At 37.5% G+C, this 133,503-nt stretch overlaps 4 protein-coding genes across 18 annotated transcripts; 3 read left to right on the top strand and 1 right to left on the bottom strand.

Moving 5' to 3' along the window:
* Positions 1–6,209: 6,209 nt before the first annotated feature.
* Positions 6,210–14,621, top strand: LOC121876493. Its single transcript, XM_042381619.1, has 2 exons — positions 6,210–6,319; positions 12,780–14,621. The coding sequence occupies exon 2, from the start codon at positions 12,784–12,786 to the stop codon at positions 14,479–14,481; it is 1,698 nt and encodes a 565-aa protein (XP_042237553.1). The 5' UTR covers positions 6,210–6,319; positions 12,780–12,783; the 3' UTR covers positions 14,482–14,621.
* A 4,771-nt stretch (positions 14,622–19,392) lies between these two features.
* LOC121876486 (ribosomal oxygenase 1-like) lies at positions 19,393–42,611 on the bottom strand. Its single transcript, XM_042381590.1, has 12 exons — positions 42,532–42,611; positions 39,574–39,919; positions 38,068–38,173; positions 36,425–36,524; positions 34,090–34,310; positions 30,080–30,187; positions 29,469–29,682; positions 26,452–26,589; positions 24,025–24,133; positions 23,211–23,334; positions 21,322–21,508; positions 19,393–19,770 (listed from the first exon to the last, which is right to left on the bottom strand). The coding sequence occupies exons 2-12, from the start codon at positions 39,905–39,907 to the stop codon at positions 19,693–19,695; spliced, it is 1,719 nt and encodes a 572-aa protein (XP_042237524.1). The 5' UTR covers positions 39,908–39,919; positions 42,532–42,611; the 3' UTR covers positions 19,393–19,692.
* Positions 42,612–42,921: 310 nt separating this feature from the next.
* LOC121876490 (DNA topoisomerase 2-binding protein 1-like) lies at positions 42,922–81,007 on the top strand. 7 transcript variants are annotated; one of them, XM_042381609.1, is made up of 19 exons: positions 42,922–43,202; positions 45,520–45,645; positions 47,505–47,647; positions 48,776–49,019; positions 49,686–49,896; positions 52,667–52,888; positions 53,703–53,834; positions 54,092–54,286; positions 55,237–55,596; positions 56,559–56,767; positions 56,907–57,052; positions 59,404–59,651; positions 60,196–60,354; positions 61,253–62,209; positions 63,940–64,070; positions 66,402–66,764; positions 72,253–72,491; positions 73,440–73,646; positions 78,914–81,007. In XM_042381609.1, exons 2-19 carry the CDS (start codon positions 45,538–45,540, stop codon positions 78,975–78,977), a joined length of 4,338 nt encoding a protein of 1,445 aa, XP_042237543.1. In that variant the 5' UTR covers positions 42,922–43,202; positions 45,520–45,537; the 3' UTR covers positions 78,978–81,007. The 7 variants fall into 7 exon arrangements, with proteins under 7 accessions (XP_042237543.1, XP_042237547.1, XP_042237542.1 ...); XM_042381608.1 differs by having other exon boundaries at positions 42,923–43,202; positions 48,779–49,019; positions 60,193–60,354; XM_042381607.1 differs by having other exon boundaries at positions 42,923–43,202; positions 60,193–60,354.
* Positions 81,008–90,445: 9,438 nt separating this feature from the next.
* LOC121876489 (sialin-like) lies at positions 90,446–131,797 on the top strand. 9 transcript variants are annotated; one of them, XM_042381603.1, is made up of 14 exons: positions 91,109–91,394; positions 96,665–96,788; positions 98,146–98,188; positions 102,006–102,202; positions 106,336–106,569; positions 107,796–107,883; positions 111,203–111,423; positions 113,109–113,258; positions 119,464–119,596; positions 124,972–125,105; positions 125,943–126,050; positions 128,293–128,420; positions 131,043–131,058; positions 131,595–131,797. In XM_042381603.1, the coding sequence occupies exons 2-14, from the start codon at positions 96,675–96,677 to the stop codon at positions 131,604–131,606; spliced, it is 1,578 nt and encodes a 525-aa protein (XP_042237537.1). In that variant the 5' UTR covers positions 91,109–91,394; positions 96,665–96,674; the 3' UTR covers positions 131,607–131,797. The 9 variants fall into 9 exon arrangements, with proteins under 9 accessions (XP_042237533.1, XP_042237532.1, XP_042237534.1 ...); XM_042381599.1 differs by lacking the exons at positions 91,109–91,394; positions 131,043–131,058 and adding an exon at positions 90,446–90,493; XM_042381598.1 differs by lacking the exons at positions 91,109–91,394; positions 131,043–131,058 and adding an exon at positions 90,928–91,064.
* The last annotated feature ends 1,706 nt before the right edge of the window (positions 131,798–133,503 follow it).

Below are 133,503 nucleotides of genomic sequence, written 5' to 3'. Positions count from 1 at the left end.
TACATCCTCTCTCCTTCTAATCTATCTTCTCTGTTTCCCCATTCCCCAGACTTCCTCCTCTGCCCTTTTTTTTTTTTGTAACATTTGTGTACACCAGAAGAATTTATTTCCAAACCAAGATTCAATGCAGTACATTATATGCCATTTCACAAGTCTTTGAACTATTTTTTGCTCGCTTCACCATAAAGGGGGAATGGCTCATTTCTTTAATTAGCATATGATGTTTTGGCAAAAGCAGTTTGTGTATCATATATTGTTATTAATGGGTAAAAATTACATACTGCATTGTCTTTTGGAAACAAGCTCTTTGTCTACTTATACACTACTGTACGTATTTCTCGGTGAATTCATAGTGAATCTCAACGTATTTTATTGTTATTTTCCTTGTATCCTGGTAAAATCTAAGTCATCTTTCTCTGTAATCAAGCATGATATCACATCTTCCTGCTGCTATGCACAATTTTTTATTCACATCATATGCAATTCTTGTGTGTGTTCTCTTCTTACTAAACCCATCAGTAATCTGTGTCTTATTTTATCTGGAGTATACTGTACTTCATAAGAATTATCTAATACTGCACAGTATTACACTGGTAGCTCCTACAAATTCAGGTTCATAGTACTACAGTATATTATCTTCCTTTTTTCATATTCTAACTTTTTAAAAACTTTCTTGCATATTGAGCCATCTTAATTATATATATTTATCTTTACAAGTATTTCTCTGCAATATCTCCATATGACAGAAATCACACCTTCTATAGCTACAGTTTTAAGATGTCCTCATATCCCATGAATAAATAATGTTTGATTAATAGATTATGACGTGTACTGTACTTTGTTTATTAATATTTTCATTTTTATAACACTATCTCCTCTTCATCAGAACAAATAATACATTTGAAGAATTAAATGATTTGTAAAGATTCTTGTCCCATTACAACTATGACTTGTTCAATTAACTTTTTTCTATGAGTACACTGTTACTACTGCAATAGAATATATATATATATATACGTATATATAGTATATGCTGATAACCACAAGGAAAGAAGAAAACACGAAGTTCCCAAGCGCTTTCGTGTAATTCACATCTTCAGGGGTGAGTACAGACTAGTCTGTACTCACCCCTGAAGATGTGAATTACACGAAAGCGCTTGGGAACTTCGTGTTTTCTTCTTTCCTTGTGGTTATCAGCATATACCTAGATCACGCGCACCTACAGTGATTTACTTGCATATATAGTATATACGAGTTTCCAGAATATGTTCTGTACACTATGTATACTGTGCTCCAAATAAAATACTGTACCTGTTATTTATCAGTAGTATTGTAAAAATAGGTAACAGCATATGATGTACTGTTTGTAAAGAAAAACAATCTTTTAATATACTTTTGAAAAATGAAAATAATTTGTATTTCCTTCTTTCCATCAGATACTAACATGGAAAATGGGCAAAAAAAATTTATGATGATATTGTACCATCAGATACAGTAAGACAGTTGGGTGTCTTCTTTTGTACAGTATTGCTTTAAATTCAAGACAAATTTTTGTTTCATGCATTGGTGAAAAAAATAAAAAGGCAAGACCTGTATACTGTATACTGCAATACTGTAGCTTATAACAAAGATTCTTAACATGAGTTCATAATAAATGTATATAAAGGCAATAATTTCTCTTATGAGTGTTGGTGCATTTAGTCCACTTAATTTTGTTGGGGATGATGAAAGGTTGACAGAATTATTAGACTCCTTTCTAATAAAAGTTCAGAGCTTTAAAGGTTGTGACATAATTGAGGGCACTACTCAGTCGAGTGTCCATACCTGGAGCTGACGAACGCCCTCCCCACAAGGGGTCACAGCTCAAGGCTGAAGAAGCTGCAAATCCAGAAATCTGTAAGGGCAAACTTTTTTGGAGTGAGAGTTGTGAACTCGTGGAACATACCTGCCGGAGAGTGTTGTGACAGCACCAAGTGTGAGTTATTTCAAGACCAGACTTGACCAACACTGAAGCAGGTTCAGATTCATTCAGGAACCAGTGCATTCCCACTACTTGCCAACAGTGCATAACAGAGACGTAACCGACTGCCCAAGCTGCTAACGAGCTGATCAGTGGTGAAGAGGATAAACTTAAGAGTAAGGCTAGGGATGCAGTAGCCAGGAGGATACAGTTAAGGCAACCCCAATCTACCCAGTTGCAAAAAAGTATATAACTTAACAAATTGGAAAATTAAGCTAATCTTCAGTAACGCAGCACTCGACTCTTGTTCCAGGGTCTGTACTGTAGTTCAATTCCTGGGAGCTCCCAGTTCACCCAGCCATAAATGGGTACCTAAGTTTACAACTTGGGAAAGTGAATGCAGTCGAGAGCAGTACCGGCCATGCTGCCTCCTTGTGTACTGAAGGCTTAGTATACAGTGTGCTGTATCCACACTGTCTCTAATGGGCAGCCATGCCTATGGGACCCACTTTCAACCTAACCTAACTGATTTGATGAATATAATTTTGATGGAATGTATTGTTCTAGCTGTCTGGTTGAACAGCATAATTGTGAATGCAGTACAGTACTTACAAAAGAAAAGGTGATGCACTTGAATGTGAAAAACACAGGAGCCTGAAGCTGTTAGATCAGGTTATGAAAATTGTGGAAAGAGTGACTATCAATATGATGAATTTGTGGCCAGGCAACTAAACAAAAAATATAAATGGGAGAAAGCTGTAATTTTTATTTGCAGAGTTAGAGAAAGCATTTGACAGGGTACCATGTGAGGTAGTGTTTTGGCAATGAGAAAGTTAGGGATTCAGAAGTACAGTACAGTATCTTGTTCGAGTGGTTATGGCACTATGAGGGCTTAAGAACCGGTGTGAAAGTAAATGAAAACGAAGTGGGAAATTTTAGGTGAAAGTAGAGGTTCATCAAGGGTCTAGAAGTATTAACAAAGGATTTTAGAACTAGTCTGCCCTGGGAGTAGTTGTATGCTGGCAGCATAGAGTTGATAGTAGACAGTAATGAAGAAATAGTTGAGAAATTTAAGAAAGAAATACGTAAAGAAGTCAGAGGGTGTCAGAGTAAATGTGCCAAAAACAAAAGTACGGTAATGGGAGAAGGACCTGTGGTGGAAAGTGGGAAATGGCCATGTTTGGTCTGTAAGATAGGTGTTGGCAGCAACTCAGTAATGTTCACTGGGTGTGGAAGATGGGTACGGTACACAAAAGGTGCATTGGTGTAAATGGCCAACAGCAAGTTGTTTAAATTTTTCAGTGTGTTGTATGTAGATCATCATGTGGCCTTAACTAGATTGGAGAAACTCAGCATTGGGGATATATCCCTGGACTGTGTTAATGAGTTGTGCAACTTGGGTTCAGTGCTGAAGCTAGCTCAGTTATAAGTTAAAAAGTGGCTGACGTGCAGTTACTGTGATAAGGATTGTGTGAATGCTGATGATAATGGACAGAAAACATTGTAGAACTTATCAAAGTATTTAGTCGATAGTATTAGACCATCACTGACTAAACTTGTGTAGACTACAGGTATAAAAAAAATATTTTGAAGTCAGAAATAGAGGAATATGGATTATGGTTTGTAATTGAATTAAAGCAAGTTGAAAAGATTACTCTTGTTAAAGTTAAGGAAACACTTGATAAAACAGAGAAACTTTTCAAGAGAAGCTTGAGGATCATCCCAAGTGCAAGAATAAAATATACTGTACAGTACATAGTTATTGTGTGTGAAGTCCATGAGAGTCAGTCCAGGCAAGGCAGAAAAGAGGAACACATATGACATGACGAGTTTACAGAACATTTCTGCCTCGTCTACCAACATAGAAGCATGGCAATCAAATGGAATTAGTGCTCGCCTGCTGTTCCAGTAGTCAGAGGTTTGATTCCTGGGCACTCCCAGTTCACCAGCTGTAAATGGGTACCTAAGTTTGGGGATATGAAGGTGGTCAGTGGCAAATAATAGCAGGGGCAAATGGGGTATTTGCCACTGGCCCAAAAGTATTCAGTGAATAATCTTTTTTATGCAGTTTCTTTTTTTGTTACAAACGAAAATAGCTGACTGGGTATAGTGTGAGGGTGCGATGCTGGTGTAAAGGTGTGGGGATGTGATACAGGTGTGAGGCTGGTGTGATGCTGTATGGCTGTGAGGCTGATGTGATGCTGCATGTCTGGGGGTGTGTGGAGGCTGCTGTGGTGCTGCTGTGGTGCTGCATGTCTGTGGGGGGGTGAGGTTGTGATGCTGCATGTCTGTGGGGGGTGTGAGGCTGGTGTGATGCTGTATGGCTGTGAGGCTGATGTGATGCTGCATGTCTGGGGGGTGTGAGGCTGCTGTGTGCTGCATGTCTGTGGGGGGGTGTGAGGCTGTTGTGGTGCTGCATGTCTGTGGGGGTGTGAGGCTGCTGTGGTGCTGCATGTCTGGGGGGTGTGGAGGCTGCTGTGGTGTTGCATGTCTGGGGGTGGGAGGCTGGTGCTGCATGTCTGGGGGGTGTGAGGCTGCTGTGGTGCTGCATGTCTGTGGGGGTGTGAGGCTGCTGTGGTGCTGCATGTCTGTGGAGGTGTGATGCTGCGGTGCTGCATGTCTGTGGGGTGTGGGGCTGCTGTTGCTGCATGTCTGTGGGGGGTGTGAGGCTGCTGTGGTGCTGCATGTCTGTGGGGGGTGTGAGGCTGCTGTGGTGCTGCATGTCTGTGGGGGGTGTGAGGCTGCTGTGGTGCTGCATGTCTGTGGGTGAGGCTGCTGTGGTGCTGCATGTCTGTGGGGTGGGGGCTGCTGTGGTGCTGCATGTCTGTGGGGGGTGTGAGGCTGCTGTGATGCTGTATGGCTGTAAGGCTGATGTGATGCTGCATGTCTGTGGGGTGTGAGGCTGCTGTGGTGCTGCATGTCTGTGGGGGTGTGGAGGCTGCTGTGATGCTGCATGTCTGTGGGGGTGTGAGGCTGCTGTGGTGCTGCATGTCTGTGGGTGTGGAGGCTGCTGTGATGCTGCATGTCTGTGGGGGTGTGAGGCTGCTGTGGTGCTGTATGGCCGTGGGGGTGGGAGGCTGCTGTGATGCTGCATGTCTGTGGGGGTGTGAGGCTGATGTGATGCTGCAAGTGGGGGGGGGTGTGAGACTGCTGTGATGCTGCATGTCTGTGGGGGGGTGTGAGCTGCTGTGATGCTGCATGTCTGTGGGTGGAGGCTGCAGTGATGCTGCATGTCTGTGAGACTGGTGGTGTGTGGTGTATGTCTGTGAGGGTGTGTGAGGCTGCTGTGACAGTGTATGGTGTGAGGGTGTGTGAGGTACTGTGATGGTGTATGCCAGTCTGTGTGAGGGTGTGTGAGACTGCTGTGATGCTGTATGCTGTGCGGGTGTGTGAGGCTGCTGTGATGGTGTATGCCTGTGAGGGTGTGTGAGACTGCTGTGACATTGTATGTCTGTGAGGGTGTGTGAGGCTACTGTGATGCTGTATGCCTGTGAGGGTGTGTGAGACTGCTGTGGATGCTGTATGCCTGCGGAGGGTGTGAAACTGCTGTGATGCTGTATGCCTGTGGGAGGTGTGTGTGAGACTGCTGTGATGCTGTATGCCTGTGAGGGTGTGAGGCTGCTGTGATGCTGTATGCCTGTGAGGGTGTGGGAGACTGCTGTGATGCTGTATGCCTGTGAGGGTGTGTGAGACTGCTGTGATGCTGTATGTCTGTGAGGGTGTGAGACTGCTGTGATGCTGCATGGCTGTGAGGGTGTGAGGCTGCTGTGATGCTGTATGCCTGTGAGGGTGTGTGAGACTGCTGTGATGCTGTATGCCTGTGAGGGTGTGTGAAACTGCTGTGATGCTGTATGCCTGTGAGGGTGTGTGAAACTGCTGTGATGCTGCATGTCTGTGAGGGTGTGAGGCTTGGATGGCGTGATTTGCTTGTGTGGGGGTGAAAGGCTGTGAGTGATTGTGAGGGTGAGAGGCTCTGAAGATGGAAGGTTGTGTGAGGCATGAGTAAGGATGAGCAACAACATGGCGCCTCCATGTCACCGAATAGACCGATATGACCGTCGCTACTGTCATCTAGTGATTGACTGCTAAACTAAAACACTACCAGGTAGTTATACAAAAGTGTTAATTTTGTTTGTTTTTCATTATTTCCAAATCATATTTACTTTCTTTTATGGTTAATAAAAGATGATAGTTGCTAAAACTTGCTATCGCAAGGGTTCAAGTCAACAGAACCAGAGTCACCAGTCACCAGAAGGGTGAGAGGCTCCACGAGGAACAACATATCAAGGAACTCAGTGCCTGAGATATAAATAGAGCAATTACGAAGTACGAGATGACTCTAATCTACTTAATGTAAAGGTAATTATGATCAAGGTTAATTTATGATAGTAGCCAGGTTTCGATTTTTCCAAAATATAGTTTTTCTATAGTTCTGTGATTCGAACGACTCTGACCTTCGTTTCTGGTGCTAACCGCCCCATCCTAACTTAACCAACACCGGGGCACTATCCTAATTGACCATGATCAATATCAGGAACGATTTTAAAAAGTTAGACGACGTTATTTCCTGCAGCTTCATAGATGCAATGTCAACACATACACAGTAGTTGTATCATTAATTGTATTTTATTCTGATTTTGTTGGTAAAATGGAACCAAATTGAATGAACTTAGAATATATGGTTAATATTGACGACTGACCTGCCGACGCATTATTTGTGAATGAGGTAATACCGAGGGGGGCACTGACTTTGCGTGCATTTGATCCCAAGGAAGAAGTAGAGACAAGAAAGTTAGAAATGGAGCACGAGTTGGCTTTGAAGGAAAGAAGAAAAGGAAAGAGCTTGAAAAGCAGCTTGAATTAGAGTTAGCACAGGCTAGCGGTAGAATACGAGACTTACAGGCATTGCCTTTAGAATCTGAGACAAAATTGTTTGATGTGACAAAACATTCGAGACTTATGCCTGCCTTTGACCATTCAGAAAGTACCTGTCACTTGGGAAAAACTGATAGATGATCAGCAGAGTGACCCCGAATTTGTTGAACTATGTAGGAAGGCTGTGGATGTGGAAGAATCAGCTCGCTTGCCTGTTTGTTACTACATGGATTCAGGGTTACTTGCGAGGAAGTTCTGGTCTGTATCTGGTGCTGCTGATGAGTGGAATATTGTGCAATCAGGTTGACTCCTGGATGTCACCGGGGAGAAATCTTGAAGTTGGCACACGACTTTTTGGGAGGACATTTAGGAGTAAGGAAAGCATGTGAGGTTTTTAGTATGTTTGGTTCACACTCAGGATGGGGTGGAGAAAGGAAACTCACAATGTGCTCTCTATATACATGTTGTATTGGATGTACAATGCAGCTTGGTGCTGGGAAGGCAGCATGGTTACAAGCGTGATGTAGAGAGAGCTGGTTGGTGAGGGTGCTCAGAGGAGGACCAGCTTGTGGGTCGCCATGCTCGCCGGCGGGAGCGAGGACCACCAGGCAGGCGGAGGAGGAGGAGGTGTTGCTGGCTGGTTGGTGTAGGTAGAAAGAGACAGGTCACCACGAGGTCAGGTCTTAAATAGCAGGGGGTAGGCGTGGCTTAGTAGTTGACCCCCGCTCCGTGATGTATGGCGGCGCTGGTTGACCTAGACCACGAGGCATACACTGGGGAATTGGTGGGGTCGGCTACTCAGCGACAAACAGCGTTTGTAGGGGAGAAATCCACTACAATACTCCCCCTTCCCTCCAGGCGGTGTAGGAGACTTGTTGTCTGCAGGGTTGCATAGCACATGTGAGGCAGAACGGGCGGTGCATGCCTCATGTGAGACAACGGCGATGGCGTGGATGAGCCGGTCGCTGGACACAACTGTCTAGATACACAATATCTGTGGGAGTAAAGAGGGAGAAAAAGGGTGTGTGGAGGCGATGAATTTTGTTCTTCCCTCACGGCAGGTACAGAGTCGTCAGATGCGCCTGCTGGGGTGTGTGGGCCTGGGTCAGGAGCAGGGGCTGCGTCAGCAGAAGCGGATAAGGGCTCGTGACAGCAGCTGGGTCCATGACAGCAGCAGGGTGCAGGACATTAGCAGGGAGTACCTGAGGGAGAAAAGAGGAGTGTGTGGGTCCGCACTCAGGAACAGGGGCCGCGTCAGGAGAAGCGGCAGGGGGTACTGCTGGGCCAGAGTCGGTGTCTGAGGCAGGACGGGTGTGTTGGTCCGCGTCAGGAGCAGGGGCCGCATCAGGGGCGGCAGGGGTTACTGCTGGGCCGGGGTCGGCGTCTGAGGCAGGACGGGTGTGCTGGGGTCGGAAGAGGAGCGACTGTCTGCTTAGAGTAGCAGAGCTGCTCTAGGGTGTCTAACCTGCGGTGTAGAGACAGTAGTTGTAGAGCCGATGAGAGCTGCTTCTGTGTGGATAAGCCAGTCTTCCATGTTGCTTGAAGACTGGGAGCGTGATCAGTTTCTCCTCCATCCTGTGTGAGTGCGAATCTCCGGGGGTCACCAATTGTGGGGTTTTTAGGATGTTTGGTTCACACTCAGAATGGGGTGGAGAAAGTAAACTCACAATGTGCTCTCTATATACATGTTGTATTGGATGTACAATGCAGCTTGGTGCTGGGAAGGCAGCATGGTTACAAGCGTGATGTAGAGAGAGCTGGTTGGTGAGGGTGCTCAGAGGAGGACCAGCTTGTGGGTCGCTATGCTCTCCGGCGGGAGCGAGGACCACCAGGCAGGCGGAGGAGGAGGAGGAGGTGGTGTTGCTGGCTGGTTGGTGTGGGTAGAAAGAGACAGGTCACCACGAGGTCAGGTCTTAAGTAGCGGGGGGTAGGCGTGGCTTAGTAGTTGACCCCCGCTCCGTGATGTATGGCGACGCTGGTTGACCTAGACCACGAGGCATACACTGGGGAATTGGTGGGGTCGGCTACTCAGCGACAAACAGCGTTTGTAGGGGAGAAATCCACTACAAGCATACAAGACGATTTTGTCACATTTTTACTGGCCTGGAATGAAAGGTGATGTTGCCAGACACTGTAGAACTTGCCATGAATGTCAGATGGCTGGTAAACCGAATCAGGTCATAAAACCTGTTTCCCTAAAACCTTATTCCTTTTTACTTTTATCCTCTTCACCACCGATCGGCTCGTTAGCCGATCAGTCATGTCTGTTACTTTTCCTTTTCTTTTATGCTCTTCACCAAATGATCTGCTCGTTAGCTGCTTGAGCGATCGGTCACGTCTCTGTCACGCACTGTTGGCAAATACTGGGCATGCACTGGCTCCTGAATGTACCTGAACCTGCTCCAGTGTTGGTCAAGTCTTGTCTTGAAAGAGCTCACACTTGGTGCTGTCACAACACTTTCTGGTAGATTGTTCCAAGAGTTCACAACTCTCACTCCGAAAAAGTTTGCCCTCAGTTTTCTGGACTTGCGGCTTCTTCAATCTTGAGCTGTGACCCCTTGTGGGGCGAGCGTCCTCCAGCTCCAAGTAAGGACACTCGACTGAGTAGTGCCCCTTGAGATGCTTATACACCTCAATTCGGTCACCCCTTGCCTGTCTGTAGTATAAGAGAGGCAAGTTCAGGCACTTCAATCTCTCAGGGTAGCTGAGGTGCCAAAGTGCAGGCACCAGTCTGGTGGCCCTCCTTTGAACATTTTCGACCAACTGACAGTCCCTAGCATATCTCGGGTACCTTTCGTTCATCCAGGCATTTACAAAACAGGATATTCAGGGGCTCGGCAAGCTCATTGCTCAACTCTTTTTAGCACTCTAGGATGCACCATTGTGAGGGGGGGGGGTAACAACAAACAAGCTGCCACCAATGTGAGAGCGCGAGTCTGGCGCTGCCACCAATGTGAGGGCGCGGGTTCCCTCTCTGTATCTCTACACCACCCTCATCTTACTTACTTCTCTTAGTCTTACTCTTACTCAGTTCCGTCACCTATTCTTTTGGTAGCATGGACCTTCTTTTGGTAGCATGGTCGAGGGCCCAGGCGCATGGGTATGGTAATTCTGGTATCAAGTCACTTGGATGGAAATAAAGGTAAAATACTGCGGGAGAAAGGAATACACCTAAAGTACTCTAAAAACAAGTTTATTAATGTGCAATCAATGGGGAAAGATATTGTATTAATCATATAATTACCAGGCTCAACTCCTGGGCTTAGTGCAAACTCGGTACTTACTCAACATACTCGTTAATAATTAAACTAGCATATACAGGGGTCCACTACCCAACATGGGATAATTATTTCCATCTAATTATCCCTAACATACATGTCACAACCCTCTCTGTGGACATAAACTTCCAAGGAGTAACCCAGGGTAGAGCACTGGGGCTCACGCCCGTTGTTATTGTGGGGTAGCCAGACACATGGTGGGTCTGGCCCAACGAAGCTGTGGGGCACATTAATCAGGCCGCATCGGTGCCATCGTTTTGTATATGATCCCTGCTGGTTATTTACTACGTCCGGGCCCGTTGTTGAATGGTTGCAAGAATCAATGGGATCTGGAGAAATATTGAAGCAGCGTCAGAGAGCATGACAACACAAACAAACTCTCTTGTCTAGATGACAGATGTATTTACGTTATATTACTTCCACACTGGGTGAATGACAATTCAACTGTTAAATCATGAACACTGGTGAACACTGATATTCACTACAATTGACTGAATTTACTGAATGGCTACACATAAACATACCTGGAGAAATATTGAAGCAGCGTCAGAGAGCACTCTCTCTGGCCCGTCTTAGGGTATATATACCCCTGAGTTGCCAGTGATCGCTACTCACACAATGACAATAATTACAAACAAACTAACTGTTACTCATTCAAAGATGACCCTCAGTTGACAAAGGTCTAGCGAATTACTTGAGTTGATTTACACAGACTAATTCAAGATTGAGCTTCCCAGGAGAAAGTGGAATAACAACGCATTGACAACTGTCTTCACAAAGGCGGGACTCTGGGAGGGAACCCAAGTGTAGCGTGTATGGGGAAAAAACACGTCTTCTCAGGGGTTGCTAACTCACTCATGTTTTGCGGGCGTGGAGTTTAATAAGAATCATTAGTTAAATAGATCAGCAGTCAACGTGACCATGACACCATGTCAGGGCCGGGACTCTTATGGACCTTGAGCTTTGACAGTTTATTTCTTATACCCTCTTCTGTGAACACAGTGTGGGTCAGTGCTGTGTTGAACCGTCTGTCCTCAAACGCAGGAAGGTTAATCGCATCGTCTCTTGTGAACACCGAGGAAAAGAAGCTGTTAAATGCCTCAGCTTTATCCTCGTCAGAATCTGCGTAACTACCATCTTCAAATCTCAGGTCTGATACTCCTACACGCGTTTTTAATATCGACTTGGCATCGCGGTAAAACGCCTTTGCGTTTGACTTGACCTCTCTTGCAACCAGCCTCTGGAACTCCTTTTCAGCCCTTCTACACTCTATCTTTGCTTGGTTTCTGGCTCTTGCATACATCCTCCTGTCCTGCTCATCATTTGACCTAACCCACGTCTTGAATTTCTGGGTTTTCTTCTTAACTTTGTCGACCGCCGCGTGGTTCATGTGTAGGGATCCCCTCGTATTCCTAGAGGAACTGGGTTTGGTCTTGAGTATGTATTTATCGATCAAATGGGTTACTTTACTAGTTATCATATTCAGCGTAGTGTCTGCGTTCATGTGCCTTAATGAGTCGGGCCAGTGGATATCCCTCATCTCTTCCCTCATCCCGTTGTAATTTCCCCTGTAATATTTCCACCTTGGCCTGGCCTTATCTTGAACTAGGTAACAGTTAAATCTGAATGACAACACTATATAGTGACTGGTGCCAACTGGGGCAAGGTGTTCCAGTTTGGCCACCATACCCTCCTCGTTTGTTATGTTGAGGTCTAGTGGCTTGGATGTTTGTTCCCCTCTGTAATGTGTTGGGTCTCTAACATGTTGGAACAGAAAATTATCTCTCAGAGTTTCTACAAAAAGAGTAGCAGGGTTATTCAAGTCACTTGGGGTGAACTCGTTTCTCCAGTCGATGTCGCCATAGTTAAAGTCCCCCAAGATAAGGAGGTGGCTAGGGTTGAGCATCGCTGCATTGTCTATTAAGGCTCTTAAGTTCCTTTGATTTAGTGGGCCACAGTTTGGGGATCTGTAGATACACCCGACAAAAAGTAAATCCCTTCCCTTTAGTTTAATTTTACACCACTTGGACTCTTCAAAAACATTCTCTCCCTGTACCCTCGCCTGGCTGACCCCAAGGTCTTGCCTAGCATAGATAACCACACCCTTCTTGCAAGTTTCTTGAGAATGGTTCATAAATGAGTCATATCCAGCAATAATGAACTCGCATTCCTCTGGGTCGATTCTCCTGTTCTTGTATAACAGTTCGGCGACTCCTACAATATCTGTTGGTGTACCTTCAGTAGTGTTTTAAACTCCTCTCTCTTATCAAGGAACGTGTCAGTATTAGTGTACATGACATTCAAGCCCTAATTTTTTCTCGGTAACGTCTCTGCTCTTAGTAGTAAATCCCCCTCCCATTCTCAGAAGCTGCAGCATTTGCCAAGTACACTGCATTTTGCAGGGTGTGGTTAGAAATGTCATGGCTGGAACTGGATGGTTGTCTCAAATTCAATATGACTAACCCAGATGAAGGGCAAAGTGAGAGCCTGCCAATGCAGTATTCTACTTTAATTGCTTTATTTGGTTTTAAAGACTTATTTGTGATGTGAAGGTGTAGCTAACTCATGAATTGGTCCCAACCTTTAAAGTCTTGTTGATATATATTTTATATGTTAAGCCCATCATTTCATGCGTTAGTGCTAATTATATCCAATGTCTTTTACAGCAGTATGATGGTCTTCACTATGGTAACATTTATCAGCTTTCTGGTACTATGGGCAGGTTACCACGCCTTTGTAGTGCCTACCAATGATGAGAGTACATCAAAAGAATTACTTGAGTTATCATATGACAAGATAAGCAAGAGTACTGGTTTGCAAGAGCCCAAGTTGGAAAGTAAAGAACATTTAGAGTCACATATTAGAGGTGAAGGAATCGTGCTCCAGTCAAAAGGTTCGACAATTTTTCTACAGAGTTCTATTCAGCAGCAGTTAAGGGTATCAAAGTATCGTAATAGGAATTCATATGTACTAACAGGAATAACCGCAACACTCCTCAAAACTTTACAAGATCTAGAAAGTAAATCTGATAAAAAAATTAGTCTCAAAGGTGTTGAAACACATCTGATGTCAAAACAGGAGCAGCTTAACACTCAAGGTTATGGGCAAGGACTTGAGAAACAGACTACTGAACATTATTTGCCTATACCTGATATCCAGGAAACAAATATAGTGAAGAAACAATACTTAAATACTAGAGACAAACATAAAGTACAGAAGTTAACTACACGAGACAAAAAAACAATTAATGTATATGATCTTATTTCTGAAAGTCATAGGAATGATGAACAAATGGAAGCCACATATCTTGATGGTAGTGATGATGATAATTTTTTCAAAGAAAGTTCCACGTCAAATGAGGAAAGGTCCAAATATTCAGAGAATCATTATGATATTGAGGAAAAACAATTTAAAATGATGGACAGAATTAACAGTCCTTTGGCACATACGGACATAGATAATATTGGTAAAAATGAAGGGAATGCTGATGGTATCTTCAATAGGAATGGTTATAAATATTTTAACACTTTATATACACTGTATTCTTTAATTATATATGTAGTAAATCAGGATTATGAGGAAAAAGAAAATGTTCTAACATGGGAAAAAGAGAATCCATATATAGAAAGTGAGAGGGACTTAAAACACAACAAAGAGAACTCAACATTATATGGTTTAAAACTAATTGAAGAACAAAAGAGAAAAGACAGTCCTTTGGCACATACGGACATAGATAATATTGGTAAAAATGAGGGGAATGCTGATGGTATCTTCGATAGGAATGGTTATAAATATTTTAACACTTTATATACACTGTATTCTTTAATTATATATGTAGTAAATCAGGATTATGAGGAAAAAGAAAATGTTCTAACATGGGAAAAAGAGAATCCATATATAGAAAGTGAGAGGGACTTAAAACACAACAAAGAGAACTCAACATTATATGGTTTAAAACTAATTGAAGAACAAAAGAGAAAGGACAAATATCAAAAGGAACACCAACATGTGGAAACAATTAATCCAGCTCCTCTAATCTCACATGCTAACATTACTGAAACTGCAGAAACCCCAAAAAATATCAGTAAAACAACTTATGATTTGGACCTTTCAGAAAGTGATGGTAATTATGAGGTCATAAATTTACTGCCTCTTGAAAAAAATGAAGAAATAGGGCCGACTGATGCAACAGATGAACATTTAGAAAGTTCCGGGTGGAAGATTTATGTAATAATTTCTGCTTCAGTTTTAGTGTGTTTAATACTGGTATCATTCTGTGTGGGTTATCTAGCAAAAGTTTATCGATGGGAAAGAAATCGTAAGCAACAGGAAACTCTCCAAGCTTTACAGTACCCTGCAGCTACGTAGTTGTATCTATATAAGATGATGTTCCTGTTTGTATGATTCTTGTCTTTATTTTAAGGTTCTACTGTAGTACATTATATAATTTCCAATCCAGCTTGACTTTTTTGCAACCACATTCTGCACTGCTAACTTACCGTACTTAAGCAGGAAATTAAAAATAAACTCTCTTTGAAGTTACTTTGACAAATTTCTTAAGGAAGGAAATTATTTTTTTTTTCTCAACCTAATCTTAATAAAAAAATTTGTTTAATTAAAAAAAATTTTCTTCAGTTTTTAAGTCCTGTGATCATAATTTTTTATGTTTGTCATACTCAATAAAATTACTGTACACAAGTCTTGGAGCAGCCTATAAATCTTATGAATTGTCCTATTTAATAAACTTGTTAACAACCTGGTTTGATCTTAATAATAATACTGCACATTATAAAGATATTAGGGGAGACAATCTACTAATCCTATGTGTATGGGGTCACCTCTGAGCTGAATAAAACCATATGATGATGTCCAAATAAAATATTAAAAGTGGCATCTCTGTAGTGAAGGGGTTAATAATGTTGATAAAGTAATTCGTAGTACAGTACAGTAAAGTACTTATGAACAGAAAATCTAATTTACAAAATACTGTACAGTAAGTAAACTACTTTACAGTACTAAATATTTAAGCATTCTAAATACTGTACTGTATAATTTTTTGTAGTTTTCCATACAGTACATGAGAGTAAATGGAAAGATATTGGACAGTCTGGCAACCAGCTCAGTGTCTGTGTGAGTGATGAGTGTACTTGCCTTTACACAAGTTTGAGGATTAACGTATACAGTGACTGTAGGAGAATGATGACTCGGGGAAAGCTTATTTGTAGACTTAATAACAGTGTCCAGGAGAATAATAAAGTATTTAGTGTATAATCGTCCAATGAGGTGATGTCAGGGTTTTCAGTATTCAAACATTGGTATCTGGTAACTTGGCGGCGGGAGCCCAGTGAGTGACTGACCAGTGGGCTGAATGCCGTTGGAGTAAGATGGTATATTAACTAACTGCCGAGCTAAATTTCTCACTACCTAACTTTTTCTGGCATTCCCTCATATTTTTGTAGGCAAAAGGTAAAAGGGGCAAATGCAAAAATCACTTGTGCACAGACAAGAATGTTAGTGGGTAAATGAAATAAAAGATTGGAATAGACTAGTTATTCTAATGCACTTGTTATTTATTGGACTAGAACACAATATAAATTAAGATTACAAGGATGAATTTGATTGTAAGACAAGGAAGTAAACCACCTTTGGAAATACATACTCTGTCTGTCACTGCACCATCTATGTCTGTCTTAGATACCCCCAAAATGTTCTACACTACTGAGGGTGTACGCAAACACTTATCTTGAAAATTGGTTCTTATTCTCTTATGGGAGACAAATACTGAGGAACAAATAAACGGTGGCTTCCACACCATAAGGACTAGCGATCTCAACGCCATGTATCACTCCGCACTGGCATGCACAGATGCTAGCGTTCACAAGCTGAATACATGATATGTAAATATGATAATACATATACATAACATGGTGCATAATAAATGGAAACATTACATAGGATTAATACATGTTCTGTAATACTTTACTAAACATAATTAATAGAGTAATATAAGAATACACAGCTTAAGGTACTACTTCGTGTCCATATTATACATATACTGTATAGGTAAAGAATAAATTCAGATATATTCATTAAAAAAAACTTGATTTTCCTTTCACATTTTACACGCCTTACTCACTCGCATATTCCAGACATTTCTGAAAGGCAAAGTATTAGGAAACCCGTCTCAATATTGTATGCCGTGTTTGGTTCTCTGGTTATGTGTTGCTCTATTTCCTCTTATCTTATGTTTCCTTTCTGCTTTATTCATTATGCACTATTGCTTTCTAATACATATTTCATAAAGCACACTCTTAAACTTAAAATATCACTATACAGTATACCATTATTCTCCAAAAAGAAAACATGAATAAACAATGTCATAATTTTCCATCATGGCCGATGCAAGAAATAATTTCACTTCCCAACTTACCTCGTTCACACTCCAAGTGCTAGTATTGAATCTATATAATAAATACTAACATTATATATACAGTCAACCCTCACTTTACGCGGTTAATACAACCCACAGGGTACTGCGGAAAGTGAGAAACGCGTAAAGTGAACAACATAACATATGGGATTAATTGAACCGGGCCGACCCCCCAAACTCCACTTTTTGACGACACACAACTATGTTGTAGTAAAAATAACTTCTTAATTTTATGATGGTATGCGCACACAATTAATAATTAAGAGAAATATCAATAATATTAGGTTTTTTAACACTTACATTAGTAGAAAAGATGGCTGGGCACACGGGGATGGGGGGTTGGTTCCGAGGCAGAGGGCAGATTATTGGCCCTCACCTGTATCACTTGTATCAATTGTATCACTAACCAACACAGAGGCTTGCAGGGCCTCTTTGTCAAACCCCTCAAAGTCCATATAAGTCCATATCCTAACTATAATTATCACTGACTTGGGCCGGCTGTGGTGGGTGGCGGGTGAAGAACTCGGTAATGTTTTGATGACTGGGCGACCTTGTGCGCACCCTGGTTGCGCTTTTACACAACATGGCGGATGGTGGGAGGTTTGGATCCAAAAATGGCGTGGCTCGCCAGCCTCTCTGCGCATAAAGGGGTACATGCACCGCAGAATGTGAGCATCCCGGGTTCCGGCAGAGTACCGCGTAAACGTGGAAACGCGGAATGTGGGACCGCGTAAAGTGAGGGTTGACTGTATAATATAAACAGTTATTAGTCATAAAAATCGGGAAACTGGGCAAAACACAGAGCAGCAATGTTGACTCCTAGCGTTTTGATGGCGGGAGCTTCAGCTTGCCCCAGTCTTCGCTAGGTGACCGCATCTATTGGGCCAGCGCGTAATTCAAACCCTGAAGGACTGTAGTCGAGCGTTAACAAAGATTTTTTACGAATATGGACTAAAGTCAAATTATGCAGTGAAGGAAAAAATAAAAATGTGCAAAAAGTCGAGCCATGCGGTGAAAGGGTTAAAATGTGTATTACCGGCAAGTCCCAATCCCATGCTTTAAAGATAAAGAAAATGTGTGCTGGAAAAAGTAAATAAAATGGCCAGTCCAAGATGATGCAGCAACAAAAACCGATGACACTTCTATTGTAGAATATTCTGCATATGGCTTATTTCCTTGTTTATAATTACTTTATTTTTAGAACATTATATAAATAGTTTTACTCTAAAATTATTAATTGAATAAGGGTTCATAGAAGTTAGCAATTTAACCAAGTTTTACTTTTTTTCATCCATGACAAATGACTGGATAACGGGAATCTTTAATGTTTTATATTTTATTCTCGGATGCTAAATAATGCAATACTTACATTCTCGTTCAAGATTCTTCGAACACTGCTAGAGACAGCTGGCATCTCAAGGCCATTTGTTTACAATAGTATGTAGTACAGGTATAATATATGAAACAACAAAGCCCAACCATTAAATTAAGCAAGGCGGAATTAAGTCACCGATCACCTTTTCATTTATTCATAATTTTTACTACGTACTACAGTACTGTACAGTAAACAAACAGCCTCGAGTTGTCAACTGTCTCCAGCAGTGTTCGAAGAATCTTGAACGAGACTGTACCTTCAGAGTATAAATGGCAATTAATTTTCTAATTGTTACTAGGGGAAAAGATATCAAGAAATGTTTATTTAAGCACACCTGTTTTGTGGACGTTCCCACCTTACGTCACTGTTCTTTGAGGCGGTGAATATGGGCTATATTTGTTCATTAGAGACATGGCATAAACATGGTGGTTATGAGTACACCTTTTCACATATCCGTTGAGACATTGTTACATAACTATTTGACAAATTTCATAACCGAATGACAGACAGAACACACATTGAATGACAATCTAAAATAACTGTTGGTGGTATGTCATTCTCCAATTGTTACTTTCTCAAACTATATGTAGACTGTTGGTTTATTGTTCACGTCTGTCAACTTCATAACTTATGACAATCATTTCCGTTAGCATGAACGAACAGTTATGTTTTATTGTCATTCGATATGTTTTCTGTCTGTCAATCGGTTATGAAATTTGTCAAATAGTTATGTAACAATGTCTCAACGGATATGTGAAAAGGTGTATTATTTCAGTTCAAATTTTGTATTCGATATTTACTTCAGTTAACACAATTGTTATGTTTCTTATGGTAAACTGCTTTAGCATTTATTTATTATTTTGTGTTTTATGTTCCACCTCAAAAAAATAAAGTGAGTTGGGTAGTTGCCAAATGCCGCTTTCTCATTTAAAGTTTCTGTAAATTGAAATTTTTTATTTACATGACTATACAGGTAACTGCAGAAATAAATATGAGTATGGTAATTAAACCAAACTAGTACGGTATGATTCATTACATGCTTTCCTGGGACACAAGTTTGTGATAGTATCCATTTTGTGGAAGACTCTTGGGCCCAAACTTTTTGGTCAAGATACTTTATATAGGAACACTGAATAATACAAATTTATATAAAATCAAAATCAATGCTGGTTGTATTCCGAGGTAAATTTTTATAAATATGAATTTCTTTTCAAAGTACACTACTGGCAAGCCCCGGTGCAGGAAATGGCAATGAAAATTTTGGTAAGCATTTTACAGTTGGAAAAAAGTGTGTTATTAGTATCAATAAGTTTTTTGGGGGGTAAAATCTTAGTTGTCTCCTGCTCTATAAAGATATAATAAATGCTTTAAAATACTGTGAACTTGTTCATCAGTTTGTTTACTAAAAAGTAATATTCCAAAAATATTTTCCTCCGATATTTTAACATGCCCAGGAATGGATAATAAATATATATTTCTTTCCATCCAGTTTATTCACTCATTATTACTTCAGAAAGCATTTATGTTATTACAAACAAAACAAGGACATAAAACTGTCAACACCATAGGAAGAAGAAGATGATTTTATGAATAATGAAAGATCCTTACAATTTGCTGAAGAGTTCTCTATAAAATCAAAGATTTTAAATATAACAGACCATTTTTGTCATACATAAAATTTGTAAAGTATTGTAACTACTGTAGAGTAATACCATAACTTGAATACTACAATGAAAACAATTAAAAAAAATTTTTGTCATACTTTTACATGTTCTTATTTATTGTCAACAATATTCAGAGGCGTCGCTGTCACTATAAGTCCTCGTTCCCACAATCCACTGGCCACTGCCATCTGTAAAATAATAACACAATTAGTCTGAAGAACTGATTTTTTTTAGACGAGCATTGATCTTAACAATACAGTAGTCTCCCACAACAAATGCATAATAAAATCCCCACAATAATACACCAATTTAATATTTTGTTATACAGTATTTACATCATGTTGCTCAACAACAATTACCGTACCCCAAATAAATATTAAGGTAGTGGTGAAGGCAAATTAGAACTTCCAATCCCAAATTTCCTGGCAATGGTGTGACATCCGCGGATGTTCTCATGTACACCAATGCAACTAATATATTGGGGACTCCCCTGCAAACCATTCTGAAATCTCCTGAAAAGTAATGAAGGGTTATCACGAAAAAAGTTCTGGAATGTCACCAAGAGCCTAAGGGTTAAAACTCAAGTCAGCTCACCCAGCTGCCTCACACATGACTCAGTGTCTCCCTCAATAGCAGCTGAGGTGGATGTAAGGAGGTAAAGATGTTTAGTGGATTCTCTACTAAACCAATATAACAATAAAAAGTTCTGGTTCTGCCCGGTTATTTTTCTAATGTTTCGGCAAGAACCGGAACTTCATAAAAATTGAGGTTCCGGTGCACCCCTAGTAAAGTGTACATCAATTAAGCACTCAACTGATTGGTCATGCTAACTTAACCAGTAAAAGCAGCTAAAATAAATTTTAGCCCGTTTCAAAAAACAGTTCAACCCCCAGTATTTAATTCGAGGGAGATTTACATGTTAAGAAAATGCTTTTCAAAACATAAACTTGCAATCACTGAATCAATGATGCAAACACTTGTGTCCATGTTAGGTTAGACTCATCACTGTAACCACCAAGCTGCGAGGTGTTATGGTTGTTTTTCAACTCGTATTTTTGGGAAGATATATGTAACTTTCTTCATTTATTTTTACTCAGTTACATGCACACACCATCCTACATACATATTATGAAAAATAAATAAATAAATAAATCATTGTCATAAGGGCAAACACACAAAGGGAATATACATTTCTTTGCACATGAGTTAGCTGGCTCAGTAGGGGAGCTGGCACGGTGAGCCGAACAAAGTAGAGTGCTCAGCGCTTGGTTCGTAAGTATTACAAATGGTCAAAAGTCGTTTTTTTATTTTTTTAAGAACATAACAGCATGAGGATCGTAACTTGGGGATTGCCTGTACTTCTTCAATCATTTTCCTGTAAGTGTAGCTTACTCTTAAAATTTATTTATAACACACCATTTCAAAGGCCTCCAACCTCTTTCTGGTGTCTGCTGAAAGTGTTCATGCATCTGATCCATACAACAGTCAATGCCACATAAAACCTTTCGGCATCTTTTTTCTGAAGTTGAAATTAATGTCCTTTTTCATCAGGTCTTTTAGCAAAGATTAGTAACTGCTTAACAATGATCTCCTACCACACACCTCGCATTCCATTCATTACTAAAATTAATTCACCTAGTACACAACTGCTGCATCAACTCAGATGCAGGTATGAGAACCACGTGAGTTCAATATCTATAAAACATTCATAATAACACAATGGAAACAAAATTTCTTACCTTTTCGGCATCATCATTTAAAGGAAGACTCTCGACAGTCAAATACTTTGGATATGCATGAACCAAGGCCTCAATAGCGGGTGCATTTTCTGGGACCAGCTCTACAAACTGTGGTTCTTCCTGGTGGTATTCACGAGTGTTCTCTAGACAATGGTAGACATTAACAGTGTCACTCTCGGCAACCACTCTGAGGACACAATATTTTTTCTTTGGGTTACCTGTTTAATTATAAATTTCTTTATAAATATAACCTAATTCAAGGTCTTGGAACTAAAAAATATTCAAATTTTTTACCGAGCTTATAAGTTTCACAATTAAAGAACACTAAAAATGCTTCTAAAAGGCACAAGATGTACTCATATAATTGGCAACGTTACATAATTTTAACCTTTTTAAGTAAAATCATTCATGTAGTAATAAGTCAATTGCCAAAATTCCCACATTTTACCCATGAGCCTCAATCAGTATTTTGTGGAGTACCAAAATTTAGATTTTAAGCAACACCAAAGAGAGTTGGCTTTGAGGTTTTGGAAGGCAAAAACATTTCTTGTCTATTAATTAAAGATTAACACACATTTTAATCTAGCTTAGAAGACCTGGAATTACAGAAAAACAAAATTAAGCATCAAAATCTCATAGGAACGGATCAATTACTATTGAAAAATAAGTGGAATTGTTTCAAAGTTTGTCAGGACAACTAATTACCAAAATTATACATTTTGGATTCAAGGGCAGGTATACAGTACACAAAACTTTTAAGTGCTAACAAACAGTTGTTAAGGTTGACTTCTCTTGTTAAGCACTAACAGTACACACACACAAAACTTTTAAGAGCCTCAATAGTACTGTTAAATTAAAAGACCTCGGGGAACACTTTTAAGTCCCGTAATAGTCGTCTGATAGTTGATACCCTGGTGAACCAACAACAACATCAGCGGCGGCAACGCATTTATTGGGAAAGGAGAGATATTTAATGAAAATAGTGATTCTGAACTCTTCATGCGATACCGGCTGGACCATGCAGGTATCCTGGCAGTGACTGATTTAGTGAGGGAAACGTTATAAAGTAGAACTGGGAGGAATTGGGCTCTAACCCCAGAGATGAAAGTGTCATAACCTTCTGTTATTTAGCGACTGGAAGAATGCAGCTGTGTAGCAGCGATGATTTTGGAACCACTCAGCTTACTACAGGTATCAGCTGTACTCTAACTCAGACACTGATTACACTAATTGAATCAAACATTTTTTGTCAGTTTGTGAAGTTCCCACTCACCCAGACAGAAATTCAAAGAAAGCAGCATTGACTCTCATGGTGATTTCCAGCCCTGCCCTCCTTTTGTCCTTATTATTCAGGAAAGGCTTGAAGCGGCCATCCAATATTAACTTTTCTCTTCAATGACCGCCACCCATAATAAAGTCTGGTCTGCTGTCCAGTTGGGCTTTCTTTTCTTTCTTTGGATTGAGGCTTCCATTTCTGTGATGTTCATCTTGTCCGTTCCTCAATAACACGTTTGTTTACAAACAGTACGGCAAAGCCACCGATCACTATCCTTGGTTAATAAATCCTCCTTAAAACCGCTTAATTAGATTTTTTTTATGTTAATGATCAAAATGTAAATAAATGTAAAGATAGAAATTAATCTTCATAATTTTATTGAGGTTATTCAGCCATAAGCCATTTTATATGATGAACTCCTCCTGTCCTTAGCGCTGTTTAGCGGTACTTAACAAACACCTATTTGTGTGGTAAAAGTTTGCAAGTTCATCTTTGTTTGTAACTTTTAAATTTTACTGCTAGCTAACAGTAATATTATGTCATTAGCAGAAAAGTTTTGAGTATACCGGCCCAGGTAGTATTCCAATTTAAGGTTTGCTTAATGTAATCTCACCTTAAGCAATTTCCTCGAATAAGCCTTATGGGAGTGTCTGGCCTGAGCTCTACCCGATCAATGACCTTCTGCTTCTTGTGGCCCCATCGCTCACCATTACCATATACACTACAACTCTTATCCTCTGCAACACAATACATTATTAACTAAGATAGTAAAATATAAAAATATGACAAGTTACGGTGAAAGAAACAAATTCAAATTTACAATAATCTCCCTGTTAGCCAGAATCCCTGATCCCGGAACTCTCCAATAGCTGAAATGGAAATCGAGCCGGAAATGCTCTCTCCAATTTGGGTCTATGAACAAGTTTCTGAAGATGAAAATCAGGCACATTTCCCTGAAAAATTCCTAGAAGGTTCCGAGAAAATCTTTCCAAACTTCTCTGTTCCGGCCCTGGGAATAAATTTTCCGAGAGTCCAGAGAGATTGCATCATGCTCTGACATATCCCCATGTGCCAGGCACATGGGTGGCCTAACTGCTAGAATCGCTTAGTTCATATTCAGCTGCCACTGTAGAAAGATGTTTCCTTGCTAGCTGTTGTTTTTTAATACAATTTGTGTTGTACATCACTGTACCAAGACAAATCAGCCAAGAATACAGTGTTAAGATGTAAAAAGTAATTAGAGTTATGTATACTGTATTGTATAGTACATTCAGTAAGTGGGAAACACTGGAGTACCTCAGGTTTTGTCTTTATTCAAAATATCTTCAGGTCATGAGACCTATATGAGCCTCTCTCAAACAGACCATAATACTTATATAAAGGTATAATATATATTTGTTTGTTTTTGCATCTAATGTACTACTAACCTTGTGTTAAGCAAGGTGGAAGAGCATCATGCATTAAACTGCACCCTTGTTCATCCACTGCAGCATCAATGCTAAGATACTTCCCCAAACGTGTGAATAACTCGCTGACCTGTAAATCAGAAAGTTTACAGTACAGTATCTAAATCATACAATTCCTTGAACAAAATCACATATGCAGCTGATATACCACTTCCATTCAGGGGCAGATCCAGGAATATCAAAAGGGAGGGGTCCAAGAAATTGTAGGTGGAGGAACATTGCAAGCATAGCGAGCCCACCCAGCTGCTTTGGGGGGGGTTGCTGTAAGCCGCCCCACTCCCAAAATTTTCTTTTAATCTGACCAATATCATGGCCATATTGAGGCTATTTTGAAGCCAAGCGCACTTGATATTAGGTGATATTCTGAGGTCAATAGTAATTACTTTTTACTATAAAAAATGCCTGAGTACAATACTGCATTAAAGAAAAAATATTGAATTTTCTGATGAAGAGGGGGGGTCTGTGTTCATTGCTCTCCATACAGGTGAATGCTCTAAGTTTATTTGAAACTTTGAAACAAGAAGGTGATAGTGCTGAAAGTGAAACATTTTTGGCAAGTATTGAGAACATTTTGACCAGAAATGTACCCAAGGAACACTAACCCATATTTATATCATTGTGTCTTTGGTAAAATTGTTTTCACTTTACGTCGTTTCACTTAAATTTGTGGTTTTCAGGAACCTAACAATAACGTTAGTGGGGGTAATGGTGTACTACTGTATTGTACTGCAGGTAGTAGGCAGCTACCAAACAGGGAGGTACTACCACCTGGGAAGATATTGGAAGCATAATGTGTTGTCTAATGGTAGCCCTGCTGCCATATGGCATCACAAAAATTTTGACCAAGTCCCAGGTTGCTGATCTGATTTTCTGCCTCATTTACACACAAATGCAGGATCTCAATTGTTTTCTCTCACTCTGACAACACAACATACATATATTGTTTCTCACTATTAATCTTTATTATTATTATAATTTTATTTTATTTTTAATTTTTAATTTTTTTTTTTATAAAATTTATTATGATTTTTATTTTAAATATTAATATTATTATTATTATTATTATTATTATTATTATTATTATTATTATTATTATTATTATTATTATTATATTTTTGCCCCCCAGGCCCCGATGTGGGTCAGTGACCTGTGCCTGGGTGGTTTAACCCCTGTAAAAACACAACAAAAACAACATGTACAATATACTGTACTCATCAGCAGATGCTGTCATCTTGAGCCTACAGTAGGCATACACTGCTGAATATAATACGTAACTGTGCTGTAATCACTTTTTACGTCTTAAAACTTGTGAAGGAACTTAACAAGGACGTTAATGGGGGAATTGGTGGAGTATTGTTTCATGAATTATTTAAAATTTTACTTCAATATTCAAAACCTAATATGAAGCTCATATGAGCACTAATCCAGCCAGCAAAGCTCGCCACTAAACCAGTGTCTATTTCTCGCAACAGGCGAAATCCTGCTGCTTGCTGGGCCGTCAGGCCAGCAGCCAACAAAATGGGCAACATGTTGGCAGGAAAGTGCCCAGTGTGCTGCCACCATAATGAAACTTGACCACCCAACACATTGAATGGTGTCACTGGCAACCTCCTTTTCTCATTGTACATCCACAGAAATATTTGAAGATTGTATTTTGTTATTTTTCGTAAGCCATCCAGTAGGTAGAGGTTAAAAGTTGGTGCCAAGTAAGGAAAGGGTCAGATGACTGAGGTAGAAAGTTGAAGACCACCCCATGTTTACTAAAGAAGAGGATTAAAGTCCCTAGGTGCTTAAAAAGATATCAAGCATTTAATATTATAATCTTCAGCTTCTCAGTTCATTCTTTTATTGTTACACTGCAACTTCTGGACTAATAATGATAACAAAATAATTTTCATTCATTTATTATTCTAAAATTTACATGTAGAGTAAACCCTAGATAACTAGGCATTTGATAACTCAGAATTTCATAAAACTCGGCATGAATATGGTGTCGGAATGTACGGTATTAGTATAACTCGTGAAATGCTGTGATATATAAAATTATCTGGGAAAATCTCTACATATCTGGCCACCTGCATCACCTCTTTGTCACCTACCATACCTCTGTGTCACCTACTATCATGCTTCATTCTTTGCCTGCAGTGATGGTGTTACATTTAGTAATTACATGTTCACATATATGGGTCAATAATTTTTTATTGTTGTGTATTTGTAGGAGGGGGGGAAGTGCTTCGATAAGTCGGAATTTGGGATAACTCGGCAAGACCAGAGCCCCATATGTGCCGAGTTATTGAGGGTTTACTGTACTGTGTATATTAAAAAAGATACATGAAACTTGGGTTATATAAACTATCACAATGTGAAGATATACAATATGTACTAAACCTTAGCTTTGAAATCATTCCGGCTTGGAGAATCTTTATCCATGTTGACTATCCCCATACTATTTAGGTAATCACGGGGGAGACCTTGCCTGTATTCTTTATCCTCAGCCATGGCTGTAGTCAGTGCTTGAGGTAACAGCTGGAAAACAATTAAAAAGTAATTAGACCATATTTTACATACAGTACTCTCTCATGATTACAAATATATTTCAAGATACAGTACTTAGCCATCTTAATCATTGTCAATACAGAGCTATAAGGATATTTTGCCTCTAACTTTTCTGTTACTAACACTGCCATAACTTCAAGACTCAGTACTGTAGTTGCATTGCAGTATTATCCCTGACAACCAGAACAATTTGTACAGAATGTTTCTGTGTTCAGGAGATTTCTGGGTATTGATGAATCTTTATCCCCAGAAAAAAAATCACACATTAAATAAAGGAGTTTTTCCAAGCATTGGTGATTGTTTCCGAGTCTAAACTATACTTCTGGCACATAGCATCATTGCCAGGAAGGCTTAACTGCAGTCAGACAGCCACAAAACTGTATCCATTTATGCAAACATTACTGCACAGGTACACTACTTTACAGTATACACCATATTGTACTCACTAGCAGATGCTGTCATCTTAATTGTTTGATAGTAAAACCAATGTGTAGAGTGCCATAGCAATTGTGTACAGTAATATCCCAGATTGTTGGCATCTTCAATCCCTGGAACTTTTCATTGCCCAGAAAATAAAATTTCATAAACATCCCTCTGTTCTGGCATTTGAACGAATTTCTGAAAGACAGCAAACATCATGTGCCGAATGCATGGGTGGGCTAGCTGCTTGGAGAAATTAGGTTGTAGGCTCAGAGTGCTCATGCACTGTGATTGCCTACTATTGTCATGTGACAGCATGTGATGTCTATGATTGGCCACTGTATCTGGGAGCCTATCTTCTCTTAGTTCATCGTCTCCTGCCATTGTACAAGCTTGTTTGTTTGTTTGCTGCTGTTTTGACAAATGATCTGCGTAGTGCAATACAGTCACAGAATATTGGGCAGATGACCTGCTTATGGTCTATAGTATCATGGAAATGAAATAATTTTAAAAAGTGTTTTACCTCACAGCGAGTCCCTCTCTGCAGCCATATACAGTAAACCCCCGCTTTACGCGTTTCCACGTTTACGCGGTACCCTGCCGAAACCAGAATGCTCACTTTCCGCAGTGTGTGTACCCTTTTACGCGGAGAGCGGCGCGAGCAGGGTGCACACAAGGTCGCCCAGTCATCAAAACATTACCGAGTTCTTCACCCGCCACCGCCGGCCCAAGTCAGTGATAATGATAGTGAGGATATGGACTTATATGGACTTTGAGGGGTTTGACAAAGAGGCCCTGCAAGCCTCTGTGGTGGATAGTGATACAATTGATACAAGTGATACAGGTGAGGGCCAATAATCTGCCCTCTGCCTCGGAACCAACCCCCCATCCCCATGTGCCCAGCCATCTTTTCTATTAATGTAAGTGTTAAAAAACCTAATATTATTGATATTTCTCTTAATTATTAATTGTGTGTGCATACCATCATAAAATAAAGAAGTTATTTTTACTACAACGTAGGTACTGTGTCTGAAAAAGTGGAGTTTGGGGGTCGGCCCGGTCTCTATTTCAATTAATCCCATATGTTATGTTGTTCACTTTACGCGGGCCGTCGTGGGTTCAATTGACCGCGTAAAGTGAGGGTTTACTGTACAGTAGAAGAATACTGTACCTTGCTATTTGCTATTGATATTTTAACACCTATATTCGATATTTACAAAGCATACTCCGCTTATTCACAAAGCAACTTGGAAAAAATAATATCTGTGGAGATGGTATGTTGCAATAAAATAAGAACAATAAAGAGCATGGGCATGTATGTGGACTTGGCATGTTGCCTAGTTAGATTGTAACTGTAGCTACATCCCTCTAGCTCTTACCCCAACAGGCCAAAGTGTTATTGTTATTTAACTCGTAATTTCAGGTAGATATACGTAATTTCTTCTTTTTTACTGTTACATGCACACACAATCGTTTATACAGAAAGTGGAATTTTTTTTTAAACTTTAAGTAAAAAACATACAGAATAAACTTTTCTTATGCCAGCAGGAGTTAGTGCACGACTCATGGGAAGGGAAGGGGGTGTGGCCTAAAACCACCAAACCCTGGCTGGGAAGAAGGGGGAGCGGGAAGGAGGGGAGGTGATGTGTTTAACAGCTGGCCCAGAGAGGTCTAGTGAAGTAATTACGGTATTTATTTATTTATTTATTTATTTATTTATTTATTTATTTTTGTCCTTTCGAGTGAGTTTTTGCTTATAAAATGTTACTTAACTGACCTGGGAGAAAATAATTTACATTGTTGGGATTCTTATAAGATAGTTATTAATTTGAATATAAACATGCTATAGTATGCACTAATAATAAAAAATTTAAAATTTTGAGTTTGAAATTGTAACCTAACCCATGGGGTAATCCGAATATAATTGGAAGCGTGTAAGTTGCGAGTCTACTGTAAACTGTACAAGTAAATGAAAAAGACTGAATCAGCAAATGGTGAATAATTCATTAATTTTTGGTTGTATATCAAGATCCCAACAGATGAATTATTAAATAATGTACACTACAGTACATAAATGTGTCCAGATAGGTTTTTCTTATTCTTTCACGCCTTCTCCCTTCCAATATAGCTCACAGTTGCTGGAAAAATCATAATTCACACACAAAGTAAACATGTTCCAACATTTCTTTCTTATTCCTTCATGCCTTCTCCCACAATAACTCATGTGTGGAGAACTCAAAGTTTGACTGAAATCTCGTTTTACAAGAGAGAAATTTCTTAAACTTACATAATATATAACATTCCATTTAAGGTAACAGACAGATTGATGTTTGTTCTGAAACACATACTGTAGAGTCTATTTATGCTGAATAAAATAAGAGACACAACATGTGCATCCAAACACACATATAATTTATTTAATAACTCACTTTTTCAAGTAAGTGTCCCCATGTATTCTTCTGGTATGTGGAGATGGTCATGTGGAGAGAATGCGTGTTGCCCACTGTGTTAGCTTGGTGAACAAAGCCTCGGGGGAAGTACAAAAGGTCACCTTCTTCTAGAGTAACATCTAAAATAAGTTTGCCAAGTTCATCTTGACAGAGATTATGACTTGAGAGTACAGGAAGCTCCAACTCTTTTGACCTGAAAAAATCTAATGTATAACTCTTTATGATACACCCTCACACTAAGATGAAACAATGCATCTTCTCATTGCTTATAATAAACTATTTGCACAAGTCATGTCTGCAATTTTTATACTATGAGTGACAAACGTATAAACAACAGCTTAGAAAACAAGTTCAGCATTAATGGCTGCACCACATGTAAAACATGATAAATACAAGACTATCATAATAACTCACCGTGGCTTTAGCTATGTGAGCCAAGAGGATCTGATTTAGCTTCTTTATATTTTCACCTATGTTCATGTATCTCCCTCCCAGACAACATAAGAAACACTCACATAAATTTATGTCTTGAATATAATACTAAAGGGTAACATGTTATACACACAAAAAAGAGATGAATGACATCATACTTTGGTTGGTAGACTCTCCAATGCTTCTTCCCCTCAAGCTGCAATATGAATGCTTCAATATCATCCCAATGAGGTGCAAATCCTTGGTTATCAGGTGGAGTGAGATATCTGAAAGAAAAAAATATAAATACTGTATTGAGCATTTTTTCCAAGCATATTCCTGCAGTAATATATGGTGATCAAAATCAGGAAAAGACATACTTTCAGTCATTTATTTACTCTTACCAGTGTAACATAAATGTTTTACTACAGTGACACCCTTCCACAAGGATTCACACAGTCTTTATTTGGTATATCCCAGTCACTTCACACAACAGCACAACCACTACAAAAAATTATTAAATCTCGTACCCTCCAGTCACTCGACAGATTTTATATCCAATAAAATCAAAGTAGAATTCGCTGCACAATATACAGTACTGTATACAGTAAAGCCTCGAATAACGACGGTTATGTGTTCTCCAATATTGCAGTGTAAGGTGAATCATCATATCATCAATCATTAATTACCATTAAAATAAAGCAATAATAATGAGATGTGTTCCCAAGTCTGACCTTTTCATATCTTTTGTCTGGCTTTTTACCCTCTTTTCCCCCCAAACAATAAAATTAATGAAAAATGCAAACTATATTCTTTAAATAATGTTTATGTATGCACCTTATACAATACAATGTATAAATAAATAATAATATGGTCACACAAGAGGAGATGGGACGCCATTGTTTTCGTTAGTGTTTACAGCTGGGAGTCTGGGATGATGGTTCTACATAAGAAAATAAGACCCAGGTTGTAGCTGTAGTAAAATTAATGTAAATAAATGAATATATATGTTCTAAGTACAATGTTATTTAATGTTAATAAACGGAACAATAGAAGTAGCTAACCACGAATGGCAAAGAAAATAAAGTGAGATGGATTGAGAACGCCAAAATATACTTGCGAATTTAAGGAAACAGCGTCATATATCTTATTAAGAATACAGTATGTACAAGATTCATGAATTGTTTATTACTGAATATGAATTTGATTGAATTAATCTTTATATATATGCTGTTGTAGTAAAATTAATGTAAAAAAATATGTATAGTTTTAATTAATGTTATTTAATGTACAGAAGAAGTAACCAATGATATTAAAGAAAAAAGTGAGACTGATAGTGGAACGCCAGTGTACATGTGCGCACTCAAGGAAACATAGTCATTTATCTTAAGAATACAGGTAGTTCTGCTATAACGCGATAATTGTGTTCTTGTAAAATATCGTGTTATAGAAAATCGCGTAATAGAAATAACAGGGCTTATGGAGAAAATAGGGTAAGGTGCAGATTACTCGAAATCGAAAAAATTTAGTAGTTAGCCTAACACAAAGTATACCAGTCTAAATAAATGTTACATTCATATCTAATAATGAAATCATACAGTAAATGTAACACTTTACTTGATGGGGGAGAAGGGTGATTTTGAGGTTGATAAAATCGAGCTTCTCTTCAAGTGTTATATCCTTTCTTTTACGATCATCACCGGGAATTCTATCACCAGAACGCTTCTTGTTGATATTCTTCTTTACTATATTCACAGTTAATACAGTGGGGTATGCTATAACGAACGGATCCTACTACGAATATTCCTATAACGAACGGTTTTACCTATAAAATTGAGAATGCTATAACGAACGAAACTCCTACAACGAACATTATTTAATTTTTTTTTTCTAATTTATTGTTTTTTTATTACAAATATTAATGATATTCTTTATTTCAGGGGTTTAGATGCATATTTATGCACTTTTTTACAATTTTTACAATTTTATATTATATTTTTCAGTGTTAAGTGGTTGTATTTGGGGGCCTGGAACGGATTAATCCTATAACGAACGAATGCTATAACGAACAAGGTTCTAGAACCAATTAGATTCGTTATAGCATACCCCACTGTACCACAAAATTGGAGAAATAGTAAGCAAAAATCGCGTTATAGCAAACAAGCGTTCGCGTTATACAAATATCGTTCCTAATTCATAAATCGCGTTAGAGCAAATTCGCGTTATCAAAACACGCGTTATAGCAGAACTCACTGTATGTACAAAAGATTCATTATTGTTTATTACTGAATATGTATTTGATTGAATTAATGTTTATATATGTGAAATCAACAATGCAATTCATTAATAATAAGTAGAATATTAAAACACACAAGAGGAGACAAGACGGCATTGTTTTCGTGAATGACAATGGTTCAACATATGAAAATGAAGAAACAAGACCCTGGTTGTAGCTGTAGTGAACTTAATGTAAAAAAAAAAAAAAAAAAATTAATACCTGTATGTATGTTTTAAGTAATGTTATTCAATGTTAATAAAGGGAACAATAGAAGCAGCTAACCACTAATGGTAAAGAAATAAAGCGAGACGATTGGGAACACCAACGTACAGGTAGTTCTGCTATAACGCGATAATTGTGTTCTTGTAAAATATCGTGTTATAGAAAATCGCGTAATAGAAATAACAGGGCTTATGGAGAAAATAGGGTTAGGTGCAGATTACTCGAAATCGAAAAAATTTAGTATTTAGCCTAACACAAAGGATAGCACAGTCTAAATAAATGTTACATTCATATCTAATAATGAAATCATACAGTAAATTTAACACTTTACCTTGAAAAAATATGAATGTAACTTGATGGGGGAGAAGGGTGATTTTGAGGTTGATAACATTGAGCTTCTCTTCAAGTGTTATATCCTTTCTTTTACGATAATCACCGGGAATTCTATCATCAGAGCGCTTTTTGGAGATATTCTTCTTTACCATATTCACAGTTAATACCACAAAATTGGAGAAATAGTAAGCAAAAATCGCGTTATAGCAAACAAGCGTTCGCGTTATACAAATATTGTTCCGAATTCATAAATCGCGTTAGAGCAAATTCGCGTTATCAAAACACGCGTTATAGCAGAACTCCCTGTATGTAAGTGAGTATACAGTATGTGAAAACACATCGTCATTTCTCTACATAAGAATATGAAAGCAAGAGTTATTTACTGTTCATTTATGTTTTAATTAACACTTATGGATGTAAAACAAAAATTTTACTCCCCAATAGTGGTAAAGTTTAAAACTTAAGGGCAGCCAATGATGATGTTTGAGTTTTTATTCAGATGACGAAGTCATCAGGCTCAACTCTGGCTGAAGCTATAGCTTTCCATAAAGCTGTTGCTGAAAATGTTTCTGAACCTGAAGTTGTTGTTGAAGCTGCTTATGATGCTAAATTTGATGGTGTAGCTGAAGTTGATGGTTTAAGCCTTCGAATAATAAAACTGTCGAAAGAACCTTGCACAGCGGCTTTCTTTTCTCATTATACATCTTTCTGTAGAAATAATTTATGTTTTTCATGACCCTGTTAATTTTAATGCTTCGTTCTCTTAATGGATCCACTTCAAAAAATATGTTCATTGTTTGCTCCATAAAATATCCACAGACCTCTCATCTATTTCATATCGTTTTAACACATCTATTTTCTCAGCTAAGCTTATACACTTTCTATTAGCTTTTGAACCAGCACTACCATCACTTGATCTCTTGCTCATGTTGATTAGGGATGCAAAAATGCTGTAAGAAACCTGAGAAAGTTTTTATCCTTTTCCTGTTCAGATGCGTGAAAAGAAAAGGCCCGCCAGCTGCGATTGTTTATACTAGTAATGCTGGCGTCACCACTAACAAGCCCGACAGCCTCCATGTGCAATGCAAGTTTTTTTTTTTTATACAGTAATACATATTGGGATTTAGTTATTATTTTTATGAAAATTAATATTTTTTTCTAATTTCGTCATATACAGTATACGAAGAAAATAATGACTTGAATTGAATTGGGTTCCTAAATTAACCAGGGGCTTAAATATGAATCGTCGTTAGTAGAACCGTCGTTATCAGAGACTTTACTGTATTCAGTCTGCTGTGATAAAAAAAAAAAAACAGGAGACTGCTTGATCAACAGACACAAATAATCACAACTTACATATTGGCTCCACAAAAAGAGTTGAAATATTCTTGCAGCGAAGAAAGCAGCTGCCATACTGGACGATGGAAAGTCTGAGGGTTCAACATTCGCACACTACATCCATTACTGAAGTAGTCCCAAACTACTGGTGCATGAGCTTGCCCAATGGGATTATGGGTCTCCCTCTTTCCATCAGTGTATGACGTGATGTCCAAGTTCTTACCATACAACACCCTACTCTGCAAGAGGAACATTAATTTTTGCTGCTGTTGTTTTTTTAAGTACAGCTCCTCCCCGACTTACGGTGGGGTTAGGGACCCAAATCCAGGTCGTAAGTCGAAATGGTCGTAAGTCGAAAATGCTTAAATAATACATAGAAAATCTAAAATGGGGGGGGGGGTCTCTTTTTCTTCTCAGCACCACAAAACTCTCACTTTTAAGCTTGCCAGCCATTTTAAAGTGAATTACAAACGAAAATGTTCTCTGTGTACTGACGTTGGGACTCAAAAATACGTAATTTGACAAAATTTTGGTACGACTGAGGCAGGTCGTAAGTGTGGGTGGTCATAAGTCGAGAAGGTCGTAAGTCGGGGAGGAGCTGTACTGTACACCAAAAGTCACACTTGATTTAAACATTAACCTGTGGCTAAGGCTTCCACATTACTTCTTCATAAGTGGAAAAATGTAATGCATGGAACATGAAACCTTCACTGATGATGGCCACTGTTTATAGGTTAAAAAGATATGCCTTTCGACACATTACAGACTCCATTAATTTATATAAGAATACCAAATAACTATTACGTAAAATACAATCTTTCATATATTCCACTACAATCACAATAATTATAATATAATTTTTATAGTGCTAATCATTTTCAGAAAGATATCTGAATAACATGCAAACAAGCAGAGTTTTGAAAGTAATGGAAACCAAAAAATGTGCACTTGCATGTGTAGGTAATTTTATGGGAAGGAGAGAGAAGGAGTGTATGTACAGTATTTACATTTTTATAGTTATGATTCATAATGGATGGGTCTATAAAAATAAATAGAATAAGAAAACATAAAATTATTGTAGGAGTAAAATGGTGCTAACAGGAGAACCAACAAACTGGAGTATAACATGAAAAACTGAGCTCATATAAAAGTGAAAGAAAGGATTTAGAATGAAAAAAAAAGAATGTTTCAGGACAAAGAAAATAGGATTAGATAAAGTAAGCTTGAAAAATATGAGAGAAAGTGAGATAGTGTGTGTGTGTGTGAGAGAGAGATACAAAGGTATATCAACACAATCTTGTACAGATATGATGATCAGGATAGGTGATGGGAAATTGTAAATAAGTAAACCTGAACCTCAGAAAACAGTTATCTGGTGAAAGTCTCAGAATTATTAGTTGGGTCTGTGTGGCAGTATTCCTCAATGTTTTAGTGGTTTTCAGAGTAAAATGTCTAATAAGTATTCAGGATCAACATCTAAAACTCAAGACATGTTTAAAATAGATTACTATATATCTTGCTCATCAAATTCATGATTTACTTGTAAGCAAAAGTATGTTTGAGTTATCAAATATACACCTTATCCCAACACTATCCCTCATCTCCAGCCTCTTCTTGTTCCTGTAGCATCTTCCCTCATCCACAACTTCCTCCTAATCTTACAATATTTTCCCTCATATCCCACCTGATAGACTAGCCAAAGCACATTCATTATTAATTCTAAAGATGCACTGCAGAGGTGTAAACCCAAATTAATCAGTTTAACATAGATTTCCACAAGTATTTCACATAATGCTGCTTTTATTTGCACAGTAAATCCATGTGATCAATTAGCGCAGTCTATGAACTAACTTTATGGTGACTCCCTTCACGTGGAAGGAACCAGTCTCTCTTGAATCATAGTATAGCCTTTGATGTGTATTTTGTGTGCATGCATGTCAAAAAGATGTTCCCATTTCTCTTCTCAAGTTGTAAAATATTATTCCACCAAATAACAAAAGAATTTGTAGGTCTAAAGAACCTTTGAGATTAAAGTTATTCTTTTCATATTGTACAGGGTATTACATTTGATTAGTTACTAACAATAGCATAAATATCAAATGAAAACAACTGAAATTTCTTCACAGAACTTTTATAATTTTTATCTATACAAAGTGTTTTTAATTTATAGCTTAAAATTCATGTTCAAATACCATAGGGTATTTGTAGCTCTGTTGGCAACTGATGCCAAATTCTGTGGACATTTTTTAAATTGCAATCAATTGTTTTAGAATTTCATACTGTATTTTTTATTTTATTTTTCATTTATATATTGAAATTCAGTTAATAAATGAAGAATAATTTATGTACTAACCTCGTGGAGTATCTTGTCAAAATCTTTTGTGGTGAATATGTTGTCATAGTATAATGAGTCACTGCGTTTTATGTGCAATGGCTTTTTCTCCCAGTAATTGCTAAAAGGAAGAAAAGAAAGCTTTATTTATTATTATGAAAGATACTATTTAAACTCTGTACTGTATTGGAGGCTCCATCAAAAAGTAAATAAAATGTCCATATATTCAATATCTATTCTCTCTATACACTACAGCCTTCTCAGTGCTTCTCAAAATGTCCATTATTATTTGTTTTCTCCATACCAAATAAATCTCCACCATCCACATTTCTCACCTCATCCATTGTTTTAACACCTACGTATATTGATAACCTAGTGCCTCTGCCAAGCAACTCATGTAATGCAGTCACTAAGCCTGTAGGTTAGGTCCTCAGGACACCCTAGAGTCCTAGACATTGGAGGTTGGAATTATGTTTTCAGGAAACTGAGGCGGTGATTGGGCTTTCCTGGTTTGGATTTCTAAATACTGTGCTTTTTCAAAGTATTGAATTGTACTTATCCACAATTGATATTTTAACCCCATTTCAATATTCACAAAGAAAGGTGAAGGAAAGTCAGACCGCAGACTTGCTGATTCTACAGTCACCTTTGAGCAGCACTAGATTAGAAATTAAAGTGTGGCAAAACCCTTTCAACCTTCTTCCCATGACAAAGGGAAATTAGATTACCATATCAAACCTAACTGCACTCTGCACACAGGCCAGAAAATTATATGCTTTGTTTACCATATTCTGTGATGACATTAGTAACATGATTATCTAGTCATGGACTGTCAATTTGTTGGAGCACAAAGAGCAATTACAAGAACAAGAAATAATCCCAAGCTTGAAGCGAGCACACGGGGGAAAAAATACACTGTATGATGGGGTGTTAAAAGAGTAAGTGGAAACCAGATCATCAGCAACTTAACTACCCCAAGTGAACAACCCAGTTCAGTGTGGCTAACTGTCAGATCCCCTGATGAGTCCCAATATGTCCTCGGTTGTTTAATTAATGAGCACAAAATTATATGGAAAGATAAAAATAATTGCCAATCCAACCTACCCTCGGGTGGGATAACCTTCAAGATGGACCTTTCCTAAAATTTCACCCAAGATTACTCACCACCGAGGGAACCAGAATACCTGTCAGAAGCCAAAGGTCAAACCTCACATCTGCAATAAAATTATCCTAAGATAGGCTGAGTTACTGTGTCAAAAAGTGAGGACAGAAGGCTAAATACTGTAGGAACTTATACCAACCCATTCATTACTCACATTTGGATAGCAAAACATAAAAAAGCCACAATGAAGATATACAGAAGACTGGGTTCCAGTATTACCAGAAATATAACACCACAGGCTGTAGTAATCCTCTCTAATTACTTCCATATGATACAGACAATTAGCTCGAAAGTATGCAAGGAACATCTTCAAGAGAGATGTCTTGTCTCGGGACTGGGTAGCCGAGTACAATGGATGGAGGTCTGGCTTCGATATAAAAAATACAGCCCATAGTGGCAGCATGAAGCACTAACTAGTAACTGGGCAGAGGGCACAACCTGCACTAGAGCAAAGTGTATAATGCATGAACAAGCTTCTCTGTATACTGTACTGTATAAATACCTAAAGAAATTCTCTTCAGTGTGTGGGCTGATTATCCACTGAAATTTCTTTCGTCCTTCTTCCCGGCTGTCTTGGACAAGAAGAGCACCAATATCCTCACCAAACACTGTAAAACATGAATGAGCACAATAAAATCACCAAACCAGTTTATTGGGATAAATATGGGATTTTACTTAATTAACTGTTGACATGGCTGAGCTTTGGTTTGGAAATCATTAACAAGCTTGGATCAGCCAGATGCTTGATGTGGGTGCTGCAGAAGAACCTGATACTGTATATCACTCAATGAATACAGAGGAAATAGTCTAATTACTTTACTGTACTGTACAATACTTATTTGCAATTCTATCTTCATAATATATCAGACTTTGCTATTTAAATTACTGTAGTACTTCACTCCTTGAAATAGGAAATGAATATCAGTCAGGATCTGTTATCTACTTTCTGACACAAAAGCTGTGTACTGTACAACTAAAAAAATGAAGTTAAAAAAGTATCATATGTTTACAGATAACAATAGATATTTCATGAATAAAAAAAATAAACAAAAACACTGCAGCACCATCCATTCTTCCTTGGACAATATGCAACACATGAGGAAAGCTCACTTTTTTTTTCATAATTGCAAGATGTTTTGTTAACCCTTAGGTCCCAGGTGACGTTCCAGAACGTCCGACCAAAGCACCCCGGCTGATATTCCAGAACGTCCGCCTATTCCTGCCATTTTTTTTTATTATTATTATTATTTTTGGAAACAAAAATATTCTCAATTTATCCCCGTGTGTGTGTGTGTGGAAAGGGGGCTGGTAAGGGTAAATCAAGAAAAAATCTAATTTTCCAAAAATAATTTTTTACCTTTTAAAATGATGAAACAATAAAAAATAAGTAAGAAAAACTATATATTGACCCTCGAGAAACTTTCGTGACCGCGCAGAGGAAGGGAGGAGAGAGGGAGATAAGGAGACAGTGTTGGGTTGACAGCTGACGCTCGTGGTCCCTCTGCACTTAGCAGCTACTTTTAGCTCGCCTTTGTGTCTGAAGTGGCCACTAATGTATGTATTTACTGATCTTAATACTTACTTGCTATAAATAATTCATTTAAAATATTTTATTTGCATTATTTTTCATAAAAAGTGCTTGGCAACAATCACCAATCGGTCGCCAGTCTGCCTGGCTGTCTTTGTGGTTGGTAGAGCAATTAATGCATAAAATAATAATAATTCTACAAATAAAAACATTTATAACGTAATCATAGCATTATTTTACAGTAATACTACTGTACACTACTTTTAGCAATATTACTTTGATACAACACGATAAAATGGACAAACAATGAAACCACAATGGAACCTGATAACCCGCGCTGGGCATTTAAATACTGGCGGGAATAGGTGCGCGTTCTGGAGCGTCACCCAGGGCCTAAGGGTTAAGGGTTAAATCACATACAGAAACAAATGGTCATGCACTCTGTGTGTGGGAGTAAAATATAAAAAATTCTTCACTTACTGAGTTCTATATCAATATTTTCTTCGTTGGGATCACATCTTTCAGGATATATATTCCTCAACCTCCTTTGCTTCTTTGATAGTGGTTTTTCAAGATGTTCTGAAACTTGCTTTCGTTTCTTTCCCATCACCTTTTTCTTCACGTTTTTTTTCACACCTTTTTTTTTACGTATACAAGGCACTGTTCCATTTAACTGTCCCTTTAAGTTATCAACATTAAATGCCATCACCGATTTAATTTTCTTTCCTTTACTTGGTGTAGTAGGGGTCAACTTGACTTTCAAATTCTTTTTAACACCGGTCTTCTTGATCGGTTTCTTTACCTTACTCTCCATTTTCTTACTAGCCTGTAAATAATACACAAGTTGACAATTAGTACAAACTTTCATCAATTGTCTCCACATCTATATCAAGTTATATTTCTTCTCCATAGTACCATAACTATTCTATAACAACCCTCAAGTCCGAGCTTTATTACTTCATTAATAAAGTAATAAAGCACGGACTTGAGGGTAGCCTCAAATTTTTAATAAATTTGTTTCCGATTATTTGTGAGAGGATTTTCCCATTATTATTTATTTGTATGTGTTTTGTGTGTGTCTACACACACACACACACACACACACACACATGTATATTATTTATAATTCGAAACCCATTCCCCAAATATGTAACTGTATATTTTCAGCCTTCTGGCTGCCAAGCTCTTTCAATAAACCGTTAATTATTATTATTATTATTATTATTATACAATACAGGTAAAAGAAATAATTGTCCTCAGGGCAAACAAACGGTAAAGGTGGAACACATCGTGAGCACCTGAACGCGTTTAAATATATCTCATTCACATTTTTTTCACAGTTCATTGGATGATACTCAGTAACAAAATTGAAACAAGTTCACTGTACTATTTTTTCTTTTTATCCAATCCTTCAATCATAAATAACTTGGTAGTGGGCAAGACATGAAAGAAGATGGAAATAATGGAGTAAAACACTGCAAACTCTGATCATATAACAGCAATGTCAAGTCTCTACGTGCTTTGTAAATATGGTGCTGTTGGATCTCCCATGGCAAACATGATTTAGTTCACATAGTCTGCTATATGTGAGTGTCCACAGTCCTCATGCATCTTTATTACGATTTATATTGGACAAAATTCATTAATTTTTTCTGGATGTTGTTTGGATGGCAGTAAGAAAATTAAAACGACAATGGACATTTTAGGAAATTAGGTAGGTTAGACAAGGTTACGTACGGTTCTAATTGGTTCTGTGCATTCTTGTAAAGATTTTCTTAATTACTGTACTACCATCCAAACAACATCTGAAAATTTGGTACAATTCCATAAGTTATTTGAGGCTATCAGTAACACAGTGAGCCAAACATCAAAATGCAGTTAAAGTTTTTAAACTTTCAAAAATACTACATCTTTTGAACCATTAAAGATATCTAAGTGATTATTTTGTTGTTGTGTAGCTTAAACTTTGAGACCAAATATTCGTTTAACGTCCCGATGATCTGATACTACATCGTTTTGCGTCGTCACAGACTACATTTTACGGTGCATCACCCTCTCTCATCTGCCCGCACTATGCTCTTTCGGCTTGGCGCAGTCTCAGTGACTCACTACACTCCTCCGCTCCCGCCATCCGCCTCCACCGCTCCACTACCCACTTTACACTCACTCTACCACCTCCGACCATCGGTGAGTACCAATACAAACTTAGTACACTGTAGTTGTATATGTATGCATTATTTTCTATAGAAATGGCAATGATTTTCTGTGGTATATGTAATGTATTTCATGGGTCAAAGGGAGACTCAGGAACATAACTCCCGTATTTTATCTATTTCTTATGGGGAAAATTGATCTACTTAACGCTGTTTCGTATAACGTTGCATTTTTTTTAACGTAACCCCTACGTTAAGCGAAGACTTACTGTAACTGCATTTTTCTCCACTTGCATAAATCAAACCACACTACATAACCCTCAAATGAGTGATATAACTTTCCCACCATTAAGGATATTGCATTGAATTTTTGTGTGCATCACTTTAATTTTGTGATGGATCAGCAGCATAAAACGATGTTTTTTTTGGGGGGGGGAGGGGGGGGGAGGGAAGTGTACTGGCAGAGACACGTGTTTACAAGGTACTAAGCATGCCAGGCGCTGATAGAATGTGTGTTGCGTTGTGATTGGCTGCCGAGCGGCCATATAGTACGGAGCACAGAGCGTCATTGGCCTGCTCCACATGCGAGACATAGCCGGGTGTGTTACTGAAACTGAAGATTATTCTCTCCCTTCGACTTTAAACTTTGACGCACCCTTCCAAAGAAAAATTTTTCAACCCTATTGCCGTTTGCACTCCCAGACCCTGAGATGCTCTCCATGAAATAGAGGCTTGGGGGAATAAAAAGGGGGTCTGCCCATATCATCTCCAACCCATTTCGTAACCACTGCTTTACCCGTTTCGTCACCGTGTTCATTACCATCAATATATACACGAAAATAACTGTTGCTTGGGATAGAAAATAGTAAAGAACACAAAGACAATTTATTAAAGACGAAAATAAAGAACAAAACATTGTTAATACACCTGCAACCATCAAACTAAAATATGTGAGACTCAAATGTATTCATGCAAGCTTGGCAGAAGACAATGACAATTTTTTTTTCTAAATTAAAAGTGGTAATATTTTTGCTTCATATTCATCCCACTGCTAAAAGAGATGGACTTATTTGTCATGATTTGCTTTTCTTTTGCGCTATTTTAGCTTATGCTCAGACTTGACCAGCACTGGAGCAGGTTCAGATACATTAATGTGGCAACACTAGATTACACCTTTACCGCCTTTTTAACAATACTATTTATCATTATACTATCCTTCATGTATCCTGAACAAATATGAATTTCTATGGCAACCTATAATTAAATAAACATACACTATATCTACCTTTGAACAGCTTAATAATAGATAAAACTGCCGACCATGCTGTGGGTGGGGGGGGGGATGGTGTACACAGCTGCTCTCAAGCTTCATTAACAACACAATAAGCTTAACACTCTATTACATTATTCATAAAATAAAAATACCAACACAGGTTAGATAATTTTTTATATAATTTTAAGTAATATTCTACTGATATAACTAAAAACAATCAATGAAATAACAGTACGTGATAGAGACGAGCTGATCAGTGGTTTAGAGGAATAAAGTAAAAAATAAGTAAAAGTATACATAGGTAGAGGGATAATTACCAAAGAAAAATGCTAATTAAACAATATAAGAAAGACCAACCGCTGGTAATTGGTGAAATTTATCTAGTAAATTTTTGCATTATTGGTCCCTATAAAGTAGAAGTAGAGGTGAGCAGTAACGTGGGGTAACAAGCTCTAACTACCTCAGGTCTAAAGAGGTGTTTCGTGCATCATTTAACACTTCCGTTCAGTAAAATTTGAGTCGAACTTGTTGAAGATTAATTTAAGGATATGTTCTAATTATTCATAGTGTATATTTCACGTTGGTAGAGGTGTTTGAAGAGTGTTCCCGCCAAGACGTCCTATAACTGACCACATCAATTATCTTTTATACCTGACCACATCAATTACCTTTTATCAACACTGGTGAGTATATTTAATGGCCTGTATTAGAGGGAGGTTGATGATGTAGTACGGGAATGAGAATATGGAAACGTCTGCGAGTTTTCATTATGAATCTTAATGTAGTATTTTCAAACTGGAAGATAATTCAAGGTTGACCTGTGTACACAAGAGTGATCTGAAGACGGGAATTTCTACTTAATTTAATCTGAGTTAATAGATCGAGTGCATGTACCTAACCTAACCTAACACAACTCAGATTAAATTAAGTTTACCAATTTTTTGTAACTTTATGACACCAAATAATAATCGAGAAGTGATTGACAGCCTGATTTATTCATGTAGGACCATTATTTGACTTCATTGCGGCTACATTTGGGTAATTAGTCGGACCGTGAACGGAGATCCATATTGACATCACAAGTAATCCATTGGTAATTATCGACGACTAACCCGCCGCCTTTTTTTTTTATAGAAAACGATTATAAAAACGCTACAATTTTACGGTATTTTATAGTGGACACTCGTTGTCATGGCAAATGTGTTAAAAGAGGTTATTTCTAAATTAACCTAACCTTAGTTGATGAGAAAAACTAGCGGCAGAGGTGTTGTTAGAAGACCTCACCAACCACACTAAAGAAACCTACCTAACTTTACCTAACTTCCTAGCCGTGAGGCTCAGCCCTCCGGACCCCCAGCTTATAAACAGAAAGAACTTGCTAATATATGATGTAATTTTATGGGTAATTATTCGTTTCAGCACACCTTCGATTTTTTCACGAGATGTTTGATTTTTTGATGTATTTTGATGTGTTTTGTTCAGATCTGATGCTTTGTTTCCATGGGAAATATGTCGTTTAAAAAAAAAGATATGTCATCCTTGATCAAAGACGGCTGTTTTCCATCAAAAACGAAGGTAAGATTTGATCAAAATACATCCAAATACATCAGAAACCAAACATCTAGTCCCCTAACTTTTACTACCTTAACCTAACCTACCCCAACTTCACCTTACCCCTGCGGGGTCCCTAAACAGGGAGGTACTAACACCTGGGAAGATATTGGAAGCTTAATGTGTTGTCTAATGGTAGACTGCTGCCATATGTGACCAAGTCCCAGGTTGCTGATCTGACTTTCTGCCTCATTTACACACAATTGCAGGGTCTCAATTGTTTCTCTTACTTTGACAACACATAATAACTTACATATATTGTTTCTCACTCATGAACTTTTTTTAATATTTGTATTTCTTTATGGTTTATTATTATTATTATTATTATTACTGTATTATTATTATTATTATTATTATTATTATTATTATTATTATTATTACTATTATTATTATTATTATTATTATTATTATTATTATTATTATTATTATTATTTCGCCCCCAGGCCCCGATGTGGGTCGATGACCTGTAACTGGGTGGGCTAATCCCCGTATAAAAAAAAAAAAAAACTGCGGAGCAAAGACTATACAGTATGCGAATGATGGGAAAGCTACCATCTACAGTATATCGATAAAAAAAGAAAAAGGAGCTTTTAGATCTGCCTAGGAGCGCCATTTGTTGAGCCGACTCGTTACTGTACGTGAAACATTTTAACATGGTATTAGGCTTTGGATAATATAAAAATTATTTAAGCGTGGAACAAACTCATGATGAACGACGCCCTTCCAGTCAAAAAGACGATCAACTTCACCTCCACATTTGAGCGACTCTGATGTCCAGATTTGGGATCGTCTTCAGTGGATGTTTTGAATTTGAATTTCGGCGTTAAGATAGTATTTGTAAATAAAGCAGACGGCTCACAGTGCTGACCACCTGCCATCTATTGAGCCGATCCAGCAGTTTTAAGAGCCAATGGTCACAGCGATTCGTTTAGTTTCCTGTCTTTTGCATATACCGGTAGTCTCTGTCTGCGGAGGCAGGCAGTGTGACATGCCTCACAGCTACAGACAGCTCGCGGTCTGTGAAATTGTAAGTACTTAAAAAATTTTCAGCCAATAGGGAGAGTCAAAACTTACCCCAATAACAATCAGTTTAAAATATAGTCAGCTTATCTCAAAGCCTTCCTGCAACTTAGAATACTATACATATTCCCATCAACATAAAGTAATACACTATATACTTGTATTATAATTATAAATAATGGTGTTAAGTTTTCATCAAGCCTTGAAAAGCCTTGGCTTCGGCTTTATGACTTTAATGCCTGGCTTTGGCTTTGAAGCCAGAGGCTTTGCTTCATCCCTGTGCCTGATTATAGTACCTGTACTGTACTTTTCTTTCTATGTTAATGTACTTTTGACCATTGGATGATAAACTGTATTCTCATTTTTCAGAATGGAAGAAAATCAGCCATGGAGAATGCATCCTGCTCAGGGGATGTAGGTGTCAACCTTTATTTTATTCTCCCATCTGGGTTGACTGAAGAAACATGTTCTTCAAGTTTAATATGTGCTTTTCAGGTAAAAACAAAACAAAGACAAACAACAATTTATAAAATTTAATTTTTTATTGAGGTTGAGTGAATAGCCAAAGTTCCACACCTTCTTGAGAGGGACATTCCTTGAGCACACTAGTAATCTTGCAGTGTAGATATTTTTACAACCATGCCCTAGTCTATCAAGTTTCTAATAAAAAAAGAGTTTTCAAATAGTCATTTATTTTTCTTCATGTGTGCCTACTTGATATAAATTCTGTGTCCTTGCAATCTCAATGTATCATTTTAATCTTTGTGTCACCATGGTTTGGGTTGTCTTTTGCCATTTCATCCATAGCAAAGACATCCACTGTGTTGTATGTCTGTACTGGCAAAGTTTATCTCCATTCAAGTTAGAATTACTGATTACTGGTTTTCTTTTTATTTTCGTCACTTTGATTTTGTTCACATTTACTGTCAACTTTCTTCCAGTACTGTACAGACTTCCAAATACAGTGACCCCTCCGTTAACGAACTCAATCCGTTCCAGAAGGTCGTTCGTTAACCGAAAAGTTCGTTAACCGAAACCAATGTTTCAATGGGTTTTGGGGTAATTGGTTCCAGCTCACCGAAAATTTCCTAAATTCAACAAAAATGGTAGAAAAGTTCACTTACTTTGAGGTGTGTATGTAGAAGGCTCCTGGATGATGATGGGATTTAGAATGGGGGTGGAGGAGAAGGAAGAAGAGAAGGCATTGGGGTGGAAGAAGTCACCCCATGGCGCCATTTCACCCATAAAATTTTAGCTCTCTTGGTGTAATTCAAGATTATTTTCTTTAAATCAACACTGCACTGCATTATATATTGTCAATATGTAAAATATATTTCAAAATGACCAATAATTTGCTTGGAAACACAGAAAAAAAGCGTTTAGTTGAAGAGAGTCTCGAGCAAGATGTTACCTCCAGTGGAAACAGAGAGAGACTAACTCCTGTTTGCTGTGTTAAGAGGCTGGATGCCGTGCATTAAACTAGTCACTTTACCTTCAATTATGTTCAATAATTGTTAAAATGACTAAAAAATTGAATATTAAACTTTTAAAATTATTGAATAGTATGAACTTCTTGATATTTACTAAAATAGTAAGGAATTTAAGCCCTAGAACCGATTAATGTATTGGCGGACTGATACTAAAGCTGGTTGCCCGGTCAGTGCAAGCGAAAACATGTTGAGGTCGGTTCGTAAGAACTTCGTTAACCGAATTTTTTTTCGTTAATTGAATTGAAGATCCTTATGGAAGGCAGTTCGTTAATCGAAATTACGTTAACCGAGGTGTTCGTTAAACGAGGGGTCACTGTACATTAAAATTTGTAACTTCTGGCTCACCCAGTAGAACAAACAGCAGGTCATTTATCCTATTTACATCAAACATCATTACTGTATTTACCAAACTTGCATTAGTGTGTAATGTTACAAAAGGGTGCAGTGCAGCCACACTAATGGAAACATTGTTGGTAACGTGTGTTGGCGACTGTGTTAATAACCACGTTGTGAATAAGTACAATGACGCAAATGGTAGCAACAGTAGTGTTCGGAATATTTCTGGTGTGGATTATTTGTTTACTTCCCTTTGTTTTTAACAATGTTAACACATGTAACCCTACACTTTTCTTACAATGATACTAACATTGATGCTTTCATGTGTCTGACGATGCTCTCAAGAATGCTGACAGCTTTTGTCCAAACTATCTGTAATATTTTTCCCAACGCTGTTTCCATTAGTGTGGCCGCACCCTTTGGTGACATTACACATTGAAAATTTTATAACCCATGCTATTACAGTACTGTATTCACTTGTTCAGGTTGTTGTCCTTACTTTAAATACACATAAAAATGTTTCTTCAGGAATGCCATGAGAATAATCTAAACCCTGAATGGATAACAACAGATGATTGCCTCAAAATTACTCCTATCAAGAAGGATGTGTTTATAATTGATCCTTTTGAAGGAGAGGCTTTCAATTACCTTACAAGTGGCTTCAAGTGTGTGTAAGTATAGTAGAGTACTGTTCTTGTGCAACTGTACTCATCAAGGTTTCAAAATCCCCTTCTATTTTGTGATGAAATTGGTCTTAAATTAAAAAACTGCAAAATACCTTGAAATACTAAATTAAAATTTTTAGAGTGCATTATCATCGCTATCACCATTTAAGGCCAGTTTCCCTGCTTGCCTGGGTTAGCCGTGGTTACCTGATGCATGGTATCTCGGTTGCCATCAGGTAAATTGAAGACAAGTTTTATGACTGGATGCCCTTCATATGGCCAACCTGCTTTTATAGTAGGAACTAGGCATTTCATAGTAAGACTTACAAGCACCCTTTTAATTGGCAAGACAGGGTTATCACTGCCTGAGGTTAATGAGAAATTGTCTACTTACCCTCAAGTGTATGTGATAATGACATATGACAGATGTTGCTCACATACAGGTTAGCATTTTATAAAGCAAAAACACCTAAGTATGTATGTTTAAATTATTGATTACTGATATACATCACTATACGTTGGGCATGCATTCTCGAAAAGTGCAACATTAAGTGAAACATAACTGTACCCTGTATAGTGAAACATGTTTATCGTAGACCTAATGATGTGAATAGGCGTTTTATTCCTGGGAGACATATCTGGTCACAATATTAATTAGATTCCTAAGTTATATTATGATAAATTTGAATAAATATTTAGATATAAGATGTACCCAAGATGGATCAGGAAACTGCATAATGCCTAAAGAGACCAGCTGGGATAGGGAGTGGTGGAACTATTGAGACAGTGTGGCAGGATTACCTGTCTCTTCATCTTAGGATGGATGTTAAGACTGGTCCAAGCACTGTTTGTACAGCCCCTTGTAACAGTTAATGTCTTTGGTTAATAAATTGTTACATTTCTTTGGTATGAATACAGAGACTGTTAGTATATACCTGTATTACCTAGGGAAAGCACAGGTGCACCTGTACACTGTGTGCCTAAATTAACCCAAAGTTCCAGTTACCCGTATGTAGTGTATAGATATATACAGTATTTAAAGATCTTAGTAGCTATCTGTTAGGTTTGTATGAACATATAGTAGTGAATTATGAAAGTTCTTGTTTTAACCTGCTGAAATGTTACTTTGCTCAGCAGAGTATTGGGACCTCGATGTATCCTCTCATCTCTACACCGCAAGGAGTCTATTCCAGAGCTCCCTTCACCCATACACAATACTGCCATGAAGGATCTTGTGATCACTGCAACTGGTTTTGAAAAAGAAACTAAAACAGAACTCCAGATGCTGGTGGAAAGGATGGCAGGAATCTACTCCAACATTTTTCATGAAGGTGTGACTCATCTAGTAGCTAACGCTGTGGGAAGCAAAAAATATTGTGTGAGTTACTTTGGAGTTATTTTTTATAATGTTGTATAGTTGTAGAAAGGAATTTGCTCACCAAGTTAGAGGGAAGAGAGATGTCTATTGATGAAGGGATAAGAAGTAAAGTACAGTCATTGTAAAACTGAGTGGGTGGATGTACTGTACAGAGTAGATAGTGTTAGTACATGAATCAAGTCTTCAGTTTGAGAATGTCGTTTTAAAGTTTGCAAGAAACACAAGTTTTAGAGGATTGTATGCACTTGAAGGAAATGTATGATCGAGTGAGGAAAGATAGTATATTTTGAGCTGTGTTCTGAAATGGTATGTAGTATGGAAATTTTCATATTGTTTATAAGGTGAGTTTCGTCTCACGCAGAAGTAGCCAAGGACAAGTGTTTGTGCGTGTGTTGAAGATTTATTTTATTTATTTTTTTCAGTTTGTATGATTAATTTGGAAGTGTGTTTGTTTACCTTGGGCTGGTGAGGACCATTCATTTTAACTGGGGCCAGTACTGAAAGCTTTAATGTGAGCGAGCAAGAGAGAAGAGTGGTAGGAAGAAAAACTTTACCTTTGAAGGTACTACTGTACTTCACACGGGAAAAATTTATAATGGAAAGATTCCACATGAGGGCCTGTTGGCACATCAGAATTATTTGTGATTGGTAATTTGCATATTTCAGGTAGCAGTACAAAAAGAAATTCCTGTCATGACTGGTGAATGGGTAAAAGCAGTATGGAAGGCTGTCCACTTGGATTTTCAAGAAGACATTTCAGCCACAGACCAACAGTTCTTATCCTATGTTTGTCCAGTATTTAAAGGCTTGGTTATAAGTGTCTCACAACTGCAACGCAAACAGAAGGAGGCCATTAGAAAGATAATTGAAGAAAATGGTAAGAAGTTTTCCATGTACTGTACAGTTTATTTCCATTTCCTGACATTTTGAATTTTTGTACTGGAGATTAAGAAATGTATTAGAATATTAACTCTTTAGAATTAATCATTTCTTGTGTTAGTGACCATACTGGTATCATAAAATTGAAATGGTATACTGGACTTCAATGATATGTAGTATAGTACAGCATTGCAATGATATATCCTTAGAAGTTGCTGAAGGAAGAATTTATAACAGGTTTTGCTGATTGTAAAGATTTGTACTGTTTAATGGGTGGAAGACATCAAGTAATTTTAGTATTTATTTGTAGTATTTACCAGGTTTATATTGCATAGGAAATTATTATTGCTAATGGGTAGAAGCTACCAAAGAAAAGATTTTGCAATTGCTTGTAGTGGTACTTTCAATGTATGCTACCCTGCACTTTGCATGACATCTAGAGACAGAATGAAGGAGGGGGCCAGGGAGGTGGGGGTTTACAGTAGCCAAGAGAAAAAATCAAACGCACACATTTTCTTTCTAAAGCATTTGTCATTATTGTGCCTAAATTCCAGCTTTCTAGCTCAAAAGTCACTTCACGTAGCACCTGGAGATGGAATGGGGGAGGGGGGGCAGGTAGTGAACAAAAACTTATGTTGTTTACCCCATCTTCTTCTCTTTCTGTCTTATGTATACAGTATTTCTTATTTCCTCCTCTTTCTCCTCATCTTATCACACTTAAGTCACAAAGACCTTTGTGTTGATCTTCAGCCCACCTACAATATATGATTCTTATGTGTTCACTGATGCCACTTGACAGCTGATCTATACCTAAGAACATAAGCAAAAATTTTAAATTACCCGATAAACAAATTGTAAATATGTAAATCTGAAAATTTTCTACAATAATTGAAGTTGAAATGTTTTTATTTGTGTATTAGTATTCAGTGTTATTTTTATTGTAGTCTACACCTCATTCAAGTGATAAATACTGTACCATTTACACTTAATCTTCTGATTCTGTTTACATACCAGAACTTCTAACATGCTTATAACTATATCTTCTTACTTACTTTATCTTTAAGCATTCTCTACATTACTATACTGTATTAATACTTTGCCATTCTCAGATAAGTTCATTTAGATTTTTGGTAATTAATCAGGACTAACCCGCGGCTGAAATTGATAAAAAATGATTATAAACACCGGATTGTCACTGTTTTTTTTTTACAGTGGACACTTGTTTTAGTTTGTGCAAATGTGTTACGAATTGGTTGTTTTTAAAATAAACATAGTTTAGCATTTGTGGATATGAAAAACTGACCTAACCAAACAAACCTACCTAACCTTACCTAACTTCCTTACCGGAGAGCTTTGCCCCCTGAACCCCTGGTATATTAAACAGAAAGTACTTTCTATGATATGGTGAAATTTGAGGCATTTTCTGGAGGTGAGATGATGCGGGCGCATCGGCGCTTACACAGCCTAGGCAGCAAAGTGATTTTTTGTGATGGCGGGAAGCGTTGAGCCATTGCGTTAAGTGATGAAAAAAAAATCTGGTCTGAAAGGACAGGAATTTCTGAAGCGTGGACAGTCTCTATTTATAGGAACAATGCTGTGTTCTTTGAACAATTGAAGGGTCTCGTCTTTATCCCTAAATTCGAAAATTAAGTCCATACAGTGATCCCTCGGTTAACAAGCGCCTCGGTTAATGAGTTACCTTCCATAAGATTCTTAACTTCGGTTAACGAGCAATCCCTCGATTAGTGAGTTTTTTACGAACCGACCTCAACATGTTTTCACTTGCATTTGGTGGTCCACCAGCTGTAGTATTAGTCCGCCAATACAGTAATCGGTTCTAGGGCTTAAATTCCTTACTATTTTAGTAAATATCAAGAAGTTTATACTATTCAATAATTTTAAAAGTTTTATATTAAATTTTTTCGTCATTTTAAGAATTATTGAACATAATTGAAGTACGTGTATAGGAAGCTAGTATTTTGTGCGCCATACAGCCTGTCAACACACCATACAGGTGTCAGTCTCTGTGTCTTTTCAGTGGAGGTAACATCTTGCTTGAGACTCTTCAACTAAATGCTTTTTTTCTGTGTTTCCAAGCAAATTATTGATCAATTTGAAATTTATTTTACATATTGACAATGCAATGCAGTGTTGATTTAAAGAAAATAATCTTGAATTACACCAAGAGAACTAATATTTTAAGGTTGAAATGGCACCATGGGGTGACTTCTCTTCCACCCCAATGCCTTCTCTTCTCCCTTCTCCTCCACCCCCATTCTAATTCCCATCATCATCATCATCCAGGAGCCTTCTACATACACACCTCAAAGTAAGTGTACTTTACTACCTTTTTTTGTTGATTTTAGGCAATTTTCGGTGAGCTGGAACCAATTACCCAAAACCCATTGAAACAATGGTTTCGGTTAACGAGCAACCTTCTAGAACGAATTGTGTTCGTTAACTGAGGGACCACTGTATAAAACCGGCGACAACCCTCACACGTAATGCTGAAAATGAAACTGCCGCGAGCCCGGGGAAAAGTGCAGCAGCAGAGCGTGGCCTCATTACCGCTGGGAAGACAAATTAGTGCGCACTTAGGCATCTAATTATCTATGAAACAAAAAAATTTCCACTAGATATGATTATCATATCAGAACTCACTGATGAAAATAATACAAGAAAATAAAACGTAATAAAAATAACTCGTCCGCGGGTTAGTCTTGTATACTAACCAGATTTTTATTAATAATATTTTTTTCCATTATCAGGTGGCACATACTCTCCTCTTCTGGAAATGTCTGTTACCTCAGTACTCATCATACCCACACCAGAGGGAGATAAATACTCTCATGCTCGTAACTGGCGTATCCAGTGTCTTACACCTGATTGGATATATGACTCTGTGGAACAAGGCTCTGCTCTTGACATGGTGGGTTATACAGTTATAAAGCGTGGAGCCTCTACTCCAACTCATGATGCCACCACAAGTAGTAAGTCTTATGAGAACTATCGGTTACATTTGTGATTACAGTAATGTTTAGATTTATATAGCTAAGCTGATAGTAAATATGTCTTTGAGGATAGTGAGAGGTTGTACTGTATAGATAAGTGAATAGTATACCGTACCAAGAGTCTTCTAGGTGAGAAAACTCTGGTCTATAAATTCCCGTCTTCCCCAATACAAATTATATTTAATTATATCCATATTATACCGTACTTTACCGGTATGTGATAACCCCATTGTCAGCTGATTTGCTAAGCTTTCAAGGGGTATTACTATACATGTTGCAACACATATACAGTACCCCTAATGACATTAATTCTTATGGGGAAAAGTCATCATTATAAAACATTTCACTATAAGGTGCTTTTCTCAAGAACACATCCCGACATATAATGAGGACTTCCTGACTGTTTTATATTTAATCATGGCACTTTGCATAATGTTGTATGCTGTAACCACAAAAAGAAAAAAAAATGCTACTTAATACTGAGAACAAAAGAAGAATATATGTTAAAATTCCAATCCCCCTCACTTGCCAGATGCTGCCAAGTGTCCAGGGAAGTTTGTCTACAATTTTACATTATCATTTGATAAAAATGTCATAACTACAAAATTTTGCTGAGAAAATTGGAATTCTTTCCTTAATTTTTTGTAATTTGGAACTAAATTTTCATAAATTGAGCCTTTGAAAATCATGGGATGCCTGTAGTGTATTCTTGCTTGGAATTTGGAGTTTTTAATGAGTAGTTGTGGATTTAAATTTAACCTTTATTAAGTGATTTACTCCATTCTATTCACAGTGCCTCCAGATATCTCCATGTGTAGTACCATCATGAATGAGACCTGTCTGTCAAAAACAATGCAGGTCAATGAGACAGTACAGATGAATGAGACATTGGTTCAGATGAAGGCGTTCATTCCCGATAATAAAGGTAGTTTAATTTTCTGTATGTTTTTATAAGGCTTTTGTGTTAAACTTTGTGTATCTTGAGATGGATGCCTTGATTGATTGTCACTGATCAAAGTGTGTACAGTAGTGTTTTTTTATTAAATTAGCAAATTTGAGTTAGTATATGAATATGTTTGGGAATGTTAAAACAAAGTATTTAAACTTTAGTCTTAATATGACTTAGTCCAAATAAAGGATTGAGTGTTGCATATATAATGCATCAATTAATTTGTTTTTTAGGGAGCCGTGGACTGGAGGCAGTAGAAAGTCTAGATTTGCAACAAGCATTGAAAGCCGGTCTCTTCTTGGATGGATGTAAGATTTTCTTGTCTGGGTTTGGCACATCACATATGGAAAAACTACGTCGAGTTCTCAATACTGGAGGAGCCACTCGCTTTAATCATCTGACTGAGTCTGTATCTCATATTGTTATAGGTATGTAATCACATACCTGTACTTTCTGTACAGCAGGATGGTTTGAAGAACATCTTCCAGATAGTGTAATATGTATGGTACTTTATTTTGTAACACTTCTTTAAGTTCCTTCTTTACAGTAACATTTTGTCTTTGGAATTTACCTTCATTCTTTGTCAGCATCTGTTTTTGCTTACCTCGCTACAAACATATTCTATAAGGTATCCTTTTTATTGATATTCTGTATGTCTCATTCTCATCATTTGGTAAGAGAAATACATTTTCATTAAACTATTTATGAGGATGGTATCCTATTGGGTGTAACCCTCGCCTTCTGACCCAAGAGTAACCTGTTAAAGTTTTGTAGCTGGCTACTGGAGTTGTTTTTAGGGATAAATATGCTGTTGGGGTGTGTAGAACAACAGGAGTAAACAAAACTGATTTAAGCTTTATAGTGGAAGGGAAATGTGATTACCTGTACACATCTGTTACAGCAGTAAGAATGAGGGATGGCAATAATTGGGGAGAGAATCTGTTTCTTCCTGATTCCTGAAAGAGTGAAAGCAAACATAAGGAACTGTCTCTTGAGTCCTTAGCATGCAGGAGTATGTGGTCATGGTTTGTGTTTTACTTATGATGTGAATTTGTATTTCAATGTGAAATTTATATATTTTTTTGTTTTCCAGTGTCAATTAGTTTTGTATTCGTTGTCATGTGATCTTTAAATCTTTTGCATAAGCAGATTGACTGACTGACTGACAAACTTTTTTTTTTTTAATAATAATAATCTTATCATCATTTCAGTCAAATCAGATTAATCATTTTTGGATCACTCATACCTTGACATCAGTTTGTTGCTTTTTGTGGCATATTACCTTTCCCATTCATAAACTTTCAGGCTTGAAATTTATATCTCTTGTAGAAAGAAAATTTATTTGTTATGAAATACATACCTCCTGTCTTGTCAACAGGGAAAACTTGTGAAGAGGTTTTGAATATTATCCAGACATGGGCATCCAAACCACATGTCATTTATGCTGATTGGATTATAGAGAGTATCAAGCTTAAGCGACCAGCTGATGAAGCTCCATTTGCTTACTTGGTTGATGGTGAAAGCTGTGCTTCTCCACATATAGCGGTTAAGATTACAAGACACTCCTCAGATTCTCTGCCAAACATTGATAATGAAACTTATGTGGATGAAGAAATACTTCATCAGTATTTAAAGACGTCAAAAACTAATGATGCAGGAAATGTTAGTATGAGTGATACAGCGAATATATCGTCTGTCCAAAGTTCTCAAGCATCTGTTCTGCCTGGCATCTTCTCTGGTAAGTGGGAAAACAGTATTTGGTTGTAACCATCTTCAAGGTATTAACAACATATCACAACAAGGAACCAGTCAAACACTCCTTACCTTTTCAAGTGTGTGAAACTTGGTACAGTCTTGTATAAACATATTTTAGCTTAAAAACAAGACACACAAAACATGCATCTGGTCATGTCATGTGTTGCTAAGATATGGAAAGTTCAGTACTGTATTATGAGTTCCCTTTTTCTTGCCGTGACTTCGGACCATCAAGTGAGTGCAACCAATAGTTATGCATGTGCAGCAGTAGTCCCATTTAAACTTGAGCATTTTCTTCCCATTGAAATTAAAATTATCAAATTCTTTAGATTTCTTTCACCATTCCTGCACCCTAGGCAACATTAATTATAATTAATGTTGCTCGGAGCCAAGGTGATCTCTAATGATATTTATCAGTAGATGTCATCTTGGCTCCGAGCTGCTCTTCACACACACACACACACACACACACACACACACACACACACACACACACACGCACACACGCACGCACGCACGCCCGTCCGTCCATCCGTCTCCGGGTTACAAACGAGTTCCGTTCCTGAGGACATTCTTAAGTCGGAACACATACCCTATGTGCGTTATATCATTGCCTAAGTTCTTTTATACATTTAGAATGCCTTAATTTAAGAGTAAAAAAGAAATTGAATGACAAAATACAGTAAAGGAAAGTAAAACTTAAAGTTAAACACTACATTTAAACTTGGGGCTGTTGTGCATGTCGAGATAAGCATTTGTAGGAGCAACAGATGCTTTTATTGGGATGGAACTGAAGGTGGTGGTGATGATGTAGACGTTGATGGGATTGGTTCTGGACTTTAACCTGTTAGACTAAGTTGGTGTATAACGGGGGTCATCTATAATGTGTTTTTTTTATAAAATGAGATTTCAGGATGATTCCATCATTATTTTTTATCACCCTAGGAAAGGTGTTCACTGTGTCTGGTTTTGATGAGGAAACAGCAGAGGACATAGCCTTAACACTCCAAGATCATGGCGGAGTAGTTGTGTGTCTAAGTCATCGTGGTAGAGTGCATTACTCCCTGCTAAACATTGATGGAACTGGAAGTGTCCATTATAAAGCAAAAGAGATAATATCAATTTTTTTCATTGAGGACTGTATTGAACAGAAGGTAGTATATACCCGTATATATATATATCAGCTGTACTGTGAAGTAATGAGCTTTTGTGGCAATACAGTGCATGTTGTACAGTATAAGTTTTCAATTATTCACCTGAAATATCATGTGACTGCTGTTCTCTTTTCCACAGAAATTAATACCGGTGGATTATTTTCACATGCCAATACATCTTCCAGAAGATTTGAATATTTTAGCAGATTGTAATGTTACCATCTCTACCTACAAAGGAAATGAGAGATATTTTCTTGAAAATATTGCAACTGCTCTGGGTGCAGGGTAAGTAATATGGCCGTTTCATTTTGAGTCTTTTCTTCATTTAGGCTTTTTTCACTTATCACATTAATTTTTTTAATCATCTTGGCAAAATCTGCTATGCTGGGATCTTACTATACTTAGTGAAATTATATGTCTTTAACCCTTAGACCCCGAGTTACGTTCCAGAACGTCTGACTAGCACACCCCGCCATTTTTTTATTAATATATATATATATATATATATATATATATATATATATATATATATATATATATATATATATATATATATATATATATATATATATATATATATATATATATACACACACACACACACACACACACATTATACAGTATAGTTTGTATTGGTACTCACGATGGTGGTGAAGTGGTGTGTGGTAGGTCGTCAAACTGATGGAAGCTGATATAAGCGGGAGGAGAATGATGAGTACTAGAGACTTCATTAAATTGAAATATAAGCATGAGCGAGATGATGCGCCATAAAATGTAGTCTGTGACGACGCAAAATGACGTAATATCGAATCACCGGGACGTTAAACGAATTTTTGGTCTCTTTAATTACGTACTACAGGTTGTACCTCTCTAGTCCGGCACCCTCGGGACCTGACCGGTGCCGGACCATGGAAATTCACCCTTTTCCTGGATAGATAGTGACTTGTGCTTATGCTTGGAAGCACTAGCACCACTTTCTCTGCATCATGGTCTCTTTGAAGACATATTGAAGGGTTAAATGTCGTATAGTAGCTTCTCAAATTTCGCGAGTTTTTAATTCAACGTATTTTATTGGAACACACACAAAAAAAAATAAATAAAAATTTTGACGGCGGAAACTTGAATTTCGACGGGTTTGAACGGCCCGCCAACGTGCAGACGACGTGCATAATCGTGTAAACAGCGTCATTTCTCTTATGTACAAAAGATTCATTATTATTTATTACTGAATGTCTTTTTATTGAATTAATGTTTGTGTGCAAAATGAGCATTACAATTCATTAATAATACGTAGAATATTAAAACACACGAGGAAATGACACAGCATTGTTTTCGTTGATTACAAAACCAGTGACTGACTGGTTCTACATATAAAACTGAAGAAAATAAGACCTTGGTTGTAGCTGTAGTAAAATTAATATGGTTGTTTTAAGTAATGTTATTTAATGTTAATAAATGGAACAATAGAAGTAGCTAACAATAAAGGTAAAGAAAAAAGAGAGATCGCGTATGTAAGTGTGCACATGTGAAAACATATCGTCATTACTCTACATAAGAATATGAACGCAACACTAATTTACTGTTCATATATATTTTAATTAATGTTTCTGAATTTGTTTTTATTGAATTAATGTTTGTGTGTGCAAAATTAACAATACAATTTATTAATAATACGTGAATATTAGAGAGACGAGACGGCTGCCGGCATTGTTTATGTTAAAGCTTACAAAACCAGTGACTGATTGGTTCTACATATAAAACTGAAGAAAATAAGACCCTGATTGTAGCTGTAGTAAAATTAATGTAAAAAAATTAATATGGTTGTTTGAAGTAATGTTATTTAATGTTAATAAATGGAACAATATAAGTAGCTAACCATTAATGGTAAAAAAAAGTGAGACTGCGCGTATGTAAGTGCGCACATGTGAAAACATATCGTCGTTACTCTACATAAGAATATGAAAGCAACACTTATTTACTGCTCATATATATATTGAAGGGTTAAATGTTGTACTCTGTATAGACAAGCAGCACAGAGAGAGAGCAGCCGAACTGCCGGATGTAAACAAACCTTAATTTCCCGGCTTTGTCTTTGTTTTTTTTTAAGGGGATTAGCCCACCCGGGCATAGGTCACTGACCCACATTGGGGCCTGAGGGGCAAAAATTTAATACTCCTGTAATAATAATAATAATAATCAGATTAAAAAAAAAAAAAAAAGCTGCCTATCTACCTATTGGACAAACTAAAATCGTTCCGGACCACGGGAGTTTCCGGACCACAGAATGCCGGACTAGAGAGGTGCAACCTGTACTACCAAACCATACATGCTACAGTACAATGCTTTAAGGAAACCAAAAGCACCAATCCCCCCCCCCCCAAAAAGTATATACTGTACTACACAGTACAATAATATATGATAATACTTATAGCATATGTATGAAAAAATGGAAAATAATTTTTTTTACACTTTTTGTTAAATTTTTTTTCATAATTTACCATAAAAGTATTAGTATAATCATAGCACAAGCTAATTTATATAGTAATTTTTACAGACAAAAAAGTGCATCTTATATGCCATATAATACAGTATTTAATAGCATCAGTCAGTTTTATATGGACCAAATTTTGTTACAGATTTCAAGAAGTCTTTGTAAGAAGAGATATTGCAGCAAAAAACGCCAGAGCTGCCACGCACCTAATATGTCCAGTAGCTGAAGGTGACAAGTATAATGCTGCTGTAAGATGGGGTGTGCCGGCTGTGACAAGTGATTGGTTACTCCAATGTGTCAAGAGTAAGAAAAGGGAGTCAGAAGACTTATTTAAGGTTTCCAACAAAAATCAACCAGAACTGGATAAGAAAGCACTTATTAAAGTTCTACTTGGTAAGTTTGTATAGTGTATCATAAATAAAAATCGATTTATATCCCACAAAACTTTGCAAAACATAGTGGATTTTGGTGGCCTGTCAAACTTGTGATGGCACCCATATGAGGAGGCTAGTGTGCACAAAAGGGGATATCAGTGTTACTCTGAATATGGCATTGATATTTGTAAGTAAGAGGCAGAGAAGAACTTTATATTTAAGGGCACAACAAATGTAAGAAGTCCTGTGTGTTTGGAGACGATGGAAGACAAAATAGCCTGGTTTTGTAACTTAGACAAGGTGGTATGATGGGTGAAGCCTGATTAATATACTCCTTCCTGTTTAAATGATGGGTGAAGCCTGATGCACATTCTTTCCCCTGTAAGTGATAGTGAAACTTGAACCTGTTTCAAACATTTATGTGAAGAGAGAAACTTGATGTTCTTGTTCCATCTCATTTAAATGAGAATGATAAATAAATGGATTTGAGTAGACTGTGCAATATTATACATACGGTATCTTGGAGGATAATATTTATTAATAATTATTCCAATTTTAAGAAGTATCAGGTGATGGGAGTGAGAAAGTTCGCCGAACAGCCACTGATGAGGAGATGGAAATTGCAGCAACGCCCATGAATAAAAAGGTTAGAGCTCTCCGGGAACAATGCTCCCTGTCTCCCTCAAAAATAAAGACTCCGGATCCTGAAACTTTCAGAAAACGTAAGTATCACTACCCTGTTGTATTCTGTAGCAAGGGACAATAAGACCAAATGGAATGTCTGAAAGCCTGGATGTAATCAATGTGATACAAGAAGATTGATTGAAAACTTTGAGAGGAAAGGAACTTGGAAGTCCATGTTTTGTGTGAAACAAATTCCAAAATGGAAGTGAGTTGGAGACAACTGAAGGGAGTAAATTCAGGAGTGTCAAAGACTAAGAATGAAAGCATGTGTGATGGCAAAGGGCCATCATGTCCGTACTGTAGGGCAAGTGACTGAGGTCATAAAGATAATCAGATCAGCCATCACACGCTCATGTCAATTTTAGTTACTGTGTTGGTCAAGCTCTTGGAGTAATCATCAGAGATCTGTTGGTTCCAAGGCTGCCAGAGAAAACCAAAAAATATAGATAGTTAGGTAATCTTTGATTATCTCGTGGAGTAGTTCATCCGTCTTGCCAGCTGAAAGGGCACTTGGAAATTCTACATGTAATGCTCAGTTTCCATTTTGTAAGGGTTTGATGATAGGAAGGCCATCCACCAGTAAAATTTGCTTGAAATTTACCTGATGGAAAATATGACACCATGGCATCATGTAGTAGTGGCTAACCCACACTTGCATGAAAATGTCTAAAATGGTGATGGTAATGATGCCTTGTGAGGTGAAAGGGGTAAACCAGATTTGGGTCCTTGTTATGAAAATGGAGTGCTATAACAGAACAGTAAGAGTGAATGAAGGGAAAATATATGTACAGTAATGTGTGTGTACACAGTATATATATATATTGTATTAGTCAAGTTGTTCATAATATAATGAATGTTATATTGTACATGCAATATAAAAATATATAAATATAGATTCAAATTGTTTTTACCAATATGAGTGCTTAATATTTCCAGTTTATCCAACACCTGGTGTGTCCAAACCTCATGATAGTCTCTCTGAGATGCCAACTCCAGACACCCCTTATGGAAGTACATGGTACCCTAACCCTTCGTCCCGAATAAGAAAAGGATTTAAGCGCCTCATAGAGTCTATGCCCGATCCAGCACCAGCAAAGCGAAAAGTTCCACCAGGAACTCCTTTAGAAGTGTATTATAAAAGGTTCTTTAATGATATAAAAGATACTGTGCAAAATTATAAACCAAAAGTTCCTGTTTGGTTAAAAAAAGGTGATGATAACAATAAGAGAGATAAAGAGTTGGAAGGTGAGAGTAAGAGAGCAGATGATCACAGTCCCTTGGCTGGTGTGATTGTATGCACGGCCAGGAAGTTGCAAGATCAACAAAGTGATTTGTATGAGGCTGTGGAAAAACTAGGAGGAGACTATCGCTGGGCCTATGACCATACAGTCACACACTTTATATTTCAGGGGCGAAGCAATGACACTAATAAAGACTTCAGACTAGCCCGAGACCAAGATAAGTTGATTGTTTCTCCTGATTGGGTGTGGATGTGTCGTGATGAGAAAACAAGAATAGACGAAGTGCTGTTTCCCCACACTCATAATCCAAAAATGTCCCTCTCAATTGTTAGCTCCAAGACAACACCAACCACAAAGAGGGGCCGACCAAAAAAGAAAAATGTATTGGAGGCAACTCCTGATAAAAGAGAGAGAGCACTTGAAGAAACAGAGGAACCAGGACAAAATAAAGACAGTGGCAGTGATTGTGAAGAAAATATGGAGGACGAGGATCGGATAAAGGCTGCACTATCAAAACAGTTAGAAGAAATTGAGGCCCTAGTAACTGGCACAGGATCAGAGCGAAGGAATTCAGGAGTAATCAGAAAAAGATCTTTCGGTGAGAAATTAAAACACACACCAACCAGACCTATGGATGTTGAAACGCAACATGGTGAGTGTATTGCTGTTGATTATATGATGTTAAATGGTAATAAGATGTGCTACATTTTTTATACCCTTGTCTTTTTACAATAGACAACCTGAAAGGTTTCAAAGACTTAAATATTTAGTGCCTGGCCTTAAGCATGTACTGAATAAGAAATACTTGTTGTAGAAAATAAACTAAGATTTTTTTCTTTTTGTTTTGTGTTAATTTCTTTGGAGATTTAAATATTCAAAGATGTGTTATCTTAATTAGTCAGAACATAGTTAATTCTGTTGATTTCTACTTAAGTGTTATTCAATTAGAATAACAAGTGCCCTCTGAAGATAAATGTGCATACAGTAATTATTTTCTTTGGACTTAACTGAGGGCCTAGGTAGATGCTATAATTGCTTCTGCTTGTGTGTACAGTATACATGTGTCCTTCCATGCACATGTGTGTACACTGCTGATCTATTTGTTGATCAAGGAACAAAGTGCTTCTTATAATAAAGGTAAATATTATTTGGTCTTGATAATGGCTAAAGTTTGTACTTCTTCACCAGAATTTTATGGTTTTAGCCAATACTCAGCTGACCTAAAAGCATGATGAAAATTAGTCCTATCCTTTTATATAGTTTCTTTATACTGTACAGTGGGGTATGCTATAACGAATCTAATTGGTTCTAGAACCTTGTTCGTTATAGCATTCGTTCGTTATAGGATTAATACGTTCCAGGCCCCCAAATACAACCACTTAACACTGAAAAATATATAAAATTGTAAAAATTGTAAAAAAGTGCATAAATATGCATCTAAACCCCTGAAATAAAGAATATCATTTATACTTGTAATAAAAAAAACAATAAATTAGTAAAAAAAAATAAAAAAAATTTGTTGTAGGAGTTTCGTTCATTATAGCATTCTCAATTTTATAGGTAAAACCGTTCGTTATAGGAATATTCGTAGTAGAATCCATGCGTTATAGCATACCCCACTGTATATGGCAAAACAAGATTCCTCCAGCATGGATAGACCAACTTTTATGAAACTTGGCAAGTGGTACAGTATTGATATTAATCAACTAAAGAACATTTTGTTTTGATAAAACTTGCTAAAAGTTAAGGACATAGCCTAAAATCAACTTCAGTACATCCAAATGCAGTTTAATATGAGTACAGTATTCAGAAGAGTACTTTTATAGTTAATAAGACTATGGAGTAGGTTTGTTCCTTGTATGATGAAGAACATGATTCATGGCTGTCTGTATGACTTATCATGAGTATGTGTGAGAATTATACATATCTGATATCCAAATATCTGCTTGTGAAGCTGGGTTTTGTTTTTGGTGAATGATATTGAGTTTTGTGAAGTAATAGGGAAAAATCAAGTGGATATCCTAGTCTTTGTTGAAACAACAGAAACACTATAGTGGCAGTTACTGGTGAAGAGTATAAATGGCAGAATGTAGAAAGGGTTCATGTTACTCTTGATTTCAGCCACATGCATCATAGTGGGAAAATATAAACAGGAATGGAAAAACAAGACTAGTACTGTAACTAGACTCTTCCTTCTTAAAGAATATCACCATACAGCAGTAGATGATATAATGTTATCTTCCATTTACTGTAGTCTTATGAGCATACCATATAGTATATAGCATGCTCATGTATAGGCCAATAAATTTGTGTATAAAATAGTTTTGTCTTTAAGAAAAATGCAAACTGATGCAGTACTGTTTTGTCATTTGATGATTCTAGTCACCGTGGATGTTGTTGAATCCCAGAGTACTGCTATCACTTGGGAGGATCCTCAAGAACTTGTGGCAAGATTAAAGCTACAAAACCAACTCACAAAAGATACACAGGAGATCATAAACCACAATCGTCAGGTACGCTCTGGTATACTGTACTTGTAGTCACTGTAGTGTTCAGTAGAATTTAAAATACCTCTGACATGGAGGAAATTGATCTTTAAAGTTATACATTTGCTTTAATATATAAAATCCCTATTTTCATTCCACAGACTACACAATATTGTATTGGTGGAGAGAAATTTTCCAGCGCTAGAATATCCAGAAGAGTATAGGTAGTGAGAAGGAAGATTATAGAAGAGAGCATGATTAGTCAGCTACTGTAAGAAAGGAAATGATCAGTAGGGTATATATATATATATATATATATATATATATATATATATATATATATATATATCTATCTATCTATATCTATCTATCTATCTATCTATCTATCTATCTATCTATCTATCTATCTATCTATCTATCTATCTATCTATCTATCTATCTATCCATCTATCTATCTATCTATATTATCTATCTATCTATCTATCTACCCATCTATCTATCTATCTATCTATCTATCTATCTATCTATCTATCTATCTATCTATCTATCTATCTATCTATCTATCTATCTATCTATCTATATATATATATATATATATATATATATATATATATATATATATATATATATATATATATATATATATTTTTTTTTTTTAACAAGTTGCCCAACCGGGCACAGGTCGCTGATCCGCATTGGGGGAGGGGGGGGAATATAATAATAATAATAATAATTCATTGTAAATAAAATTTATTAAAAAAATGCAAATAAAATAATGATACGAATAATAACACCACTGTAATAATAATAATAATAATAATAAAGAACCATAAAGAAATACAAAATGAAAAAAAAGATCCAAAGTGAGAAACAATATATGTATGTTTTGTTGTCAAAATAAGAGAACCAATTGAGACCCTGCAATTGTGTGTAAATGAAGCAGAAAGTCAGATAAAAAACCTAGGACTTGGTCACAATTTTTGTGATGCCATATGGCAGCAGGGTCTACCATTAGACAATATGTTATACTTCCAATATCTTCCCAGGTGGTAGTACCTATACTACCTATACAGTATTAACCCTATTGCTGGCTGCTCGTGTGGTTCAAATCTCGCCCTTAGATAGGCCAATGACATGTCATCCAAAATGCATATATATTTTACATTGAATTTATTGCTCATTTACCAATTTTAAGGTGAAATTAGACTTCTTTTTTTTTTTTCGTGTTTGATAAAAACATAAACTACAGTATTTGACTCAGTGATAAAACAACAAAATAGTTGTATAATTGATATGGGATGAATGAAAATGAATGTGGAAAGATAATTTCTTACGTGCTGGATTCCCACACAAGTGGTCTGGCCATTGTAAGAGCTCAGAGTCAAGGGAGACAGCTCGCTCCTCACAGCCCATGTAGTGAAGCAAATAGTGTCATCAACCACCAAAAGGGCTAATAGTATTAATAAAGTGATACAGTTATTTAATAATTATTTTGAAACAAAAGGCCAACACTGTACTCATCAAATCTGTGCCAAAGAGTCTTAAAAACATAGCCATTAATTATGTTATTTGAATTTTGTTGTTTTATGAACACCTAGCAAGTTTCATTGAACAACTGCTTCCTGGACTTAAAGTTGTTCAGACTGAAGGTGACTGATGGAGCAAAGGAACTTCTGGTGTTGTGAATTGTACATGATCTGTGTACAGTAGATGCTGCTGACCAGTACAGTACAGTACTAGGTTTTATCAGCTGGTTGAGTTTGGTATTAAACCTTTAAAAGCAGATTTAAAGGAACATTTAAAAAATATTTAATATATCTTTAAGAAATGAAACATTAATTAGGTATTTAACAGTCTTCAACTAAATGCCTGACCAGCTACAGAGTCAACCAGTGGCAAAGAGATGGGGATGAGGGGGTCAGGAAAGTGATAAATTTTGATACAGCTTATACTGTACTTCTATTCCCAGGTCAAATTACAAAATATATATTGTATTTTTCTACTATTGAAGATGTTATGTTATTTTTGAGGAATCTTACATAATAAGAGACTGATTATATGAGATTATAATAATGAATCTTTAAAAAAACAGGTCCAAAGCTGGAGCACATGGCAATAACCCACCCCCCTCCTTCCATCTGGTCACATACACAGTGTCTTCCCTCTCATTGTTTGTTGCTTTCATTAGGCATTCAAGAAATTTGATTACACCACTGTATTAATTTTCACAAGAAAATTTTATCATTGTACCATCAGAGCAAATAGTCTACATAAAAACCTCCCCATTATTTGAAGATTGAATAAGTTTAAGGGACAAGGTTAGACTTAATGTTTAATGAGGCTCTGTATTCTCACCAGTGTCCACCGGAGGAAGAGTCTGAGAATGACAAAGAGAATACACCAGAGGAACAAGATTATTCAATGGTATATGAAGATGGTGAATCTTCAATGAAGACCACCGACCAGTCAAACATGGCAACATCTCGGTATATTATCACGTTACTTGGTATGGTAGGAGAGGAATTCACAAAATACCAGAAGATTGTTGAGGAATTAGGAGGAACAATTAGTTTAGAACAACACTATGATCCTCACTGTACTCATATTGTCACCTGCAAACTGCATCGTTCAGGAAGACACTTGGGAGCAATAGCTTCTGGGAAGTGGTTGTTACATCAATCCTTCTTAGAAGATTCTTTAAAAATGGGGTACTTTGTTGAGGTGAGTAATATATTTGCCGGTGTACACTCGCCACAAAAAGATCTCGGATGCTTTAGGGATCATATAATAGACAAAACAAATGAGAAATCTGAACATTGCTTTCTGAGGAAGTTTTATTGCAAATTAAATTACTTTTTTCACCTGTAAATACTATAAAGACAAGCAACATGTATTATTACAAAATATTGAGTCACTTTGCAACCAGGCATACCAACCATTCTGAGATGGCATGAGCCATAGTGCTCATTCCAAAATTGGTCATGCCCAGCTATTTGAGAACTTATAGTGGTGAGTGTACAGTGCAGTGAACAGCTTATACTTATTATATTATACTTTTATTCTCAGGTTAAAATACAATTTATATACAGGTATTGTATTTTTTCTACTCTTGAAGATTTATTATTTATGGTTTTGACTTCGATTAATCCAGACTAGCCAGGTAGCCTAGTAACCACATGGTGTCAGTTGATGTTTATATACCACAAAGTGAGGAGGTCTGAGCATGCATTCACAAAGAATAAATTTTTTCTTCTAAATTATAACCTCTAAAATGTTTAAAATTGGCCCCATTAAAATAGGTCCCAAGAGGGAAAAGTGTGAGAGAAAAGGACATCATGTTTCCAGTTGTTGCAGATAGGTTAAAGATTATAGAGAAGCATTGTACAGTACAGGTCCACCACCGATTTTTCCGGCACCCTTGGTTCCAAAGCCTTGCCGGATTATCCGTTTTGCCGGACCAACCGAGGTCAGGTAAAAATAATTCAACAATACACCTTTGACCCACTAATTATACACCTCCTGTGTCTTTAAAACACCTTGGACTGCTAGAAACTTAAATTAAACAAATATTAAATGTAAATTAAATGTGAAAAAGCCATAATTTTGAGCAACATTACTGTTCACACTTTGTACTCAAATATACTATACTACACTAGACGAAGAAATGTATCTCTTGTGCAAACTATGTGATGTTTATACTCAAATTAATCAATATAATACAAGTTTTCCAGCAATGTAAATTATATTCTGCTAATTCTAGTCTGCAACATTTTATAAGATAAAAACTTAAAGGCTAAACTGCCTTCACCCTGGCTGTGAGGAAGGGGGGGGGGGTGGTAGATGTGTTGACAGCTGTCAGGGAGGGGAGATAACAAACAAAGTGCATAGTTATCAAAACGAGTTTTAGTTTTCCTCTTATAAAATGTCATTTAATTGACTTGGCAGTATATAATTTGCATTGCTATAATTCTTGTAAGATACAGTAGTGATTAATTTGAGTATAAACATCACACAGTTTGCACTAGACACAAATTTTTTAGTAATTAATTTATTACAGGTTTACCCTTAGGACAATTATTTCTTTTACTTTTTCACAATATATATTTAGGATGGTGTGTGCATGTAAATGAGTAAAAATAAATGAAGAAAGTTACGTATCTTCCCGAAAATATGAGTTAAAATTTTTTTACACAACTGTACTACACTAGACTAAAATTTTTATCTCTTGTGCAAGCTACGTGATGTTTATACAGGTTGACAATCCCTTATCCGAAATCCTTGGGGCCAGAGGCATTTCGGATTTCGGAATTTTTCGGTTTTCAGAATGGTGATTTTTTTTTTTTTTTTTTTATATAATGTGTATTAGCCCACCCGAGCATAGATCACTGACCCACATTAGGGCCTGGGGGGCGAAAATATAATAAAAATTATAATAATAATAATAATAATAATAATAATAATAATTCATAGGTCTAGGTCGTGTTTCTCACTTTTGATCTTTTTTTCATTCTTGTATTTCTTTGTTGTTATTATTATTATTATTATTATTATTATTATTTTATTATTACAGTACTCCTGTATTATTGTTATTTTTATTAATTTTATTAATAAATTTTATTATTATTATTATCATATTTTATTTTGGTGTATTTTTATTAAAATTTTTATTTACTATGAATAATTATTATTATTATTATAATTATTATTACTATTACATTTTCGCCCCCCAGGCCCTGATGTGGGTCAGTGATCTATGCCCGGGTGGGCTAATCCCTGTTTTAAAAAAAAATAAAAATGCCCCACAAAAAAAAGTTTTGGTTTTCAGAATTTCGGATAAAAGGTTGTCAACCTGTACTCAAATTAATCACTATCTTACAAGGATTCCAGCAATGCAATTTGTAGTCTGCTAAGTCTAGTCAGCTACATTTTATAATATAAAAACTTTAAGCCTAAAACTAACTTCACCCTGGCTGGGAGGGAGGGAAGTTAAGTGCCCCCTCATAATTTTGTCCAGACTAAAGGTGGTGCTGGACCATCACTTCCCGGTGGTGTACCTGTAGTATCCTTTGTACAGTACAATATATACACAGTCTTCAAAAGCAGTCACACCCACCACCTACCTCCTCCTCATGTCAGGTCATTGTATGCAGGATGTCTCCACTTCAATGGTAAGTCCAATGCTGTAGACTTTATTTAATTTACAGTGCAATTCCTTTAACCCAAATTCCAACTACATATCTGAATCCGAATGTTTCAGGTAACTGAACTTTGTCCCGTTCGGTAAAAATTCTAATTTACAGTAGTCTAAAAATCCAAACAACATACGTAAGTCATTCATGCGCATGTGTGTCACCAGTGGAGTTGTAAACTTTGTTTGGATACCATTCCTCAAAATGGGAATTGAGTCAAGGGAAGTGGAGCAACTCCCTTTGGGACAAACACATAAACGTAAAAGAATTGGCAGTAGTTCTATTCTTTTTTCGGCAAACCCAAATTAAAAAAAATATGACTATCCTGTTTGCCATGAACAACAAAATGGCAGTGTTTTGTCTCAATCATCAAGGCTCAACCAGATCTTGGCCCCTGTTTAAAAAAATATCAACAATAAATGATAAGATTGATACATAGCATATCATAAAATACAATAGCACACATTTTATGTAAAAAAAATAGCTCCTCCCAGACTCAAACCATCCTATGGGTGAGATGACACGGTTCGGTCAGCTGTCTCAGAGACGTGTGTGTGTGTTTGTTGTGATGACACATCGGGGGGAGGGAGCGTGGGTGGTTGGCAGGTTGGCGACGCAATTATAGCTAACAGTCTCAAAACATAATTCACTTCCCACACATACACACCCATGCTCTTCATTTCTCTATACAGTATTATCCTGCTTTACACGGTTTCACTTTCCGCGATTTCTCATTTACGCGGTACCTTGCCAGAACCGGACTTTCACTTTCCGCAGTGCATCTACTCATATACGCGGTGAAGTATAATTTTTTTTTTTTTTTAGCTCATAAAATTCATACAAATTACCCGGCCAGAATATAATTTACATTGCTGGAATTCTTACAATATGATGATTATTTTGAATATAAACATCATGGATTTTGCATTAGACATACAAATTTTAGATCTAATGTAATAATTTGGTTTACACAAAGAAATATTTTATCTTTTGTGCAAAATATATGATGTTTGCATTCAAAATATTCCCTGACCTGCAAGGAATCCAGAAATGTCAATTATATTATCCTAACTTTAGTCTGAGGTATTATTTATTACTAAAAGTTAAAATCTAGTTTTTTCACCCAACATTTCTCTGGTAGGGAGGGAAGGTGGGGGGTGGGGGGGAGGGTTGGGACCGACCGACCATCTGGCGCGTTGGAAGAGGGGGGGGGGAGGCAAGTTGGGGTACTTTGATTGACAGATAGTGTTGTGAAGAATATTTTTTTTTTATTAACTGAAGATATTTGTTTTAGCTCATAAAATTCATACAAATTACTCGACCAGAATATAATTTACATTGCTGGAATTCTTACAATATGATGATCATTTTGAATATAAACATCATGGATTTTGCATTAGACATACAGTGGGGTATGCTATAACGAACGGATCCTACTATGAATATTCCTATAACGAACGGTTTTACATATAAAATTGAGAATGCTATAACGAACGAAACTCCTACAACGAACATTATTTAAAAAAAATTTTTTTTTTTTTTTTTTTTTTTACTAATTTATTGTTTTTTTATTACAAGTATTAATGATATTCTTTATTTCAGGGGTTTAGATGCATATTTATGCACTTTTTTACAATTTTTACAATTTTATATTATATTTTTCAGTGTTAAGTGGTTGTATTTGGGGGCCTGGAACGGATTAATCCTATAACGAACGAATGCTATAACGAACAAGGTTCTAGAACCAATTAGATTCGTTATAGCATACCCCACTGTACAAATTTTAGATCTAATGTAATAATTTGGTTTACACAAAGCAAGTATTTTATCTTTTGTGCAAAATATATGAAGTTTACATTCAAAATATTCCCTGACCTGCAAGGAATCCAGAAATGTCAATTATATTATCCTAACTTTAGTCTGAGGTATTATTTATTACTAAACGTTAAAATCTAGTGTTTCACCCAATCATTTCTCAGAGGTGTAGGGGCCAGTGGGGAATTTGAGTCCATTGTTTGAATGGACATTAACCTGGCGACTGTATTTCTCTTAAATATTAATTGTGTGAGCATACCATCATAAAATTTAGATGTTATTTTTACTACAACATAGGTATTGTGTCGGAAAAAGTGGAGTTTGGGGGTCGGGCCAGTCTCGATTGGAATTAGTCCCATATGTTCTGTTGTTCACTTTACGCGGTTTTCACTTTCCGCGGTACCCTGTGGGTTCAATTGACCACATAAATTGGGGTACTGCTGTAATAGTTTTGCACTTATATTTTCTTTATTTCTTACCCACATTTCAGTACAGTAGTGTAATTTTTACTCTTTTCCTCTATACAGTATTAGAGAAAACTCCTTTACTAGGGTAGACAATAATATCCAGAGTGAGATCAGTTACATGTTTATATACTCAGACTTGAATTATAGGTAAAGAAAACAATTAATTTTAAATTTTTTTATTAATTTGTATTACAAAAACTTACTCCATAATATATCAACACCATCTCTGAAACATACTGTACACCATTTCTAACCCAAATTATTATAACATACAGTAAATGATAATCTTGGTAACCATAGTACATTTGCATAAATGTGTTCCTACCACCCCCTGTGGTAACCCGTGTCACCAAACGGCCAACCTATATGACCTATAGCAAACCTGTCCACCAAACATGTCCGTAGTTACACGACCAAAACTCATTCATTCGTAGTGTTGCTACTGTGACGTTGCCGTTTGGAGGCACGGGTTACCACAGGGGATGTAGGAACACATTTCTGCAGCTGTACCATACCCTATTTTTTCCACAAGATATTAAATTCAATATTTGCAAATTCACGATTCATGATGATTTCCAGGAATGTAACCCTCGCAAACAGGGGGAGATAGCTGTACTGTACAGTGGTTGGAGGTTATGGGTTTATATAAAGCATGTACTCTACTTTACAGTGTCATTAAAAGTGTATCCAGGAAATTTAAAGCAATTGTATGTATTAGATTTAATTTATACTTAACAGGAAGAGCCATACGAGTGGGGTAACCCTACGCGCTTAGCAGAAACTACACCTGAAAGTTTGGAATCAATACTGGCTGCTGCTGCCCGAAGGTGGCGGATGAAAATCCATGATGAAGCCAATGAGGAGACAGTAAAGGGAGCGTTTCAAGGCATGAGGGCTTTAATTCACTCGAGTAAAGACCGAATTGCATCCTTTACTCGACTTATTGAAGCAGGTGGTGGAAAGGTTATCAGAGCCAGGTGAAGAATGCTTAAAACTCTACTTTTTCAATGAAACTAATTATGATATATGAAGATTAGGGTGGGTCAAATTAGCCAATATTGTAGTTCAAATTAAAGAAGGAAAATAAACATTTTGCTTTCTACTGATTATATAACTTGAGTTTCAAAATGTTAAATAAGATCTCACTTACTTATATGAGAGATACCGGTACTTGTTTCAACTGAGTTTTTGAGTAATGTTGAGATTTTACTCCTATGGACCTGAATCTTCTTACCTGTAGGAAAATTCCCAGGTGGAGAGAAAGAGAGGAACCTCACATTTGGTGGCTTGCCTCTGTAGAAAGTTGGAGATCAATTTGTGATAATTTTTTTCTTAAGTTTTCATGGAAAAAGACCATTAATTCCAAAAATATGCACATGAAACTATCAGTGGCTTGACATTTTAGATAATTTTTTGCAATTATTAATTTCACTGATTTGGTCTGATTTTCAATAGGGGTCATAAGATGAATGACTGGCAAGAGGCTTAAGACAGGTTCATTGATATAGCCACCAAATCAACACGTTATTATATTGCTGCATTCAGATTGGTTTTCTGTCTCTGCTCTGAGGTTTCACATTCATGTTGTAGTCATACTATCTGATTGATGCAGGCACTTGGGAGCCTCTTGATTTGTATGAGATGGCTAAAAGGGTAAAGAAGCCTTAGTGGGATATGTATGATAATTATAGAGGAGAGTAGTTCAAGAATTATAGAAAACAACCTGAAAGGACTGACATGTAGAAATACCCTACACACACTCACTCATATCTTCAAATTACATACAGCATGCAAAATGAATCTTAACCCAGTTACACATTATTTCAAAACACTAAACATTGACACTGCAAACTAAACTGAATCACCACAATTGCAGAATTGGAACATCTCAAATTAATTTATTGTTTATTCTCTTCCTCTCTCAGACCTCCATACAAAGAAGTTGAAAATGTTACTCATTTCTTCATTGAAATTAACAAACTCCCAGAGAAGATTGATCTTGCAAGATTTGCTTCGCTACAAATACCTTGCCTCCCTCCAGTCTTCCTTAATGATTATTTGACTATGGATCCATTGCCCAATGAAATGAATCATCTCATTCCAGAATATAAGACAATTCTTGCTGATATGAGGTGAGTCCTTTGGAAATTTTTCCCACAAGAGTTTTAAGGTATTAAGTTTGATATACTATACCGTGCATGCAATATAATTATTTGAGGTCAGTGTATTCTTTCCTGTGTTGTCTCTCCCTGCCCTATTTGAACAGACAGTACATGTATTGTACAGTATTATGTTCTGCTATAACATGATACTGTGTCCTGATAGTTTCTGCAACATAGCTGACAGTGTTAATCATGGATCTTAATACCATGTATAAAAAACAAACAGTAAAGAGTCATCATATTTTAATCAACAATAACCCCTTAATCTGACATAGATAGATTCGATTGTATGCTTAATGCACATGTCCTGGCATTCTTCAAGGGATCTCATTAAGATGAATCTTTTGTTTATTAGAGATGTTCTTCTCTCATGGCCTAGATGAGGCCACAGGTGTAACCTCAATAATCCAATATTGAAAGAAAAAAAAAGGTTCTCTGAATTTTTTTTCCAAACGAAAACCCATCTCTCATAAAATCAGAATTCCCCTAGAAAACTGGGGAAAATCCTGGAATAACATAATGACGCTTCCAGTTTTGTTTACCCAAGTAACTGCCATCTTTATTGTCTATACAGTAGTCTGTGAGGGATCTCAGATGTTCGCTGTCTTCTGTGTCCCGTGTGTAGTGAAACAATTGCCAAATGGCAATGCAGTATTTTTGTTTTTTATTTATTAGTATTACAGGTAAACCTCGATTTACGATGCAGTTATGTTCCTGAAAACCCCATCATAAATTGAAATATCTTAAATCACGTTCATTATAACATGGGGTTCAATGGGATACATTCCCAGCCAGTCCAACACACACATGTGTATCACTGGAAAAAAATTCCCAAGCCAATAAAATAAGTAGAAAACAATTAAACAACACTCATCACATCATTAAGAACACTCCTCACTTTGTAGTCACAAAAACAGAGTAAGAGAACTTGTGACAAAACATAAAAACAATGTTAGTGGCCGTGGCTACTCAGGTGTTGACAACAAGAGACCAAGCACTTTAAATCACAAAAAACAGCGAAAATCACTAAAGTCATCAAATCAGAGTACAGTCAGTTCTGCTATAACGCGTGTTTTGTCAACGCGAATTGGCTGTAACGCGAATTGGCTGTAACGCGATAGATGAATAGAAGAACGATATTTGTAAAATGCGAATGCGTGTTGGCTGTAATGCGATTCCACTCGAACGTTTTAAGTGTACAGTATTGTCGCTTGGCACGGGGTTATGCAGTGTTTACAGTTCACGTTCGACATCACAGGTTCAATTAATTTATGTGTTTTGCTTGTGAAGAATTGCAGAAATAATTTATGTAATATTTATGTATACAGTATACCTGTACAGTACACCTAGACCCCGACTTACGACGGGGTTATGGACCCAAATCCAGGTCGTAAGTCCGACATGGTCGTAAGTCCGACATAGATAAAAAAAAAAAATTTTCTTTTAATAAAAAATCTACAATGAAATACAGTACAGTAAAAGTAATGAATAATGATGAATGGATACAGTACAGTGAAAGTAATAAATAATAAGGAATGGATACAGTGTGACTGACCACTTAACCTTTAATGTAGTCAGCTGAATGCACATGGGGCCCCCATAATTTTCTAATTATACATGGAGACTACATTAACTGGAAACGTTTCGGTATAGAAAATGCGTGTTATTTAAAAAAAATTTTTTTTTTTTTTTTTTTTTTTATTTATTTATTTTTTTTAATAAAAAATCTGGGGCGGTCGTAAGTCCCGACGGTCGTAAGTCCACGTAGTCGTAAGTCGGGGTCTAGGTGTATATGTAAATTGTAAAATTTTAAATAAAAGAGAAAAACAAAATACATAGCGTTTTACACCTGCACACTCTGTTTACGTCACACATGATCAGTTTGAAACGCGTGGGAAGTTTTGAAGCGTCCTCAGTGATTTTTGCTTACTGTTTCTCCAATTTTGTGAATGTGGAAAAGAAGAATATCTCCAGGAAGCGTTCTGGTGATCTCATTTCAAGTGGTGATCGTAAAAGAAAGGCTATACCACTTGAAGAAAAGCTTGATGTTATCAAGCGTTTTGAAAATAAGGAAAGAACATGTGATATTGTGCGTGTAACAGGAATAAAGGAGTCTACTTTACGCACCATTAGAGACAATGCAGGAAAGATTAAAGCAAGCTGTATTGCTGGAAAAACCTTGAGTGCTAGCAAAAGTGTGAGATCACGGCCAAAGGAACTTGAGGAGATGGAATGGCTTCAAAGTGTTTGGATAGAAGATCAAATGAAAAAGTGATCTGGGACCAAGTTATATTCATATTTTTTCAACGTAAAGTGTAACATTTACTGTATGATTTCATTATTAGATATGAATGTAACATTTATTTAGACTGACTTTTGAAGAGATTGGTTTACGAAAAGGGTCCAGGAACGTAACCTGTTCATAACTCGGTGACTGCAGGTTGGCTCATATCACTGCTGCATCCCATGTTATTGCAGTTTTTTATTACCAGTACTGTATTTAGTATAACATGCTTGGGTGGGGAGCCCTGAATCAATGGATGTTCAGTTTTTGCAAGTCAAATATAGTCCTAAACATGAATTATTTAGCTGAAAGGTTGAGATTGACTTATACACTAAATCATCTTGTATGCCAACAAATACATAAGTACAGAATTGTCTTTTGGGAAAAGCACTTGATTGAAAAATCTGGCAATCATATCAAAATGAGATTTGCATTTGCCATTTTTAAGAGAGAGTATTCAATTGGAATATCAAATTTAAAAAAAAAAAGGCAAAGGCTAGGTCCCTAGTATCTCAGATTATTGAGATTACACCTATTTCCACCTATACTGTACCTTTGGATTGCATATCATTTAGAGCTTATGGCACACGGGTGAGAGCTGAGCTAACTCCTAGAGCTGTGTTGCCTCCATAATTCCTTTATTAGCTGGCTTTATGTACCGAACATGGATTGGCCAACTCAGATCTATCCCTCCCTCCTCCGAGAATGCTGAGGTGAGCTGGAACTTGGGTTAATAATTGTGTTTTCTATCAGAAATAATGATGTATTGAATGCACATGTATTGAACAATAGTGAAGACTGTCAGTTTCAACCAGAAGGGCAACTGACGCACTCCAGACCCCTCTTTATTGCTCTGTTAGTTCAAGGGGACTTGTGAATTTATCCGTTAAGTCTGCATTCTGCAACTCATGCTAACCCATAAGCTGGTGGTTGGCATTAATAAACACGTAATACAACTGCTTCATTGTAACCTAAGCCCTCAAAGTTGGGAGTAGGTAGTTTACTTGTCTGTCATCAACCATACTAGATTTCCAGCACCACACCTCAGTACAGGAATCTTCCTGTTTAAAGGAGGTAATTTTCTAGACAGCTTTACTTCATGAGTGAGCTAGTTTGTGCTTACACCTTGTATTGAGCCTTGTTAGACCATAGCCTCATTGTCTGCACCGGAGTCACTTAATCCATGAAATAACAGGATCTCTACTTCACATTTTATTTTGCACTGTGCAGTACAGTATACACTTGTACTAGGAGGTATTTTATATAATTTATTCAATACTATAATTTTTTTTCTTGTATCAAATCAAAAGCGATACATTACACATAAACTCAAATTTTGTGTTAATATATAATTCAAAATCGAGATGGGGTTGTGACCATTAGTGAAAGTTCAACAGGCAGCTACAACCATAACTTCTATAACTCGGTGCCATACTGGGCTCATCAGCCCACCGCAGAGTTGACACTTGAAGCATCCCATTGTGATGTAAATATATTTTACCTAATTAGTTAACCTGCCCACAACTGTGGGTTAGGGTAGTGTTTTTGGACCTGTCTGTCTGTTTCCTAAATAGCAGGAGATGGGTTTGTGGATTTGCACCAAACATATGAGGTTTGATCAACATCAGGAAATGGTACAAATTGTGCCAAAATTGACCAAGTGTTGCCTGAGTAATGGTTTGCACAGTGATAAAATATAGGGATTTATGGACCTAAAAGAAGGTGATGACAAAAGTTAGTTTACAGAGATGGCTACATTAATTTACAATAATTGCTTCACTAATCTATTTACTTTGCCACGGTAATGTTTTGTGGAAAGGAATTGTGTCCGCTCAGATATTGTTTGAATTTCATGAAATAGCAAACTATGACATTTAAGGCTGTGATATAGCATACTGGGTAGTTCTTCTGTACTTGTATGATTGATCTTCACTGTTTTATTATTAATATTAATTTTGGGGGAAGAGGCTTCTTGGATTTATAATAGAAAACTTTTCAGCTCCTTTTCTTTAAGTCTTTCTTCACTACAAACTGAAAGGGTTAATATGTACAGTACATGTTTGTACATTTGCCTGCACTATACCTGGTACAGTGAGTCGTACATTTTGAGATGTGGCAACTCTATGAAATGCTTATCTAGCATCTTTAGTCTGTCTACTATTGCAAGGTTACTTAGGACCATTCCGGGAGTTTTAATATGATGTAAGCAAACAGCCCACATCTCGCAAAATGTGCTAGCCACTGTATGAGATATAAGTGCAGGCTATTGTACATTGTAGAGTATTGTATGAGTAATAAGGTGTTAGTTTAAACATATGTAAAGAAGAATCCTTTCCTTGTTTTTGAAACTCATATTTTATCTCAGATTTATAATTTTAAGAAAAGCAGTGTGATTTTATTTTCTCTGTTTAATTCAATTTGTTGTTTTTTCAGTAGTGTTGATACCAGTACTCTTAAAAGAGCAAGGAAGAGGTAAAGTAGTGGTGCAGGGGTGAAAATAGAGAAGTAAATAAATTTGGTTATTCCAAACGTATAATTAACCCTTAGCCTGTGGCAGCAGTGACTGAAGAAGCGCCAAATTAAAAAATGTCATTATATAGATGCCGCCGACCACTGGAGTGGAACATAAATAAAGTTACACCGCATTTTGTGAAATTTTAACTGAATTTTGGATTTGGGCTTTCTCAATGACGGCTGTATTAGGACGAAGGTAACACTTGACTCTCCAACCCAAATGGTGTGGGTTTCCTCCTGCGACCAAGTGTGTATGGTGCTATTATGAGATTTTATTATACCCCAGGATTTTAATTTCATTTAATAAATATGAAAGAGTAATTGAAAAAAAGTTACACTACTTAGAAGTACTGGTATGTGTGTGTGACAGCATTTATGGAGGAGTCTTAGTTTCCTCTTGTTTCCAGCCACAATTAATGCCAAATGTGATACTCTACAGATATTCGGTGGTTGGTAACAAGATAATTGAGGAGCAAGGCAATGTTTCTGTTTCTTCGCACTGACCTTCAGGATGTTAGTGAGTACAAAGGTCAGCACTGCACTTTAAACACTGAAAAGTATGTATGTGGCCTTGTGAAGTTGGGTATACAGTACAGTATTACCATACCATGTAATTTGTTTATAATGCCATTTGTTATTTGTCACTAGAGTACTGTGTAGTGTAGGCGCCCCTCTGGTTACGGAAGGGTTATATTTCTGAAAAGTTGTCCATAACTTGAATTCTGTTTTTCCATTTCCATTGACCTGTTATATAATTGGAGATGCATTCCTACTTTTATAGTGCATATTTAACTGGAAAATTATATATTTTTGTAATAGAGTACAGTATATACTCAAAACAAATAACTTCAGTTTTTAATCTAGTTAGTGAAGAGAAATAGGCTAATTTTAAATTTTTACAACAAAATTTATTTAGTTATATAGGTGTAGAGAGTAGCTGAGTGAGTGGTGTCTCACTATGGAGGTGTGCAATGACAATGTAGTGGCACTGTCTATAACCACAAGCTTCATAATAAAACACTCATAGTCCCCATTTATATTGTGTTTATGCCTTTATTTGATTTATTGTCATATTTCTTACATGCAAATAATGAAATAAAATTTAAAAACAGTCTTGTCAATACACACTTTGCACTCATGGTTGTAAGACATGCTACTGGTAAATCAGGAAAAATAGCTAAGTTTAGTAAATCAATATACTGTAATGTGCATGTAAGGTGAATGACAAGGGAAGCAGAACTGAATAGTTTGGCGGGGATATGAAGATACTGGTACTTTGTCTAGGACATGTCCAGGATCATTTTGTCTATTGGAAACAATTCAAGTTGTCAAACTTTTGACATTTTTGTGGTCATCATTTAGACATGTTTTAAGGTGTTTAAAGTGCAGTATGTACAGTTGTCTCCCTTTATAGTGGGTACAGTAGCTGTCATGTTTTGTGAGATGTGGCGCCACTGTTTGTTTAAAGTGTAGTAAAACAAGCAGAATGGCCAGGACTACCTTCACTATATTAACCAGACCAATGATATTAAATAAGCAGTCCCCCTGTGCCTGTGAACATTTCCCTCATGTTTATTGTACGTACTCACTTACAATATTGTACATAGCAGGATAAAGATAGATAGTGATTTAGTCCTTACAGTATTTTAATCTCTTCTGTCTCTATACAGTATATTTATTCATCTTATATCATTTCCAATCAATGCTCAAAATATATGGAAAATATTTTGGGAAAGTCTAACTCATCCACAAATGGAACCACTACCTTGTTCCTTTTTATTAAAATATGAATGCAAAAAATGACATCATTCAAGTACATACGAGTATATAACAAGAAACAATGTGGATCTATCAATGTAAATGAGGCATAATGGAAAATTATGTTAAAAATGAGGGTGTGGTTTATTATTTTCTATGCTCTGTAATGTAACTTACACTACTATGTTCAATAATGCTACAAGGCTATGTATGTCTTCTTTGAAATGAGACTAATTTTCATTTCAGCAGTACAGTACTGTACTGTATTAGAGTTTTTATGTAAATATGTTATCTGTTGTATGGTACTGCAATAAAAATTCATTTGTAATCATAACGGTTTTGGTTCATGTCACTAACAACACTTTAGCTTTTTATACTTCAATTTTAATATCATATTTCCTCTGAAAAATCCCTTCCATCAGTAGGGATGTCTCATCTAGAACCTTTTTTTTTTCTATACCACCAATATTCTTGTACTGTACAGTAGAAACCATCTATACCTGCATTGAGGAAATTAAGTGATAACATTAGGTTGCTACTATTAATTGGATGAGGCTTGGTTTTAGGATATATTTGCACATAATCATTTAATTAGTCTTTAGTATTATTGTTTTTAGCAGAATGTTTTTCATCAGTGAGAACAAAGATATACAGTATTAGTATAGTTGTATTATTTTATAGGTTTTGTATTGTGCTGTATATAAGGTCTTGTGGAATTCATATTTTTGTCTGAATATGTATGATGATGAAAAAAATATAGGTACAGTATCCTGGGTTTCACTACTTTTATTTCACCTCTTCAATTATAACCTGCTGGCAGTTTCCAAGGAGACTTTTATACAGTAATGTATCCACTGAATACAGTACAGGTTGTACTTCTCTAGTCCGGTATTCTGTGGTCCGGAAACTCCCGTGGTCCGGAACGATTTTAGTTTGTCCAATAGGTAGATAGGCAACTTTTTTATTTATATTTTTTTTTTACTTATCTGAATTATTATTATTATCACAGGAGTATTAAATTTTTACCCCTCAGGCCCCAATGTGGGTCAGTGACCTATGCCCGGGTGGGCAAATCCCCGTAAAAAAACAAAAACAACAAAGCCGCGGTAAATTAAGGTTTGTTTACATACGGCAGTTCGGCCGCTCTCTCTCTCTGCTTGTCTATACGGAGTACAACATTTAACCCTTCAACATATATGAGCAGTAAATAAGTGTTGCTTTCATATTCTTATGTAGAGTAATGACGATATGTTTTCACATGTGCACACTTACATATGCGCAGTCTCACTTTTTTTTTACCATTAATGGTTAGCTACTTATATTGTTCCATTTATTAACATTAAATAACATTACAGGTACTTCAAACAACCATATAATTTTTTTTACATTAATTTTACTACAGCTACAATCAGGGTCTTATTTTCTTCAGTTTTATATGTAGAACCAATCAGTCACTGGTTTTGTAAGCTTTAACAAAAACAATGCTGGCAGCCGTCTCGTCTCTTTGTGTGTTTTAATATTCCACGTATTATTAATAAATTGTATTGTTAATTTTGCACACACAAACATTAATTCAATAAAAACAAATTCAGAAACATTAATTAAAATATATATGAACAGTAAATAAGTGTTGCTTTCATATTCTTATGTAAAGTAATGACGATATGTTTTCACGTGTGCGCACTTACATATGCGATCTCTCTTTTTTTCTTTACCATTATCGTTAGCTACTTCTATTGTTCCATTTATTAACATTAAATAACATTACTTAAAACAACCACATTAATTTTACTACAGCTACAACCAAAGTCTTATTTTCTTCAGTTTTATATGTAGAACCAGTCAGTCACTGGTTTTGTAATCAATGAAAACAATGCTGTGTCATTTCGTCATGTGTTTTAATATTCTACGTATTATTAATGAATTGTATTGCTCATTTTGCACACATAAACATTAATTCAATAAAAAAGACATTCAGTAATAAACAATAATGAATCTTTTGTACATAAGGGAAATGACGCTGTTTACAAGATTATGCACGTCGTCTGCACGTTGGCGGGCCGTTCAAACCCGTCGAAATTCAAGTTTCCGCCGTCAAAATTTGTAATTACTTTTTTTTGTGTTCCAATAAAATACATTGAATTAAAAACTCGCGAAATTTGAGAAGCTACTATACGACATTTAACCCTTTAATATGTCTTAAAAGAGACCATGATGCAGAGAAAGTGGTGCTAGTGCTTCCAAGCATAAGCACAAGTCACTATCTATCCAGGAAAAGGGTGAATTTCCATGGTCCGGCACCGGTCAGGTCCCAAGGTTGCCGGATTAGAGAAGTACAACCTGTATATACACATCTTAACCCATTCTTAGCTATAAACATTGACAGAGCTGACACTAATTGAATTATGTAATACTGTACAACTCTTCTATTACAACCATAACCCATATAAAAAGGAATATTAACCCCTAGGCTTTGGGTTACGTCACATGACGTTTTGATCTTTCACGAGCCTATTTGAATAAAAAGGACGAGCCTGGCTAGATTGTGTTGCCAGTAGGTATTTATCTTTCTCTCATTCACACATGTGTGCCTTCCAGTTTCTTATCAGCAGTTTTCCAGCTTTTGTGATGTAGGAATCTCGTCCTTGGTCTCGACTCACTATACCATGTATCTCTACCCCCCCTGCCCCCAAGCACAAGTCTAGTATTGTTATCAATTACTGGAGTAGTAATAATGATTGTAAACAGTAATAACATAGTAAATCAAGTGTCCTGTACCTCCTACTGCCTACAAAATACTGTTGTTTACCTTGAACTATTGTGTCATACATACACCACATTATGAACATTCTCAACTCTTCCTAGCCCATGTGTTGCCAACCTGTGGTATGGACATATATTTAATTCCTGTTTATATCATGCATGACCAATCTGTATGACTAGAATTTCTTTTAATTTGACTTAAATTTTCCTGGTACTGATGGGGGTGTGGGGTTGCCGTCCAAAGCCCAGGGGTTAAAGACAACAGTTACATTGAAATTTGAGAGGTAATCATCTCTTGGTGCTAAAGTTGCCTGTATTGTTTACACCTGGCTATCTAGCAATTTCCAATAACAATCTAAGTCGAGGCATCTTCTTGTTAGAAGGAAGACATCAGCCTAATTGTTCATACCTAGAGCATTATCCCTATAAATTGAAGCATTTGTTGGAGCATTACAACTGCCTCACCTTCCCTGTTTTATTAATACTGTATACTGTTATAACTTATAAGTGTTGTTTCAGTAGTTCTAATGATACAATTGGTGGCTGGTTAGTGGTGTTGGCCTTTAACCCCCCAACACACACATCTGTGATATAGGTCTCAAGTTTTTTTCAGGTCTCGAGACTTCTGTGATCTTTCTCTCCCTCCCTTTTTACCACAAATTTATGCATTAATTTTCAGGTTCGTTAGGATAAAGTAGTCAACTGGTTAAGCTTGGGCTAAGGCAATATTTAAACCTCCAAACATTTTTTTTTTCTTTTTTTTCACTTTCAAACTCCACACACTCTAACAACTCTACACCTTTATTGTACAATATGTACTGTACTGGTAATTAGTACAGTATATGAAATTTAATTTCATTTAAGAATACTTAAAATACAGGTGTACCCCAATAGCCAATGCATATAGGGATCAGGAAAAATCATTGGTTCGCAAATCAACGGTTATCAAAGCAATTAATCCCATAAGAACATAAAAAATTCATGGTCACCCTCCAAAAACTCCCATCTACCCTCGACATATCTCTGTTGTCCACACTGACAAGCAATAAAATATACCAGACATATACCTCTGTATAAATGAATCATAAATATCACTATCTACTGCACAGTAAATACCCGTACTGTATTTACCTGTGATGAACCGTTCAGTTGGCATTCCTTCCCGAGGCTGGAGGAACATAGGAACATGTTGGGTTGGGGTAAGCTTACTGGGTCGTCAGGGTCCTCAAACCTAGTGAATACAGGTGGAGACTCTGGCAGAGGGGCTGGCTGATGCTTTTTCTTCATAAAATGGGTACAGACGGTAAAAGAAGTTGATGGTTGAGGCTCATCCGGTTGAGACTTAGGAACAGGCCTGAAGAAATCTGTGACCTTGGCCTGCTTTCCCTGCTCCTTCTTCTGAAGGTGAAGCTCTGTAGCAGCTGGACAAATTCTCAAGGCCATTTCTAAACATGAAGCTACATTCATAAGAACATAAGAATGGAGGAAACTGCAGGGGGCCTATTGGCCCATACTGGGCAGTCCCATTTACCCCCAAGCCCTATTGCTCGTTTATCCATTCAACCTATGTTTGAAGCTATCCATTTCAAGCATATTCTAGTTAATTATAAAGTTTGGTAACTTGTTCCATTCATCCACTACTCTACAGTATTTCCAAACCAATGTTTACCTATTTCGTGCTTAAATCTAAATTTGTCTAATTTAAAACCATTGTTACGAGTTTGCTCCTGGTTGGATAGTTTGAGTACTTTTGTAATGTTCCCTTTCTTTAGCCCTGATTTCCATTTATACACCTTTGTCATATCGCCCCTCACTCTACGTCTCTAGGGAGTGCAAATTAAGATGCTTTAACCTGTCTCTGTACTCAAGGTTCCTAATGCTCGGGATTCACCAAAACTAAAGTAGAGAAGGTGCGTGGTGACTACTGTACCCTGCTTCCTGCTCTTTCTTCTGAACTTCCAGCTCCAACAGGTCCTCATTGCCGAGCTCCTTTTCATGAGAGACGAGAAGCTCAGTGATGTCCTCTTCTGTGACCTCGTCGAAGCCAGCTTGCTGTGCCAGAGAAACAATTGTCTTGGTGACCTCAGGGACATCTGGTGCACGGTTGAAGCCCCTGAAGCTATGGACAGCCTCAAGCCTAAGCTGTCGCCACACACCGTTTATTGTTGCAGGTGACAATTCATCCTAGGACTGTGTGATGTTGTTAAGGCCTTTCTTGATGTTGTAGGTCTTCCAGAAGTCTCATACAGACAATCCACCACTGTCTGTTTCTGCCACAAGCTGCGCCACCACAAAGCATGTGTTGTAAGCCTTAAACATGGCTATTACACCTTGATGAAGGGCTGGAGCAGCGCGATGGTGTTCGGTGGCAAAAACATCACCTCGATGTTGCCACACCAGTCAACCATAGTCTGTGGGTGAAAAGGGGCATTGTCTAACACCAGAAGGCACTTATTAGATAGATTGTTAGCTGCTGTGTACCGTGCTATGAAAGGTGACATAATTATATATGTAGTCATAGAACATTGTACTAGCCACCCAGGCCTTAGGTGTTAACTCTGTGTGTGTGTGCCATATGGCATCACAAAAATTGTGACCAAGCCCCAGGTTGCTGATCTGACTTTCTGCCTCATTTACACACAATTGCAGGGTCTCAATTGTTTCTGTTATTTTGTCAGCACAACATATATACAGTTAACCCTCACTTTACGCGGTTAATGTAACCCGGAGGGTCCCGCGTAAAGTGAGAAACGTGTAAAGTGAATAACATAACATATCGGATTAATTGAAATGGAGTCCGGGCCAATCCCCAAACTCCACTTTTTGACGACACACAACTATGTTGTAGTAAAAATATTATCTTAACTTTATGATGGTATGCACACACAATTAATAATTAAGAGAAATATCAATAATATTAGGTTTTTTAAAACTTACATTAGTAGAAAAGATGGCTGGGCACACGGGGATGGGCGGTTGGTTCCGAGGCAGAGGGCAGATTATTGGCCCTCACCTGTGTCACTTGTATCAATTGTATCACTATCCACCACAGAGGCTTGCAGGGCCTCTTTGTCAAACTCCCCAAAGTCCATATAAGTCCATATCCTCACCATAATTATCACTATCACTGACTTGGGCCGGCTGTGGTGGGTGGCGGGTGAAGAACTGGTAATGTTTTGATGACTGGGCGACCTTGTGCGCACCATGTTCGCGCCGCTTACACAACACGGCGGATGGCGGGAGGTTTGGATCCAAAAATGGCGCGGCTCGCCAGCCGCTCTCCGCGTAAAGGGGTACACGCACCGCGGAATGTGAGCATCCCGGGTTCCGGCAGGGCACCGTGTAAACGTGGAAACGCGGAATGTGGGACCGCGTAAAGTGAGGGTTAACTGTACTGTACTGTATATCGTTTCTCACTATTGATTTTTTTGTACTTTTGTATTTATTTATGGTCCTTTATATTTATTATTAATATTATTATTATTATTATTATTATTATTATTATTATTATTATTATTAGTAGTAGTATTAGTATTATTATTATTATATTTTCGCCTCCAGGCCCTGATGTGGGCCAATGACCTGTGCCTCTGTAGGCTAATCCCGTAAAAAAAGGTGAAAATATACGGTATTATTTTACTTTCAGACATAGCGCCACCGAAAGTTATAAACAACTGAAACATTTCGATTTCGCTATTCTGAGCGGAAATGGATAATAGTGACACAATTGAATTTAATTGATTTTAAGTAGTTTTCAGTCTTCGTCTGTGAGGAGATGTTATCTGCGCCTCATGAGGTATCGATTTCATCACGCGAATTTTTTTCAACCAATCACATTTGATTTTTCTCAATGGAAGCAGCCTGGGTACGATTTTAATTTCATTGACCGGTTTCACAATGGCCGTGGTGGAGGTTGGTTGTTGTTTGTGCTCCTATGATTATTTTAAGTTTATTGCCGAGTTTTATGAGAAAGACGATTATTCTATCCAATTCTTACGTATCCCTGGTCCTTCCACTTCTACCTAAGGTATTGTACTTTTGGACATGGCGCGCCCAAAGTTTTTAACTACTGAAACATTTAAGTTAGTTTAAGCTAGGCCTACCGGGGTTCTGTCCCCGGCTAGGGGTTAGGTTAGACCCGCCAGGGGTCCAGGGGCGGAGCACCCGGCTAGGAGTTAGGTTAGGTTTTATGAGGTTAGATGACTCGGTTTCGTTTTCTCCCCCACCCAAAACCCCAATTTCCTAGGCTCTCCCCCATTATTGTTGGGGGGAGGGGGGGGGGGTGCAAAATCTAGCAATTTCAATCCCAAAAATGGTCAGATTCGTTTAAAACACACCAAAATACTGGAAAAACATATTGGTCTACCCCTAGGGACTCGTCCTAAAGTAAAAATTTACCCAAAACAATGAAATTGCGGCGTTTTTTAATTTTTGTTCCATGAAAAATCAACGGTTGTGAAGTAGTAAATAATTACCACCTAACCCAATTAGCCAGTTTAGTTGCAACAAGTGAAAATTTGCTCTTTATTTGTCCTATTCGTCAGTGATAATGTTCGCCACTTAGGCTGGCTGTCATTCTCACAGTCGTGGCGTGACCACCCAAGGGAACAGACGTGCCCATAGGTGCTCTTGGCTTCCCGATCGTCCCACCAAGGTCCCCTCTGCCGGCACGTTTTGCCAGCATGGGGGGTCGACATAAACGTCCCAGACGAGGCTCTCTCATAGACGCAGACGCAGACATCTCTGATACTGATGCCATTACCAACTCGCCTGGTCATACTGAATCCAACACCCTTCAAGAGTCAGACCCCAGTGATTATGACAGTGACGCTAATGTTTCTATGGGAAACGCTAGCCACAGTGGAAACACCAATGCCATGGACCCTATCACCCTGCCCTCTGCCAAACAAACAAGTAAGCTGAATCTCCACTTCCCCAAGGACTCTCTGAAAACTGTAGAGGAACGCTTTAACTGGATGATGAAGTACTGCAGACAGCACGGTTTCAGCATTGAATTCCGACAAGGTAAGAACCGGAACTTTATCAAGTGTCAGACTCCTGAGGCCTATGAAACACTTAGTACTGTTGGCTTTGACGGGGTCGTCCTGCTGCCCCCCCCCCCCCTGTAGACGCGAATGAATGTTGCCACATCCTAGTGAAACGTTTCCCCTTATACGCTGACATCGAAGATGCGCGTGACTTTAACTCTAGTAAACTGAGTATACGTCGCCATTACCGGGGGAGAGTTCCACAACCCGCTGTCATTGTCAAGTGGAAGGGAAGGGAGTGCCCAACCACTGTGAATGCCCACCCACTCATACCCCCACTGTATGCAGAAGCCTATCATCCTGAGCCTGCATTTTGTGTTGTCTGTTCTCATTGGGGTCACAACTTCACTGCCTGCTGTCGTCGTGATCGGCCGAGATGTCGCTTCTGTTCACGTAACCACAACTCCGCCGCCTGTGCCCAGAAAATCAAAGACCACCTTAATAGTGGTGGGGTGGGCTATGTAATTAATCCCAGATGTTGTAACTGTGGCGGCCGGCACAATGCTGACTCACGGCAATGCCCCAATCGCCCGTCTGTCCCAGGGGAAAAGCCTCCCCGAAGGCCAAGTCTTCTACAACGCCCCCCCCCCAGTCTTCCGGCCACACCCCCCTGTGTGCCCTGTGTCCCCAACAATTTTTTTTTTTTTATCCTCTTCGCCACTGATCGGCTTGTTAGCCGCTTGGGCGATCGGTCACGTCTCTTTTCCTTTATATTCTTCACCAAAAGGTCGGCTCGCTAGCCGCCCGGGTGATCGGTCACGTCTCTGTCACGCACTGTTGGCAAATACTGGGCATGCACCGGCTCCTGAATGTACCTGAACCCGCTCCAGTGTTGGTCAAGTCTTCTCTTGAAAGAGCTCACACTCGGTGCCGTCACAACACTCTCTGGTAGATTGTTCCAAGAGTTTACAACCCTCACTCCGAAAAAGTTTGCCCTCACGGTTTTCTGGACTTGCGGCTTCTTCAATCTTGAGCTGTGACCCCTTGTGGGGCGAGCGTCCACCAGCTCCAAGTAAGGACACTCAACTGAGTAGTGCCCCCTGAGATGCTTATAAACCTCAACTAGGTCCCCCCTTGCCCGTCTGTAGTATAAGCTAGGCAAGTTCAGGCGCTCCATTGTCAACATACACACCTAGGTCCTTCTCACACACAGTCTCAACTAGTACATTTTCTTCATCCCGTTGGGACATATGGTACGCCTCCTTACCGTTGGTATGCCCCAGGTGCATCCTCTTACACTTCGTGACATTGAATCTCAGCAGCCATTCCTTCGACCATTCCTGGAGCCCACAGAGGTCCTTCTGCAGCTCTTCACAGTCCGCTTGGTTCTTAATTTCCCGAAATAACTTGGCGTCATCGGCAAACATTTGTATGGAGGAGTGTACAACGTCAGGCATATCATTTATGAAACAAACAAACAACAGCGGGCCCAATACACTACCCTGCGGTACCCCACTTGTTACAGGTACAGATGACGATTTCGTGCCATTAATCACCACACATTGCTTGCGGTCATGTAGAAAGTCTTCTATCCACGCTAGGACATTTCCCCGAATTCCGTACCCTTCCAGTTTGATTTTCAGCCTTTCGTGGGGTACACTGTCGAAAGCCTTGGCAAAATCTAGGTAAATATTGTCGATATTACCACCCCGTTCTAGAATATGGGTCCAAATATCCAATACCTTGAGCAATTGTGTCAAGCAAGAGCGCCCCGGCATAAAACCGTGTTGGCAATCTTTTACAAGGTTGTTTCGTAGTAGATGTTCCATCGCTGCATCTCTGATAATACTCTCAAGTACTTTACATATTATGCTGGTCAGGCTCACCGGTCTATAGTTGTTTGTGGAGTGCCTTCTTCAACAACACCTGCCTCTGCCTGGCCTCATCTGGCTACAACACAGCAGTCCCGACTCCCGGCCGTCTCCTAACTCAACTACTACTGGGCCTCCTCCTCGTCTCTACTCTGAGGCTGTCAGGCCTTGCGCTCCCACCGGTGCCCCCCCACAACCCCCCGCCAGTGACATGACACAGATCATATCCCTCTTCCAAGAATTTACCAACCGTATTGAAAAACTCTTCGCTACACTCTGTACCACCATCTCCCACCTACTCCTGCCTTCTGTTGCCACCCAGTCACTCCTCTCTGCTGGTTTGACACAAGCTGTTGGTCCCCCTGTGAGCCCCCCTGCTCACGGCCTACTCCACCGCCGGCGGCCTTCACTACTGGTGTAGTGCCTCCCGGGCCTGCCCTGGTGTGTCCTGCTGCCCCCGAGCGAAGTCCTGCCCCATCCTCACAACACTTGGTGCCTCAACCTGTCCACCACCCACCGCAAGCCGCGCCCGTGTCTGAGCTGTCTCCACCAGGGCTACCTGGACCTGAGGACACCACCCCCGGCTACCTGTACCCCACCGACATGTCGACGAACACACCTTCACAATCACACTAAAAGGTGTGTCCCTCAATGTTGTCAATGCCTATGTGCCTCCCTCCACCCCTACTGTACCTGCCCCACCACACCATATCACCTCCACCCCCACTGTACTTCGCCACGCCTAGTACATTGGCAACCCTGAGCCTGGCCGCACTGTTTGTAAACTTTGTGGTCAACAGACTCTCACACCCTCTTTCACCACATCCTCATCTGCCCTATGACCTCCCCCTACAGGGGTGGCACCTCTTCCCTCCCTGACCAGATATCCCTCCTCCTAGTCACAGGCCTGGCACTTGACATTATTAGTGACCTGCCACATTTTGCCATAAACAGATAAATTGTACCGGGAATTTTCCCCCCACACACTCATCATTGTCACTTTATGTAACTTGCTGACAAAACCCATGACCCTTCAGGCCTTTTACGCCCTTAATGCATGAGTCATAAAGGCAAGCATGAACTCCGCACGCTTCCCAGTTGGGCGCTGTAAACCCTTCTGCGCTTCACCTAGCACAGGATGTAAGGGGGTGCCCAATAAACTAGCCCCCACCGGGACAATCTGTTATCACTACACACTGATGACGTCATAGTAAGTGTTGACAAACAAAACGATAGTTGTCAGTTGTGGTGTGTGTGGTACAGGGTCATGAGTTTACTTGATAAATTAAACATTATATTGATTTCAAGATTATTCGATGCCTAACATATTGATATAGTTATAAGCATGATGAAATAACAGGCTATAGCAGTTAATGGCCGCGATGGTGAAGGTTAGAAGGCTGTTGTTGACACGTTGACAAGAGAGGAACAACCCAACGAGGCAATACATCACATTATCATGGCTATATCATCAATAATTCGTCTCTCGTATGTTTAAACTGATATGAAAAAAGGAATATTAGATTTTTAATCCTTAAAAGTAAGTTTGATGTGTATTATTCCCTTAGTATTTAGTGACAGTTTGAAAGCAGGGCTGAATTAACCACAAGGTAAATGTATAGAAAAGCACCGTGTTCTTTGGATGTTAAAAATAAGTTTTGGTAATTATATAGGACTAACCTGTGGGCTAAATTGATATAAAACAATTATAAACACGCCGAATTTTCATTGTTGTAGTTTGTGGAAATATGTTAAAAAACTGATATTTTTATAATAAACTCTTCTTAACATGTGTGGTTATGAAGAACAGACCTAACCAATTTAACCAAACAAACCTACCTAACTTGACCTAACTTCCCCGGTATATTAAACAGAAATAACTTACTATGATATGGTAAAATTTGAGGCATTTCTGGACATGAAATGATATGGCTGCATCGGCGCTATGCAGCTCTGGCGGGTTAATCCTATATATTAACCTATGTTTTAACTATGGCATTTGATATGAATTTCCTCAGGAAATCACTATTTTTTTTACATTCCCCCCCAACAATCTTAAGGGAAAAAGTTGGATTTTTTTTAGGAAATCAAATAAATTAAATACCAACCAACCAACCAAATCTGACCTGACCTAACCAGGGTTGCACCTTTTCTGTTTCCTACTGTTCGGCTGAAGAAAACTGGTGACCGCCAAATGTGTTGTTGTTCTTCGCGCAGTGTACACTGATTATTACACTTTGGACAAATACACCGTGGTTTCTAAAAAAGAAATTGCCTCACTATTTTTCTAATGAAACTCTGCAATTGATGTAAAATAATCTCTATCACAATGTCGGCACAGCTCTTCCACCTGGTCAACCATATCTGGTACTGAAAATTCAAATCTCCGCTCCCGACGCACCCACACACTGTTCATTGGCTAAGACAAAAAACTCTTGCCCAATAATAAGTCTCCTATCACTATAGCCAACAAGGAACTCCCACACCACCCCCGCCAGCACATGCGCTGTAGACGCTCAAGAAGCGAACACGGAGGTAACGGAGCACTGGCTGGGGGGGGTGGGGGGGTGTCAGAGCTTCTCCGCAAGACGTAAACAATAAATGGCGACACTTGTGACTGACCAAATATAATATTAATAGAAAATTAATATCTCGGTTATCCTTAATTTCCGGGGGAGATATCATAGAAAGGACCTCATGACATTTAGACCCTCGAGTTTAGGCCTTGATTTGGGTTTCTTATACTGAAATCTTTGTCACAAGTTCAGAAGTTGGATGAAAGAATATTTCAATTTGTTTGAAGATTTAATAAATTATTTTGGCAATTTCTGGGTAAAATTATCATTTCGATCATCCACCTATTTGAAATGAAGATCATAATCGTTCAAAACACACCCAAAACCATCAGAAAAACATAATTTCAACCTAACATAATCTAACCTAACCTCACTACCACCAAAAGGAGTTGTTCGATTTTGTGAATTTTTTCCACGGATGTTCTTATTATAGTAAGTAATTAAACTTACGTTTTTACTTTTATCCTCTTCGCCACTGATCAGCTTGTTAGCCTCTTGGGCGATCGGTCACATCTCTGTTATGCACTGTTGGCAAGTATTGGGCATGCACTGGTTCCTGAATGTATCTGAACCTGCTCCAGTGCTGGTCAAGTCTGGTCTTGAAAGAGCTCACACTGAGTGTCATCACAACACTGTGGCAGGTTGTTCCAAGAGTTCATAATTCTCACTCCAAAAAACTTTGCCCTCACAGTTTTTTGGACTTGTGGTTTCTTCAACCTTGAGTTGTGAACCCTTGTGGGGCAGATGTCCGCCAGCTCCAGGTATGGACACTCAACTGAGTAGTGCCCTCTGAGATGTTTATAAACTTCAATTAGGTCCCCCCTTGCCCATCCTTTACTGAAGTACGAGCTAGGCAGTTGCAAGTGCTCTAATCTCTCATGTCATAGTACAGGCACCAGTCTGGTGGCCCTTTGGATATTTTCTGTCAACTGACAGTCACTAGCATATCTCGGGGACCAGACTGGGTGACAGTAGTCCATATGGGGAAGCACCTGGCTGTGTCTTGAAGGGCGTTATGAGGGACGGACCTTCTAGACATTTACTAAAACCTAATAGAACCTGACCTAACCAGCCAAAGAATACTACCTAACCTTACCTAACGTCCTAGTTGCCCCCTGGACCCCCACCATATTAAACAGAAAGTACTTGTTTTGATATATGATACTAATGAAAGCAACTTTGTTGAAGCATGTTGGTGTAATTTTTGTGGACATGAGAGTATACTCAGACCGAGCGGGTCAGTTGTCAACAAACAGAGCAGACAACAATGCAAGATGATTCAGAGTAGAATTACGGTAAATACTGTAGTGAATTTATTTTTGTAGAGACATAGTCATACATACAGAAAGTGCAAAAAGAAATTAAAGAAATAATTATCATAGGGTATAAAGTTTTAATTATCTACAGGTTTCCACTGTGAAGCAATGTGGAGAGGTCAGAGGATACGTGGCACAGAATGCCATTGCTAGGGAAGGCAGCTAGGTAGTGTCCCGGCTAAAAGGCGAACATTGAGGCAGCTAGCGTCCTTGAGACTGTGATGCAGTGTGTACACTGACTAGAATCATTTTGTTCTTTTTTGTGCTTTCATTATTGCTATTTATATGCTTAAATTATTGCTGTTTGTATACCTACAATTTTAAGTTTTAATGATACAATCTACAGTTAAAGTTACTTTTAGGGGTGAATCTAGTTATCTGAACAGAGGCTTCGTAGTCAGTTACAGAGGGTTTACTGTACATTTAGTATAGTTACATTTTTGGTCTGGCGCTCCAAATTCCAGAAAACCCCTTATCCGGTAAAACCAGGTCCCAAACATGCTGGATAAAAGGTCCCATACCTGTAGAGTACAGTGCATATTAATACTGTATTTAATATTTTATATCCTCCCACAAATTATTGAAGGTGTGATTATGAAATGCTCTAATAATCCAGGAATACTGTGTACGTATAAGCAAGTATGGCGACCTGTGGTGTAATGGTCAGCATGCTCGCCTCGCAAGTGAGTGGACCCGGGTTTGATCCCCGGGCAGGGTGAAACTATGGGCAAGTTTCTTTACACCATTTCTCAACAGTAATTGAGAACCTGATGTTAATTGATTTGTGGATCGTATTCCGGGGTAATGGTTAGCCAGTTCAGTTGCCGAGTTGTCCGGTCTTCTCGGACTATTTCTTGACACTGGGTCATGCAGCTCGTTAACTCAGGGTGTGGTTGTAGTGTTGGTGACAGCTTCTGCACCTTAAACAAATTTACGCCAAGGAGGCCCTTGGGCCGGTCATCCTCGTTACACAACGTGCCACTATTATTATTATTTATGGCACATGAATAATTATTTTTTTGTTGTAAAAACTGCTATCCCTGTAAATGAGTACAGTCTACAAGTGGAGGGTATACAGATAACACTGACTCCCTGTATTGTAATACAGGGAGTATTGCTTTTATTTTTCTATTCAATACGGTGATGCAATACGTATTTATTTTTTTCCCCTGTTTTTAACTCAAAACTTCCAGAAGATTTTCCATTAACACAAATTTTTCTTCTATACTGTATCTCAAAATTCGATCCATAGCTTTTAGAGTCTTTTTAGAATGGAGGAATGTGGTTGCCAACCTTCAGATATGAGGACGGTGCTCTGATTGTTTGAATGCTAATTTCTGCAACTCGAGAAAGGCCTGTAAAGTACAGTGGAGTCACAATAATTCATGAAATACAAATTCACATTCTTAAATTCGTGGGTACCTCTACAACTATCTCTCTCTCTCTTTTTATTTTTTATTTTATTTTACTTTCAAATACCATGTACTGCTGCAGCAGTGTTTATTTACCATTACTTAAGAAATCCTAATACAGTAGTTGATAAAATAACAAATCAACTCTCTAATGTGACTTAGAAATAAAGAAAATATAATGTAAACCTACTAAGAAAGAAAATGACGAGCGAGAAGTGAACTCTGTGTAGGAGAGGTGGGAGGTAGGGCGGTTGGGTGGCTGAACCGAGCTGAAAATTCCCTTCCTTGCTCTGGGAGACTCCTTCACCCCCACAACCCCGTTAAAACAACAGTAAGCAATTTCACCCAAATTCCTTTTTGATTTAGGTTTATTTGGTGCTGGGTTAATAAAATGTTTTTGTAAAATAATAACTTCCCCCCCCCAAAAAAAAATTCCCTCACTCAACCCCAGCCCACACCCATGCTTGTCTTAATGTTGGCATACTGGTGTCACCCAGAGGAGGATTATGAGAAGGGAAGGACATTTCTACAAGTCATTCTATTGAGGCTTGGTTGTATTCCAGGATTTTAAGATGAATCCTTCATGTCTCTTTTCCATGCAATACTGTACTTTGGATCAACTTCTATGTGTGTTAAGGGTTGACCACAAACCAAATTTTTAGTGTTGTGCCTGAAGGATTACTCTTATTTCTCACTGGGGGGACTGGTTAGGGATCCTTTCATTCTCTTTGTGTGATAAAGGTGTTTGTGAGCAGACTGGTTTAATCAGGATTTTCTTCATAATGAAAGCCAATACACTCACTTTTGTGTTGCATGCTTTCCAATCATAACCCTGTGGAGTGAATTTTCCTCTTCCTTACTAAAAGGGCACCCATCTTGGGATGTGTGGACAATTCCTCCAAGTACAATAGTCGGCCTATGTAGTACAGTACAGTATATGTGGCACCTGGGAACCTGTGTTGTTCTTTACAGTCCATGCCTCTCTCCTCCCAGTGGTACTAGTTGATTAGAGCATACTGTACATGGTTGCCTGATTCACTGTGATAGATATAAATGATGGATTAATCTAGAAATCACAGTTTACTGTATCGAGTGACTCGGATCTCTCTCTTTTCCTTAAGGATGATGAGGAGGTGGGAACTGAGGCATTGAGCCATAATCTGTTTGGGTTGGAGGTCATACCCAGGAAGTGCAGTGGGAGCTCTTGGCCTTCAGACAGCTGTTTTGTCAGAGTTATCACTGTCATAGGGGGACCTAGGAGTTAAACTTGCAAGCTTATTAGTGAAGTACATTATTCTTAGTCCAAGCTTGTCATGAAATTGAATTTCAGTGTTAATCCTCACTTTTGTTGGCAAAAATATTATTCACACCATATGGATTCAGTTTAATCTAATCCAAAATAAGTCTACCTAACCTTTTCCAATCCAATCTAACTAATACAGGTACCAGTACCTGTACTTTATTCTAAACTGGATAATGTTATTGTGATGTATTCCTCTGGTACAGACTGTACAGAATGCGTGGATGGAGTTTGCTGCGTGTTTGGCCATGGTTGCTGTCATTCGTGGGTTATTCTCGGGTCAGTCTTGTAGATGACTTGAAGCACCAAACAACATCAAGCATAAAACAGGTACTACCTTAATCTTACAGAGCTTTAAACTAAGTTTAAATTACTTTGCTAATACTGTATGACTACTTCCTTAAATAAGATGTGTAAAAATGAAAATTACAATCTGACTGAACAATAAAAATTTTTAGTTGGACATTGACAGAGAAAGTTTATAACATATTTTTTGCTTGTTTAACCCTTTGCGTACAAAGTGTCTCTCTGTGTTGGATAAAGTCGTTTGGCTTTAGCCAAATCAAATACAGTACAGGTATTAAAATTGGTGCCCAGTAGGTTCGGGTTAAGTAACCTAATGTAATCACATAAGTAAAGCAAAGTAATTAACTCATGGAAACATCAGTGCATATACAGTGAAAGAAAATCAAGACAGTGATAACATTGTACAAGGGAGTCTTCATTATACACTGGGGATGTGTTCCAGAGAAACAAGACTTATAGTGAAACCTTTTATAATTAGGAATCTTTCCACATTAGAATTAATGTAATTAGGAATACAGTATATGTGTTCTAACTTGTACAGTAATACCCCTTGAAAGCTCAGGATGTGTTCATGGAGAGAGATCTTATAGTAAATCAGCTTATAATGGGGTCAATATAACATACAGTATAGTATTTGATATGGAGATGCTGTACAGTATGTTCATTACAACATTATTTATTATCTTTGAGTGATACATACAGGCAGTCCCAGCATTGTGGACGTCCGCCGATACGAACGAGTTTAAATTTTAAAATGACAATACAGTACTGGGGGCCCCCAAATCCGCGGATTTCTATTTCACAATCCTCTATTATTCGCGGATGACACTCTGGATGTACCCAAGAGTGTCTGTGGGTAGTTTTAAAGTTGCTGGCATTTTTTCGGCTGGGACAGGGAGCCATTCATTCTAGAGACAGTAAGTCATTAGCGCAATGCTGTTGATAGCTTTTGTCCTACATTTTACTTTTATCCTCTTCATCACTGATCGGCTCGTTAGCCGCTTGGGCGATCGGTCACAAAAGAGAAACTTAATAGCTAGTCGGTAAACCTGACAAGGTTATGAGTTCCATTTAACTCTACTGTATTTGTTAACTACTATGGTTATATTTTCTTTTATGTTGCAGTACACTTGGTGCAAAAATATATTTTTAAATAGACTTTTACTGACATTTTATTCTGTTTTTCTTTTAGGATGTTCCATATTTGTTAACTTGAAAAAGAAATGATGTACGTATACAGTAATTTATTTTCATATACTGTACAGTAGTTTCTTTTCATATAGTATTTGTTGGTTGTAAGTAGTTATTAATATACTTATGTTATTTAAGAGATCTTTCCTGAATTATTCTTGATCATGTGACTCTTACATGAATTTTTCAGAAGGAGGGTGATTCTTTTGGTCAAGGCAACTCCAGTGAGATAGGTAAGTTGGCAGAAATATTAAATAAAACTGTATGTGTTGCCTGATGCCAAGTCAGAACAATTTGTGTACATACCCATCAAAGGCTTTGGGTTTTAGGCCAAGGAACCCTAAACTTGGCCCAAAGAGCTAATCCAAAGATTCTCCAACTTAATTTTAGTAAACATAGCTTTTAAAAGGGGCTACAATAACTGAAACCAAAGCTACCATGGAAGGCTGTGAAGTGACAAGTCATAAAACCATACAGTACATACATTTCAGTTATAGAGCATTTTATATCATCCAATAAGACTTAGACAAATGGAAAATTATGATATAAAGTCTGACATTTCTGATTTTTCATTATCAGCTGTTTTTCTTTTATCTGTGATAATTATATGTATGTACAGTTGCCAGCAAAAGTTCTCCCACAGTCCTGTGTAGCAAGTTGTGGGAGGACTTTTTTACTGGCAACTGTACCTCAATGTTTCTACTGGTACATTACAATGCAAATGTTTTAGTAATGACAACATAGAGTATTATGTGTAATAAAAAACAAACTATAATGGTGAGGGAGGTGGTGGTGATGAGTGAAAGTGAGGCGTCAGTTTCTATGAATTGTGCACTGCCAATCACAGGTGATCAGCTGATAGTTACACCCTCAAATCTGTTGATATCTAGTGGCCAGCAAAGTCTTCAAACATTGGCTGGAAATCATACTTTGTCACCTAATTATTCCCACTACACACCATACCACCCTTACATGACTGCAGCTGAACTATTTTGTTCAGTGTTGACAGTGATTGATTGATTTAAGATTTTGTTTTTGTTTTTTTACTTACCTGCATGACTTATGGCATTGATAACTGATGAGTGTATGAGACAAGAGGATGAGAAGTGCATGCCATAAGTAATTTTCTTTCAGGTAATACATAACAAGTGGTGGAATTAATTCATAGTAGCCAAGATGAGCTGGAACGCAAACAGTAATAGTGACTAAAGGAAACTTTGACATTATAAACTTTTTAGAAGCATGTTGCCTCTTTTGTTACTAACTGTCTCATGGTTGCACTGCATACAATATCAATCAATAAGTAAAAGACCAATCAAGAATACTCTTAAATTATATTATGGTACCTCAAGGAAACACAACCCTGCCTTGCCAGCTATGAAACCAGTTTAAATTTATTAATGGCAATGGGACACCGTGTAATCAGGAAATAATGGCCGACCCATACAAGCAAAGAAAATGGCATGAAAGCAGTGACAATGATGATGGTGTCAGATTTATTCATAAATGTATTAAAGATTGTACCCAAGAAATTAACAAAATAAAATATTTAAATTTGAAAAGATTCAACTGCCTGTACTGACAGTACAGTATAGGTACAGAACTTATAACAACTTCAAGTACTGTACTACCATATTTTATGGCATAAGCTGCATGGCCAGGGAGTATTTAGGAGAAAACCTTTATGTGGATTTTCCTCCTGTGGCCATAGTTTTCTTAAAATAATATACAGTATATAGTACCAGAAAATGTGAGGAATAAATAAAAAGAATACATTGAGTTCTGCTATAACGCGTGTTTTGATAACGCGAATTTGCTCTAACGCGATTTATGAATTAGGAACGATATTTGTATAACGCGAACGCTTGTTTGCTATAACGCGATTTTTGCTTACTATTTCTCCAATTTTGTGGTACAGTGGGGTATGCTATAACGAATCTAATTGGTTCTAGAACCTTGTTTGTTATAGCATTCGTTCGTTATAGGATTAATCCGTTCCAGGCCCCCAAATACAGCCACTTAACACTGAAAAATATAATATAAAATTGTAAAAATTGTAAAAAAGTGCATAAATATGCATCTAAACCCCTGAAATAAAGAATATCATTAATATTTGTAATAAAAAAACAATAAATTAGAAAAAAAAAAAAAAATTAAATAATGTTCGTTGTAGGAGTTTCGTTCGTTATAGCATACCCCACTGTATTAACTGTGAATATAGTAAAGAATATCAACGAGAAGCGTTCTGGTGATAGAATTCCCGGTGATGATCGTAAAAGAAAGGATATAACACTTGAAGAGAAGCTCGATTTTATCAACCTCAAAATCACCCTTCTCCCCCATCAAGTAAAGTGTTACATTTACTGTATGATTTCATTATTAGATATGAATGTAACATTTATTTAGACTGTGCTATCCTTTGTATTAGGCTAACTACTAAATTTTTTCGATTTCGAGTAATCTGCACCTAACCCTATTTTCTCCATAAGCCCTGTTATTTCTATTACGCGATTTTCTAAAACACGATATTTTACATGAACACAATTATCGCGTTATAGGAGAACTACCTGTACCAATAAATAAGTTACAAGATAAAATATTGTATGGCCAAACTAGTAAATAAAAGCCAAATGAAAGTTTAACACAGTCGCCATTTACATATATTTGTACTCACTGCTTTGCCATAGCAATGGAGACACTACCTCCACCAATTCCCGAGCAACTCCCCCCCCCCTCCCCCCACATGCCTCGCCTCTTCCTGCTCCCCTACTGAGCCAGCTAACTTTGTGCAAAGAAAATGTATATTCCCTTTATGTTTTTGCCTTTAGGAAAATTATTTCTTTTGCATTTTTCACAATATGTATGTAGGATGGTGTGTGTATGTAACGGAGTAAAAATATATGAAGAAAGTTACGTATATCTACCTGAAAATACGAGATGAAAAACAACAATAACTCCTCACAGCTTGGCCCAGTAGCCTGGTGGTTACAGTGATGAGTCTATCCTGGCTACAATGCTGCCAGCGATGTTAACAGATGCAAATGTGAACAGAAAGTTAAAAGTAAATCTTCATTTGTATCAAGTCTTTGTAAATTTAAGACTAAAGGTTACAGGTACAGCATTAATAGATTGTAATGCTTGTAAGAGTTCAGAAATAGTTACTGCTTAGCTACCTCTGAAGAGTTGGGTGTCTGCCATATGGATGCTAATCATCTCAGGTTATCATCATCAGTACATAAGTTATAAATTGAGCTATTATATTTACAAAATATATTTTTTTTAATTAATTAAAGATAATAATGATGTGTTTAAGTAGGCAATAACATATTTTAAATTCTGGAGTTGGGTTAGATTGAATTTAGCCTACTGGAGACAGCAACTGGGGGATTCATTAGCTTAGGGGAGACCGCAACTTCACATATAAGATGCAGGCTGATTTTTTTAGCCACTTTTCAGAAAAAAAGGGTGTCTTATCGATAAAATATGGTAGTACATGTACTGTACAATACTTGTAAAAATCATAAATTTGTATGAAATGTATCTGGCCATACTTGGTGCCACCAGAGAGTTTCTTGAATGTCAGGTAAGTCAAGTTGTATGCTTCTGATGAACAAAAGGTTACTTCATCTGCTTCTTGGTAATTTATCAATTCTCCTGTTACAAGGATTGAGGGTATTAGGCAAGGCAAGTTAATCTACCTTGTGTCCATGTGAAGACTTACTAAAACATGAGAGGATTTTTTTACAAGTATAAACCTGCCAGTGTTCTCTACATGTTCATACCTATTCTCTGTATGTTAATATTTGTCTTCTGTATGTTCACACGTGTTTTAAGGAAGGAACTGATACAGCATACCGGTATATGTTATGGTATTGATGGTTTATTTGTACATCAGAATCTAATCATGGAATTAAAAGTTGTTCAGTGTTAACATTTATTACACTAGAGGTTAGGCAAACTTTATTCAGGTCATCAGCACTTATGTACAATATTTTCATGTTCGTATATAACAATCTGTGTACAGTATTTTTATTTTCATAAATTTTTCAGGTTTTGGAAAGCGCCATGTGCTCATCATTTTGTTATTCTTGGGATTTGCCGGTGTTTATGCTATGCGGGTTAATTTATCTGTGGCCATCGTTGCCATGGTTAAATCTCGTCCTCGGTCTCAGAACCAAAATGAACAAATTGATGAAACGTGTCCAATACCTGAGGCTCAGAGAACAAAAATGGGTTCTTCAGAAATTGTAAGTACAGTACTGTACCTCAATATTTTATCAGTTTATAAGATGTTTTCATGGGATCTTTGTTTTACTCATTCTCTGTATTTTTCCCAAGTTCATTGTTAGTGTTGATACTGGAAAACCCTGGTGTAGGAGGATTTGATTAACAAAAATTTGCAGTCACAAAATAAAAGGTCCCACACATTGATTTATGAGTGCAAATCCCAAAGTTGTGAAAAATATTTCTTTAGTACTGTAATAATGGATATGCAGTATGCTAAAATAATGCAGTTGTTTTTACTTCCAATATGCTTACTTATTTAACTATCTATCTTCATTATTTTCAATCACTTGCAATGTTATTAAGTCCAAATATACACTTCCAATGTGTCATTATTCTCTTCCAATCACTATTCAGTATGTAAGTAGTAATCTTCCTGTTAGCTGGAATCTGATCTCCAGGACTCTTCAATAGCTGGAATTGATATCGACTCAGATTTTTTCTGGAAAAATTCTCTTTATTCCTGTGTCTGTGAATTAGTTTCTGGGGATGAAAATCAACCACATTTTGTGAGAAAAATCCGGAAAATATCCAAACTTTCCTGTTCCGATCCTGGGAAATAATATTCCGAGAGTTCCAAAAGGGTGTGTGAATGGAAAGGCTGCTTGGCTAACTTGGGCTATAGGCTTGTGTGTTGTGATTAGCTAATGCTGTCATGTGACTGCATAGGGTGCCTTTGATAGGCTGATGCATCTCCCAGCTTATCACTTCTAAGCCTAGTTTCATGACGCACTTAGTTCATAGTCCTCTGCCATTGTACAAGGTTAATTCCTCACTCGCTGCTTTTTTGCATTAATTTGCATTCTGCAGTGCTGTGCATTACTGTGCAGTACCAGGACACAATCAGCCAAGAATACAGTGTTAAAGCAGTGTTAGGATTTAAACTGTGATTACAGTTACATATATTGTGTGAAAGTACCTTTTGTACAGAAAAAAGGGCTTACACTGGAGCACCTTAGCTTTCGTCTTTATTCAAGACATCTTCAAGTCATGAGACCCACTAATCCCTTACCCCACCCTGAGAATGGGTGACCTGACATTGTATCAGAAGATCAGTAATAGGAGATCACTTATCCCCATTCCCACCTCCACTGTAAATGAGAAAAGAGTTTATACACAATGGTTGACCTGCCATTGCAGCAGGTTAGTAACATAAGACCCACTAATCCCCTACCACACCTTCATCGTAAGTGTTGAGACATGAAAAGTGATTACGGTTACATATTGCATTCAACAGATTGGACAGTTTATGCCATCTATACCGGTTAGGCTCAAAATGACAACACCTGCTAAGTACAGAATACAGTTATAGTGTACATTTTATTATATATATATATATATATATATATATATATATATATATATATATATATATATATATATATATATATATATATATATACAGTACTCCCTCTTTATCGACGGGGGTTACGTTCTGTAAACGGCCGTCGATAAAGAAACCGTCGATACCGTGATGGTTACGTAATTTTTCTAACTATTATTAGCATATGTTGAATAAATGTACCTTTAAGCATTAATGCGTTTCCTTTACGCATAACCTTAAATAATAGTGTATAAATAATAATATAATAAGTGGACAAAAATACTAGCAAACTTACGATTTCATTTATTGAAGTGAACATCGGTCCTTACAGTAAACAAAACAGTGTACAGTACAGTAAAAGTCCAAAAATCCGGATGCCCAAGGCAAATTGTTTACCATTTATTATTACAACACTTTACACTGAAACGCGGGTAGTTTCAACAAAAATATTGTATATTTCCATTCAAGTATTTATTCAAGTCAATTAGGAGGGAATATTATTGTAATACAACAGTTTTTTAACTAAACCATTCGAAAAGTGATTACGGTAACATCTTTTGAACGAAAGAAAGCGAAGTCATTGTTTTCGTCACGATTTTATCCCACTTTCCACTGTAATACGTACGTCATTTCAACAAAAATATTACATTTCCGTGAATGTATTATATCAAGCACAGTATGAATAGAATATCATTGTAATATAACAGAATTTTAACCGAAAACTATTAAAAAAACGAGTAACATCTCAAGAACATCGGAAGCTTAGGTTTTTGTTTTCGTCATGTATTTTATCCTATTTTACATTGAAATACGTCACGTTTCAGCAAAACTACTATTTATTTCCGAGAATATATTCATTCAGGCGCAGTTTAGGTAAAATATACGTGTGATGTAATAATTTTTTAACTGAAAACGATTCGAAAAACACGTAGCCTCTAGCCCTGTTCAAGGAGAGGACTGGGAGAAGCTGTTTGGTGCTGCAGACGATGACAAGGAAAATGATTTTGATGGATTTTAATGAAAATATTCAGAAATATGGTATCGTAATATTTATTCAAGTCAATTAGGATATTATTGTAATACAATACAACAGTTTTTTAACTAAACCATTCGAAAAGTGATTACGGTAACATCTTTTGAACGAAAGAAAGCGCAAGTCATTGTTTTCGTCACGATTTGATCCCACTTTCCACTGTAATACGTACGTCATTTTAGCAAAAATATTACATTTCCGTGAATGTATTATATCAAGCACAGTATGAATAGAATATCATTGTAATATAACAGAATTTTAACCGAAAACTATTAAAAAAACGAGTAACATCTCAAGAACATCGGAAGCTTAGGTAAAGTCTTTTGTTTCCGTCATGTATTTTATCCTATTTTACATTGAAATACATCACGTTTCAGCAAAACTACTATTTATTTCCGAGAATATATTCATTCAGGCGCAGTTTAGGTAAAATATACGTGTGATGTAATAATTTTTTAACTGAAAACGATTCGAAAAACACGTACCCTCTAGCCCTGTTCAAGGAGAGGACTGGGAGAAGCTGTTTGGTGCCAAAATAAAAATCCGGCTAAATAATCCGTCGATAATCGAAACCGTCGATAAAAAATCCGTCGATAAAGAGGGAGTACTGTATATATATATATATATATATATATATATATATATATATATATATATATATATATATATATATATATATATATATATATATATATATATATATATATATATATCTCAGAAGAGGAGGATGTTGTGACTTAGTCCATGCTATGAATGGTGCACGTGTTGAATGTCTACTCTAACATACCCGAATGACATGTACCCATGCACCAAATTAAACTGAAACATACTGTCAATAAGCTGTTAATTTTCCAAGCATCATATCTCAGATATTTTCCCACAAACATATCAAGGTATTATATAGTTATGGAAGAGGAATTTTATGAGTTTTGCAATGGTGGCTTTGGATTTTTTATATGACTAATTATGGGGAGGATGGGAGAGGAAATAGAGACAAATGTGACCTACCAGCACAGCTGATGGGAAGACACTGATGGACAGTGGAACTACACCAGTGTTTTGGTACTTTCTGGAAGCTTCACTCGCAAGATCATGTATTCATCTATGATGCACGAAAATTTGACATAATTATCAGGAGAGCATTATTTTGGGTTAATTTTTAAATTTAATGGCGCGCTTCGCGTCACCGTTGCAAATAATGCTACCCAATGATTTGACACAATTTGCGTCATAATGTGCAAGAGGGCTAATGAGATAATCCATATACTAAATCAGTAGTAGGCAGCTACCAAACAGGGAGGTACTACCGCCTGGGAAGATATTGGAAGCATAATGTGTTGTCTAATGGTAGACCCTACTGCCATATGGCATCACAAAAATTGTGACCAAGTCCCAGGTTGCTGGTCTGACTTTCTGCCTCATTTACACACAATTGCAGGGTCTCAATTGTTTCTCTTACATGACAACACAACATACATATAGCATTTCTCACTGTTGATTTTTTTTTCATTCTTGTATTTATCATTATTATTATCACAGTGTTGTTATTATTATTATTACCGTTAATATTTTATTTTACATTTTATTATAAATTTTATTTCCTATGAATTATTATTATTACATTTTCGCCCCTCGGGCCACGATATGGGTGGGCTAATCCCCGTAAAAAAAACAAGAAAAAAACTCTAATATTTACTTTATATTGTATAAGATAATTAATCGACGATAATTGTTTACAGGGAGGAGAATTTGACTGGGATGAAGAAACCCAAGGGATGATTCTTGGGAGTTTCTTTTATGGCTACCTTTTGACAAACTACCTTGGAGGGTACTTGGCTGAGAGACTGGGTGGACGACTAATTTTTGGTACTGGAGTAACACTTACTGCTCTCCTCACTGTCATTTCACCTCTGGCTGCAAGACATTCCTCCAGTGCATTTGTCATCATTAGAATTCTAGAAGGAATGACTGAGGTGAGTATTACAATATAGTATATTGTATTTTCCAGCTAGGAGGGCACATAGAAGTCCTCCATATAATACCCAATTCTCACTCTATAAAATTGGGATTGGTTAGTACGTTACCTTCAATGATTTATGGCCAGACCAGTGAGGAATGGGGAGGGATGTGTATACCCCAACCTAAAACAGACTGGGATTTGACAATATTAAAGTGTGACACTGTTATAGTGATGGCATCCATTATTTTCACATATCATATCAGATGTCAACCATAGTGAGGGAGTACAGGACTTGCAGTGGGGGTTGATAGTGGCTGAGACAGTGAGGCCAGCACAAACTGGACAAGTTACCAGCTGAAATGCACACGATGGCATTGTAGGGAACTTGTGACACTAGCACCTCCAGTGAGGTAGTCACAGGTTATCCAGTAATTACTAACAACTATCTACTCGGGGTTCACAGGTAGGTGATACACTGATCACTTCATGCACTATACACTAAAAAGTAGGATTTCTTAAGGGATCAGGCTCCCACAGGACTGACTTTCTTTTTGGATGAAGAATAAAGCTATGAGCATGCTGATGCTCTGGTGAAAGCAGCTGCTTCTTGCCCTTTGGCACATCATTCCCCTCTACCTGCCTATGATATGAAACCAGTAATAAGAGCTGCCATCCGCTCGAGTTGGCAATGCAGGTGGGATGTTGTTGGAGCAAACAAGCTCTGCGACGTCCACCCTGCTTTAGGTGCCTTGAAATATCAGGGACTGTCGCACCGCTGGGAGACTGTTTTGGCCACACACAACTGACTCGTGGTTTTGTAATGGAGAGGGCACCCCCTCCCCATTGTGATGACTGCTTGGTCCCATTGACTGTTCAACACTTCCTAATGGAGTACCCCAGTGTCAGAGATCTTTGTTGTAAGCACCTCTCTCAGTGCCAGAGGGGGAACCAGGTCTTACTGTCTCTCTTTGGTGCTGGGAGGGTAGCGTGGGAGGGGACGTCATTTCCTTCATGGAAGAAATCGGCCTTCTACACATGCTTGAGTTTATCTATTAATGTTTCAATGTTTTTTATGAAAGTTTTATGCTATTTATTACTTATGTTTTTTACCTTGCATTATTTAATTTTAGTCTTCTAAGCCTTTATTGTAATTTGGCGACATATGACTTGAGCTGTTGCGTCTCCAGGGATGTAATTACCACGATCAATCAATTAATAACGTCCTTTATGTATTTGCAGGGCGTCACCTTCCCAGCCATGAATGTGATGATTTCACACTGGATTCCTCCTCAGGAGCGAGCACGTTCCTTGGCTCGTATTTGTGGTGGTATGTTTCTTTGCTTTCATATTTTCATTCAGATATAATATGAGATGCTCCAAATTTGCCACAATATGACATGTTTAGTGACAAGCAATAATAACTATGGCTAACCATCCTTCACTTGGTAGGTCAAGTTTATGCTCTCTTAAGCCATTGTTCTAGGACCAGGAAACCTTGACATAAGTTACCTATATGTAATATAAATACTGTACAGTAATATAAATGATTAATAAATCTCTCCTTTAGCAACAATAGAGTAGCTCTAAGGAGAGGTACAGTAATTAGAAGCCCAGCTTTAATCCCTTGTGGACAAGATGTCTTGAATAAAGACAAAAGCTAAGGTTCTCCGTTGTTTCCCTTTTCCCTGTGTGATTTTATCAAGATTTATCTTATCCACATTTCCAGAATATAATTTACATTGCTGGAATTCTTACAATTTGATGATCATTTTGAATATAAACATCATAGATTTTGCATTAGACATACAAATTTTAGATATAATGTTTACTCTGAGTAAATATGTTATCTTTTGTGAAAAATATATGACATTTATATTCAAAATATTCCTGGTCTTACAAGGAATCCAGCAATGTCAATTATATTATCCTAACTTTAGTTTGAGGTATTATTTATTACTGTACCTGGTTTTCCCCCCAAAATTTCTCAGAGGGAAGAGCCAGCAAGTGTATTGTGAGAAGAGGGGGAGGGAGTCGAGTCCATTATTTGAATGGACATTAACTTGGCGACTGTATTTCTCTATTTCTCTTAAGTATTAATTGTGTGCATGTACCATCATAAAATTAAGATGTTATTTTTACTAGAACATAGGTATTGTGTTGGAAAAAGTGGAGTTTGGGGGTCAGCTGGTCTCTATTTCATTTAATCCCATATGTTATGTTATTCACTTTACGCGTTTCTCACTTTCCGCGGTACCCTGTGGGTTACATTAACCGCGTAAAGTGAGGGTTGACTGTATATATATATATATATATATATATATATATATATATATATATATATATATATATATATATATATATATATATATATATATATATATATATATATATATATATATATATATACATACATATATATATATATATATATATATATATATATACACATACACAGTAGGCTCTCGCCAATAACGACTTCCACAATAACGTTTTCGACAATAACGGTAAGTTACAATAGATACCCATTTTCGATAATAACGTCTGGATTCTCTTGAATAACGGAAATTTCGCGGGAAGTGTCCGAGCGCATCAATGATAGCGTTTGTTTGCCGCCATGTTGATGACGTAATTGTCCGGTCCGCCTCACTCTCACTCTCACACACACTCAGTGGAATACAGCGCTGCGCCCACGTGTGAGATTTTTGCCTCTATAACCAGTGGTTGCTAGGGTTGGTGATCAATAATGGCTTCTGCATTTTTGCCTGTGGGGGCTAGGGGAGGTGGTGGAGGGAGTGGTTTGCCACCTGAATGACTGGGAACTTTTAAAGTGAGGAAATTGAACTGTCCTGAGTCTACAGTGCGAAATATTAAGAGGAACTTAGAGGAGACCAAGAAGAGTATTGCGCTGGCTAGAAATATTTCGGTAGTGATGGAAATGCGAGGCGAGCTATGAATGATAAAGGCGATAGAAACGGGTTGTTCGTGATAACCGAGCATTTTCTTGTGAAATGGTTAGCTTGTAGAATGAAAGACAGTGCAAGTGTTAGCGGCCCTCAGATACGGAACAATCATCACACCAAGCACCTCAAAAATGCCCCCAAGCTAAGTGTTATATTACTCAAACTCTTTATTTTGATGGTTGAATAACAGTTCTTTTTATTTCAGCTAACAAAAAGTGTTAGGAGGGCTTCAAGGGGAAAAAATGGGTGAAATTCTTGTGGCGGCAGCACCAATAAACCCTTTTTACATGTATTTTAATGTCATACAAATAATGTTTTCGCTAATAACGTGTTTTTCAGGCACCTATTAAACGTTATTGGTGAGAGCCTACTGTATATATATATACAGTCAACCCTCGCTTTACGCGGTCCCACTTAATGCGTTTCCACGTTTACGCGGTACCCTGCCGAAACCGGAATGCTTACTTTCTGCGGTGTGTGTACCCTTATACGCGGAGAGCGGCGCGAGCAGGGTGCGCACAAGGTCGCCCAGTCATCAAAACATTACGGAGTTCCTCACCCGCCACCCACCACAGCCGGCCCAAGTCAGTGATAGTGATAATGATAATGAGGATATGGACTTTGAGGGGTTTGACAAAGGGGCCCTGCAAGCCTCTGTGGTGGATAGTGATACAATTGATACAAGTGATACAGGTGAGGGCCAATAATCTGCCCTCTGCCTCGGAACCAACCCCCCATCCCCGTGTGCCCAGCCATCTTTTCTACTAATGTAAGTTTTAAAAAACCTAATATTATTGATATTTCTCTTAATTATTTATTGTGTGTGCATACCATCATAAAATTAAGAAGTTATTTTTACTACAACGTAGGTATTGTGTCTGAAAAAGTGGAGTTTGGGGGTCGGCCCGGTCTCTATTTCAATTAATCCCATGTGTTATGTTGTTCAATTTACGCGTTTCTCACTTTACGCGGGCCGCCGTGGGTTCATTTGACCGCGTAAAGTGAGGGTTCACTGTATATATATATATATATATATATATATATATATATATATATATATATATATATATATATATATATATATATATATATATATATATATATATATATATATATATATATATATATATATATAATAATAATATATATATATATATATATATACACATGTATGTATGCATACACAGCTAGACCCCGACTTACGACTGCTACGACTTAGACCGTCGGGACTTACGACCGCCGCAGACCATTTTTTTTTTAATTTTTTTTTTTCAAAATGACACACGCATTTTCTATACCGAAACGTTTCCAGTTAATGTAGTCTCCATGTATAGTTAGAAAAATATGGGGACCCCATGTGCATTCAGCTGACTACATTAAAGGTAAGTGCTCAGTCACACTGTATCCATTCCTCATTAATTATTACTTTCACTGTACTGTATCCATTCCTCATTATTTATTACTTTTACTGTATATATATATATATATATATATATATATATATATATATATATATATATATATATATATATATATATATATATATATATATATATATATATATATATATATATATATATATATATATATATATATATATATATATATATATATATATACAGTATAGTTATTTATTTATTTATTTATTTATTTTATTTTTTTATAATTATTATATTTTTTTTTCAGGATGCCAACTTGGAACTGTGATAACATTGTCAATAAGTGGATGGCTCACTCAAACTCCTTGGGGTTGGCCATCAGTTTTCATCATTTTTGGTTTGTATGGCCTTGTGTGGGGGTGTTTGTGGTTCATGTATGCTTATGACACCCCGGATCTCCACCCGACAGTCTCCACTGCAGAAAAGATTTACATCAAGCAGGGCACAGGAGATCACAGGAAGAACGAGGTAAATCTGTTTTCATAATGACACAAGATTATCTTATTGTTTCAGATGCAAATGTATTGCTGTATTAATGCCTATAGAATTTTAATTTTTAAACCTTTCCCTACCAAATGCAGGTTGATTGACATCAAGAGCAAATATACACTGGCATTCTCTCTCTTTTTTTTTTCATTCATTCTCATGCAGCAGATATGTTCTGTTAAGGTACAGTGCTCTCCTTCCTTAACAAGATTTCAAGTCTAGTTTGCCTTCTACTTCACACAAGCCAGCAACAGGTCCTTCCTGAAAAGTTACTCAATCCAATACTCTTTAGTTAATCTTGCAAACTGTTACTTCCTGGATGACCATCCCTCTCACTTCGAGTGCATCCTTCACTTGATCCTTCCATTTCCTTAGTCTTTCTCTCTCCTTCCTACCATCCACCTCTAACTTCCTCTAATTATGTTCAAACTACTCGACTGGACATGATCTGCTCTCTACTTAACACCTCTATCTCCTCCTCATTTCTTCCTAATTATTTACATCATATGCAAATTTGTGTATGAAAACCCTAAAGTGATAAATTAGGTCATGTGCAATTTTGCATATGTAAACCCCAAGAGCGTTAATACCTGTACCCTTCATATAGGCATCTCCAGATATGCATTGTTACCAAATTCATTTCTCTAACACAATTAGAGCAGATGTGAATAAATATTTATTCACTTTTTTGCTTGCCATAAGTATAATTGCTACTTAGCCATTGTTTTTATTCAAGACATCTTCAGGTCATGAGACCGACTAATCCCCCACTCACACAATGTATAACCTGATACTACATGAGACCACTAATCCACCACCCTCCCCCACCTGACATTGATCAGGTCAGTGCAGACCAGTAACATAAGACCCATTAATCCCCTACCACACCTCCATCAGAAGATTTCTTATGTTTTCTCATAAAAGAATTAAGTTCCTATCATCATTATTATTATGTTTTTGTGACTGTGAAGTGAGCAGTGTAGCTTTGATGTTGTCTGGCGAGCATTTTGCTCACCAACTTTAAGGCCAGGACGAAGGTTACACCTCTAGTCCCCACTCTTCAGACTCCCCAAAGTCTGCATGGGACTCGGGTTGATGTCTCCACTCCACCTTAGAGTCCCTTTAGCCTCAAAGAGGACATGTGATAGTGACCATATTTGTTTTTTATGATGTGGTGAGTGCTGTTTAATTGTTTTGTATTAATAGTAGTACATATTGTAATAATTGTTTTTTCAGTGATACTTGTGGGTGTCCGACTGGCCAGGAACCTATCCTATTGAACCCCTTGTTACAATGATCCTGATATACGATATTTTGACCTGCGATGGGGTTTTTGGAACCTAACCCCACTGTAAATAGGGGTTTACCTGTGTCACTGAACAGAAGTCTGCCTTTTATCTCTATTCATCATCACTGCTGTCACTTAACTTCCACATTGTGTGGTTTTGTAATAATAATGCACAATTGTAGAAACTGATCATTAATTAGAACAGCTAGATTAAAAACCCTCACTTACCTAAAAGCTTCTTTACAGAGATTGGTAGAAAGTAAAATGAAAATGGGTTTTGTGAAATTATTTATTTTTAAGCAAAGGAGAAGTAAATGTATTGTCTGTCCATTTTCACATCAAACTGGAAATAACACACATGTTTTTTCCTATTCTTAAGAAACTGGATGTACCATGGCTATCCATATTGACATCGACTCCATTTTTGGTGGTGATAGCAGCTCACATTGGTCAAAATTGGGGTTTCTACTGCATACTGACAGAGCTTCCAACATACCTAAAAAATATCCAACATTATGACATGAAGCAGGTACGTTTTTTTTGTACTTGGATGTATAGTTTACTGATTACAAAATAAGTACTGTACAGTATATCTGTACATGATCAAAAATCTTTTTGAAAAACATTTCATGTTCAGTTTGGAGATCCCATAATTACATTAATCCATATGGGGAAAAATTCCTCATTTTAAAATGTTTCATTATCAGTCACATTTCTGTTACTTCCACGCGCTACCATAATCATACCCACATCACCTCACTACAGTAAAGCCTCGAGTTACGACGGTAGTGTGTCCTCCAATATTGGGTTGTAAGGCAAATCGTCATATCATAAATCGTTAGTTACCTTTTCACATCTTTTGTGTGGCTTTTATCACTTTTCCCTTAAAACAGTAAAATTAATGGAAAATAAAAACTACCGTATATACTTTAATAAATGTGTATTAAGCCTTTCATAGCGGGAGGTTACCCTACGTATATCTCGGCCTATAAGGCGTCGGGGTGCATAAGACGGCCCCCCCAAATTTCCATTTAAAAAGTAGTTTTTGAGCTCTATTCGCTGTATAAGACCAGTACCCCAAATGTGACACTTACCCACTGACTCAGTAGTCCTCTACCAACCATCCTTGGTTTTTTAAAATAAGGCCAATTCACTTCAAGTAATGTCATCAAATGTTACCCGCTGGTGTAGTGTAAACACTAGTGACGTCACTGAAGCGTCTGCTATTTACCGGTAACTGGAACTAATGTCGGTGTCGAGTAAAATTTTTCCATTTACTTGAAATGGATTTACCGATTTATTTGTTTATTTATAATATACTGTAACATATTAAACACACTGCAAGTATTTTCTTTAATTTATATGCTTGCTTCACACGAGACGATCGGTGGTGGGAGTGTTACCTCGTCTCGGTGGTGGGACTGTGTTCCCACTGTTTACCGTACTTTTTTTTAGTAAGTTCTTTTTTGTTATATTTTTTACTAAAAGTGTTATTTTATGTGGATAAAAATGTTACAATGGACTTAAAACTATAAAAAATCATCTAAGCATGCTTGAAAACATACATATCGACACCAAGATCACCCAGATTGACCAACTACATCAATTTCTATAAGAAAAATCAACTTTTGAAGGTCAATATGGCGGTCACCTTGAAAAATGGTCGCCATCTTGAATTTTTAAATGGCCAATCAGGCAGACTTGACTAGTAACCATTAGAGAATTACCATGCCAAATTTGGTGCTTGTACCACCATTTTCATGATTCTCTTGAAAAATTGCATTTAGCTGCCCCACTAATGTCACCACTCCCATCTCAACATGACACTCGTATACTGAAATATTGTATTTCATACTACATATGACTTTACAAAAAGAAATGTCCACGTCTGGTTAAATAACTCTTGTAGATATAATACCAGTTGAATAAACGAAACTAAAAAACTGGAGATTGTAATTACAGTGAAGCCTTGACAACTCCATTATGAAGTTAGGGATTAGATGACGCCAAATACAATCACCTTAATGCACTTTAAGAGAGAGGAGTCACCGTGCCAGGGCTTAATATTATCCTGGACCCTAGAGGTTGATGACGTATTCAGTGTCGGGCAGAAATACATCGATGTACACAGCACATGATCCCAATCAACTCCAGTATAGGTGTTAATAATGTAGAGGTGACCAGGTGTGTTGCACGTTGGTAGTGTTGGATGGTGATGCAGGAAAGAGGTAGTGTGTTGAGGGTGGTGTGTGGTTATGACTCACTCCCACAACCCCCCCACACCACTCACACATCCTCACAACTGTACCACAAAGCCCCCACACTACTCATACAGCATCCTCACACTACCACTACCACAACCCCCCCACACCACTCACACATCCTCACAACACTACCACAACCCCCCCACACCACTCACACATCCTCACAACTGTACCACAAAGCCCCCACACTACTCATACCGCATCCTCCTAACACTACCACTGCACAACCCCCCCACACCACTCACACATCCTCACAACTGAACCACAAAGCCCCCACACTACTCATACCGCATCCTCCTAACACTACCACTGCACAACCCCCCCACACCACTCACACATCCTCACAACTGAACCACAAAGTCCCCACACTACTCATACCGCATCCTCCTAACACTACCACTGCACAACCCCCCCACACCACTCACACATCCTCACAACTGAACCACAAAGCCCCACACTACTCATACCGCATCCTCCTAACACTACCACTGCACAACCCCCCACACCACTTACAAATCCTCACACTACCACAACCCCCCACACCACTCACACATCCTCACAACTGAACCACAAAGCCCCCACACTACTCATACAGCATCCTCATAACACTACCACAACCCCCCCTACACCACTCACACATCCTCACACTACCACAACCTCCCACACCACTTACACATCCTCACAACTGTACCACAAAGCCCCCACACTACTCTTACAGCATCCTCACAACACTACCACAACCCCCCACACCACATACACATCCTCACAACACTACCACAACCCCCCACACCACTCACACATCCTCACAACACTACCATAATAAAATTAATTATTTCTAGTGTGGTCGACTTCCTACACAAAGACAGGCTATAAATAGCTGTCTTATCTCAACCTCCTTCCTTCCCCCTACATCCCTCTGTTCTCAGAGAGGTCTTGGTAAATAACTTTTGTTTGTTTATTTTCATTGTTTGTCTAATTTATCATGTTGTATCAAAGTAATATTACTAAAAGTTTTAGGCAGCTACCAAATGGGGAGATTCTACTGCCTGGGAAGATATTGGAAGCACAATGTACAGTATTGTCTAATGGTAGACCCTACTTCCATATGGCATCACGAAAATTGTGACCAAGTCTTAGGTTGCTGATTTATCTTTCTGTCTCATTTACACACAATTGCAGAGTTTCAATTGTTTCTCTTCCTTTGACAACACAACATACATACAATATAATGTTTCTCACCTTTGATCTTTTTTCCATTTATTTATTGTTGGTTATTTAAAATAATGCCAATTCACTTCAAGTATTGGCATCAAATTATACCGGCTGGTGTACACTAGTGACTCACTTAAGCGGCAGTTATTTAATTGGAACTAATGTTGGTGTGAGTAAAATATTTCCATTTACTTAAAATAGATTTGCCGATTTATTTGTTTATTTATTTATTTATAATATACTGTAATACATTAAACACACTGCAAGTATTTTCTTTAATTTATATACTTGTTTCGCGAAAAAGGGAGGCTAGCATTATAACTGGTAGGTGATCATTAAGGACCAAACTCCGAATCCATGACTCCATGAAGTGACTTCTGTTCATCATTTATATCCTAAATTTACCACTGTCGGTAGTTTCAAGAATTAACGCAGTCATTTACTGAATATTCTTTGTAAAAAAATTAATTTTAAATTAATTATTTATAGGAGATAAGTATTATGATCAGTAAATATACAGATATGCATTACTGACCACCTCCGAACACAAGGACGGCTAAAAATAGCTACAGGCGGTCACAGTCAAGGTCACTTTCCCTGGTAGGACTTTGTGAGTGGTTTACCATGTTTCCATCACCACTCTTGACACGCAATATTTAAGAGGTAAGAATTTTATACTTGGTGATTAAGACGACCCCCTAACTTTGGGCAGATTTTTTTAATGTTCAAATTCCGTCTTATAAGCCGAGATATACGGTAAGCTGAATAAAATCGTCTGGCGGTAGCCAAAATAAAATGTCAAGCACATGAAGTGCGGCAAAAGGATTAATTTAACTTATACAATATAATTCACTAAGTATTAGTGATATTGAACTCAACTGTGGATGGAGGCTCAAAGTATGAATGAAAGCAAGAACTATCGTCACTTCACTTATTAAAAATTATTACTAAATGTCTATACAGTATATGATTGAATTAATGTTTATGTACCGGTATGCAAAATGAACAATGCAATTCAATAGTAATATGTAGTCAATTAAAACACTCAAGAGGAGGTGGAATGCCATTGTTGCTGTTAGTGTTTACATGCTTGACAATGGTTCTGTGTCTGAAACTGAAGAAGATAAGACTCTGGCTGTAGCTATAGTAAAATTAATATAAACTGATAAAGTGTGAGGCAGATGGGGGAAGGCCAACATATGTACGTACACACACGTACAAACATAACGTCGTTTCTCTGCATGAGAATTTGAAAGCAACACATATTACTGTTCATTTCTGTACATTTATGTTTTAAATAATGTTATAAATGAAAAACAGAAAATATACTCACCAATGGTGGTAAAGCCAAAAACATAAGGACACAGCCATTGATGTTGTCCGAGTTTTTACTCAGATGAAGAGCCTAAATCATCAGGCTCTGTTTCTTAGCTTTTGAACCTACATTACTATCACTTGCCCTCTTGCTTATGTTGAATAGGGGCAGAAAATGTTGTAAAATACCCGAGAGTTTTAATCCTGATCCGGTTCAGACACGTGGAAACATAAAGCCCACCAAGTAGCAACTGTTTATGTTAGTGACGTCACCAGTCTGGCAGCCCGGAAAGGTCCCTGTGCAATTTTATGTATTTATTTTAATTTTTTTATTAATATTTGTACGATACTGTACAGTAGAGTATATTTGTTATTATTTCTGTGAGAATGCATTTCATTTTATTTATATTTTTCTATTTTCATCATTAATACAAATAAAATACAGTGATCCCTTGGTTAACGAACGCCTCGGTTAACGAAATTTCGGTTAACGAACTGCCTTCCATAAGAATCTTCAATTTGGTTAACGAACAAAAATTTGGTAAACGAATTTCTTACGAACCGACCTCAACATGTTTTCGCTTGCACTGGCCGGGCAACCAGCTTTAGTATCAGTCCGCCAACACATTAATCGGTTCTAGGGCTTAAATTCCTTACTATTTTAGTATACATCAAGAAGTTTATACTATTCAATAATTTTAAAAGTTTAATATTCAATTTTTTAGTCATTTTAACAATTATTGAACATAATTGAAGGTAAAGTGACTAGTTTAATGCGCGGCATCCAGCCTCTTAACACAGCAAACAGGCGTTAGTCTCTTTCTGTTTTCACTGGAGGTAACATCTTGCTTGAGACTCTCTTCAACTAAACGCTTTTTTTCTGTGTTTCCAAGCAAATTATTGGTCATTTTGAAATTTATTTTACATATTGACAATATATAGCGCAGTGCAGTGTTGATTTAAAGAAAATAATCTTGAAATACACCAAGAGAACTAAAATTTTATGGGTAAAATGGTGCCATGGGGTGACCTCTCTTCCACCCCAATGCCTTCTCTTCTCCCTTCTCCTCCTCCACCTCCCACTTCAAATGCACATCATCATCATCATCCAGGAGCCTTCTACATACACACCTCAAAGTAAGTGAACTTTTCTACCATTTTTGTTGAATTTAGGCAATTTTCGGTGAGCTGGAACCAATTACCCAAAACCCATTGAAACAATGGTTTCGGTTAACGAACAACCTGCTGGAATGGATTGAGTTTGTTAACCGAGGGACCACTGTAATGATGCAAATTGAATGAGGTCCTAAGTTAACTAGGATTTTTAAATGTGAATTGTAAATTGAATCTTCGTAATTTGAGGCTTTCCTGTACTCACCTCTCTCACCAAAACAATAATTGTATTTCACACCACCACCAACATGGTTACCCCCCCCACACCACCTCAACACTCACTTCAACACATGAAAAACAATATTAGTGGAAATAAGACTACAGTATTGTTGATATGAGTGTTGTAGTAATATAACTATAGTGGTACAGTATATGTATGTTCCATCAATGATGCAGAACAGTATTTCATAAGGACATACCAAATATATCCTCTGGTACACTGTAGGGGTTAACAGGCCTAAATTGCTGGAGGGACCTTGCTTATATTATGTTCTGTCATATAAAGGGTTTTAGAATCTATCTTAAATTTTATCCTACTTATAGAATATATTAAATGCACAAATACAAACATATTTGTCCATTCACTTGGTTTATATCAAATACTTTACATTGCTTATAAGAATGGCTCATTTCACTGATTAAATTGACCGTAATTTTACCTATTCCTGGATAAACATTGTAAATAATGTTTGAATACCATGTTTTTAAAGACTTAGAAAGCCATTTCTTTATTAAGACAATAATGCTCAGTGTTGTGTCTAATATCTTCAGAATGGCATATTGTCAGCTTTGCCGTATCTAGTAATGTGGCTGTTTAGTTTGGTATACTCAGCCTACATGGATCACTTACTGGAAAAAGGAGTTCTCACCACAAAACAGATTCGGCAGCTTTCTACAGTTATTGGTAAGAATCCACATTTCTTATGCCTAGACTAACTCTGTATATAAGTGTAACAAACATGAAGCATAGTCTCTCCCTCGTAAGAAGTGTTTACAGTAATGAGTAATAAGGGCAATGCATCTTCGTGTAAAAAGCAGCTTGCTCAATATGTTAAAGGGAATTTTGTTTTAGTACATTTGGTTGATGTATTTTTTTTAAACCTTAACATAATTACTTTTGCATGTGAAGAAAGCCATATATGTACATGGTTTCATAAAGTAAAAAATGGTAATTACTTCGCATGACATATTAATATCATATATATAGAGAGTACAGGAATACCTTGCTGTACACAATCCCGATATTTGCATTTGATATTTTAGCACCCCCTATTTTGATATTCGTAAAGCATTTCCCTCTTATTCACAGATGAAAAATATTGATACCCTACAGTAATATTTAAAACCAGGCAGGCTAGCCTCAGCTATCATACTTCGATGTAAGGCCCACTTCACATGAACGTTTTTCCTCCCTTACTGCATATGAAATTATACAATGTATAATTTTTAAATAAACTTCATTGTCACTAAATCTTTATAAGACCTATGATAAATCAAATATAAACCCAAAATAAACCACAATAAACCCACACAAAAGTAAATAAACCAATATATGTCTTGTCTTGTAAAAAAAGAATAACACTTATGTCTTCTTGTGAGGCTGCAGGCACCAGTAAAGAGGAGGGGGACAGGGTAGGTGGAGGAGTATACCTGAAGGTTTTGCACTGTGTTATATAATCACTTTCACAACACACAAAGCACTGTTTCATGATCACAATACTGATATAAGACTGGTCACTTGATAGGCTCCTCATGTAAAAGTTAGGGGTGCACCGGATATCAGATTTTGCTATCCGGCCGCATACCGGATGTACCAGATATGTGATAAATATCCGGCCAGATATCGGATAACAGAAATGCTTAATTCGTGCCAAAAATGTGAGTCGACTGACAAATCCAGCATTATTTGATGAAATTATTAGAAATGTACCCAAGTTTGTTCCAGTGAAAGAGAAAATTTCTCAAATGTTTAAACAGATGTTACTGGAGGAAAGCTTAGCATTGAATAAAGTGTGGGATATCAACGAATCTTGAGCTGAAAGATCCACAACAAGATTGTGATGACAATGGTATGGGCAGAACACCATGAATTTATTAGGCTAATTGATCATTTACAACCTCGCTATTAATACCTAGTTGTCACCTTTTCTCAGAGAAAGTACCTACCAAGATCTATGATCATCTATGGACTAGAGTCATTGATAACTTGCAGAGGCTGAATATGTAAGCTTCCCATCTGGTATATGAACCTGTCCCTCCTTTCATGAGACAAACATTTCTTTCTCAAGACAATGGATAAAACAAGATTTTACATATAGAGATGCAGTTTTTCATGCTTCCCACTTCTCAGATTCTCATACAGGACTGAATATTGCTGACAAGTTCAGGAAGATGTGGGTTGATTGGAGTCTTGATGCCACACAAAGAAACATCTTAGTGAGAGTTTGAACATCTAACATGTCACTAGGGAGTGACATACAGGTAGTAAAAATTGCTTCAGTGCACTGTTTGATCCATCTAATACAATTAATCATCAGTGATGCTGTTTTCTTTCAAAATAGTGTCAAAGACATCCTTGCTAAAAGTCGCCGATTATCTACTCATTTCAATCATTCGTCATTAGCATACTATGAATCTTTTCACAGTAAATAAGTGATGCTACCACCCCTGTTCATTTAAAATATCTCAACTCATTGGAACAATGCTTACCTCATGCTTCAACTACTACTAAAACTGAAGAAAACTGTTCAACTTTATTTGGCTGACCATATTGAGCTCCTGGCCATTTCTTCTAATGAATGGCAAATTATTGATCATCTTCTCACTCTTCTACAGCCTTTCTTCAGGCTTATGAAAGACTTTAGTTCAGAGCTCTGTACATTATCTACAGTCATTCCCAATATATGCACATTGGAAAGATTCCTCTAAAAAATTGGTGAAGGGAATCAAGGAGTGCAAACACCAAAACAAGAACTTCAGACTTCACTTAGTGCATGTTTCTTTTCTACAAGTGGCCTCAACATATTAAATAATCTTACGTATGTAGTGGCAACTGCAGTCCATCCTCGATTCAAACTGCAGTTTCTCTCTATGGATGGTAGAGAGCAAAGGAAGTTATGGCTCTTAGAAGAAGTAGTAACCAGTCAATGGAAGCAACTTGATAAATTTAAAGATATGGGAAAGAGAAGTAATGAGAGTGAAGAGTCATTTTGCATGCTCCCTCCAATGCTCAAAAAGAACATGGGAAGACGATAGTTTCAGGGCTTGCTTCCTGGAAATAGCAGGTGCAGTTACAAGCACATCAGGTGAGAAGAGGATTAATAATGATGATGATGACTAGTCTTTCACTGAATATGCATCAGAGGTTGATCAATATGTAAGTCTTCCCCTATTAGAAGATAGTAAGTGCCCTCTAGAATACTGGAGAAAAAAAGATAAATTCCCAAAACTGAGGAAACTTGCCATCAAGCTTCTATCAATGCCAGCTTTATTTGATTTTTTTTCAGAACGATTGTACAGTACTGAGCATAAGAACGTGCTTGAAGAAAAACATTCCTGATTGTTGCCTAATAGAGGGGTAATGTTGCTGCTCATTCACCATAATGGCCAAAAGTTTGAAGTTTGAACAGGCATGATATGCTTTAAATACACCCTGTTTAATTTCTAAATTTTTTAAAAGATATATACTGTACAGTATATGTGTATTGGATGTACACTAAATGGTTTAGTTAATGAAGTTTAAAATAATACCTGTTTATAAATATTTTTTTTACAATTATTACTGTATATCATATACTTTGTACCAGTCCAATCACCTATGTAATGCCTTTAAATACTACTAGTATTAGTTACATCATTGAAAGTACCATGTTGTGTTCTGTTCATTTTGTAGAATTTATGTTAGCAGGAAAAACTGTAGCTCATTACAGTATAGCTCATTTGCATATACAGTATATAATATTAATTGCAACAATTCACAACCTAATGCTTTATATTGTTAATTCAATTGCTATAGTTAATGCAAATTTTACTTGGTTAAGAATTAAGATTTGGTTTCAACTTCAAGTGCCAAGATTTTTTTTTCAGCTGGAAATAAGTGGATTTTTTCATTTCTAAATAAAATTAATTTGACCTTTAACATACTATTTTATATTGGTACATTATACTGTCGATTCTTTTGTAAAATGCAAGGAAAGTTTCTTCTAGTTAACACCAATCAAATTATTCTGCTGAAGAAAAACCGCTAGTACAGTAGTAATCTAAATTGTTATTATCTGGTTATCTGGGAGAGTAAGAGAGGTATCCGACCAGGATATTTGCTATTATCCTGCCGGTTACCTTATCTGGTACACCTCAAGTAAAAGTATGTGAATATGAACAGCAGCGCCAAGACATGGTCATTATCATGGTGTAAATATTCATGTCATATTTCAGAAAAAAAGAAAAAACATATTAGTATAATCAATTTCACAATTCTCAAAACACTATTTCATGATTAAAACACTAAAATATGAGAGTGCAAAGCGGTATTGATTATGATGGGAGACTTAATTTAAAGGGACCATGACCGCTGAGAGAACAAAGAAATTATTGCATCTACTCACTGCCCAGCTGAACTCACTAAGCACTACAGGTGTCCCTCTTAATGATTATTTACTTAGCGATTTTTTCAGTTTAACGATTTAAAATTTTTGCACCTCTCTCATTTAATGATCTTCAATTATCGATTTAGTGATTTTCAACTCACTGGGAAAAATTTAGGAGGGAGTTGGGAAAAACTGGGGATTCTGTGCTCCAAGTGCACAGCATTACAAAGGTGTACTCTCAATGTGGCTTAGAAGTAAAGAAAATATATACTGTAATATAACTATTGAATAATAAAAATGAAGACAATTGTACAGTTACCGAAATATTTTACAGTAGAACGTCGATTTAAAACAATTCAATTTAAGATGATTGATTTAAATTGACACCCACAATTAAGGACAATGTTTTAATTTAAAGCGAATCTTTCCTATTTTGCGCGAGTCAATCTGGCGCATCATATTTTAAAATTTGCGCCTAATGTTTCTCTGGGCACGCTACACTGTCCTAAGGGCAAAGCTGTACTGTACATGTACTCAAAATATGTACTAAATGATTAATAAAATTTTTGTCTAGTGCAAACCATAGCATGATTATATTCAAATTAATCACTATCTTAAAAGAATTCCAGAATGTAAATTATATTCTCCCCGGTCACTTCTGTGACATTTTATGAGCAAAAAACAAAACCTCAATCTAAAGGACATAAATAAACAAACAAATACTTCACTAGACCTTCGGCCCAACTGTCAAACATGTCACTGTCACCTCCCCTTCCTCCTTCCCCCCTCCCTCTCTGTCCCCCCTCCCAGCCAGGGTTTGGTTGTTATAGGCTTACAGTTTTTATTTTATATAATATCACAGACTAAAGTTTGAATATAATTTGCATTGCTAGAATTTTTGCAAGACAGCAAATAATTTGAATATAAACATCATATATTTTGCACAAGAGATAACAATTTTAGCCCTTTGTAATAAATTTAATTTGAAATAAAATTTGTATGTCTAATGCAAACTATAGCATGTACCTGTATATATTCAAACTACGGTATTCACTATCTTATAAGAATTCCAGCAATGTTAATTACAGTATATTCTCCCCAGTCACTTCTGTGACAATTTATAAGAGAAAAACTTAAAATCACTCTTAAGGACAGTTGGCATCAACTGTCAAACATATCACCTCACCTTTCTCTCTCTTCTTCCCATCAGCTGATCGCGAGTAAACAGACCATTTCACGTCCAATAATTTTAGCTGCGTTGATTTATGAGTGTTTGTTTTAACATAATACTACAAAAAACAATGTTTTGTTTATTCTAGGAGATGGGCTGTTAAAATAATTAATACCTATTTCAGTTTTATGTTCCCCATTTTGGTTGTTTATCTTGCCGTTTTCTTTGCTGTTTATAAATATATTAAGTACCGGTACCTAAACATCCGGGCTCTAGCAATATGCCACATAACTGATTTTGTTGGATTTTGCTGTGTAAACTAACTCTGTCTAACAATTGGAAGGTGCACTGTATCCACTGCTTAATGTTTGTGTCATATTAACAACATGGCCCACAGAAAATGAGCAAAGTATGATGTGGACCTCTAACACTTAACTGTGTGATGTTTGATGATCTAAACTCCACCTAGATCAGATGCAGAAAATTGTGGCAGATTGAAGAAATATTTCACTTTTCTTGCAGCAACCTACATTCCAATGGTTTTATTGTTACTAATTCCCTGGGCTGGGTGTGATGGTCAACTGGCTGTTACCCTTATTTGTATTGCTGTTGGAACCACTGGAGCAACATTCTGTGCTTTTCACTGCGCCTTCCAGGTAAGTTAATTTTATAGATTTTTTATTCAAGTACTGTATGGTATTTCTCAGTATGTCTCATCCATCAAGGCCTTCTTAATGCTTTATGGAGAGCAATTTACTTTGATAATATATTGAAGTGTGAACAACCACTATGCATGATTTTCAAAATAAGCTGATGACCATTGTTAACACCATCTATACTCAGTACTGTTTATTTATAACATTATTGATATTGTTCTGTACAGTAAACCCTTGTAAGTCTGGACTACTGATGCCACACACCACACCACCATGCCACACACCACCATGCCACATACCACACCACCATGCCATGCACCACACCACCATGTCATGCACCACACCACCATGCCATGCACCACACCACCATGCCATGCACCACACCACCATGCCATGCACCACACCACCATGTCATGCACCACACCATCATGTCATGCACAGCAACATACCACTAGCAGCCTTCTGTTAAAACTAATGAAACAAAAATTGAATAAAAAACATAGGATGTCATAATTATTCTTTCTCTACTTTTCCTTAATTAGCTGGCTTGGCTTCATAAGAGTAGATTGGTTAAAGGGCTTATCATAGAACACCTGCAATAAGCAGCCTGGTTACGGGCTGAACCATAAAAAAAGTATTTTAGGATTAGTCTTCCTCCAGGATCAGTAACAACCATACAAAAGTTGGGACATATGATTATTGAAAAGTGACCATTTGAGTATGACTTAAAGATGATGTTTTGTTTAAATTTAGAATTACTGTACTGTACTATATTCATAACATTTGTTCTCTCACTTATATTTTGGTTAACATCACTGAACATATTTCTGCCTCTAGGAGTTGGCACCAAACTTCTCAGGAACCTTGACTGGTATATCCAACACCTTAGCGACAATTCCTGGGTTCCTCGCCCCTGCTGTTACAGGAGCCATCATCAACAACCAGGTACTTTGGTGAATTTGCTTTATATCACTATGAAGTGAGAAGCTTGTGGCTGTATTTAGTTATTTAATGAATATAGACATTCATAATTGTCATAGAGAAACCAGTGATTGAACTACAGTATACACTGTTATAAATTTAGACATTCTTTTTTATTATTGGTAAGCCAGTGAAGAGTATTTACATAAGATTCCAAATACATAATAGCATAATTATCTACAGCTACAATATGTACCAGTAAATTTATTATTTAATTTCTGTCACTGACCTTTAATAGCACACAAAAACTTTGTTGCATACTTTTACAGTATTTGGAATTACTACATTGTCATGTACAGTACAGTCAGACTTTGTCCAACGCAAGAGTTACGCTCTTGAAGAACTACACGTTATGTGAATTCACATTAGTTAAGTTTCAGAACATGTGGTAAAAATAGTGACTGGGACATTTGGTCTTCAGATGAGCCCACAAAACATATACTGTATACAAGTTTTAGGTGCTGAAATGATTAATACAAGATATTAAATAATAAAAATAACTGTCGTTATAAAGGGATCACGGGCTGCTGAGCAGGGAGTGGTAGAGTTGAGAAGTACAGTACAGTACAGTACCGTACAGTACAGTACAGTACAGTACAGTACAGTACAGGAGAATATAGCTGTAAATGTTCTTTACACAAATGCTTATGTACACTCAGTCAAAGATGCATCGACCCCACCCTGGCTCTCGTACTCACAATTTTACCTGGCAATACTAGGTGAAGTTAGGCTGTTTGTAGTGGGGATTGTGATTGATGGATCTATTTTCGGCTGTATCACTGTCAGGATAAAACAAAAAAAATGCAAAGGTAGCATTTTTACAATTTTAAACTATTCATCATTATTTAAGATACAGGGAATGAGAATTTTCCAAATGTTCTTATATTGGAGTAAGTAAGGAAGAAATTATATTAATGAATTGGCAACTCAACTACAAACAGCTGCCACCAGAGTTCACATATAATTTCATCATTATTTAAGCATTGCCAGGTAAAATTGCGATTACAAGAGCCAGGGTGGGGTCGATGCATCTTTGGTTGACTGTATATAACCACTTGTGAAAAGAATATTTACAACTATATTCTACTGTACTGTACAGTACTGTATTTAATTCTACAAACTATAGTAAACCCCCAATATAACGGACATCATCTATATCAGACCTCGGCTTTAATGGATACTCTGACCCGTTCGAACGAAGTTCATATATTACGAACTCAGGTCCAAAAGAGTAAAAGTAATGGACCATTCTTATCCAAACTATTACAAATAATTTCAGTAATACCCCATTTAGCCCTACCCCGCTCCTCTCTGTGGGTTACCTCTGGTGCACATAAGAAATGTTTATTCCTTTATGTTTTTTTACTTTATGTTCATGTAACAGTAAAAAAAAAGTTAAGTAAATTACTGTACAGTATGTATATCTACCCAAAATTATGTGTCAAACAATAAACATAGCTCGGTCTCACCCACTGTCAGTGTTACTGGGTGGTGAGTCTGACTCTGCTCCACAATTATAAGCTATTCTATGGATATTATTGTTGTTATCTCTCATTTAAGATATTTCTTTTTATCCCTCATTTAGCAATTATTTTGCTTAGCGATCAGTTTTCAGGAACGCATCCCAGTTATTAAACAAGGGATATCTGTACAGTATTCCGTGCGTCAGCGAGTTTGGCCAGATGTTGGCCATCGTTAATGCGAATTTTTTTAGCGTAAATAGGAAGGTGGTCTTACTTTTACTTTTATCCTCTTTACCACTGATCGGATCGTTAGCCGCTTGGGCGATCGGTCACATCTCTGTTACTTTTCTTTTTCTTTTATCCTCTTCACCAATTGATCGGCTCGTTAGCGGCTTGGGCGATTGGTCATGTCTCCGTTACGCACTATTGGCAAGTACTGGGCATGCACCGGCTGCTGAATTTATCTGAACCCGCTCCAGTGTTGGTCAAGTCTGGTCTTGAAAGAGCTCACACTCTGTGCCGTCACAACACTCTCTGGCAGGTTGTTCCAAGAGTTTACAACTCTCACTCCGAAAAAGTTTGCCCTGACCATCGCAAAATATCTTAAATAGAGAGATCATAAATTAAGGTTTACCTGCACTATTTCCAGAATTTAATCTAAGTTTTATTGCAGTAGGCTTACCTGGCTGCATCATGTAAGTCATAAGTTTTGTCTCATTTATAAAATGATTATTAATTTTCAGCAAACTTTGAGCCAATGGAAGAAGGTCTTCTACCTGGTGTCTCTTGTGTATCTGGTCCTCTGCTCACTCTACCTCATCTTCCTCTCGGTAGATGTCCAGCCCTGGAATGAGGGCAAAACTGTTAAGCGGTAAGATTCATTTACGATTTGTCTTTATTCTTTATGCATATACAGTGACCCCTCGGTTAACGAACTCAATCCGTTCCAGAAGGTCGTTCGTTAACCGAAAAGTTCATTAACCGAAACCATTGTTTCAATGGGTTTTTGGGTAATTGGTTCCAGCTCACCAAAAATTTCCTAAATTCAACAAAAACGGTAGAAAAGTTCACTTACTTTGAGGTGTGTATGTAGAAGGCTCCTGGATGATGATGATGATGATGATGGGAATTACAATGGGGGTGGAGGAGAAGGAAGAAGAGAAGGCATTGGGGTGGAAGAGAAGTCACCCCATGGCACCATTTCACCCATAAAATTTTAGTTCTCTTGGTGTATTTCAAGATTATTTTCTTTAAATCAACACTGTACTGCATTATATATTGTCAATATGTAAAATATATTTCAAAATGACCAATAATTTGCTTGGAAACACAGAAAAAAGCGTTTAGTTAAAGAGTCTCAAGCAAGATGTTACCTCCAGTGAAAACAGAGAAACTAACGCCTGTTTGCTGTGTTAAGAGGCTGGATGCTGCGCTTTAAACTAGTCACTTTACCTTCAATTATGTTCAATAATTGTTAAAATGACTAAAAAATTTAATATTAAACTTTTAAAATTATTGAATAGTATAAACTTCTTGATATTTACTAAAATAGTTAGGAATTTAAGCCCTAGAACCGATTAATGTATTGGCGGACTGATACTAAAGCTGGTTGCCCGGCCAGTGCAAGCAAAAACATGTTGAGGTCGGTTCGTAAGAAATTCGTTAACCGAATTTTTGTTCGTTAACCGAATTGAAGATCCTTATGGAAGGCAGTTCGTTAACCGAAATTTCGTTAACCGAGGCGTTCGTTAAACGAGGGGTCACTGTATAGTATTCAAAATAAATACATATATGATACCTTTACATAAAAAGCACATCAATCCCTCCTGTAAAACAATTAAGAAGTACACACAGTATATACAGTACAGTCTCCTCCACGCTCTGATACTTATAAAGTACTGTGCATCTAATATTTCTTCACTCTCTCCACCAAGCAAACTAATAGCCATCAATAGACAAAAAGACACCTCATAATCAATTCTTGCAATATTCATGGCTGAAGCACCAATTTTAACCCTATTTATTTCCGTATACACTAAGCTAAATCTGATTTTCTGTTCCCCACAGAAACTCAGATTTTCCCCTACTTCCTACCATTTCACATTCCTTTTCAAATTTAGAAGTAATGGTGGTCTCTGCTTCTATGTTAAAGCTAAGATTATTGTTCACATAATCTGTAATTTATACTCTCACCTTGATTTCTCCTTTTACAAACTCTACTCTCACAGTACTGTCAGATATTTACACTGTCTCATTCTACCAACACTCCTCTTGTGCCCAGTCTGTTTGGCACTCTCCTTGACAGTCTTCTTAAAATCACACCTTTTCTCACTGTCATCAAGACTCAAACATGTCACTGAAATTTACACAACTGGTCCGCACTCCTACACAAATCCCCGATGTTGCTTGGCACACAGTGAAGACCTGCAACATCTCTTCATATGACTAATTATTATAGGTTATACTCTCAAAATTGCTTCTCCATTTACCTCTTGTGACCATTACATTTGTCTCTAGTGAATTTTCTTTTCTCAAAGTCCATCCTTCAAAATGCACAATTAGCATCGCAATCATGCAGACTGAGAAGGACTGGGATTTTTGTATCTCCATTCCTGGGTCTTACCCATGGAAGTAGAATAAGGGTGGAGGCGGCATGAGCGATGTATAGCGCTGTCGGAAGTGAAGCTAAAAATACTTATACAATCACTATTCAGATGAACTACAAACAATAGTCAGCCTGCAAGAGCATCTGGGTGGATTCGTGACATTTCTGTTGATATTCCATTGTAGAGAACTGCTCATTTATACCCTTGACTTGCAGTTAGTGGACCTCCCTGCCTCAGTGTGTTTCTCCTTTGTCATGTAACCTCCACTAATTCAAATAATCTTGCTTAAGATTATTTAGTCTTAAAAACATGATACTGATATGTTACAGGTAATTGTTTTTTCCTCTCCATATTACATCTTTCTTATAAGTCATTTACATTTATCAATCAAATTTGAAAACTAATGCTATCCTAAATGAGTTAATTTGTGTTCATGGCATAACAATTAAAATCAAGAAAATGCAAAGTGGAAAAACAGACAACTTTTGCTTGTGGAATACTGTATAGAAAAATTAATTTTGTTTGAGAGCTCAGAGTGAGGCTTTATACTGCTGTATATTAGTGTACTGTACAAATAAAAGGACTACTATACTGTATCTGGTGAAAATGTGGCTCTCAGAGATGGTGTCGAGTCAAACAAACCAGTCACTTTTCTAGTAATAGTACAGTACTGTATAGTACTATTTATTTATTGTTTATTAATCTTGGTTTAGATAGATACTGTAATGTATTTGCAGTGAAGGTAAAAGCAGGGAAAATATTACATCTGTACAAAAATTAGACACAGATTGTGTTGTCCAAATAAAAAGAATCCTGAAGCCACCTGCATTATGGCTCCAAGAAGGTATTAATAGAAATTCTATAGTTTTGTTCTTTTCACATTTCAGAAAACAACCATTAAAGGTGATTGATGACCTGAAGACCGTGTGATGGAAAACACTTGTCTCGGGTGATATCCATCTTTCTGATGTTATAATAACTTTTATCTCCTTAAAATTTTATTTACATTGCAATAGCCTTTCTGGTGTCAGAGAAAGAGTACAGTATTGGGTCTCTCTTTAAAATTGGAATCTATACTAATCAAAGGTGTACTCATAGGTAGGAAAGTTAAGGTTGTAAGGAAAAGTGATTTTCTTTGTGCCTCATTTTATGCATAACTTATTTTTTGTTGAAGATGTAAAGATTTCACTTGACTCTGTGTACCATGTGCATTGGTTTATCATTTTTGTTTATGTACAGGGCTGCAGTTGGATAATTTTTAAGGGAGAAGGACTGTGCCCCCTTTCAGGCTGTACCTGAGGCAACTGCCCCACTCATCCTACTGTAGCTGTGGCCCTGTTTATGTACAATATAATTGTTGTACAATTATTGTTATATGGCAATTGTGACAATATAATTTTTTTTTACAAATACAGTATACCCAGGTAACCCTTTTCTAGGCACGGGAATGACTGTAGTGAGTGGGATAACACATTTGGAGGAAAGCGGTCTCATGCCTTAATTTTGTAAGTAAGGGTTTGTTGAGTTTTATTGTACTGTACAGGCATCCCCCAGGTTATGGAATTTCTGGTTACGAAATTTCGCCCGTACCAAATTTTAAAATTTACCCATAATTTTGAGTTATGAAAAAAAATATCCCTTATGGAATTTTTATTTTTTTTTAATTTCAAACAAATAAAAATGTACTGTTTTTAATAGAATTTTTTACAAAATTAGTAAAAAAAAAATTGTGTGGATGCATCTTTGGTGGCCACAAGGCTGTTGGAAGTCCGCTCACCTCCCCAGTTGCCAGGATTCAGCATAACAATGGAGCTGCGCAGTTAGAATTCTTTCCCCAGCTTGTGTTCAGTTATGCGTCTGTGTTTAGGACTTGATTTACCCCTATGGAATTTTGGTTAATTTATTAAGATTTTCATAAGAAAAATGGCAATACAGGTATTGAAAAAAAATATCACCCAAATTATACCATTTATTTCACTAAAGCCCAGAGCCATGTGGCTCAGGAACCCTCTTTCCTCCCATAAGCTTATAACAGATTGGCTGGAATTTATGTGGAAAGTGGTCAGCTTGACCAGGAACACTCAGATTCACAGATGGCAGTGCTATTGATTGTCTTGGTTTGACGAGTACTGATTGGGCAGTCACAACTTCAATAGATTATAATTGCAGGTGTTAGGTTTGATGTGATGCTGCAGTATGTGTGTGTGTGTGTGTCACGTGTGTGTGTGTGTGTGTGTGTGGTGACTTGTGGTGTAATGGTCAGGATCCTCACCTCATAAGCAAGTGGACCTGGGTCAATCACAGGTAGGAACCTGGATGTTAATCAATTTGTGGATTGTGTTCCAGGGTAATTGTTAGCCAGTGCAATTGAGTTACTTGATGTTCTTGGTCTACAGGGACGTGAGTGATGGAGGGTCTGACCAGCACACCTCTCAAGGACGTGAGGTGATGGGGTCCCGGCAGCACACCCCTGGGGACGTGATGGAGGTTGTAACACACACCCCTGGGGACGTGGGCAGTGGGTCGGCCAGCACACACCCCACAGGGGACGTGGTGATGGGGTCCCCAGCCAACACACCTGGGAACGTGGTGATGGAGGTCCCGGCCAGCACACACCCCTGGGGACGTGGTGATGGAGGTCGGCAACACACTGCCCCTGGGGACGTGGTGATGGAGGTCCAGCCAGCCACACACCCACAGGGACGTGGTGGTCTGGAGGTCAGCCTTGCACCCCTGGGGACGTGGTGATGGGTCCAGCCAGCACTGCACCTCCTCTGGGGACGTGGTGATGGAGGTTCAGCCAGCACACCCCTGGGGACGTGGTGATGGAGTCCCGGCCCAGCCACACACACCTCTGGGGACGTGAGTGATGGAGTCCCGGCCAGCCACACACCTGGGGACGTGGTGATGGAGTCCCCGGCAACACACACCCCGGGGACGTGGTGATGGGTCCCCGGCCCAGCACACCTGGGGACGTGGTGACGTAGGGGCCGACCAAACACACACACACACACCCCGTGGGGGAGGTGGTGACTGAAGGTCCCGTAACACACACCTGGGCAGAGTGGTGACGGTCCCAGCCAGCACACACACCCGGGGGACGTGGTGATGGAGTCCAGCCAGCACACACCCCGGGGGCGTGATCGGGAGTCCCGGCCGACACACACACACCTGGGGACGTGGTGAGCAACGAAGGCCAGTAACACACACCCCTGGACGTGAGGCTGACAGGGCCAGCCGACACACACCCCTGGGGTTGTGTGGTGACGAAGGGCCGACCGACACCAGGGGTGGTCCAACCAACGCACAAAGCCTCTGGGGACGTGGTGAGTAGCAATACGTGGCTTC

Source organism: Homarus americanus, unplaced genomic scaffold (genome assembly GCF_018991925.1).
Source record: "Homarus americanus isolate GMGI-L3 unplaced genomic scaffold, GMGI_Hamer_2.0 scaffold42442, whole genome shotgun sequence".
Lineage (NCBI taxonomy): Eukaryota > Metazoa > Arthropoda > Malacostraca > Decapoda > Nephropidae > Homarus > Homarus americanus.
Note: the sequence above shows the minus strand (reverse complement) of the source record. Positions and strands in the feature narration are given on the sequence as shown.

What these genes read in the sequence shown, in the direction of transcription:
- LOC121876486 (XM_042381590.1), bottom strand. Translation starts at nt 39,907, where the DNA reads ATGGAGAGTAAGGTAAAGAAACCGATCAAGAAGACCGGTGTTAAAAAG. An exon ending in ACTGAAGAGAATTTCTTTAG is followed by an intron (nt 36,525 to 38,067) that starts GTATTTATACAG and finishes TCTTCCTTTTAG; the next exon opens with CAATTACTGGGAGAAAAAGC. An exon ending in GGGGACACTTACTTGAAAAA is followed by an intron (nt 26,590 to 29,468) that starts GTGAGTTATTAA and finishes ATTGTTTTCCAG; the next exon opens with CTGTTACCTCAAGCACTGAC.
- LOC121876489 (XM_042381599.1), top strand. Translation starts at nt 96,675, where the DNA reads ATGCGTGGATGGAGTTTGCTGCGTGTTTGGCCATGGTTGCTGTCATTC. An exon ending in AAATGGGTTCTTCAGAAATT is followed by an intron (nt 102,203 to 106,335) that starts GTAAGTACAGTA and finishes AATTGTTTACAG; the next exon opens with GGAGGAGAATTTGACTGGGA. An exon ending in GAGGGCAAAACTGTTAAGCG is followed by an intron (nt 128,421 to 131,594) that starts GTAAGATTCATT and finishes ACCCTTTTCTAG; the next exon opens with GCACGGGAATGACTGTAGTG.
- LOC121876493 (XM_042381619.1), top strand. Translation starts at nt 12,784, where the DNA reads ATGATGGTCTTCACTATGGTAACATTTATCAGCTTTCTGGTACTATGG.
- LOC121876490 (XM_042381607.1), top strand. Translation starts at nt 45,538, where the DNA reads ATGGAGAATGCATCCTGCTCAGGGGATGTAGGTGTCAACCTTTATTTT. An exon ending in TCATGATGCCACCACAAGTA is followed by an intron (nt 52,889 to 53,702) that starts GTAAGTCTTATG and finishes TTCTATTCACAG; the next exon opens with TGCCTCCAGATATCTCCATG. An exon ending in GGATGTTGAAACGCAACATG is followed by an intron (nt 62,210 to 63,939) that starts GTGAGTGTATTG and finishes TGATGATTCTAG; the next exon opens with TCACCGTGGATGTTGTTGAA.